This window comes from Corvus hawaiiensis, chromosome 4, assembly GCF_020740725.1.
Source record: "Corvus hawaiiensis isolate bCorHaw1 chromosome 4, bCorHaw1.pri.cur, whole genome shotgun sequence".
NCBI classification, from domain to species: Eukaryota; Metazoa; Chordata; class Aves; order Passeriformes; family Corvidae; genus Corvus; species Corvus hawaiiensis.
In genome coordinates, this window is record NC_063216.1 from 44,734,242 (window position 1) to 44,877,308 (window position 143,067).

The 143,067-nt window shown below is 40.0% G+C and overlaps 3 protein-coding genes and 1 long non-coding RNA gene across 5 annotated transcripts; 1 reads left to right on the top strand and 3 right to left on the bottom strand.

Annotated features, from left to right (window-relative positions):
* Positions 1–8,820: 8,820 nt before the first annotated feature.
* Positions 8,821–15,130, bottom strand: SLC35E3 (solute carrier family 35 member E3). 2 transcript variants are annotated; one of them, XM_048299947.1, is made up of 5 exons: positions 14,701–15,130; positions 14,503–14,613; positions 12,823–12,981; positions 11,808–11,890; positions 8,821–11,348 (listed from the first exon to the last, which is right to left on the bottom strand). In XM_048299947.1, the coding sequence occupies exons 1-5, from the start codon at positions 15,088–15,090 to the stop codon at positions 11,162–11,164; spliced, it is 930 nt and encodes a 309-aa protein (XP_048155904.1). In that variant the 5' UTR covers positions 15,091–15,130; the 3' UTR covers positions 8,821–11,161. The 2 variants fall into 2 exon arrangements, with proteins under 2 accessions (XP_048155904.1, XP_048155905.1); XM_048299948.1 differs by lacking the exon at positions 12,823–12,981.
* An 882-nt stretch (positions 15,131–16,012) lies between these two features.
* On the bottom strand, positions 16,013–40,748 carry NUP107 (nucleoporin 107). Its single transcript, XM_048299939.1, is given in 29 exon segments — positions 16,013–16,362; positions 17,070–17,237; positions 17,517–17,630; positions 18,299–18,424; positions 18,612–18,772; positions 18,953–19,055; positions 19,995–20,101; positions 21,107–21,257; positions 21,693–21,731; positions 23,330–23,448; positions 23,887–23,956; positions 25,673–25,721; positions 25,823–25,968; positions 26,317–26,376; positions 26,899–26,975; positions 28,105–28,195; positions 29,116–29,229; positions 30,161–30,239; positions 31,001–31,089; positions 31,571–31,642; positions 32,859–32,907; positions 33,233–33,360; positions 35,214–35,317; positions 35,847–35,982; positions 37,878–37,993; positions 38,733–38,822; positions 39,832–39,917; positions 40,646–40,664; positions 40,667–40,748. Coding segments are annotated over 29 exon segments (2,853 nt in total). The 3' UTR covers positions 16,013–16,254.
* Positions 40,749–40,764: 16 nt separating this feature from the next.
* LOC125324297 lies at positions 40,765–53,895 on the top strand. The gene is made up of 2 exons (XR_007202914.1): positions 40,765–41,071; positions 52,012–53,895. It is a non-coding gene; the product is annotated as an uncharacterized LOC125324297 (long non-coding RNA).
* RAP1B (RAP1B, member of RAS oncogene family) lies at positions 43,245–78,478 on the bottom strand. Its single transcript, XM_048299949.1, has 8 exons — positions 78,390–78,478; positions 59,317–59,401; positions 57,881–57,949; positions 55,081–55,137; positions 53,665–53,805; positions 51,561–51,704; positions 49,692–49,807; positions 43,245–48,252 (listed from the first exon to the last, which is right to left on the bottom strand). Exons 2-7 carry the CDS (start codon positions 59,371–59,373, stop codon positions 49,721–49,723), a joined length of 555 nt encoding a protein of 184 aa, XP_048155906.1. The 5' UTR covers positions 59,374–59,401; positions 78,390–78,478; the 3' UTR covers positions 43,245–48,252; positions 49,692–49,720.
* Between the last annotated feature and the right edge of the window lie 64,589 nt (positions 78,479–143,067).

The following is a 143,067-nucleotide window of genomic DNA, read 5'->3' on the forward strand; positions in this document are numbered from 1 at the left end:
AATTTAAAAATAATTTGGCCATTCCTTCTGTGTTTGTTTGTGTACTTGGAGAGATATGCAGGCGCTGGGCTTTGACTTCTGACCTACCTTATTTATCTTAACATGTTGTCCATGAGCCAAGGCCAGAGGGTAGGACACCTTGAGAGAAATATACCGTGTAGTGCTACTCTCACAAGGGAAAAATCCCAAATCCACTGTTGTGGGACTGCAAGATATTGCTGCATCGTGCCTTTGCTGTCAGAGGACAGGCTGCAGTTTCCTCACATAAGCAAAACAAACCTCACACAAACAGACCCTGAAATGCACTGCAGTGAGACATTTGAGAACACAGATCTGGTTTTCATGCCAAAATACAGTTTCAAAAAGATTCTCAAAACCACTTGTTTTCCTCCATATCTAGTGAAGAGAGTCTGTTAGAATACAGACCATCCTTTTTGGCAGATAACTGCCAATCCTGATCTTTAACTCATTCAATGCAGGGGATACCACAATATCTAATTTCCTCTTTCTTATTGGATGGGGTATAGGTAGACCTGCAGAGAGTCATTGACTTGGGTCTGTCTTACCCTCTCTCTGATCCTTAATCAGCCACTTTACCTTCTCTGCTCAAGAAATGTAGCAGTTGTGGGGCTTACTCAGCTGCATGGCCACACTAAAATGGTTGTGTTTAATGCCAAGATAATGAAGACTCAGCATGCATCCCTTTGTAAAGGGTTTGGTGGCATGTTACTTCAGAGAGATCAGTTCCCATCCATTTCTTCCATCCTCTTGCTGCCCCCTCTGTTTTTTATGCACTTATGGTATAAAGGGAATAAAGTGACCTGGCACACCTGAGAAATAATGCTTTTTTTTTCTGTAGATCAGCTCCCTGAGATAGTCCCGAACAGCTACAGAGTAGCTGGCCCAGGACATCACTGGAATGGCAGCAGACAGGCAGGGAAAAGGTGGGATCTGCTTCAGCTATCTTAGCAGCATTACTGGGGAGGAAGATTACATTAAGCTTGGCTGATTTCAGAGCACACCACTTCGAGAGGGATGTTCTGTTCTCCTCACTTACGGTTGCAAGCTGATGGTGAGAACTTTTTTGGAAGAAGTGTGGTGTTGGATTGCCTCAGCCTCCTTGTAGTGTTTGATGATGCAGCTGAGCCCATCATTTGAATGGGCTCACCTTAAGAATGTCCTGAGCTCATCTAATGCCCTGGTGAAACAATGGCCTTGCCAGGAGCTGTGCATTCGAAGCCAAGTATTTCTTTGAACTGGCTTTGGTTCATTTGACCACAGATTTAGCTGATTCAACAGCAGGATATTTACTTGTATTTGCTGCTAGTATGTCAACTTGCTTTATCAAGACTACATAAGACATCGTAAAGAAAGCAGCAGGAACACACAGCTGGAAGCAGAGATTGGAGATGGAAATGGGGAAATAACTCCTTCTGAAGGCAGGGAGCCATTCAGTGGTCTTTTCCTTATCATCTAACCACACCTTGAATGTTATCTCCTGTATCAGTCACCTGGGTTGATAAACCAGTTAGAACTGGGACCATATTCCCAGTTACTTAGGGAGAAGCAAAGTGTGCATGTTAGCACTGATAATTACTTCAGCTACTCCAAGCCAGCTTTTCCTGTGTTGCAAAGGAGCCCAAAGGTTGCAGGATGGGTTGTGTTGATACTACGAAAGAAGACACTTCTGATGGTAATTTGCAGGCCGTTGTGTTTTAGAACTCATTTTCTCTGTACTTCAAACTGAACGTGTTCTTTACTGTGAAAGCTGATTTGAAAATATACATCTTGAAATCTGTAGAAAGCATGTCTCAGCTGCGTATTTTGCATTCCATTTGGGCAGATATCAAGCAGCTCTAGCAAGTTGCTCCAGCTCAAGATATCACTCCCTTCTGCTGTTGTTGGGACTTTGTGAGCAAAAGTTACTGCCTTTGCAACACAAGTTGGAGGGATTGTTGGAAATGATACAACTTCTAACATTTTTTATGTAACTTTAGTCAGGGGCTTGTTCGCCTTTGCCCAGGGGGAGGGGAATTGAAGCTTCTCTTCAAAAGATGCTGTTCACCGGGTGAAGTCTGATGAGCTTAACCTCTACAGACTGGGAGTAGCCAGAAGATACACAGGAGACGAGCGAACATTAACGAACATTACCCCCCCTTTCCCTTCCCTCCCCCGGTGCCGTCGGAGACGCCTGGTCAGAGAAAAGATCGCTAAGAGAACCGAAGAATGAGGACCAAATTAGCATCGAAGGCGAAGGGATCAATAACCAATAGGAAATCGAATACTAAGAATTGTGTAATTTAAGACCAATGAACGTGAATTTCTTTGGGATTTGTCTGTATAAATATGTGAAAAGTCTGGTGAAGAACCATTTTGGATGGAATGATTTTCACTGCACAACCCGGGCATGTGTGGACGAAATAATTTCTATTGGACATCCTGGCCGAAATAACATTGTTGCCAGAATAAAGTACTGCCTTGATTCTCTAACAATGAAAAGATGTTGTTGGGGAGTTTGTGTTTTTCCCACAGCCTCGGTGACAGGATCACTACCCACATCTCAGTTCTCAGTCTGGCATGTTAAACTGATACTCAAAGGATTGTATCCAAGGGAGACCACAGCATGGGCACACATTCCTCTTTGCTGACACAGACAGGAAAAGGGCAATAGTCTCTGGAAAAGCAGAAGCCTGAAGTAGCTGGGGAGCAGTACTGTCACACACCACCTCTGCACATAGACTGAGTCCTTTTGGTTCATGCAGCCATACAATTATTTCATGCATGACCAAAATGATGACTGCACTAAAACTAAGACAACTGTATGGTTTTATCTACATTTTATATGCATATCAGCTCTCCATTTTTACTAGATCCTGGTTCCAGTTTCCAATGCAAGCATGCCCTCTTTTGAGCCCAGTGTCTCTGGCTTCCTCTACTACAATCCAATCCCGCCAAACCACTTTTGTACCGGAGTTTTTACATAAGTTTTTCTTCATCTCGATCATTCCTAGCATCCCGAATTTAAATCTCATTAGACAATAAGGACATCACATCATAAAATAATTTCCTCAGACATCTTTGCATATGCTGATTTACATTCATTTTTAAAAGGAAACTCTGAAGACAGGGGGACTTGCTTTTCTTACTTTTACACTCAATGAAAACACTGAGAATACTTAACTTGAAGGCATTTAAATCCTGGCTTGCTTAGGGACAAGTAACTGATTAGAAAATTAACCAGCCTTTAAAAATAATATCCCAGTGATTTGTGATTTGTGTGACACCAGTGAATTACTACAGGCTATCAAAGAAGCAGAAACAGATGATGTAGCACAGACTGGTTCAGCTAAATAAAGCACACTGAAAAATAGGATCAACATACAATTTAATTTCCAAAGATCTTCCCTTTATACAGGGAACAAGGGGAATAGAGAACTGCCAGTCCACAGGAGGCTGCAGAGGCAGGAAGCAAGCCACTGAGGCTCAGGGCCAGTCTCCCAAACACTTCAAGATCACTTACAGGCTCATAAATATGTTGAGTGCTTATAAGAAGCTCTTTGAGGGCTTCTGTCTGAGCGGCTGGTACCTGTATATAAAAACAGTGTTTTCTCACCACTTCGCTTATGTGTGACACTTTCTCCTTCAAAACCTGCCTTCTGAGTCTGGGCGCGTTGACGTTACATCCGGCCCATGGAGCGGGGCGCCTCCCGCCCTGCCCCGCTTCCCTCGATCCTGTTTCCAGCCGTGGGGTGTCACTCTTCCCCCTTGTCCCAGCACGGAAACTTGCCTGCCTGCGCAAGAAGGCATCGACTTGCTCTGTAGCCAGTCGTGGCTATTCTGACAGCAGAGGGCCATATAAACTTCCCAGTTCAGACAAGATCAAGAGCAGAAGCAAATGCCCAGGCTGGGTCCATGGGAGAAACGGGACTTGTGCCTTTAAGCAGGAACATGACATTCCAGTGATGCTGCCGTCTCATATGATGTGTGCTAGGAGCATGTCTTCAACTACATCTGCTAACTTCCCAAAGTTTCTGAATTTAAATTTCTGTCTTGCATCCAAGATAAGGTCTGAATGACACCCAAATACAGCTGGTTCTGTAACCTTGCATCTATTTCTGTAAAACCAGCTAGGTTCAGGTGCTCAGCAATCCCAGCTCAGTGCCAACCTCCCATGTGGTCCATTCACACTGCTGTCAGCTGGAACTCTTTTTGAGACTCTAGGTTTAGGGCTATAGAATTAAGGTTTACGTGTCCATCCCAATAGAGACAAAGCTATTAATGAACTGGAATATGTTTTGTGGAAAAGTTTTGCTCAGGCTTTGTTTGGGAAAAAAATCTACTACATCTATATGATATTTTTCTCTTTTTTTACTTATACGCTAAAGTCATACGCAAACTGTGCCTGAAGAAAAGTTGAAGAAGTGGGTCTCTGGGGAATACTAGCTGAAAACCATTGGTACATTGTTAGTCCTGATCAGAAGAACCACCTTAACACTCAGAAAAGCAAAATTGTGTGTTTTCAGAAATGTATCATAATTTCCTGGAGGGTGTGTGATCACCACTGTCAGTTTCTTGTCTCAACTGCGTTAACAAATAAAAAAACATTTTCTGACTAACCACCACAAGAAATGCGCTTAACAAGTAACCACCTTGGATCCCAGAAGACCTTAACATTACTCTGGACTCCCTGGAGAGAAGCATCTCTTTCACAACAGCTGATGCTGTATAATAGGAGCTGGAGAGGCTTTTTCCATTCAGCTCAAAGACAGAAACCCAATTAAGAAGATCTTAATCCAAGTTTTTAATACACAACTTAGTTATATTGCAAAACAAAACTGATTCAGTCACTCTAGTTAGAAAATCAAGTGCACAAATGGTTTGTTTTCCCCAGAGAGTAAGGAGGATTAAAAACATTATGGGCAGAGTAAGGAAACAGAACAAGGAATCAGTTTCTTGGTCAAGTAGCACACCTAATTAAGTTGGAGACAAAAATGTCAAACTTGTCAATTTTGCAGCTTCCTTTCTGGAAATGCTGAACCAATGCCATTCTCTATTAAGTTCTATTGAAAGAGAAGAAATTCACACTGACAAATCTGTCCCTGTTATTGAGCTGCCTAATGGTGGAGTTAAGCATCTAAATTTAGACCTTATATTTAAAAACCTGCCTAGATGTGTATGTGCTGTTTACTCTTCTCAGTTGTTTCTTAATCCATTGTCTCACTTTTTTTTCTTTAGTCACAACCACTTCTATTCTATGGTCTCAGTAACCATGAATATTCCCTGTGCTTCAGAACACAGTTCTTTTAAACAAGTTTGCTTCTCGATCTCTGCTTAGTAAGAAAGTAAAAAACCACAATTTTTTCTGCCAAGGTCATTAAAAATTACATTCTTATGCTCTTCTTCAACCAAAGATCTCCTCCCTGCACTTCCTGGATGAGACACAGCCATCTATGATTCTAAAAATAATCCTGCTCTGACACACTGCTTAGCCTGCATGTGCATCGTGCATGTGTGTGTTACCCACACAGCCATGCTGGACTTCTTGGAGCTCCTTGAATACAAACATGTGCCTTCAAATGAATGGCTTGTATTCATGTTCCAGTGAAGCCACAAACAGATCAGAAAGTATCTTTGCAATGCCAATCCTCCAAGCAGCCTTTGGGTTATTCCCACTACTTGCTTCTAAATACGTAACTTACTTTAATTACGTTATTTTTAATCTGCCCATGTCTGTTCCTGCCTATCCATTATAAAGGCAGCACATTGTTCCTGTTAGATACTGAGCGAGTACAGCTGGGAAGGCACGTGCAACTCCCAAGCTGACTAATTACCCCTTAATTCAGGTTAACCTGACTCCTCCTGTATTTTAAGCAAATAATTTTTTCTGGATTGGAAGGCAGACAAGGGCCCCTATGTGAAAAAAACCAGCAGCAGTGGGTGAGGTCAATGTATTTATGTGAGCAGTGATACAATTTCTATCTCAATTCCAGAATTCCATAAACTATGTCATAATTATACAGAAAGGACAGACTGGAACAGGAAAGGTAGCTTTCTTATGCACCTACAAAAGGGAAATGACAAAACTAAAATTGCAAAGTATTAGAATCTACGTGGCAGCTAAACCAATGAAAAGGGATCACATTTCCCCTTTCTTTAGTCCTTGTACTGCAGATTTTAACCATGACCTCTTGGGCTGGGCTGGATTCCCTACTGCTGACTGGACACTGCAGATACACAAGGCAATGGAGTATGTTCTACTCCCCAGGGTCACAGCATCACAGAACAGAATCGTTAGCTCCATTAGACCTTTCAGGTTGTTTTACACACACAAGGAAGACAGGAGAACGATGCAAGCCAGTCAGATAAAAGCAGAAACAGCTACGTCAGTGAGAGAAGTCCCATAGGGGAGAGCTGATATGTTTTCATTGGACCAAATGATACAGCTGAAAAAAAGCAGAGCAGCTTTCTGGAACACAAACCCTCCTTCACCAGGCCCAGTATCATTGGAGCAGGGGAGGAACAACAATAGCTCCCTTCTCTCAAGGAAGGTTAATCACTGCTGTGGAACAAGCCTGGCAAAGATTTTATACTCTCTGAATCCAGCTATTTTTTTTTGCATAGCCTTTGTATTTTAAATTTTATATTATTAAAAACTACTTTATACTACATTTGTCAACTACTACAGCACAGTAAGAATGCAAACAATTTAGCTCTTGCATTCTTTGCAATACCTGCCTAGAGATGAACCCACACCTCTCCCTACTGCTTAGCACAGGCCTGTTTGGTAAGATGTCTCTGTGTCTTACAGGAGGATTTCTCATTACCCAAGATTGTATCAGCTCCTGCTGATAGTTTCTTTCTTTGTGTTCTTAACCCTCTGCAGCTGACATCCCAATCATGTTTGCAACAACTGAGCTGTCAAATGGAAGGCTGAGACTTCAATCAGAGGGAAAGCACCTGTAGGAAGAGAGTGAATTTGTATGAAGCAGAAAAGCTGGTGCTTCTTTACATCTGCCAGATTGTAACAGTAGAAAAACAAAGAACTGCATCTTCAAAATTAGAAGAGTGGAATTCCTTTGCTAAACAAAACATATCTTCACTATATATATATATATATATATAGTTGCATTTCATTTATTAAAAATAATACTCCATTTTTTGTTTTCTCATTAAACAGGGAAGTTGAGTTTTGAAAAGCTAAAATAAAATTTTAAGAGGGGAAAAAAACCTGTAACATAAACACCCGCAAGTCTTTAATCCAAACTCTGTTTCTTTTAAAATCTAGGTAAGACATAACTATGTAACTGGGAGCAAAATGGACATCTTGGGAGAAATGCAAAAGGTGATATGAGGGACTAAGGCCTGCTCTCCAAATTCCCCTGCAAGGTTAAAAGCAGGAAGTTAAAAAGCTCTCACCAGTCAGTGAGCCTTTTTCCTTTACCAAGAATGCTGGTGAATTTCAGGCCAGATGTTTCTTAGTCACTGCTAAATACCTTAACAGTGTGCCAGTGTCCAGCATTGCTCAAGAGCAGGCCCCTCCTCAGCAGCCCAACTGTATCGATATATACAGCCAGCTATGAAATCCAGCATCTTTTGATAGATTTTGCAGATTTGACAAACCAGACGTGGGTTAGACATTAGCTGAACTCCAAAATGTTATAAAACCCTTTTCTGAAACTCTTATATAACAAGACATCATAAAAATGAGACTTTTACCTTAAAATTTAACCAGCATCAACTACCACTAAAGTTTTTTAGAAAGTTTATTAAAAAATATGGGTAGCCTAAACAAAGTTTTAATGTTGCTTTAGCCCCAGGCCATCGCTGTCCATTCATTTCATTAAATGAGACAGAGGGGATACAGTCCTGCTGAATTGCAGTTCTGTCCTGAACGTTGTAGACTTCCTGCAAGACAAACCTCCTTTTCATACGTGTAACAGCAGCAAACCACTCTCCAACCTCAAGCCTGAGAGAGCAGCTGTTCACGCATCAACAGGAAAACTCCTCTGGCACTCTGCCCCAGAGCCTGCAAGAACTTAACAAGTTGTACAAAACCTGATGCAAAAGCTGTCAAACAAGCGCAGAGTTACCAAAGTTAAAGGTAACAGAGCTTTACATCTCTTAAATGAAGATATACTTCCTATTGCTTTGGGTAAAATGGGAAAATCTTGTGCATGTTGTTCTAAAGCATTTTTGGGGACAAGGCTAGATAATTTACTGCCAGTCACTCACATTTTAATCAGAATCATCTGCTCTCATTTTTAAATTCATCTTGATATCTACAGTTCCATTCGAACTACATGAACGGTAGCTTTTTAAAGAAAAGAATGCTAATATAGCAGCAAAGCACTACATGGCAGGAAAGGACCAAAGCCTATCCTGCTACCACAGTTTAGTCATATATAGAATATAAAGTAAAATGAAAAGCAGAAAGCAAACACCAGGGCATGTATGGTACAGCTCCAATTGCAACAGCTCACACAGGGTGATGACTACACATTGCTGAAGATGGCAACTCTCTGATTTCTCTTTCAGGAAAGACAAAACTGATTGAAATACACATAGTTAGCAGGAAAACACATTCAAGTGATGTAGTAAAAACTAGAATAAACAAGTAATTATCAGTAATTTTTATGACTCCAGTTTTACTTCAGGATTTAAAGCTTCCCTCATTTGTGCCATGATTCCAAAATGTTCAAATGCCCTGCCACATTCATATGGAAGAAATCCATGTGCTACCATTTTGTCTTATACACACCTAGACCCCCAAAGTTATGCAATTCAAACAGAAGATGAAAAAAGACAAGAACAACTCCTCTCTTCTGCAATAAGCAGGCATCAGACAAATAATTAAAAATTTATTCCCACCCTACATGTGGTATCCAAAAAACCAATACATACAAAGATCTATTTATCCCACAATTACACAAGCCTCCTGGATTTAATATTTTGAACCATATGACAAAGTTCAAGATACTTTATTTATTAGATACAACAAGTAAATCTCAAGAGAGAGTTCTTGAATGCATGAAAAAAAATCACATCACTTAAGTGACTCCCACACACACACCTTCCAGCACCAGATACTTATAAGGTACTTTTTTAATGATGCTGTTAACTTTCTCTTGCAGATCTGCTCCTCTCCTTAAGGAGTTTTTTGTATTTCCAGACTTGGTTGTTTAGTTCATTCTACCACTTTATATATATATATTTACATCTATCTCATCTCAAATATTTTTGTCATACAGGCATGTAATTCAGTTGTTTTCTAGCTGTTTTTCTGCAGTCTATCTACATCTCAAAAGGACTTGTGCACAGCACAAATTAATGCAAATGGCTTTCTCAGTGTACATACTGAAGGATATGCATCCAGAGCTTGACCATCTGAACACATCTTCCAGTAGTCCAGGCTGTATTTTTAAACTAATTATACAGATCTGTAAAAATGTATTTAAAAAATTATCCTTGGACCAGTACAATGTCCAAGAAACTGTTGGTAAAGATGAAAAATTATTCAGGTATTTGTAACTTTGAAATGATATAGAGTGTTACAGTGTAAACTTAGGTTACACAGAGGAATAACTTTTTCTTAAATCAAGAACTCTGTAACAGAATAAATAATTTACAAACTTGAGAAAAGTTGCATTGTTTCCATCATAAAGACTTCTTACTTCTATTGTAAAAAGCTTAGAGGAACTAAATATTATTTCTGTCAGTGGCTGCAAAACTTAAAATACTTGGTTCTGTCCACAGAATTCCCCTCTTTAAATCTGATAGAGGTAGATGAAGACAAAACAAACCCCAACATGTAAGGATTAAGATACTGCAATTAAATTCTAACCCTGCAAATCTAGTGAACATATGTTCTCACCAGATTTACAGAAAGCAGTTATTTTTTCTTTCCTTTTTTTAACTAGAACAGCACTGAACTTTTTTCCATCCACGTTGTCAAAATAAGTGCCTGATACTGTCATAAAATCATTTCAAAGCATTTTTTAAATTAGAGCAGAAGCAGGTCCCACCTTGCACTCTTTAGTCATTCAGATACATTGCCCATGACTGTCTGTTGAGGAAATGCTGCCTCACACTCAGCATTGTCCAGACAGCCCCATGGCCTCTCCCCTAAAACAATGAAAACAGACAAACCTGCAGATCCCACCCAAGGTAACTCTTGGGGAAAGGCATGGGAGCAAGGGAGGTGGTGCTGAAGGCAAGAGAGAGAACTGGGCAACCTTCACTCCCATTAAAGATGGTGACCTTTCTGAAGCCTTCTCTGAAATATGTTTTTAGCATGGGTGTCTGTGTGCAAGAGCTGCAAAACATTAGGTTACTACCACAAAGCCAGAGATTTTATTAGGCTTACAAGTATTTACAAGATCTTGTGTAAAGTCTTGGTTTTGGCACAGAGAAAATTATAAAACAGTAACAAAATTTTTCAAAGCGTTAATTACTTCATTAATGTCCTGAAAAATTAAAAGTAAAAATTAAGATGAGCTGTTTACATCAGATTTCTTACTTTTCCACAGCTTGGCCTGTGGCTTCAAGTTTTCTGCTTTCCTCTTCACCTGTAATTTTATCTACTTTCTCCATCTAAAAATCTATCCCTCTGCTGAAGCCAAACATAGGTAAGGAAGCATATACAAGAAATAGAAATGAGTCTGGCAGCCTTTTTTTAAAATGACGGACAAAGTATGTTTCCCTCTTCATTGTTCATCAGACAAAAATGAGGAAGCATCACTACATACCAGAACATCTGCATAAAAGTGCCTCCAAGTTTCTTCACAACAGCAATACTGGCTTGATCACAGAGACAGGATTCTTTTTCTTTCTCTCTCTCTGCATTGTAACTGTAGCCATCATGATCTCATTTGGTATGCAAAAAAATATAATTACTTCAGTACAATTTCCACAGCAATTTGAAGTGTGCCTTTTTCTCTTTTAAGTTACTGTTTTAATTTAATGAAAACGATAGGACAGACTGAGATGGCAAACCCCCAGTATTTTACATCCTTTAGTTCGTTTGGTTTAGTTACAGGAAAACAATCCTGGCAGTTAAACTAAAACCATAGATCTAAATGGATGAGGCAATTTTGTGCATTCTAAAATCAATGCATATTTAAATACTTATTTTCCTTCACAACAGTCTTCAGAAACTCTTGCTCTATGGACGCTGGACCAATTTACTCTTATTGCTTTCCTGCTCACTAAGCTTGAAGTGGGTGTAGGCTAAAATGCCAAACAGTGTGCACAGAATCCCAAGGCCTTGGTTAACAGACAATGGATCCTTAAATAAGAGGCACCCTCCCAGGAGGGTGATGCAGAACTTGAAATGTCCAAACATGTTATACCTAGACATCTGTTAAGGATAACAGCCAACACCAGTATTATTTTTTGTAAAAAGAAACACTTGGAATTTTCTTTAGTTCCACACAAAGCATGCAATGGTACACAGTGCTGACTCCAACTCATACAGTTTTCCCCAATCTCTGTGGCTGTATTAACCTCCACCTAAAGCCTTTCACTCACTGTATACTCCAGTCTGATGGACATGCAAACACTTCCTCGAGGCAGCCGAAGCATGAGATAATATTCCTTGCAGGTATGAAGGTCAGCAAGTTAACAACCATTACCTATACAAACCCCAAACAAAGGAAAAAATACACTAAACATGAACATGCTTTTCCAGCTTCTTCATTTAAAATAAACCAGGAAGGTTATCAAACAATTTTCCCACATAAATCAGCCCAAATGAATTCCAACATAACTAATCTGGAAACAGGAGAAATGACTAATGTTACAAAGGATACGTGACAGGTGACGTATTTCCAATGATCCAGTAAATGGACAAGTTTACCATAAAGGCTATTATTCCAGACAGCAGTACCATTATCTGTGGATTAATGGACACAGTCAGTAATCTGACTCGCTTTTGGCTATTTGTAGATACATTCCAAGTTATTTATTTAGTTTCATTTACTTTCAAATGCAAAATATCAGGCAGGAAAAACATATGGAGAACAAAAATAGCAATAGCTTCAAATCAGTACAGACCCTGGTGATGTGTATAAGCAGTTCAGGGTATGGTGTCCATAAATATACACTGACAGAGCCACAGGCCTTTTCTCCTTTACTCTTGGTGAACATTTAAAAGTGATTTGGACAATCTGGATACTCATTCACACAGAGGTTGTACTCTTCAACTTTGAGATAAAGTCTTATTTATGGTCACAACAAAAACTATTTTAGCAAAATATCTGATTTTATTACTGTCAATACTTGCTATCCCATTCATAAACTGCAGTGCTACAAGAAATGACCCATCACTGAGGGGCACAATCAGCAGTAGAAAGAATATGCCACTGGCTCTTTTTTGGACAGAAGGATACGGAGAGAAGTTACAGTCTTGGTGAAAATAAACTATTAATTCTAGAGAACAACCAATTCAATGGTTCAGCCAACAACAAACAATGTTGTCATCCTTGCACAGAAGAGAAGCTGTGACTGTCTTTCTCTGAGTGGACAGTCAGAGCTAGAACTAGAGAACTTAATACACCAGGGGAAGCTTCTGGATTTTGATAGATTTTCCTGTTGTTCAGAGGCCCTTTAAATAGAAACAAGAATAAGGAGATAAATCAATTGACAGACTCATTCCTCTCAGAGAAAGTGGGGCAGACTCAACAAGGGGCTATTTGTTCTGCACATGCCCCTGTCATCTCACCATAGCCAACAGCTGTACAAAAATCTGTTTCACAAAGAAACAGGTCTTACTATCAAATTTAACTACCTCGGTGATAATTATTTAAATAAAGTCAAAAGCCTTACCACAGCAGAAAGCGTCCAGGGCCCAAATATTCCCCCTTCTCCAAAGACTGGCTCGAAGAAGGGTATGATGAACAACAACATAGCTGAGGACATTGGTGCCTGATAGTACAACAACTGCATAGAGTTTACCTGCAACTCATGCTGCTTAGCGCCTACCCACTAAAACCAAAAGAGAAAACTGTTAAACATGAGGAAAAAAACCCCCATAAATTGAAAAATCTCAGCAAAAGCAAACTGGCTACTAACACAGAGGGAGTCTCACGTGGACAATACTATTTAAACAGGGTGTTGAGCCTCAACTTTGCCTCACTGGAGGTCCCATGTGTCTGTCTCTTTCAAGTGAAAAAGCCATGAGAGGAGAAAATCGTATGCAGGGGCAGTGAAAAGAGTGCCTAAACTTTCCTTTTCCCATAGCCTGCGGGTAAAGCATCGTACTAGAGGAAGAACAAAAAGGTAGCAGAGCTGGGAAGAAAATACCAGCTCCCCTTCTCAACACAAATTCCAGACCCTGTCTGTGTTGGAGCTGAGTATCCTTGCCTAAGCAGGGGCTGGATTCTGTTCCTTTCTTCTCATTTTCCTGTACATACAAGCTAACAAAACCGGTACACATTTGTCCTTCTTTTATCAGTTTATTCCAGATTTAATAGATTTCATTTCAATATTGATTATAATTGACTCTCACTTCAATTTTCAAGGTTGCATGCTTTCACAAATATTACTTATCTATGGCTATGAAGATGTAACAGCCAAAAAGACACATCTTTATGTTGTGCTGAAGAATGACGTTTAATACTTCTTAAATCACAATAACTGGTGATATGGATTCCAACATATAAACTTGTTCAGGTTTTTTTATCTATATAATTTTGCCCAAGTACCATTATTTCTCCAGTACACACATCATCACTTAATGTTATTATGCAGCACCTTTCCTCCCCCTGCCCCAAAACAGGACAAGAGACCATTATTTATCATCTTACAGCCTATGGGTCAAAGAGCCTCACTTTTTTTGGAGGCACAGTACACCTCGTACAAAGAAATTCACGTTTAAATCTATCACATCAACATGACAGGGGTTTCTAATTTAGGAGGCTCTTACAGTCATGGTCAATAACAAATCGGGTGAGCTATTAGTACAATGTTACAGCAGAAAGGGCTGAGACAGTCCTCGGACATAACAATTTTTTCAACTGTAATCATCCAGAAAGGTTGTATGGTGTTTATGTATTAATCCACCCTCTACAAAACCATCTTAGAACGTGTATAGTCGAAACTGAAGAAGGATACTGATAAAATGTAAATAGCTCAAGGATAAACCATGAGATTGAAGGACTGGAAAACATCCTTTCTAGGGAAAAAGCTCAAACGCAAGGCACTTGCTTCAGCAAGGAGAACATCTGTTCCCTCTAGGAAAAAAGGAGTTTTACCGCTAAAGCAATCTTCACCCCTTGAAAGTAATGCTCACGTTAAAGATGACACCCCAATTTTTAGCAGCAAGGACGATCAATTCCTTAATTTATCAGGGGTTATGGTGGATTATCATAATTTGGTGGGGTTTTAAAAAACAAATACCGGAGCACGGAGCGTTTCCTGGGAGGCTGGGCGCTCCTTAAAGGCGATCAAACCGAGGGGCAGCATCCTGAAGCCCAACCACCCCAACGCTCCCGCGCCGATACCTACCACTTGGTACAGGGAGGTCACCAGGACGCCCAGGGTGGCGAACGCCATCCCCAGGACGCTGAACTTCACGTCGTAGTAGGAGTTGAGGAAAACACCCAGTGTGATGGGGACCTGTGGAGGTGGACAGGGCCGTTTTAGGCAGGGTCGTTGCCCTCAGCGTCGCCCCTCCCCGCTCCCCATAGCCCGCCGCCTCCTCACCAGGGTCAGCTTGATCCGCAGAGGGAAGGTCTTGCCGTAAGCCACGCTCTGGATGACCACGATGACCGGCGTGGTCATGGCCTTGGCCAGCTGGTAGGTACCGATGGTGTTGCTCTGCAGGGAGAGGTTGGTGAAGACGACGAAGCCGCAGAAGCTGAGCGCCAGCGGCAGCACCTGCGCGGGCTGGAGGCTCTTGGGGGAGAAGGCGCCGAGTGCCTGGCACACGTAGAGGCCGAGCCAGGTGATGGCGAAGTGCACCAGGGTGAGGCTGAGGTTGGGGAAGCCCAGCCGCACGTACAGCCACTTGTTCAGGAAGACGATGCAGATGGAGGCGGCCAGATTGACCAGCAGCCCAGCCGCCAGCCGGCCCTGCGCCGGCAGCCAGCCCATGGCTGAGGCAGCCCGGCGGCCGCCCGCGCACCCGCGGGGCCCGCCGCCGCCTCCCCGCCCCGCCGGGACACGTGGGCTCGCGCCTTCCGGTGGCCCCGCCCGCCCCGAACGGCTCCGCCCGGCCCGGGCGGCAGCGAGGGCTGGGGGGACAGCGTGTGTGTGTGTGTGTGTGTGTGTGTGTGTGTGTGTGTGTGTGTGTGTGTGTGTGTGTGTGTGTGTGTGTGTGTGTGTGTGTGTGTGTGTGTGTGTGTGTGTGTGTCTGTGTGTGCCCCCAGCTCCTGCCCGACAGCCCCCGATGGGCAGAAACGCACCTCGGCTCCAAGCCACAAGTACCTCTCCACAACCGGACAGGGCATTTTCGTAAACACAAACACGTAATTGTATGTACAGATGTACAGCACGAAGTACATTCTCTGTCGGGTGTCAAAAGACACCGACTTGGGCAAAGGAGCCAAGGTCCTTGCCTAACTGCACTACGTGTCCTCTGCACTGCGTCTTGTTAAGGGAGAGGCAGCTAAACGTGTGTTTACACATGTAAAGGACAAGCTTTCAATATAAACTACAAAATCTCGAACGGGGGTTTCAAAGTATGATCATCTTTCCTGTGGTTCAGGATTTCATCAGCATTTTAGCAACTTCTTAATGTACAGGAGAAGAGTACAAAGCCATGAAACAAGGCTGCCTTCTCTTCTGAAGGGCTGGAAGTAACCCCTCACTTTTGCTTTTTGGTTTTCCTTTCCTCCAGTGTGTGTTTTCTTCTCCCCTGCTTTCTCCATACACCTTCCAGCAGTCTCACTTTCTCCCCACTGTATTAATGCACATTTTACTGCCAAGTAATGTTTCCAGTCTATGGGTAGCTCTTTTTGGCATGTAGCAAATAGCTTTAGGAGGTTCACACAATCACCAAATTTATACAATGACATTTTCTCTTTTTCAAGCACTTTTATTAGGAAAAAAATATGAAAAAGGTTGTATAACAAATAACATCTCTGCAGTTGGTCATACTTTTTCAAGTTTAAACTGAAATCTGAAGGTTTGGGGTTTTTACCCCACACAAAGAGAATGCTTTGTCCAAGTAATGATTTTGCTGGGGTCTTTTGTTTTGTTTTGTTAATAACCAGAATGTCCATGCTCAGAAGTTTCTGCAAGTATCTACATGAAAACTTATGACTGAATTTCATATCCCAAAGGATCAAGATCCTGGTCCAGAAGTATCAGAGAAGATTCCCTCAGCTTCTGTAGAAGCTTTCGGAGTTCTTCTTTTGAAAATACCTAAGAATAAATAATAAAAACCCAAACATAATAAAGTTACATTTATTTGCAATGAATAACACTGATACAAAAAAGTAAGTGGTGGTTAATTAAGTTACTATTTTTCTGTTTGATTATTTATTTCTATTTAAGATAGTGTGATCATCAGGCATTTCAGAAGGACATTTAGTAAGGCACAGGAAGTTAGCAGCAGCATCCAAAACCTGAAGGTAGGCTCAAGATAGCTTTGTCTCATTTTGCGGTTGTGTTTCTCAGGCTTTTGGAGGCAAAGATGATTATGGGTAAACCAAATGCTCTAAAACAAAACCTGCTTATACAGTGTTTGCAATGTAATGGAAGTAAAGAAATCAATTACAATTCTACAGCTAAACTTAGAATCATAGAATCATTTAGGCTGGTAAAGAGACCTTTAAGATCAAGAAGTTAAAATTCAACAGCCCCCATCCAAAAACTAGTAACTGCAGTAATCAGAAGAACTGCTTGTCCTAACACTGGTCATCATCCTCAATGTTTCAAAGTTAACTCTTTGATTCCTTAAGTCATAACACAAGGAAACCTTTTACTACTGCAGTGAACGGGAAGCAATAAAGAAACGTACGATGTTAAGGAACATATGGTGTCTTCCTCTCTATATAGAAGCTTTTTCCACAGCCAACCCACAGAGCTTTTAATGTAAGCTCGGCTGCCTGCAGCCCGCCCTAACTCACCGTGTACAGCTTGTGGCGCTCTGAGGCGACCATGTCAGCGAGGCGCAGGCACTCCTGGTGCTGCCCCGTGCTGTGGAGCACCGTGTGCAGCAAAAAGCACATCATTGGCAGACACAGCTTTCGCAGCAAGATCATCTGGTGTGTTCGCTCAGGGTCGTCCTCAGCATCCTTACCAGAGAAAAATAACATACTAGTGTTAAGAAAATCTAACAGGCAACTCAGCATAACCACATAATTAGTCCTGTCAGAGGCAGAAAACTGGCCTAAGCAGCCTGGAGTGGACTGTCAGACATGATCTGTATGGTAACTAAGGGGAGCAAGCTCTAAATGCTCACAGCAAGGCCAGAACCTATTAAACAGGACCACATCAAACTAAATGTCACAAAGATACAACTGCATCTGATCTGTGCTTTGTGGTCTGCATTGTGATACAAAAATTCATTTTACCTCTCTAACGTCAACCATCCATCCTCCATCAACAAATAGCAACACATTGTACATTTTCTCCTTAACATCAGCTGTAAGAGCATCCAAGAGGCCTTTCCAAATGCCATAATCCATCTGGCAAAGAAACAAAAAATAAACTACTGCAGAACAGGATAATTTCCAAAGCTATTTTAAAACAGACTGCAACAGACAACGCAGCTCCAATTCAAATTAGAGTCTTCAGCCAGTGGCTGAAACTTAAAAGCCTGCTGCTAACAGCTATTTCCATCTTTGCTTAATGCCCTGTCCAGAGAATCAGACAGGTTGTTCAGAAGCAAAGCCACTAGAGGAAGATAATTCTAAACAACTTATTCTGCCATGCTTAGAAAACAAATGTTTGTATTAACTGAATATGGTATATTTGTACTGGCCAGACATGCAAAAAGAACTTCAGTCAAAACAAAACTGCAGCATCTTTTAGAAAACAAAAGGTGATAATACAAGAATAAAGAGTTAATAGCAAAATGAAGTGCTCAGATTTATTAATAACACTGACAACACATTATAATGAATATTTACTACTACATTACAATATTTCATGTAAAGCTGAGTCATTAAAAACCCAGAATTTATTGTGCAGTGGCCTTATTATTCTACTCTCTCATACTCTCTCAACCTATAAATAATTTACAGGAGTCCTTAAATAACATGAGATACCGTCTTCTACTCTGTTTCATTAAACTAGACTGTGTCTAAAGCAAGAATATAGAAGTTTACAGTCAATAAGATGGACTTCTACCTACCTCATACTTCCTTTCTTTATGTTCATGGGCCACTGTCTCAGTGAAACTTGCCTGGGGTAACAAAGAAGGCTTCTGTGGAGCTGAGTTCATGTGTTTGAACCATTCATTAAAGGTTTCGTGAGCTTCCTGGATTGCATTGGAAACAGTGTTTGGATATTTTTGATTCATCTAATAACCACAATGTCATTATACATACAGTTTTAATGCATCAAAGAATCAGACGTTAAATCAAATGGACAAAGCTTTCACCACCAAGGCAAAGCCACCAGTATTTCTAAACAATAACTTGGAATATTGCATATTTGAAACTCACCAAATATGCACGAATACATAAATGTTCCCGGATAGCATTGTCATCCTCAGCTGGAAGCGGAGTATCCATTCCCTGTTCTTCCCACTGGTTATATATTTCTGCTATAGAGTCTTGGGGAATCTTCACAAACACATCTTTTGCAGCTTCATGTTTCTTGGATGCTATGAGAACGTGAACCGGGTATCAGAGCTTTGCAATTTCCGTACCATATCTTCTTAAGTTGGCAAACCCATGCTTTTTAATAGACTAGATTCAAAGTTATATCAAATGTCGTGCCAAGAGTTAATGAGAACAAAGCCAACATTTAAAAATAAGTCTACAATATTTGTGAAGCTTAGTACCCAAGAACTTCCTCATGATTGCATTGCTTTGCTTAAGTGCTTCTGCCCTCTGTGCAGGATCGAATACGAGCCAGTCAATTACATCTATTTTCAGCTGATCCGCCTGTAAAAACCAACACAAACACTCACCACCATTTCAAGCACACAGCTGATGCAACATACATTAAATCTGGTCAGGGAAATACACAAGTTTGGAAAGCATTACAACATAGTAACAAGGATTGCTTTTTTCAAAAGCTTATAAAATCTCTGCCACCTGGGGAAAAAAAAAAAATTTCTAAGTGTTCCCAAGATATTCAGAGCATCACCTCTCAAAATTGTTTATGGATTATGATGCATTTTCCTCAAATTTTAATATGAATACACTGTACCAACATGTTTTATGGAGCTCTTGATATAATCTTCAGGGGTGCTATCAGCCTGTAACCACAGCTTTCCAACTCTTGTGTTAGATAAACTACCTTTTTATCTTAGGGAGCTTAAACTTTGTACTGAACAGCAAAAACATTGCCACAAATTTGCAAATGACCAGTTGCTTTCTAAACACTATTTTGAATAGAGGCTATTAACATTACCTTGCTGTCCCTAAAGCACTGAGTTGGCTCCAATCAATGCTCAATAGCAGTGACAAGGAAACTGTCAGCAAAGGCAGTGTCTGCTGCAGCTAGAAATGCCACTTCAGCATCTTAAAAGGTACATCTGAGATCTAAAGTACAAATCCTCATAAATCATACTGGCTACAACAACATCCTACTCCCAGCTACAACATAGGGTGCTGCAGTCATTTCATGGGCCTTATCATCACTCAGTGTTTGTATACACGCATGGCTGCTGATAAGCACACACCCAAAGAGCAAGGAGAAGTAGAAACAGAGTTACAGATTAGTGCAATGTCCTCACTTGGTCACATGAAAAGCACATTTCCCTCACAGGCTTTTTCAAAGCAATTTTCACCACCGTTGGAAGAAAAATATGGCTCATACATGGTCAAAGACTCCGTAGTTGACTGCAAACTGGAGTAACTGCTCTGTGAAGCACTCACCTCTGTTGTGCCTGTGTCCAGCACGTGGTCATGGTGACTGAATTCCCCAGCATCCTTCTTGCGGATGTTTTCAACAACAGTTTTTGTTATGGTGGCAACGTCCAGACCTGGGTTAAAAGAGAACTGTGTAAGAACTATCATGAAATCAAACTTGACACAAATTGAATTTCAGACTCCTGTTGTTGATCTTATTGCTTACTGCTGATGATTCTTATCAGTCTGTTCACATACACATTGCCAGAATAAATTATAAGCTTTTGTGCTTATAAGCTTATAAAGCTTATAAGCTTTTGCAGGTATTCTACAAGAATGAAATTTGATATAACAGAGAACATCAAATATGAGAATAAGACAACCAATAAGTTTTTCAGTCTGCGCTGAAGACAGCATACAGATATATCTGCTAAGATCACTGATTCCTACAATTCTGACAGCAAGACTATGATTTGACAGGAATGTACCAGGAAAAGCTCAGAATAGTTCTTTTACAGATGCTTAAGCAGGATGTTTTATTTTTGAAACCTTAGCCCAGTTTAAAAGAAAATGACTTAAAAATGACTGAAGAGAAGTTAAGACACTGAAATCTGCAGGAAATCTATTTCTTTGAGTATTCTGAGTGGCACAGAGGGGTTGTCAAGCAATGGACAATGTGCTGCTTCATTGTAATCCTTTGCTTCATTGTAATCCTTTCTAGTTTCATGTACAGGTCTGGAAGGAAGTTTACAATTAATGCAAGCAACCCACCATGAAATTTAAGATTCTCATAACCTTCCTAAATCCACAAAGAGGTATGTATTTTTACAAGTAGTTATCTGAAATAATATGGTCATGTCAAGCTTCAGAACATGTATTTGAGACAGGCAGCTGGCATTTACTTCCTGGTGTGTTTGGACATAAGCAGCGATATTTAGTTTAATCAATTCCAGGTTAATGAAAACACACCTAATATACCTACTTGAAGAAGTGATCAGCAAATTAATTTTATTTAACTGAAAAGTAGAGAGACACAAGAAGGAAAGAATACCGTATTCATAGCTAGGTTTTGGAGCAAACACTGAAAGACAAAATAACCCAGGATATAAAACGGTAATAGGACTATCAGGGTCTTTCACCTGCTTCTTTTGCTAATTCAAGGCAGTGGTGGCGTTGATCGCTCTCAGTGACATCTTCAAGAAATAAAGCGTACTGAGCAACAGCAAGCTCTGGGGGCAGGTGGCTGACATAAAATGCTATTAAATCTGTGTGCTTCTCAGACACCAACCGCTGCACAGAAGGAAGCAAACATACAGAATGAGAAGCAAATATTTAAGAAGCAAATATATAGAAGATATCCACTAATATATAAATATATATAATAGATATGCATACTGTATTCCTTAGTGTAAACACCTAAGTGCGTTTACACTTAAGTAAAAACATATACTAGGCAAACCCAAAAATGTGTAACAAATTTCTGATTAATTTATTCTGACACAGGAAGATTCCGCTCAGCTTCTAAACAAGGATCAATAAAACTGTCTCTTATTTAAGAACTGCTGACAGATACTTTGCGTATTATGCAAGCTTCCATGTATCTCTTGAGAAGAAAGCTTTAGCTGCATCACAGCTCTTTTCATCCTGAAACCTTAGGTCTCCTTTTCTTCCTCCTTTACATATAAATTACATTAGAGAAAACAATCTATATTTCTGAAAGCTTACCTGAATGTACGTCTTTAGGACTTCAACAGAAACTTCCTCCTTATTGCAAACAAATACAAATTCAATTTTAAATCAGACAATGTGGAAAATAGAATAAAAGATACTTTACTGGCTATCACTATTAAAACAGACACAAGGTTATTTGCTTATTCCTGCTTCAGTAATCTACACAAACAGACTCAACTGGAAGAACTGTTTCTCTTGGAGCATGATTAAAAAAGTATGTCTTCTGTTTCAAAGCTTTAGTGTTCCAAGGATTTTCTTTTTCAGCAACTGGATAACAGTCTTTGGTCTAACCGAAATGTTACTTTTTACATGATTTTTAAAATTTTCCATTTTACCGTATTTTTTAAATTAATAAACAAAATGTCAGGCACATAGATTACTACTGCAGTGTACTACGTGCCCTGTTTTATTATAGAAAATTATAATGTAACAGGGTATAAATATCATCTGACTCATCTGTAATAGCCTATGCTAAACAACCAGTATAGCCTGAGCACCTGAAACTGCTTTAGCCAAGACTCAAGCGTTTGTTGCTGTCAAGAATTATCATTTTAGTTTTATATGTGTAAACTGAAGACCTTCATTTAAGCATATACCTATATGAACTCTATACAATCAACAAATAATAAACATCATAAAAGCTTGCATATCTGCCTCTTCCCCCTGAAGTCTACTTAGGGTTGATCGAGTAATCATACAATAAATTCACCTACTCCAAAACTGTAAAGGCAGAATCAACAGTTAAATTCCCACAAGGGAATTCATGTAGGAAATTGCACCTTTTTTGTCCCCTCTGTCAAACATATGCTAATGGCTAGTTCTACTGCACTTTAGCATAAAGACCTACTCTATCTGGCTAAAAAATCAGTATGCAAACATACACACACACACGTTCCTCTTATTTAGCTAAATGTAAACTAACTTCAAAACAAATTTCCACAAGAGAATCAAGCAGTGATTGGAAGTCTGAATAAACAATAACTCAGAGCTGTATTTAAATCATCTAATGAAAACATGCATTTGTCTTTTGCCAAAAGAGGTTACATTCAAAAACTTACACATAAGGTCTTCTAAATTTTAAAACAGTAGAAAAGGAGAGCCCCAAATTACTTGTGATATTGTCAGAAACGAGTTAATTACAGCTATGTGACACATCTGCATATTTAGCATAAATAGGTCAGGTAGGTAGTAGGCTATACTTAGTTTATACTTGGAGATAGCAAGAAAATTTCAGCTAGTACTGATTACCTCAAGCAAAAGCGTTCATGAGCTTACAGCAACAATAGGCACAGTTCCAATAACTGTCTGGAATAGGTTATATTCAAAACATCTTGGCTACCATGAATCAGCCTAACGCTGAAGTTTGATTCAAGACCTTCTCACCACAGGGCTTCTGAGTAGAATCCACCATCTTCAAACTCCAATTTTTAAGCTCAGCTGGGAGGGAGAAGGATGCTCCTTTCTCCCTTAGGCTCCAAGATCAACAAATACTCTATTTAAGCATGCAGCTTCCTCATCAGCCTGGTAGTAATTTACCATCACTCTATGTTGTCTATGTATTTGCACGCAGGCATTTCTACTTCAAAGACTGGCTACTGCTATGACAACAAATCTAGGACAAGTGAACTGACCTTAGTCTGCATACCCAAAGTGCGGAAAAAGAGAATAAGATGTGTCATGAAACGAAGCAGGTGTCCTGGGAGCACACTTCTGTCTTTGGAAAGCCACCTGCTGACTTCTTCCATCAAACCTATAACCACCAAGGAAATGTCTGCATTAGCCATAGCATGGAGAAAAAAAAAAAAACCCTAAGAAATATTTCAAAATTATGCATTTATTCAATAAATGTAATTTAGCCTCCGAAGTCCAACAAAACAGAACAGCAACAATTTTGGAAAGATGTAGATGTTTGGCTTAAAAATGTACTGTATGTATTCTATCATTTCTCAGAAGTTATAGCTATAGTCTGGCATGTATCCTGACACATTCACATGATTTCATTACTTCTTTGAAAACTATCTTGTAGGCCAAACTGTCCCTCCAGTCCTTGACTAGAGCATAGCTTTAACTCAGTTCTCCTACTGTGTGCTTCTAAAAATCCATTCATACAGAAGTTTCTGGAAAGGTCACTCAAAATAATGTAGTCAGTTGACAATAAAAAAAAAATCACTTAGAGAGAAATGCTTACCATCCACATCTCCAAGTATAATGTATTTCTGAATCACATGATAGTGTTCTTGATTCTCCTCTATAACCCTCTGGAGACAAAAAAAGAAAATTCAAACTCTGAATGAATCTTCAAGCATAATGTATGAAGAAAACAAACTTATAAATAAAGCAAAGGCTCCTCAGGGGAAGAAAGCTATCCTATTTCAAAGGGCATAAAGAGCAAGAGAAAAAGCACTTGCTATCTCCATGTAAAATTACAAGAACATTGACAAACTGAAAGAAAGAACTGAAATATAGACCTGTACAGTTAATACTGTCATGGAAGACATCCAAAACTAAGGGCTTTTTGCTCTGAAGGGGAGAATAAACAATGATGTTACAGATAAGATTTACAAAATCACAGAAGAAGCAACAACGTGCATAAATCCTTAAAGAAAAGGCCTGTGAAAGTTGCTTCAGGAAGAAATTCCACTGTCTCCCCACAGGAATGAATGCATTAATGCATGAAATGCAATCCAAACACACCTGTAAATTTGCTTTATGGTGTGGATTGAGCTATGTTGCAATGGCAAATGCAGCTGGGTGTATCTGTGGCTGACGGCATGTCTTTGTCTTAGCAATATGATAAATGCTATGTGTCCATTCCATCAAACAGAAGTGTAGTTTCAATTTAATCACTGCAAAATTAACCTGTAAGTTATATATCCCCATCTTACATGAACTGAGTATTTTGGGTACTAAAAGTAACAAAGAATTACAGTCTAAGCAAATATGCTTTTAAATTTAGAAAGGCTTGTTGTGAAATATGCACACAAACCTCCTATGAAGAAAATGGAATGTAGTCGATCTTGAACATTTTATCGAACTATTAAATAGTTGATTTACTCTGTCTGCTTTGTATGTCTGACAACATTTCTGTCTTGGGGTGATTTTATGATAACACTGTATTTCCCTATCATCTGTTTATGCCCAGAAATGGATCCTGCAGCTTTAAGCTGGGTCCAGGAGAGGGGGAGAGAAGCCAGGCATATTCTTCAGCGCAGTTTGTGTTTGAGGACTCCCACACACTCCCCCACGTTCTCACCACTGCAGAGCTGAGGGAGCACCTTCCTGCTTTTAGCCAGCCTGTTAGCTGAGGCAAGAAATTTTCCCATACCAACATACCAAAATCCTCCAGAACTACTACTTCTTCTTCTGGAACTGTTCGCCCTAGCTGTGATCCGAGAACCAGGTCACTGGACCCCGTGGACTTGCAGGGAGGCTGTAGGGACATGGCATCCCGGCCTTGGACATCAGAGCTGAGCCAGCTACAGAGGGAACTCTAAATCCACCAGCTTTCTCTTCATCAGGAAGGTTTATTACTTTAACAGTTATACATTTTTCCTGTGCCCTGCCAGCACTTTGTTTGTTAAATAGTTTTTTTCACTTTCCTCCAAGAAACTCCTTTTGTATCGGCGGAGGAGGGAGTGCCGCAACCTAGCTTCTAGAGGGGACGTTCATTCCAGAGCATCTTCCTCCTAAATTTGTCTCAAACTGAGACTTTGTCAGTCATCTGTTTCTTTAGCACACCCAGCTAGTTTTGCAGATACAGGGCAACACAAAACCTGTATCACTTTCACTGTTAAGAGGTAGCAGCATATAGAAAAATCTATTCGAATTGAGAAGTCACACATCATAGAGGTAGAAAATACGTAACAAATTAGTCACTGTGCATATTTGAGCATTTCATTAAATAGTGCAGTAAAAAGCAGAAGCTTAATTAAAAATGGTAAGCAGTGAGGAGAAACACTGCGATTATTACGTACCCTTTTGTCTGTTGCCTGAAGTTCTTCAAAAACTTTTTCTGAAGTCCAGCTTCAAAGCAGGAAAGAAAAGACAAAAAACGTTGAATATTCCAGACAGATCATATAGGATGCTCTGTAGAGTGTAGGAGCATAATTTTACTTGAAACTTACTTTGTTTCTAAATAATCTCTAGGGAGCTCTTCCATCTCCTCTGCAGTTACTACTGAGGTTCGTATTTCCTGCTCAACTAGAGTGTCCACCATGACCCTGAAATATGCCCAAACAGTATCTTCCCAGGTATCACAAACTGGAAGAAGCTACATATCAAAAAAACAGAGCAAAAATTATCAAGAGATGAAGAAACATCAGAACCCAAACAGAGTAACTATAATTTTGGATTAGATTTTCAGGCACCAAAGCAGAGTAGTCGCCGCCTTAAACAGCAGCCTTTCCTTGAACGAAAATTCTATCATATCTTTAATTAAGACATGTCAGTACTACAAAGAGCATGTCTACTAAAGCAGCAATGTTTGGTACTGCTCTGTTTACTAGATCTTTAAAAGTACAGTAACCAGTAACTGCAATATTTCTGATGATATCATTGTCACGTATGAGAAAGGAATGCACAGCTACCGAACACTGCTTACCTAGGGGGTTTGACTTACCTGTTTGAGGTTTCCACTCAGGGCTGCATAAATTGCTCTTTCATATCTATTAAACTGCTCCTAAAATAAACAGTAAAAACAGCCAAACTTTTAATTGCGAAGCATTTAAGTTTTCTAGTCACTTCACATTTTATTAGAGATTAATTCATTGCAAAATATTCCATCTAAGAGATTCCAAGAAAAGCTGGAAAATCACAGGATACACAAGGAGTCAAAATAAGAATAGCAAGTGACTTTCTCTTCATTAGCATCCCCTTGTAATTTATCTGAAAAATTTACACTGACCTGGAAAGAAAGCAATGTTTTCTCTTTCCCATTCAATTAAGTCAAGATGAAAGTCAGTGTCAGTGGTTTTACTTTCAAACAGAAAAAAAAGGCAGATATTTCCTGAAAAAGTGGTGCTGATTACGTAGATTTCTCACAGTACATAAATATGGTATTTCAGAAGTCCTCTTAGAAACATTAATTGCAAATCCTCTAAGCAGCAAACACAGAGTGGGTATGTTAACTTAAAATCCCATTTCAGAGTTCAGAGAAGTTCAAATTTATGTACTAAAATAAAGCAAACCAGCATTATCTTACCTCTTCAGCCATGCGCCAACAACTTATTTTCCAAATGCACCTGTATGGATTGCCTTCAACAGGCTCCAGCTCTTTTCCTACGTGCAAAGAATAATTAAAAAAAAGAAAAAAAAAAAAAAAAAAGGGGGAGGAAAGGAAAAAAAGTATTATAAAGAAAAGAGAATCCAGTAACAGGTAAAGCCTATTTTCTTTCCACTTTCCATAACCCAATTTCAATCCCTTTGGAACTCTTCCTAAAGCATTTTGATGCTTTTGACTGGACTGCAAAGTGGCTTTTCTGCTAGTTTGGTGAATTTGCATCTATAAGTTACAGTAATTTAAAAACTTGGCTGCTATCTAGCTTTTAAAAAAATAATTCTTTGGACTGTAATATATCTACAGTGTCTACATTTGGATAAAAAACGAAGTTAAGGGAAAAAAAATTTGTATCTTAATCAAGGCTTCTTAAAAATGTCACTGCTTCAGTGCTGCCATTTTGCATGCATCTGCATGGGCATTCAAACCTTTGTAACAACAGGTTAGGTATGTAGACTCAAGAAAAGCTATGACAGTGGTGTGGCACGAAGATAAAATCGACAGGCTATCAGCATTTGAAAAGAAGGAAAGCATTAAGCCTTCCACACCCAGCTATAAACACTTAGACTTGTCCTTGCTAAATCCTGCCATGTGCTGAACACAGAGAAAAGTGAGGTACTGTGTTATAAATGGGGAACTGTGTGCAAGGAACCAAGGAGAAAGATAGTTTAACAATTTTCAAATATTTTAAAAGCATCTATTTTTCCTGCATTTACATTTGCTGAATTCAAGTCCTTGTACACCTTTCTGAAGCTGGATATATAGTCCAGTTTGAGTTTGTAAGCAACAAAATGTGTGCTAGGTGGCATAAGTCAGATGTTAAGAAAATAAAGACCCAAGTATTATATGGAGGTGTAGAAGATCTGTACAGAACTTTGAGACATCTATTTCCTAATGATTATGTCTAAAAAAGAAAGTGGCTTTAGTATGTTTAGATAGATTCAATGAACTCATACCTTCAACTAAAATTTCATGTTAGTTTTTACATGTTCAACAGACACGGTAAAATATTTTAGATACCAAAAAAGGCTCATACGGTGAAAAGAAAGAGCTATTTCTCTTTGCCACAAACAGATACTATGAGATTTTAGAATTTTTATGTGAGTCTCAAATGCACTTTGGAGAAGATACCTCCATTTATGTTAGGATCATGATACAATTTCCAGCCTTCCAAAGTTGCAGCCCTCCAGGCCTGACCACATCGTTTGCATAAGCGCTGTGCCTGAAAAATAATGCATTTTCTCAGCAACACACTTCAAGGTAGGAAAACCTCCAGCTTCTTCTTTAATAATGTGATTATTATTAAAATAGTTAATTTATGCAGAGATTCTGCTATGTGAAAAATAAGCACAGAGGATCTTCAAACACCTCGAAGACTTCAAAGTAAATGTCATCAAATTTTTTTCACTGAAATTTTTAGTTTCTCAGTCAGTATTTACAGCAACATGAGAAATGTGCTACAGGCTCATCTTTGTTACCTAAACAGCTGTTATGCATCATTCTGGTAAGTTTAGTGTAAAGTGTAGTCCTTTTGCTTAGATGTTTAATCCATGTCTTTATGCAGTCATCTACTTTCCCAGTTCACTTAGCCTTCCCAACCCCAACTGAAGCTGCAAATTTGTACTCACATTGTCCTGCAGCAATATGCTCATGCTCGTGTTCCCATGCCATCAGAAAATGAACTGATGCGCACCATATTGGAACAGAGTATGAGCGAGTAACCATATTCCTCAGTTAAGGTCTTCAGCACGAGAATCTCAAATCCCCTTTCCTCCCCATTACTCAAATGTCATTATATATACATGTTGGATAATCCACTGATGATTAGAGACACAATTAGGAAGCTTTTTAAAGCATTCTGTGTGTTTTTCTGGCAGTACTTAGTATCAAACCACAATAGTGAAAAAATATTGTCAAACAACCCAAAACCCCAAAACTACATTTTTTCCATAAAATCTATTGTACACCCAAAATTACTTAACTAAAAGCAAGTTTTGTTAAAATGCTAATTTGGCAGTCAGTATTGACACAACAAATTGAAAACTGAATCACTACAAGCCAAATTTAAACAGACATTTTAGTATACAGCTTTTCACTGGCTTTAACAGTAAGATACTTATGCTTAATTAAAAGTTACACTACCTCATCTGTCATTCCCGCTCTGATGAGTGTGAAGAGATACTTCAACAACCTTGCATCATCTTCTTGGTCCAAATCATCAAGTGGCAGTTTCTGTCGAATAGGAGCATCAGGATCCTGCAAGGAAAAAGTCATCACTCATCTACACAATGCCTATACGTCTCTTCCATTAACGTCCTTCCCTGTTTTATAATCTGGAGTCACTTTTTCCTGTTGGCACAACAATCTGTACAACCCATGTAATATTGAGCATGATACTTCTCTGTTTTTCCTCTCATTTCTTTTATTCCTCTTCTGTCACTGCCCCTATCAGAAGGACTCAAGGCAATTCATTTACTCCACTGCCTTGTTATTTCCCCCCAATTTCTCATCTTCCAGCTCTTCTCAGCCATTCCATCTATCTGCCTACCAGACTTTCTCCTCCTCCACCTTCTATCTGAGAAGGTTTTTCACAACAGCTACACTTGCTTCCATTTAATCCAAAGAGATTTTCTAAAGCCAATCAATACCTCAGATCACTCCCCAGTTGAATTAATCTTGTACGGGTGCTTTGCTGTCACTAAGGCAGCTCATCACCTTCTTCTAATGGACTTTCTTTCCTTGACTTCTCTCCTATTACTTCATTATAGAGCTCCCAAAGTATTGCATCAGGACTTGGTTTCATTGTACTAGTTACTGCATAAAGACAGCATTCCTTTATCTGCAAAGACACCCTAATACTTTTATAAGCTTTTCTGGTTAGGAACATGAGTTTGTTTCAGATGTAAAAAGGCATAATAAAGCCATTTACTCCACCAAATAGATCACAAGTACTTGTGAGGGGGGGTGGGAGTATGGAAGCAATCGCTGAAAGAAAACACAAGTCCACAGTGATCCTGAAAATAATTTTTGAGGTGTTCTGTCTCACAATTTCTGTACCAATTTTTAAGTACTACAACTACTTTTAAATAGCATAACTATGTAAGATTTGGTGAGAATCTGTGAGGATAGCATGTATACTCCTTCTAGCCCATTTTGAAGCCAAGCCTTATTTTTATATAATACTTACCAACTCTGTTACCAGAGGACGAGAACTTCCTATGTATGTACTTGACCGTCGCTGCATCAGTGTGTGCAGTGTGTTATCCCTGAAAGCAGTGAAATGTTTTACAGAAAAATGGCTTTTTTAGCAAGCACCTTTTAATAAGACAAATATTGAAAGATATATTTTGTTACATGGAATATGTTTACAGAACAGACAATTGCTTTGGTTGATATAGCAATGGACTCTGCCAGTATTGTGAAAACGCAGCATTTCACAACAAGTACAATAGTAGAATTAATGCACATAAATTTGATTTTTTTCAAAAGCATCCGTTATTTCAATCATTCATGTATTCAACTATGAACTGATTTCTGCATAAGCAAATTTTCCCATTAGCATTCACTATAAAGTCAGTCTAGGATAGAACTTTAACTTAGAATAAACACATAATTCCAAAAGCCATTAAAAGCAGGTTTATTCTAGGCATCTAGCATGAAAGGTAGTCTTTGGTCCTTTCTGCCATAAAACCCATCAGTGATAATAAAGGTGACAATAATGGCTTCTGGCGAAGGGTCAATGACACAAAGTGATAAGAACTTAAACAGGCAAAAATTAAAGCCAGACAAAGATTAAATTAAGTTGGTTTGATGGTTTTTCCTTTCATCCTTGCCTCCCAAAAGGCACTAACTAATTTCTGAGATTTACTTCAGTGGATGGGTAAGAAATCTCAATTTTTACATGTATGAATTTAAAGAAAAGAAGTGAATGAAGTGAACAACTTAAAAAACTTCAAGAGTGATTCTGTGACTGTGAATCTTACACTTGATGGGAAAATGTGTATAATCAAAGAAAGTCTGAACTCACCAGTATACTGTTTTTGCATAAAACTCAATATTATCGGAGAAGTCCCCAATTTCATCCTTAGCAATGCTCTCTAGCCAATCTACCACCAGCTGGAATAAAATTAAATTGTGTTTTTAAAACAACCATGTAACAAATAGTACTTTTACTGCCTTCCTCTCATCTCTGGATCCACTTGTTATCTACGTGGCAACCAAAAAGCTGACAGATCCAGAAGACTATTCCACTTGCATTTTAAGTATCCAATATTAATGTGGTTGGCACTTGATCTCTATTTCTTATTGGATACTGCAGTTTACTACAGTGCTACTTAACAGCTTATCAATCACCATCAACAGTAACGGATGCTGAAAATGGGAACAGCTCTCAGCCTTCCATCCTTTCCGAAACAGCCTGAAAACCCTTTCTGATCTTTAGCAACTAAAGAGCATCATTTTTATGCACACAATTAATACCCACTTGAGTGGATATTAAAAAAAAAGTATTAGAAAAATACCCAAAAGGTGCATAGAGCATTACTGTTATAAACATTTAATCTATTTTCATTCTCCTATTATAAACTTTCCATCATACCTGACTTTGTCGAACAAGTGAATCTTTCTGAAACAAGTCGTCTACAGTCGTTTTTTCACTAGCAGTTAAAACCTATTGAAGAAAAAGCTGATTATTACTTCATGGAAAACTACCACAAACCCAGAAATACCAAACCAGGCACATACTAATTCAGAAACCTGCTACAAGTTTGCTATGCTATCTCTCCCCTCCCTATTTTAAAAAAATAAATGCCTTATACATTGTTTTATTTGATCTTTTACATCCAGTTACACTAAAAACTGTAAAAATGAGACTTGGAATATAACTTACCAATATATGACCACAGAAAGATTCTACACAGTAGATTGATTCCTTGACTGCCTGCATATTAGCCTAAACCCATTTGTTACTTTAAATTAAAAAGGTGACATTTTTCAAGGTCATACATGCATTTAACATTAAAAAGTGTGAAAAACAAACAAACAAAATACCAACCCCAGAGCCCTGATCCTGCTATCTGATCTCCTGCATTAATTTATCTTTCATTATACTTGCAATAAAAAGAGAACAGAAGATGCATTTTCCTAAAAAACACAGGTAGTGGGAAACTGGGTATTTTTGGCACAACAGTGTTTAACACTGACAACTTAGCAGTGGGAATCCTAGAGGAAGCTATTCAGTGACTGAGAAAAAAGATCTGCAATCATAAATTTTACAAAGGCAGAGTTACTTTACTTATTGTTTCGTGTTCCTAAGCATATTCTGGCAGCAAAGGCTGGAAGCACACTATTGACATAGCCAAGATGACTACAGCTTGAACAGGAATGATAAAAAATTTGGATTTCTCTTGAGATAAATTGGAATCAGGATTCCAAAGGCTAGACAGCCTGAGACCACATGTACTTCTTTTATGCAAAGCAAAATTATCTCTGACCTATGGAAACATCACAAATATTGATGCAGCTTTTAAAAATAAATATATAGTTATTTCTAGTGAATTTAGGGTTGTCTTGTGCAGAGCCAGGAGTAGGACTCAACGACCCTTATGCATCCCTTCCAACTCAGGATATTTGAAGAAATACAACAAAGAATAGTTTACAGTAATTTTCACACTAGCATTCTCTCTTTAGAACCGAGTATTTAGATTTACTCTTCACAATAGATGAAATAATTTATAACTGTATTGATAAAAATCAGTCTCATTTTTCACTTTTGAATTTTGAGTGGCTGCCACTTTGAGACAGTAAAATACAAGCATTTAACCTATATTTTGCTTATTTAGCTTCTTGTATCACTTATAAAAAACCTCAGAGGAGTTCATGCTTACTGTGACATCAAATGCAGTTTCATCTTCCAGTGCAGACTGTATTCTGTCTCTAGAAATAAAAGTGCAAAATGTTAAAGATTAAAACAAAGCTGAGAAAATTTAGCAAAATGCCTAAGTAAAAATGCTTAAAAAAACTTTACAAAAATGTTCTTAAAAATACTAGAAGTTGCAAAGGTAATAATAATAGTCCTATTTACAACTTTCATTTTTGTAAATAGATAATGAATAGACATATATATTAGAACCTAGTTCTATAAACATCTTATTAATAGGTACTTATTTTCCTAACTTCCTATTTATAAACTCATAAAAAATATATCCAAGAAAGTCATCTCACTACAAAAATGTAGTAGTGTGCTTTTCAAAGGAATTACCTATAAAGTGAGGACAGCAGTCTCCAAGTTACCATCTCCTGCTTGAGAAGCCACAAGACACTGGCAGTTTTGGAAAACTTCTGTTGTCCAGGAGTTGCCCGATAAACTATCTTCCCTAATATATTCACCTGATGGAAATAAATTTATACAGAGTTAATATAGCCCATAATTAATACAGAATTGATATGCCCAGTGTATTTTTTTCCTAAGCCATTACAGCAATCTTTTCATTATCCTGAATGTTTCCAACAAATGGGCTTGATTACCATCTCTTCAAATAGGTAGACAATACTCCCTATCATAAATTTCCTGAATTAGTAATAAAAATAACATTAACATAAACTAGAAGATATAGACAAACAGACTGGCTTTGTTTTACAACACATTGTACAAACCCAGGATAAAACCAGCTTATATCGCACAATTGAAAAGCACCAAAAGACTGGTAGGGAGAGGGCAACCATTGTGGGGAAGCTCCCTTCCCCCCACCCACCCACCAAAACCACACACAAACCCACTAACAAGCTGCCAAAATCCCCAACTTTTTTTCCTACATACATCAATATCAAACACAAAGTTAGCCCTGCTGGTATTTGTGGTAGCATTTATGCATTTATTCATGCCTGAAAGACACTTCCTTCTTTCTAGCTCTGTTAAATGAGGGAACCCAATCTGCTGATTACCACATAATTTACAGTAGCACCCCAAAGAAATTCTACTATCTTTTCCTTTATTTATTATAAAGAAAACTTAGACAATAAAGTCTTTTCCATTGATAACTAGTTCTACAGCTCTTACTACTTCCAAAAAGAGCCCCAAACTCTTACATTTTAGGTGTACCCAATTTGTCAGGCATCAATATATTCATCCATTTTCAAATGGGAGGTGAACAACAGATTTGGAGAAAAGAAAGAGGTGTACCATCATGATGCAAGAGAGGAGCACTGTCTTCTGTTCCTTTCTGTTACCCCTCAGAAAACATGACGAGTTTACGGCTGCTAGGAATTACCGGGCAGAATCTCAGGGTACACCTGAGGGACTGCATGATAGCTCAGGGCTGCCCCTCCACCCCAAACTCCAGCAGCAGCATCTAAGCCACACCTTAGAGCAGCATCCTCCACTGTACTCTTGTACATCCTTGGTAACATACTGCCCTCGTTGCTTAAAACAAACACTCAGTTCTGCCCTGACCTTGTAGATGGTATCCATATTCTCAAACAGGGGTTCCATCATCTCATAAAACTTAAGTTCACATTTATTTTCCTTCTCTTGTCTGCACATAATGTGGTACAACCTCATTAAAGATCTCAGCATTTTCCAACTCAGCCCCCACAATAAAATTGCACAAAAGAGGGCTAGCAACCTTCTACCAAGAAGACATTTTCTTAACATAGACACAGGTAAGAAATCTCTTAGAAAACTTATCTGTACATCTCCCTTGTGATCAACACTTATTGACAGAAGAATCATAATTTCTTACTTTCAAACTATCAATCCTGCTCATCCTGAACTGTTAGTCAACAACCAGTCATATAAAGAACTCAAAAAGTGTCTAAAAGCAGACATCTTAAAGCTAATGCTGAGCCCTCTACTCCCAGCTTGTTAGCAATGTATCAGAAAGCTTAAAGCATCATAATACAATGATTGCATTTATTTATATCTGAGAGAAATAAGTACATTTTAATCCATCTTATTAACATTAGCAAAAACATTTATACATCTGCTAATGTTTATTGCCACTTTACACTGTCAGTGGCATGGCAGCCAGATGACAATTTTATTATTCAGCAAACTACACCATGGGTATTGCTATGCCAAAGTAGTGTTTGAGGAAAGTGAGATGCTACTCAATGCTAGTGTTCAATGACTCGTAAGATGGAAAATTTAAAGTATGTGTGTTAAGCACTGTGACTTGGCAGCAATGCTGCTTTGGGAAGAGAATGTAAAATAAAGTAAATAAAAAAACAAGTAAACTACTTACCTGATTGTTACAAATATTTTCATACTCATCCACAAGACCAAAAATGGTAGTTGATGTATGCTTCAGGAAGGAATGCAGAAAGTCTGAGTACATGCTCATAGTAGCTAGGACAGATATAAGAAGAAACAGCCATATTAGTCAGGCACAACTCAGTAAAAAAATCCCCACCGGACTACAAAAACATCCTTCTGATGACAAGACACCTCATTTTTGCAAATTTAAATGATGATATGAACTATCTCACGAAGTCAGAAGAATTTATCAGCTAAGATAGTAAGATATACAGAAACTCTGAGCTGTGTCAGTTATACAACTTTTGGGGTTAAAATGCCACCTGCAAGAGTTTCAACAGCAAATTCCTTTGTGTATCTCCACAAAACTAATCCAGTTTGCGACCCACATCACTAGAGCATCCCATTTGTTCCATCAGAAAAAGTTCCATAGAAAGCACCAACTCACAAAACTCCAATAAACTGGAACAGCGTAATTTTCTGAACTTTTTAAACTAGACTGCTTTTGACTGAGAAATATCAGCAAAATAATTCAGGAAATACACAAAAAAAGGAAACATGTATTTATACCCTGCAAATCAGAACTGGGGTCAATTGTTAGTAAAACTTCAGATTGTCTCACCAGCTTCCCCAGGATCATCCTCACGCAACAATACAGCACTCATAGTGACATCTTCTGTCATATTGGACATGTCTGCATTTACAAACATTCCTGTCTGCTGAGGTGAGAGTGCCATTGTCCAGCTACTTTCATCCAGCTAAAACCACAACAAGAACATAAAGGAAGTAAATTGTAATCTCAGACATTACAAGTCTAGCTATGCCTTTTTTCCTTCTATACGAATGGTATATAAACAGAGAATCCTAAAAAATTAATAGTGAAATAACTGCCTTTAGATAAAGTGCAGCTATGCCTTTAACGAACAGCTCTGAGAAGTTAAATTTTAATCTGGAAAAAGAAAATACCCATTTTTTTCTGAAAATAACTAAAACAGAAGCTAAAACAAATAGGAGTAAAACCATTTACTTTAGAACACGCATCACTTTTCATCTTAAAACAAATAAATCTCTCGAAACTTTCATATTCTATTATGCTATATGCTTGTCTTTCAAAGTAAAAGGATAATAAAATTGACTAAGCTGTAAACAGCTGTGAAAAGTTAAGCAAAATACCAAAAATATAAATCAACCATTAGGTGTCATCAACCTTCTTGGTGAATTGCTCAAAACCATTTGACAAATGCAGCAATATGCTTAAAATAATAGGAAGTATGAGAATATTAAAGGAGGAAATAAAGACATAACCTCTATTTTGTGGGGAGCATTTCAGAGGAGGTATTTGATAACATATCCGACAACAGAGCAGCAGAATGACCAAAAGAGGAGACTGACTGTACATATACTGCACTGACAGGACAGCTTCCTAGATGTGTTTCCATGCCAGCAATTGCCTTCTCAGCAGCAGTTAATACTATACAAAGACTTACAGATGTGCCATTGGCTGATTCTTTTTTCTGGATTCTTAAAATAATCCTACCCATACAAGTACAAAAACACAGAACCAGGTAACATTGCACTAGTAGTCTCTTAAGCATATCTAAAAACTGTACACATATACCTGTTGTTCTCCCTTTTATGGCCCAGTTTCTACTCAAAGTATTCCTCTTGCCTCTGCCATTACTGCCCTTTAGCCAACCAGAACCCAATGCCATAGCCCTCCCACTGCAGAGCAAAAATACCACAGTTTCAGCACAATCACATTGAGTTGCTGTGGGAAGTACAAAAAGGGCCAATTTGTGTTCCTATCAACAAGCAAGCAAATTTCCACAAGCAAAAGTCCTTTATTCTGTCACCCACCTCTGAAAGCCTGTGTCTAGTCACAGGTTTCCCCTGCTAATCTAACACTAAACTCTAACCTAAAATGCAGTCCACTCACAAAACATTAGTTACAGGAGGCTCTAAAAGAGAGAAAAAGTTACCAATACTAAGAGCTCTGTATACATGCTGATCAACTAGGCCTCAGAAGCTGATAATTTATAAAGAAACAAATGACCTGTATCAAACTACAGAAACAACTAAAAAGGAGAATGAATTAAAATGCACATACAGAAAAGCTTCTTTTCAGTTAGCTTAAAAACAAATGGAGATAAGATACTTCAGACGTTCCTACTGATAATTTCTCCAATCAGTGTTTTTCCAAAGACATTGCAGTAGAAGATAATCAATGTCTCTAAGAAGTCATCAGAAGAGCTTGTTCTTTGAAGTCTAAAGTTCAACACCCTAGGGAAACCTAATACTGCAGAATGCTAAAATAAGAGAAAACCTGAAGTTTTAACTTGCTGACACAAAACAATTATCTTTGAAGAATTTGTAAACAAGCAAAGTCAGGATTTTTGTAGTCACAAGCCGATGTTATGAACACTAGCTTAACACACATGGTATATTTGGAAAGTCCTTAAAAACCTCTATTATTCCTCACTGCACCATCTCAAAGAACAACACAGTAATAAATAACACCATCAGTAAACAGCAACAGCAGTACTAGCAAGCTTGTAGCACCCACGGCTTGTCTTTGGAGCAAACAACAGAGAAACACTAAACTTTCTTATGTTTCACAGGGATGAAAAAGAAAAAGATTCTCTAAGCATCTTACCATTGACAGATTGCCAAAAAGTCCAGAAGTTGGTAGAATCAGAGGAGATTTCCCTCCTGTTCCCAGGATAGCAGACATATCTGATGGCTTCATGGAGCTCCGATGTAATGCAGTACCTGAAAGAGAAAGAGGCTTTTCTGAAAAGAAAAAGTATTTAATATACTGTGCTCTATCCAGAAACTCCAAAAGAATTTTTTAACAGACTGAAATACTTATGAAGTGCAGAGAGAAGCCTGAAAGCAGGTTGTATATATACACCAAATAGGCAACATATCCTCAGTTACCAGAGGTCATTGTAAACACACACGAGCATAAAGAGCAGTACATCTCCACTCACTCTTTCTTGGAAATTGGTCCCCAAACCCTTAAAGCAAAAGGCAGCCCAAAGATGTGTTAACATCTTTTGAAAAGGTTGCTCAGGACCTTGTCCAGCTTTAGTTATGTCCAAGGATAGAGACTCCATAGACTATGTGGGCAACCAGTTCTAGCATTCAACCACCATTACAATAAAAAAGGGGGTGGTTTTTTGTGTTTAAACAGAGTTCCTTGTATATGTTGCTGTGCCTATTGCCTCTTGACTTTTCACTGGGCACTGAGAAAAACTCGGCTCTCTTTTTACTCCCTCCCATCAAGTATTCATATATATTTACAAGATGCCCCAACCTCTTTCCCAGGATAAACAATCCCAGCTCTTCTCAATCTTTCCTTGTATGTCAGACACTTAACCCACTAATCAACTTTGTGGGCCTTCACTGGATTACAGCACATCCATGTCCTTCTTATGGATTGTTATTAATTATTAAGTCCAAGCACATAAATCCTTTTACTAAATAGTAAGCAAGCACGCAGTCTTACCTGGCTGGTGAAGCAATGAATTAGGAGTTCGGGGGAGAAACTGGCTTTTGGGCGTCATGTTTCCAATAGCGTCATCCAGGGTTGTAAGAACTGGTTAATAAACAAGTTAAGAAACACTCTCCCAAACATACTTTTGGATCTATTCTAAATGACTGTGACTGCGTGGAAAGGAAAAATATTTTGCCATAACTCAGATGTTATGAAAATTACACATCTTGTCTTTCAAGTCCTGTTCATAAGCCTGAGTTAGGTCATAAAATGTTTCATCAGAACCTTAAAAGCTGGAGGGTTAAAAGGGACACCACAAAGTGAAGTTCAGAAATACAGAACACAACAGGCCTGGGACTCCTCACAACGGCTCAGATCGAAGAGAATCCTCCTGCCCCACAAGGAGCTGCTTTATGCTACATTAACCAAAACAAGAAAAGCTGAGTCTGGATGCATTTTCAAAAACGTTCTCGTTCTTGATTCCAGGTGGTCTGTTGCTCTATTGTCCTCCTTCCTGTCAGCAACCATGTTCAGTGCTCTAGGTATGGTTTACTAAGAAGTAGTTGTATAAAAGTTTCAGTAGCTTGTGTTACTAGTGTTCAGAAACATCTTGATTCTTAGGCACAATATCATCAAGGCAAATATCTCACTAGCTTTATTTTAAATGCAAAACCCAGAAGAACAAGCAAATGTACTGCATTCCTTTGCTATCATAACCATGAAAATACCATTATTTTACCTGTCAAACTACATGGGGGGTGGTTTCCTTATTGTAAAAAAGCAGCGGGGAAAATTTCTATGGAAATTTAAATCTGTGCACTACTCTTGCTGTTACAGTGGATGGAAAGTTAAGATACACTAGATCATCATAATACTCTCATACTACAATACCTACAAATAAGCATAAAACCATAAAATTAAGATATAATGAAGAAAACTTATTTTTCTTTTCCAAAAGCTCAGAAATGGAGCCAGCTATAGCTCATGTAGTTCTCTGGGTGGACAACCACCTGGAGTTCATAACCCAGGAAAATCAAAGCAGTATTAAAAATATACACACCTGGTGAACACAGCAGTTAAAAGACAAAAATTCTTTACAGAAAAAGGATACTAGAAACCCTTTTCTGAGAGCCTTGCTTCCGTCCAGGTCTGGCCATCTCTGTGTCGTGGGGGGATGGCATGTCTTCAAAACCATTTCTATGAAACAGCAACACAGACAGAAAAGCAAGTGAATTCAAGCAGGACATCCAAGATCTTATTGTCGTGCCAAAGTAACTCCACAACCAGGAAACTTAAAATTGTTAAGTCATCTCCAATCTTACTACTGATGTCCAGCTTCCTGTGTGGAAATGTGGTATTGCTTATTAGCTCAGGGAAACGAGCTTGCCTGAAACACCAGACTTTGTTCCTCCTACACCATAACTAACCTTCTATTATTTAAAAAAAAAAAAAAAAAGCTAGTAAAAGATGCAACAGTAGGAAATTCTATTCTGAACTGAAAAATTAAATTGAAAGAATGGCATGATTTCACTACATGATTTTTTCCGTCGGACAGACGCAATCACCGCAGATTGGGAAAGTTCGCGTGTCTTGCAAAGGGAAAGTACCCATTCCCAGTTACTCCGAGCAGAGGACCCGCTCCCGGTGGGCTGTGGAGGCAGCACGGCCTCAGCAGGCCTGGCAAAGGCCCGGCCCCGCGACCCCTGAGCAACTCACAGCTCCTGGTTAATCCAAAGACATATTCAAGAAGCAACAGCCAGACTTAAAGCTCCCGGGAGACAAAAAAATCTCCGGTCCGCTCAGAAGCCTCTGCAGGCCCGCTGCGTTCCGCAGCCCGCACCGTGCGCACCCGCTCCCCGCCGCCGGGCACGGCTCACAGCAGGCGCGGCCCCGGCTCGGGGGCTCCGGCCGCCGCCATCCCTCACCTGTCCATGGCGGCGGCCCCGGCCCAGGCTCAGCCTTCCCGCCGCCGCCAGCGCCGGCCCGCGGCCCGGAAGGACACGGGCGCCTTCCGCCCGCGCCGCCCATGCGCCCCGCCCGCCCCGGGCCCCGGGGAGGCCGCGCTGGGGCCCGGCTCAAGGCTGCTCTCCTCTGCTGGTGCCCGGGACCCCGCGTTGAGGGTCACAGCTTAAAAAAACCCCCGTAGTTTAAAAGTGTCAGGTGCTGTTGGGGTTATCCCGCCTCACAGAGAAAGGCTAATCGGACGCGCAAAGTGTTTCACACGTTCAGCTGGAGCGGCCTCCGTACCGGCCTTTGCAATGAGGAGTTTTGTTCTCCCCGAGTTGCAAACGCGCGTCTGTTTCTTCCGCGTTTCTCCCAGTGTAACTCACTACTGGCACCAACGGTAAAGGGTAAGCAACGTGCAGGATCACTCAATCCCTACAAGGCTGGACAAATTTAACAGAATTATGAAATTACCTCTCCGTTTCCTTCCCCAAATGAATTTAGCCTACTCTTTAACTAGAGAAAAAACATTGTTACTACTTTATAAGTACAAACGACTGCGCAACTGACCGTGGTTCGTTTAGTTGCGCTCTAGGACAAGGAAAACTGTCGAAACCGAATCTTTTCATGTAGACCGGCAAGTTCTGAAAAATACTTGTAAGTATTTGGGTATTTTTAGGGCTACAGCTACAATGGGGTACTTCAAATTAGACGTTCACATTCGTCGGAAGGATACACCTGACAACAGCTGCAAAAGGCAGCAGAAGTGCAAGACACGGTCTGAAGTCCTCCAACTTGCTTAAGGTACTGACAAAATGCCACAGTTCCCAAGCATAGGGTCTCACAGAAGCTACCAGGGAGCCTAACGTCAGAAGGCTCCACAAGAAGAAAGCTGAGAAGACTGGGCTTGCAGAAACACAAGCAAGCAGAGGACCTGTAGAGAGTAGATTACTCACTTAGTAATTTTGGATTTAAACAAAAAAAAAAAAAAAAACCACAAACAAACAAACAAAAAAAACAAAAAAAACCAAAAAAAGTCCTATCTTGTAGACTATCAAGAAATCACAAGTAAAGGCAACAACCTTCTTGATAACAGAAAACCAGAAGAGTGTTAAAGGAATTATTACATTCTAGTTTAGTACTACATATTTAATAGAATTTACCTCTCAACAGATCCTCCTGAAACAGTGTAGCATTATCGTCTCTAGTGCAGTGGGAAATTCAAACAGAGTAATGCACAAATTAGTATCTGGTTCAATCGTTTGCTAACAGCTCACACCCTCAGGCTAGCCCTGCCTCAGGGCAGAGAGTAAACAAGTGAGAAATACATGGATGACAGAGAAGATGCTTCCTTTGTGTGCTGTCTCAAATTCATTCAAAGCAATGACAGATGAGAACAAAGCAAAGGAAATAAGTCTGAGGAGAAATTAAGAGGGCAGGATGCATGCTTTTAAAAAAACCCAAACCCAACAAACCTGTAAAAGTATACGAAAGATTGAGGCTTTTGAGAGAACTTGTCTTAGTATGTACAGCCTCTCTTAAGTGCCGATTGGGGAAGCACCTTAGAGGCTCCAGTGAGGGGGCAAGGCAGGGGGAACTGGGTAAAAACCTGGAAGTGTGTTTCAGTACTTTTTGACTGGCATCCCATTTCATATTTATCTACTGAGATGGAAATAGGGAAAAAATGAAAAAATAACTGAAAATCTCATGAAAGCAAGAAGGAGAAGGGAACACAACTTTTTTTCCGAGTCAGTTATATAAAGGACTCCAAATTTACAATTAAAATTTCTAAATCCATCTGAAGTTTCACATATTTGCATCAGATCACTGGTCTTAACTCCAGTTGTTACCAGAATATCAGGGGAGGTAGCAATGCTCCTTACTTAGAGGCAGGACACCCAAAAATGACCCTGCAGCCAGCACAACTAACACAGAAACCTGGCATGTTTATTGCCAATGCCTAAGGTTCCTCTGTTCCCTACTACCTTTCTGCAAAGGTAACAGGACCTCCAGGATGTACTATGTTAATTTTAATCTAGTATATCCTGAACTTTAAACAAGTAAACGAACTGAAAACTCCAATTACCCTTTACAAAATACATTTTAAGACAGCTCATGACTTAAATAAATTTCCTTAATGCCCTGCAAAGCTGCATACATGCCATCTGCATATACAAAATTGTTACTTTTAATTCAGAATTGCCAAAACCAAGAGCTCAACAAACTTCATGTGCAGTGTGTGACAGCAGCTGCATTTAGTACAAAGAAAACTGGAAACTACACTATACCTTGCCTTTTTGTAAGAGAAGCAAAGTTTTTTAGCTCATCTTTTCTTAGCTGAAACACATTCCTGGAAGTGTATAAATTTTTACTTTTTCATTTAAATGCATGGAAACTTTTTAAAAACCAATCTCAAGAATTTAAGTAAAGTGTTCATGTGATTGCTTAGTATTTAAATACATGTTGACTCTCAAAATGTTTGCTCAGGTTCTTACCAGAACAAATTGATTCTCATGCTACTTCTACTGAGGCAGCTCAGCTAAAACCAGTTTTTATTATTAAACAGGAAAAAGAAAGAGACAAATTTGTAACTCATTTTATTTGTGTCTGAAAATCATGACAGTACTGCCAAGGGTCTTTGTTGCTATTGGGTGCATTACAAGCAGTAAACCCACTTGATGAGAGCTGGGATTTCACATGTAGAGATTTTTTGTACTTAGAATGGGAGCGAAGCTACTGAGTCCTCCCTACTAGATTGGGAAGGCTAAAATGCCACAAAGGTAAAGTATACTGACAAAAGAAGGAACTGTAACATCCACTATGATTTCACTCAGTATTCAAGATTGCAGAAATGCCCCATGCCTCCAAGTTTATGCTAAACAAAAGATATTACATGAATTAATTAGAAATGACAATGATTCTCAAATGAAGTTCACCCCAGTCACAACTTCAAAGAAAAAAATCCTGGTGGTAGTAAACTTTCTTAAAACAATGAAGCTGTAGAGCCTGTTGTTTGGCAGAACTAGGATCTCTTGAGACTGAAGTGAGTACGATGGAATTACAAAGACATTCTTTTATCCATTCACAAATCTCTTCCTAAAGAACAGCTCTTTGAAAACAGGAAGCCACTCTCTGCTTGATGATTCAAACTTCTGAAAGTAAATGGCTTTGGAGGTTATTTAAAACAAACAAACAAACAAACAAACAAACCCCCCAAAACCCCAAAACACAGAAAACACAGCAAAATCCACATTTATATGTTGTTTGAAGCCCGGATATTGAAACACTGTGAACAAAATCAAGACTATGAAATGACTTTGCTTATAACAAGTTCGAGACTCAGAATGTAAAGTTTTCCACAAATGTAAGTATCATTCCAAGTTTACTTTATAAAATGGAAAAGGTAGATGAGGTTTTAGAAGTCTTCAAGTTGTTCATAAGCCTTTGAAAGAAAAGCATAATGTGCTTGAGATCCAGAAAAAAATTTAATAACTAATTTAATAACGCTGGTACTCTAATACTACCTTAGAGAACAACTTACAACTGCATTTCGCTATAATTAATCAACTTTTTATTTGTCTTTATTCTCGTCCCCACACACAGGCAAAATAAAAGCAGTAAATTGAAATATAGCCTAATGCTGTTGGGACAGCAGTTGAAAATTGAACAAAAAGCTTTCTGTCTACACTTGGCTGCATCATCAGATTACAGTTTAAAAAGTGCTACATAGCTGTACATAGACTATTTTTGACCATTCACATCTAGTGTAACTTTCTACTGTTGATATGTCTTAAACTGAAGTCTATTTAGAACTAGTACAGTATTGTGGCCAAATTTCTCTCCAACTAAGCTATTTTCAAAACTGGCAAAGATTAGAAAACTCAGGGAAAAAACACTCATGAAGTTTGATTCATCCAGTTTGTTTACAGCATTTTAAAAGAAGAAAAATTCTCATCTTTACTGTTCACCTGTAAGAAAACTGCAATTCTACTTACAACAGTTTAATCCCAATTTCAAACTCCTGCCACCTTTAATTTCTAGCATCACAGAATCAGTACATCTTATGAAAGAAATGTAATATCTAACTCCATGATACTTTTCCAGAATTTAAGTCTCTTATGCAGGAGAGCAGTAGTAGTTTGAGCGTACACTTAGTTCATTTGGACATCTGAAAACATCTTGCAATGTCTCAAAATAGTCTTCCAAGTTAGGCAAGTAACATTCATTTCACAGAATAATTTGAGAAGGAAAAAGAGCACCAGGATAAGGTAAGGTATAAGAGAAATTTATACTGCAAGGAAAGAGTCCTAATATGAAGAGTGCAATTCCATTAAATAATACTTGTGTATTTCAGGATATAAATACTACTTTTTCCATAGAAGGCTCAGACTTTAAATACTGACATATACCAGTTTCAGATTAGAGAGGAAATAAAGCAGTGTGCACTGCAAGCATAAGCTAACTTTACAAGCAGTAATACATGTGCATTAACACCAAATTTGCAAAAATGCCTGTATTAATTCTCAAAATGTGAGTTATGCATGTTTTCATCCAAAGCTTTAGGAGAAGTGTTCTGTTTCTGTACAAGTAGTTCAAGCGTGAACTTCTTAAACATTGGTACATAACGAAATTGTCTTGAAGATACGTAAAAGTTTGTTCAAAAATCTCAGCAGACAGGATTCTTTTCTAGAATTGGTAACTGCTTACATAATTCCAATTCCCATGGGGAACTGGATGTTCAGTTCCTCAGTGGTAACAGCTTTTTACACCACAATTATTTAGACACGAAAAGAATTCTTATGTGTTTTTCTTTGCACTTCATCATTTAATTAGCAACATTTTGTCAAGCATCTTCCCTTTACAACTGGGACACTGCTCCCTTGAAGCTTGCCTAAATTTTCAAGAATACCGGAGTTTGGGTGTTACGTGGGTTACAATGTGCTGGCTTTACAATCCTGACATTAGTTCTAAAGATGGGGGAGGGGGAAACATACTTCCCTTCTTTAGAATCATCTTCATATGCTAAAGCCTAGAGATTCTGAAAATTTTACTTCCTCAGGGTTTGATCCAACTGAGTACCTCTAATGCTGAGGAACAGAACAGCCAAGAATGCTTCAGTACAGAGCTTTTCAGGACAAAGCCTGACCTTCTCTGTCAATAGTACTCTTTGACTGGACACCAAGACCCCAGACCAAGGCCCCTTCTCTGATGTTGTCAAAAAGAATTTTCTCTCACTCCCACCCAATGCCATCTGTACAGCTGCCTGGAAAAGAAACATATTAAAAAAACCAGTAAAAGGACAACCAGGACATAAATGTGTTACAAGACCTGAATAATGAGAGGTTGGAAATGAAGGGAAGAAAAATTCAGATTAGCTCACCAAAGAAGGCAGGTACCTAGTGAGATAAGAACTAGGACACCTAGTGCTCCAGTCTCCTCTACTCGGGGGACCAAGCAGGATGGGGATCATCATATCTTATGGTTTCTAATGATAAATGAAAAGGAATTTCAGTCTTAAATCTAGCTCTGCACAGTAGAAGTATATTACCTCCATTAAACAATGGTGTTGGACTGATGAAACTACCAGCAGGAAGGATCTTACTTCACTGTGGGCAACATAAACTATTTCAAAGCTTATCAGTATTAGCTAACCTAGCCTGATTGAACTTACGAGAATGAATTAGAGAACAAGCTCTCTGATAACTCTGTGCCAGAGAAACAGGAGGTACCAAGTATTTGAGTGTGACATTAATTTTCAGCAGCACAGCCACGATCAGGAAATCATCTACAGTCCATGCATTCCACTTCTCAGTCCAACACTATTAACAGGTATTTCAAGTCTGCAAAACTCTACACTCAATACTGAAAGAATGCTTTTCTGCAGATTTCCTTAAAACCAACCAAATAAGGCTTGGTCATGCAGAAATCATGCAGAAGAATCATGCAGAAAAATCATATTGTCTCCCAAGATAATTTTTTTTTGCTAGACTAAGTAAATTTTAACAATTAATTCTCCCTGGAAAGAAAGAAAATAGCAGGCAACATATTTTCAAGTTTCCAAAACAGCCACTGATAGTCTAACCTTTGAAGACAGGTATTTTTCTGTTAGACTTTTCGTTTTGTTAGATCTTGGAATATTCCAAGTCCAGAAATAAGTGGAATTTCATTCAGTCAGAAATTCATTCACACTAACACATGGTATACTATTAGAAAAAATATCTGTGGCGTGTATTTGTCAGAAAAAGTCGTAAGTGTTCCTCTTCATCCTAAGATGTATGAATCTGCACTGTGCAAGAGATTTAAAAATCAGTATTTACTAGCACTACTAAAACACAAAACATTCAAGTAGTATAACTGTAATGCAAGCCCTTGCATGGCAATCCAAATTTATTGAACTACTGATGCTAAGTCATACAAAATTGCACCACTTTAATTAAGGCTTTTAGTTTACATTTGGCCACCTCAAAGCAGTTGTAACATTAGGTTGGTCAATTTAAATACTGTGGCTCCCTGTTGGATATACACACAATCTTTACACCCAAACGTTAATGCATACAAAGCAACAAGGCATTGTTAAATAAATCAGCGAAAGTTAATTACTGCAACTTAGGCCCTGTGACCAATTACACATGATTAAAATTACTTCCCACATTCACATCCACAGTACTCTTCCACCATTTAACATCTCAACCAAAACGTTACACATGTAAAACAATCACTAACAGGCAAAAGTACTAAACCTGTATATTTGGTATTGCAAATACACTTATGCATGAGCAAGCAAGGGAATTCACAGTGAGAATCTACAGCTGCAGAAGCCCGAAAATGATTTACAAAAAATTGTTAAATCATTAGAAAATTGTTTTAAAATATACACTTCTTGTTGTAGACCCCCACTGTACACACAACTATAAACATTGTTCCCTATGTAAACAAGGAAAAGGAAACATACAATAAAAGGTTGAAAAGTCTGGACATTTCCTTCCCAACAGATATTAAAGGCCATGTCTTTAGTCAGACGTTATACTGAAAGGACTCTTAAAGACTAGTTCACTGTCTCCACAGGTTTTTCCTAAAATTAAAAAACTATATAGCCGTTGTGTTAATCAAAGCGCTTTTGTACAATACGATGATGATGATCCTGTATTTCTTTAAAAAAGTTACAATAAGCTACAAATACCGATGAAGCAAAGTTATCTGGAGTAGTCTATATAGGAGCTCTTTGGACTTTCTTTTATTATGCTAAAATAGTGGTGCTTTTAGGATTTACATTATTGTACTCTCCAATAGAAAGTGGGGATTGTTGAAGTATACAGTACACAGTTTTCATACATGTACAACATTGGTGGATGAACAATGTCTCTTATCAGTAATACTGGATGTAGGCTCTGGTTTTACCAGTTGCATACATAGAATATTTAGAAGTAAAAATCTCTCATGACACTGGAAAGTGATAGAATGTGCAAACTGATGTAGCTTTCATCCATTTCTTAAAGGGTACCACCACAGGAAAGTCCATTTAAGATGTTGGTAGGTTTAATAAAGTTGGAATGCTGGCACTGTTGAATTGGGCAACAGTTCTTCAGACCTGTAGCAACAAAACAAGGGGTTAGTATTAGTAACAACTATTTATCCTTGCTCTTTACTTAAAACAGCTACAGCAGGAACTAGCAAAGTTCTTGACAAACAGAAAACAACCTTAACACTTCTCTAATAATACACTTTCTACTGTGTACATACAAATAACAGACTATCTCAATTATTATCCTAACTGGATTAGGATACATAGAGGAATCCAGGCTGCACTGTGGTAGTAGTATTTGATTGGTGGGACTAGTTTTGCTTACAGCATGACAGTTGCCATGGCTTTAACAACAAACACAGTTGAAGGATCAAAGCTCCTGAATCAAAAGTCCTGTTAAGGAAACGGAACAACCATTTCTGCCGCCCTCAGCTAATGCTTTTGGAACCATCTTAGTTTTACTTTTAACTGATCTAAGTAGTTCAATTTGAGGAAGTTTGAATATACCAAAAAAAGAGTTACATATGGCACTACCTGATTATTAATAAAAGCTTATGATTTCTGACAGTGAGATGTCCTACTAGGACCCTTCAGTATATCAGATAGGTCTACTGATGACAAAATAATGGATCATAGTACTGAAGTAACTGCACCACTGTATGTTCAATAAAACTGAAGGAAAGGGAGGTAACAGGCAACTTTGATGATGTCAGGTCAATCACGACAGACCTCTGCCCATACTAAGGCTTGGAGATGGAAAGAGGGAAACAACCTACTCAGAAAAAAAAAAAAAAAAGCAGAAAAAAATCCATGCCTCCTGACTAACTTCTGGAAAGGCTTGCTTTAAGAGCAGGCTGGAGCTTGCTTGATCTTTCAGCAGCATTCTTTGAGCACAGATTAAGTCATGTAGAAATTTAGCCAACTGCAAACAAGTAAGAAATTGATCCAGTGACCAATAGCTCCAGGTCAAATATTTGGAGTGTTACAATGATCACTTTGCCTTCCTCATCCAAATATACTAATCACAATTCAATTCAAAATATCCACACAGTCTCAAGGACAGAAGCTAAATTCCTATGACATCACAAAAGCATATGCAGGAGTTCAAAGCAGAAAGAGACACCAGCATGCAAACTACAATATTGTACTGTGTGCATTCCAGATAACTGAGCTCTCGCAGTCTATTCTATCAGGCTTTAAAAGACAAAAACGTGTTTCCAAAAGCTTTGAAGTATAGGAGGAAACACTGTTAATTTGAGCTCTATCAACACCTTAAAGCTTGAAAAAAACCCCCAGACTAGTGTTAACAGTGTATCTTGCACATGTTTATAGTTCTGACTTTGAAACAGCAAAATAAAGACCAAAAACATTTATATGATAATGTAAATCAATAATTTTCAATGCTGTTCTGCATCAACAGCTACCACAGCTGTTTAGGGTTTTTTTAGTTGTTGTTTTGTTTGTTTTTCAAAGCCATAATGCACAGAAAAATTTAAAACATTTACCTGGCTCAGAGCTACAGTACAGCTATGCATTAAAGTAGCTGACATGATGACTTTTTGCGTGCTTTTCCAGGCACTGGAGTTTTTCTGTTAATTTGTCGCACAAGGTCATAAAAGATCTGAAAATATAAAAATCAGTTGATTATGGATTTTAGGAGGCTTCTCTTATAATCTTAAGCCTTGAATCTTCACACATAATGCACTCACATACTCAAGAACCCCTGAAAATATTTAGTTACCACAAAGCTATTAAGTTCAATTGTATATTTGGTTAATAACTGGTGGTTTTTTTTCTTGCTTAAGATAATTGTCTGCCAAGAGTTCTACACTTTCAGTGAAGCAAACTGGAAAGGCATCTATAACCCGCAGCTATTTAATCTCTGGGTCAAACTCATCTGAACTCACATGAAAAATGCCACAGTGATCAACTACTCTATGGTATTACTTTGCAGTTTAGCACTGAGGTCAAGAAACAGGTCACAGCTTTCTTCTAACTCAAATCACTCTTAGGATATTCTTTTAAAGAAAGTTCTAGTAAGTTTTTACTACACATTTTTCATGGTAACTCACTACATACTCAGTAATAGTCTCTTGTATTTGAGTGAGATCATGCTTTTCAAGATACTTTCAAAATACTGAAGTATAAAGAATTAATTCTGCCTCTCTAAACCTACAGCATGATAGAAGCATAAAATTTCCCAGAAAAGTAACTCATTTATGAGACTCTCACACTAAGTCTCGTAGAATTCTAAAGAGAACATGATTTTTTTGAAAGGCTAATTTAAAACAAATCAACATACTACAGTTCAACAGCATCTGTTTCATTCATAATTGACATTGCTCCAATTACTTCTGCATCTCCTAAACTAAGGAAGCCCTCATACCAGAGCCATCCTGGCACCTTCCTAAGCACTGGCTGCAAAGCAGCAAATGTTCCAACAAGGGCTTATAGTATTTGCTGGAAGTTCTAGTTTATTGAACATATGACTTTTATACAGTTATGGTGATTAATTTGAATTTTAAAAAAAGTCAATGGCTTCCAGAAATTCCCAACTAATTAAACACATATTACTTATTTTAAAAATCAGCTGTGCTAAAACCCCCATACTGTTTTCATTATTTGCAAGTCTTGCACAGAGGCCCTTTCAACTTGACTGATGTTGCCAACAATGTTTTCCAGATGACCTAATGAACTGTAGGATTTATCATAAAATTCAAGCTGTTCCAGAAATGTAAATACTAACACAGCTTCTTTTTCTAAAATTTTTGTATCCCTTTCTTTATGCTGGCACCCCCCACTGGAAAAAAAGGCATGCATTATGGCAAGTCCCCAAAATGCATGCATTTGATCAATTGTCTAGCTCCTGTTAAATAAACAAGTAGATATATAGTAGAGAGGCTTTTGCATCCCTTTTACTTCACAGTAATTTTAGCAGCTAATTCTAACAAAACTTATAGTTTTTCAACTTATCATCTCAAATAGTGTTAACACCAAATAAACAGTTTTAATGACTTAACTTTCTTAAAGGTCTTTAAAAAAGTAAGTCTAGCAGTACTATCTCAATTGATAGAGATTGTATCAACTAGGGAATGGACCATAAGAGAAATATTTATCCCAAATTCATACGAAGATAATTTGAAAATTACATTAATTACAATAAAATCAGTATAACTTGGAAAAAATCCCACATCAAAGCTAAATACATCCCTTAACATAACCATCTCACAGCAGCAGGAACAGTTTTGCCCATTATAGTGAATATTATTCATGATTAGTTTTTTCCTTGACAAACAGTAAATGTTTGGTTATCAGAACAGTGTCTCTTTCTTCTCCCCCTGACACCTCTCCCCACCAAAGGTAAAATGCCTTACCTCGTTAACATTTATCTTTGATTTTGCAGAAGACTCTAAGAATGCACAGTTATTCCATTGCCTTGCTAGGTTCTGACCTTGTTCCTTTCCCACAACTCTTTCATCTTCCAAGTCACACTTATTGCCAACCAGAATCATAGGCACCTAAAAAACCATTCAATGACAGCAAAGAAACAATTAACATTTTAGAATGGCACAATGTAAATGCACACCTAAAAGCCATCTGAATCCTTAGAGGATCCTGATTTTCAGAATAATCAAGCTCTAGTATAACTGTAATTTAAGTTTACAGCTCTGTGATATTTCAATCTTCAAATGAAAGTGACTGCATTTTGGCCAGCTTTTGGCAGGGCAATAGGGGGAATGGTTTGAGGATTCAGTATGCCGCCAATTGAGCAAATTTCATGTTTTTTTAGATGACTTAATGAGATTTCATTTTTATATGTTTAAGGCATCAAGAAGTCTACTGAAGAGTCTACCAAATGATTCTTACAAATTCCGAAATCCTGGAAACAGTGTCCTGTACTGGGTAGCATGATGAAGGACGCTAAAGCTCCTCTCACCATTCCTCTACTCTCAGCATATCAGTACGCCTTTCAAGAGCACTCAGTGCACACACTTCTTATTAGCAAGCTACAGCACACAGAGAAAAGAAACATGCTACCTTACCAGCATTCCCAACTACAGAAAACGCTGAATTGACCTTTGCAGCAAGAAAATGCCATCATCTATTCTTTTTTCTCCTTCTTTTCTTTTACTAATGTGACATAGCTAAACTCTTCATGTATTCAAGTGTTGAAAAAAGGTTTACAATATTTAGACCATTTAATTTTCCCCCACCAAGAAAGCAAGTCATGCCTAAGCTTTGGCGTAAGAGAAGCTTTTTCTGTGAATTCTGATGGAAACTAAAGTTGCAACTGGAAGCTTATCTTTTTCCTGATACTATGAAATGCCTTTCAAGGCTGAGGGGTGTCTTCTAAAAAAATAACGTTATAAGGAAATACTACCAAAATGATACTAATCAGCATAAATAGACCACATAAAGTAAGATTTTAAATATCACATTTACCTTGATTTTATTGTACAAAACTAATTTCACAGTAAACAAGGCTATAACTTGGTAGGTTGTGGATGGGAAAGGTCCATGTAACTTAAATACTAACCTTTTGAGATACCTTTGTGATAATGGGTAATAAATTGTTCCAAGAAGAAATCTGCTGAACATAGGCAAGACTTGCAAATGCTTATGGTCAAGGTGATTTGTTTTAAAAAGGTCTTAATGCACTTCCCTGAAACTGAAATGGTTTATATATTCTGTGTCTGCTGACAGCAGAAGCACATATATATACATGCAGTAAGGAAGGTATCAAAGTTTGCATAAACAGTTTAAATGAGATGATCATGCTTAAAAACTGTTCATAACTTATTTTTTTCTTCAAGAAGGGAGTTTTTCCTGCCTGAAGGCTACAAGGTGTTGCTGTTAAAAACTCACTGCTATTTTCACAGTTGAAATACCTCTTTCCTTTATTAGGGGACCAAGCATTCACTTCCTCCAACTGTTGTAAGGTTTTTTTCATCATTTATAAAATACAATGTTTTAGCCTTACTTTATAGCTTTAATAATGCTAAGAGATGCATAATAATAGAAATTGTGTGGAAATAGGATGACCGAACTTAACTGCAAGCAGACAAGACAAAATATAAAAGCTACATAACACAAAGTTTAAAGGTTACAACTTAAAATTTTATGCTTTTAAAATACCATAAACAGTAGGTATATTGAGGAGAAAATTAAACTCTAAGTGATTTTAAAACTTCACTGATAGTGATTAAGGCAACAGTAGTTGCTTTAGAAACGTTTGCTGCAGTCTAATGAATAAAGTTATTTCCAGTGTCAATTAAAGTATTTTAAAGAAAGAGAATTCTCTATATAACACATGACACGTTACAATTTCTCCAGTTTACCTTAAGAGTTGCATTTCTGTACTATGCATCTTCTGGTTCATACGTTTCAACTTAAAACTTGGAGGCCACCTGACCACAGTGTGTACACCACAACATGCTAATGAAAACTCTAAGTATTAAGAATTTTTAGAGATCTTACATCATCAGTGTCTTTGACTCGAAGAATCTGTTCTCTTAGATCCTGTAAATCATTAAATGTGGACTGAGCTGTGATGGAATATACTAATGCAAAACCTTGTCCATTTTTCATGTATAGATCTCTCATCGCTGTAAACTGTTCCTGTAATTAAAAAATGAAACAGATGTTGCATTCAATTTGCATTTTCCTTGCACAAACTGCTATAAACTTCAGGTCACAAATGGATCACAAGTACAATGCATTTGTATTGCCTCCCTTTCCTGTTAAACTGACTAGTGTTTTGTTATTTGACTATAAGCACTACAGCAAACAGACCTGCTAATAAAGAAATCTCAAGTTTGGAACACTATCTGGTGGCTGAGCAACATCTAGATATTGCCAACAGCCACAAATCCTGGGGAAAAAAGGTCAGAGAAACTAGAGTAATTTCACTGGAGAGAAGTACAGTGGAAGGTACACTGTAATCTGTAGATCACAGAAGTTAAAACTCCTCCTGAATATCTCCTAACATAGCAGCATTTTCTCCGTATCTTGATAGTTCCTTTAAATGGATCATAAAGTAAATGCATCCCTTTTCAGATTCAATTTTGTAGTCTAGGCAATTTCCTATGTTAAGTTCTACATTAATTTTCAAGGAGATGGACTAGAGGATGAAGACACTCAATAGACTTGTCACATTTCCTTGACTTCAGTGACAACTATGATATTGCATATAAAGACTTGCTGGTGCACTCTTACCAATATGACTGTAGAACAGCATTTGCCTCTTTCACCTTGGTGACTTGGCTATCTGGTGCCTGATCAATCACTCCCTGTCCCTTGCTGTATGTCAGATGAAAAGTGCAATTTATTTCTAGAAAACAGCTGCTCCATCTTACTGTATATTTACAGAGTATTAATCTAATAGGGAATTGAAATAAGTTATTATTGGACCATATTACTACCACAGTTCAGAGAACACATGTTGAACTCCAAGAGTCTTGAGCTTAAACTCACTGGAATCAATAAAGGAAATTACTGATTTCAATAATTTTGGAACTAGTCAGAGAAAAACCTGACCAATATGCAAAGGGTCAGCATAACCTTTGTGCTTTGAGCTCCTATAAGCTGACTGAAGCAATACTATTTTTATCCCAATGTCACAGTACATCTCACACACAAAAGAAAAAGGACATCAGAAGAAAGCACATTCTCTACAGCAACAGAAATCAAATCTCAGTAGCCAGTGGGCCTTAATTTTTTTCTAGGCAACAAACTTAAAACAAGAGCACAGTCTCTTTTCAAATGTTCTATTTCTTTCCCCTGTTACAGAATATGAGCTCATGGGAAAACCTGCAATTAATTTTCTGCTGCAATACTCAAGTTTTTTTAAAATACATTGTACATCAGTATTTAGGAAAGTTGTTTTTTACGTACCGTTCCTGCAGTATCTAAGATTTCAAGCATACACTGTTGTGCATCTACTTCGACTTGCTGTCAAGAGAGAAAGATGTGGTTGTAACTTTTCCCCTTGCAACTCTCTCCTCCAAAGACATCACAAATTGTGTGATTTTTATAAGCAAATTCATAATGCATAAAGCAACATAATGGCTTAAGAAGTTTGTATGGATATACACTTTGAAAACAGCAGGAAGAAGCCTTTCAAAGAGCCCCAGTGACATTTTCAAATGCAGTGTCAGCAGCCAAGTACCACTTTGCAAAATGATTAGGGATTTTTGATTATTTAAAAGGAGGCTGCTAAATTTGTAATGATGGTTATCAGCAACTAGCACAACTAATTTTCCCTTGTTTCAGGGATCATCAGAGATTGAAAGAAAAGTACAAGTAAAGCCAGAAAACTGGATTGGCATACTAAGGCTCATTTAATTGTAATGTACATCAACAAGAGAGTAAGTAATACACAGGAAACAAGTAAACAACCACTAGAAGTGGTGTCCCCTAAATAAGCCTTTAGGAACACTAATTAGAAAATTTATCCAGCTTAGAAAAGTTTGTAAAAAAATGGCAGGTTTAAGAAGACAGAACAATTTCTGTATCCATTCCAGAGTTCCTTTATCTAGTGGAAATACCTCAAAGAAATGGCCCTGAGGGAAGCAAAGGACATGGAAGTGCCCTCAAGCTGTTTCAAGCAGACTACCCACATTAAAAATTTTTTTTCCTTTCAAGCTACTGGTAAACTTCCCTTGTTTCCTTTTGCATGTAAAATTCCTAGTTAACAAATCAGCACTCAAAGAACTTTGTGTCACCTCTTCCCCACTTATGCACTGTCACTTGTTTAATTTGCAGCTTTTCTTCTGTAACTAGATTTGAGCTTGGGACAGGGAAGGGGAGTATTTCCCCTCCTCTTACACCTCCCTCATGTCTCCTATGGATTGCAATTCCTTAAAAATAAACACTGTTTTAACAGGTATTTTTGTCGAAGTTATTCAGCTAATTAAGCAGGATTTATTCACTTTATGAAGAAATATTTGGGGAGTAAACCAAGACCATAAAGTTTCAAGACTTCAAGCTCAATTATTTAGACAAACAAGTCACATCCTTTCAACTTTAAATATTATAAAATTACATTTAAAATAAATAACATAGAATTTCAGCTGCCAAACCAATACATTTTGAAGTCAAGAAGCAAGTTAGAATTGCAACTAACAGTAAGAAGGTGAAAATGACTACATAAAGTAACTTCAGCAAGACTCAACAATCTGGCTGATTTGAAAAGAAGAATGCCCAGAGAGCTATTACTAGTTATTTCAGGAACAAACCTGAAAGGAATATTGTAAGATCTTTATTAGCAGCAACGACAAAAAAATGTAGTTAGCAAAAGGCAAAATCCCTTAAGATGGCTTCACTTTTTTAGGCTCCATGGAAACAGTCTTTGGAAAAATTGACCCAGCAAACATCATGACTCTAGTATGACCTAAAGAATGTAAATATATAACAAAGGAAACATTTCACTTAAGATCAGCCTGTGAATGTTTTTTGGAATCATCTACTGGGCCTGACCCAGCAAAGTCCTGCACCAAACACTGGTATATGGTTAAAAATTCCTGCTTCTCTAATACAGAAAAGGTGTCAACACAGAATTTGGTTCTGCTATTGTCTCTTTAGTAAGAGTTCTAACTTTGGCTGGAAGCCCATGTACTTAAGACAGACTCAAGTTTTTCCAACCTACAGTTTATATGAGGTCAAAGAAAAGAGGTATGAAGTTATTATTTTGCTCTCACTAATTCCTCTTCTAGTCAGAAGAGATTCTGGTGACTGTAGGCTGTAACAGTTCTTAATGCATCACCTTTGTTCCAATATAAATGTACTTCAGTGCTGAAAAAGAAGGTCTTGCAGTTTGCCCACTCCCAGCTAGGGTTTGTGCATCTTGCCTCCCTTGTACAGATACCAACATTTTTGTGGCCATGTGATAAGGGTATCAATGCATATGAAAAGTAATTCAGCTAAAAAAGACAGATAGATAAAGAAACTGACACAGCCAAAAACTTCTCTCTTGCACCAAATGGTTAACGGTAGCAGGCTGAATATAAATTATCGTAGTCTAGAATCTTAATTGTGGTCTTAGGTGAAACTGAAGAGTGAGCAATATGGAGATTCAAGATGATGCAAGCAGAATTAGACCTTTCAGCCTGTCATGCTGAAGATAGGAAGAGAGAAACTAACAGGCCACTTGCTGTAAATGCTTGTTCATTTATGATAGGTTTGTGTTAACTTATTAATAAAACAACAACCCATCTAATGGAAGCATATCTAGCTATCATTTAAATTGTTATGAGTACAGTATGATAGATGCCTCCACAGTGTTCTAAGGGTATGAATTTGTTCTTAACTATTTTTCTAGTAGCAAAGGAGCTTAGTACCTCCAAGTCCTAATCTACCTGCAAATACTAATGCAAAAACAAACTAGTAATAAATATTATAAAATTGAAAAGTGGTAGTGTTTTTACATTTTTTTTTCAATCCATGTTCCCAACTCTGACAATGAAATAACCATTATTACTGACTAGCCAGCAAGGTATTTGCTTAAACATTAAAAAGCTAGTCTTGAATTATTCCTTTTAAACAAACTTTAGGAGAACACTGATATTTCAAACTTGTTATCTGGTTTAATACTGCATTATGAGGCATACCCATTTTCAAGCAGTGACTAAAATATTTGACAATATGTACTACAGCTTTAATTTTCTGTAACACTAGAGAGGTCTTTTGCACATACCTTTCTGTAGGAGTCTTCTATCGTAGGATCGTATTTTTCAACAAATATTCCTTGAACAAACTGTACAGTCTGCAATACAAAAGTTCTTGTAGGATTCTCTTGCTTAGTGACAGTTTGTAAACATTGTACACAAATCACTGTTCTAGGTGTATACTCTTATCCATAACATTTTTAAAGCAAATTAAATTATTGCCATAACTATAATTTTAAGAAACAACAGAAAGTTAGATGTGTATGCCTATTTAACTATTTAACTGTTAGATGAAGCAATGCTACACTTTCCTTTATCCACCGTCACTTGGAGGGTAAGAATTAAAGCACACATTGATTTAAGGTTCGCCTAACTCTTAGAATCAGTATTAGTTTCTAGTTGACCAGGATACCATACGGCTGCACAGCTTTGACGTTTGCATTTAGAACTACTTCATCTTCTGCTACGTATCTGCCAGCACAAGACTTAGTCAAAAAACAACTGCCAGCTTTTACTAGTCTTAACTAGACTCAGTAGGCTGTTCCTGTGTACCGAAGGATGTTTTTAGCACAAGTCAAATGGAACTTAAGACTCAGTGGCCAAGCCAGAGCAGGCACATTCAAATCCAGAAATGCAGCAGTGAGATAAAGAATTCAGAGGTGAACGAAAATGTTCTTTCACAATCTAACACGATTTGTCACTGAAGTTTTTAATGAACTACTGCACAAGAGAATACTTCTTATCCAAGGAAAGTGAGTAAGCTCTGGAACCTACTTTATGGTAAGGTGCACAATTAAATGGAAAGATGCAAAGTTCTTAGGTAGGCTGAGAGCATCATGTTTTGTGAACTTTTTCAATTCTGGTCTAGGTCAGAGTAGACCGTTCGGTAATCATTTAATTGTAAATAAAAGAGCTCATGAATTTTAATCATCTACCTGCCACAGCTATATACCTACTTGCACAGAAAGGATGCAAGAAACACATTAAACTTCCTACCAACATGCAAATCTATATTTCTATCTGCATTAAAAATATTAGTGCTGAAGAGACTGCTATTGAACATTAAGCAAACAGCACCCTGAAGACCTAGAGACAGGACTTACAGGGGCAAGCTAGTTCATATCCCTTGAGAGATTCACAAAGGAGCTTGATTTCCCACAGACTGATGGCTGGTTTATCTGTTGAAGCCAGACATCCTCATAATGCTGTGGCTCGGCACCTCACTGCATGAGACTGATCAAGCACCATCAACCAAACCCATTCAGAAACAGCAGCATGTGAGAATGCACCAATGGATGCAGATGCACCCAGTAAAGGATCTACCTATTCTAGCCATGATGCCTCATTACTAACATTTATATTTATTTGTGCACACTTACATAAAGAAATATACTTTAGTAGAGAGCGTATCAGAGAAGAAATACAATAAGCCTAAAAAACCATACTTGAACTGCCTCGCACTTACCAGAGCAGACTTTCCAACACCTCCAGAACCAAGAACCACTAGCTTGTATTCACGCATGATGCAAGAGATAAATCACCTTCAGTACCTAGAACACACAAAACACCAGTCTGATTAAAACTTAATCTATATGCAGGAAGTACAATCATGACACCACAATCCAGTTCACTAAGCAAGGTTTGATAAAAATTCCTTAGTTAACTTCTTTAATACAGCAGATATTTTCAAACTATCAACACTCAATGCAGCTACAATAAAATGCTGCAAACCATCAGATATAGTATTTCCTCTACCTCATTGCTGGTTCTCCCATGAATATCGAATAAACCCTATGATACTAAAGCTAACAGTTACTATTCGTAAGAAATAATTATCCAAGAGGAGATAGCATGAATTTTATCATTCTGAAACACTTAAGCACTAAACAAAGAATCACAGAGAAAGACTTGTACAAGAAAATTAAAACCTCCCCTTCCCAGCAAACGAACACTTCTTAAAAAGAACAGCAGGATCCCAGAAATCATTTTTCAAATAAAAATCCCTTCCCTAGTCTGAAAACCATTTAATGTTCCACTAGATCTCTAACTGCAATTATAATGACTCATTTCATGAGTAAGTGGAAGCAACTAAAATAGTATTTTGAGACTATACCTCTTCTACAAGCTAGATCTGCTGCCATGTTCCACACTAGCTGGTGTGGCTATCTACAGCAAACTATGAGATCTGCTTGCTCATCTTTGTTGGAAACTAACCTGTCACACCAAAACAAGGCCACAGATTTTGGGACATGTCTTTGGGTCATACTGCTCAAAAACCCAGACCACCTCTTACAGTCCTGCTGGCAACTGAGCTAGCAGGACTGTTACTGCTTCTCCGAGAGGAAGGTCTCAGTTCCTTTCCTGCAGGGACTCTAGCACTTATCAGATTGAGTTACCCATTTTCTCCCCTCTCCACCGCCAAAGAAAGATGAAACCCTCCCCAAGCAATGAATAATCTGTGGGCTGGGGAAAAGGGAAAGTGCAGGGATCCAACACAAGTGTGTGCAAAAGGTAAGCAGGGAGGAAAGTAAGGTAAAAAAGACCGTTCTCATCAGCAGTAATTTGACAGTATCACTGAAATCACAACATCTGTTAGGTGTTTAGCACAAAATGCTAAGACGATTTACACAGAGCTTAAACCACTATGGTAGAGTCCTGCCTCTGCCATCACTGATTAAATCTACTGATTGTCAGAAGACTGAGAAATCAAGAGACCAGGTCCTATTTCTTCTTGCAAATGCAAAATCTTTCAATTTATCTAAGCTGTCATTCGCAAAAGGAACACAAGGAGAAAGCCTTGAGGAAATAATTGACCTGATGTCCAACAAAGGAGGTGTCTCCACAGGCTTCCATTACCAATACATTTTGTGACTCTGGTGATTTTCATACCTAATAGGACATCTTTTCACTCCTGATTTAAAAAACTGTTTCCCTCCCTACATAATTTTTTGCAAACACAGACCATGAGAACCATTCACACCACAAGTTTCATCTATTTGGCACCACGGTAAATGCTGTTAGATCTACAAGTCCATCAATTGTCCAGCCTTTCTATAAACAGGATTGTTTCTAACTGTACTGAAAGGCACCTCTCAAATTCATGACAAGTTAAGCTTATAACTACAATACCTGTCATTTCTTTAAAACAAACATTCAGTTATCCCTTTCTTTTTAGAAGGGTGTCACTAGAATGACAAACACAGTGGGTGTAGTGGAAATCCCAGTACAGTAATCTGGGTGAACTGCAAGCAATTTTACTGTCTTTAAAAGAAAAGTTTAAGCTGAATTTTTCAGTCTTCAGCCTGAAGTTAGCAACTAAATATGGAGATATCAGTAATGAAGGCTGACAGTAGTTTTAGAGTAACAGAACTTAAGCAACAGGTATCACGTATCTGTTTTAAGTTATTTCTGACTTTTTCTTACTCAATGATCTGTAATTCCAAAGAAAATTCCAAATGCTGAAATAAACTAGCTTGGTTTTAGTGAGAGACTGCCAGTTTCATTTTTGGCTCAGAAATTCAGGAATTCAGCAATTCAGGAATTAAATGCAAGCTGAAGCTTCTTTCAGCATCCAGATTTGAAAGTTCAACTCTAAATATCCAATCACTGTATAACATTCTGGAGCTGATTTCTCTACTTTAAGTGGTGGCACATAATTAAAGCATATATACATAGTATTACAGCTTGGTTAGGCAATCTTCTTAATCAATGAACACCTATGCAAGAAGCTTTTTAAGATCTTTGAGGACAAAGCCAGACTGCAGTAGAGGTTAAACATTTCTCTGACCTTCCCTCCAAACTCAGGCAATGGACAATACAAGTACTAACTCCTTTCACCATGACAACTTTTTTGAAATTTGTACAGTTACTCTTTAACTCATTGAGAGAACATAGTAATGCTTTATATATGCACACACCCATATAAGCACAGATGCAGCCTGGTATCCCTGCACTGGTGTTATCATCTGGCCATTATACCCTGGAATGGAACACAAACAAATGTATTCTCTAAAACACTTTAAGAAAGCTACCCTGGACATCCCTAACACAGCATAAAGCAGAAGCACCATCTATAGACTGCTGCCACTTACATCTACCACCCCACTGCCTTTGAGCAACAGTACTGATGTCACTTCACCTTTCTCCTCATGTTTTCTAACAGAAAAGAAAACCTCAACTCCTGGCTAGAAGAGCTTTCCTAAGAAAACTTTCCTGCTTGAAGGTCTTTGCCTCCTCATCCAAGAAACCACTGACTCATGTAGGACGCTGCAGTCTGCCACACTATTTGATGTTGTTAAAGACTAGCACAAACTTTTTCACTGACCACTATGCCTGATGGCTGCAAGCATGCCCAAGACTGAGCCTGGGCTCTGATCCTTCCTGAACTTGACCTTCCAGTGATTCCCAGCTAACCTGACCCGGCTCTGCTCTTGATCAAACCCATTTTTCCAGATGAGATCTTGTAGAAAGTGCTGGCATCCTAAATCTCAATCATGCTCTTACTTTATTTTTCAGTTGACACAATGCTTGACTCTGGAACTAATAAAGTATTCAGATTCATCTAGTGCCAACAGGATTTCCTTTTGACTCATTAGTGACAAATGACTGGGGGAAAAGGAAGAAGACAAAGTCTAAAAGAGGAGGTTTAAGCCACAAAACACCGTATCTGGCTGGCATTTCTAGAACAAGTTAGGGTCAAGTCCAACAACAATATCTGTCGGTAGACCCCAGATCACCTCTGGGATGCAAAATGAATATACTCAAAGAGGCACAACAGAAATAAAGATACTAAGATATGTAAGCAACAGATAAACAAGACCTTCCCAAACACTTCAGAAATACCTACCTAACCACCCAACAATTAGATACAAGTTTAAACTTATTCCTAGCAAATATACCAAGTAAATTGTTTGAATCCCCCTCTTCATTTAATGGAGTTAATTTTAAGGGAGAAATTTTGCTTTAAGGGCTGGCTATCTATAAGGTGACTGACCTGCAAGAAATGAGGGTAATGCCAACTTTCCTTTGGTTTTTCATTTCTCCATTCCCCTAACTTTAGGCAGGAAAATACTATGGGGTCAACTATGGCCCCTATGCAGGAGCTAAAGATCAGGAAGATAGGAAGCATGCAAAAACTTTTTTTTTCATTTAATTGGAGCAGGTACTGCCTTTGAACAGCTGAGTTGAGTATTTATATGCACAGACATATCTGACATAACTGACCTGTGGAGATGCCTAATGTGTAAGATTTTGCTAGAAAAAATGAGGGAAGCTACTCTTCAAGAAACAGCACTATCACAAACTTGATTCTAATGGAGTCTCAAGTATAGAATCTCTCAAAAGTACAGAGCTCAATTCCAGATTGCCTCCATCAACTGCCAGCAACACCCCAGGAACTGCCTTGCACGCTTCCCGAGATGCAACTGTCCATAAAACCACCGTGTCTGTGCAGCCTCTCTCTCTCGTGTGTTCATATTACTTTTTGTACTTAGTGCATTAGTGTAGTGTATTAATCTAACTGCTAATTCTACTTCTTCACAGCACACTTAAAATTTAAGTACTTGATAAACTAGAAGAGCACATGCACACACTTTATATGCACACAGACACTTTTCCCAATAAAGATTCTCTCTGAAGGATGAGCAGCACATCTTTGAATAAACCCACTTGAACAGAAAAAAGAAAGGTTAACCAGGACAAGTCACTGAAAACACAGCATTTCAAAAGCTTCAGATCTGACAAGGACTGTGAACATGGGACTTGCTTTCTGCTTCTGTCCTCAGATGAATCAGGAAAATGTGCTTCCTGGACATTTTCTTCAATAGTTTCTTAAAGCATGTCTCCAGAAAAATGCAAACCAAAGATGATGCTAAGGAAGTTGAGGAATAAGTAACCTTACTTTGAAAGTGAATGAAGAAACCGCACACTTACTGCTTGTAAAGCTTTTCTAAAAAGCAACCATGCAATGCAGAATTCAAGGAAGTTCATATACCATTGGTAATTGGGCTTGATGTCATAGTTGTGAAAGTGGGATGGGGTTTTTTTATTTAGTTTTCTTTCAATTCCTTCAGCTTCAAATTTTGGGTTCTGATTGAACTTTGTTATCTGAGGGATGGGAAAGGTAATAATCCAATTTTTTCAAGTGATATTAAGCCATATGAAGCTGTAACTGGAGCTCAGTCCCAGGCCGAAGACATGAACTAAGTATAGTCACTTACTTGAAGGTATTTGCAAGGCTTGCTTATATGTACTAGTTGTTCAGGTATGGAATTAAATAAATTGGCCCTCCCAGAAGCCTTATCATTTTCAGAAGGGATCATAATTATTTAGTACTTCATAGACATCATGATTCTTATCCAGACCCTAACATTTTGGTTGCATCGTATTCACTAAAATTTTCCTAACACTTTTGCCTCAGAACATTGACCTCTCTGGAAGAGAGACTTTGTTAGAACAACCTTGAGAATAGCACTCCTAAATTAATCTCAACTATTTGCATGAGAAAAAAAAAGATTCAAACACTAGATTGACAGATGAAACAAATGAACTGACCGGTTTAGGTGGTTACATTTAGCAGCAGAGGGGAAAACGGCCAAGGGAAAAAATCCAATTTTTTTCCCAGGAAGGGGATACCAGCCCTGAGACGAAACAAGATGACAGTGGTCAGACATTTGAAAGACTAGCACTAGTTCAGTCACGGGACCAGCCAAGCTCAGAGGATTATGTCTTTCCAGAGATGTTTCCCATTTCTGATACTGGAGCAGCCTCAGATGGCCAAACCATCAGACTCCACTAAGTTTGGAATCTCCTGGTTTAGAACCTCCTCTTTAGATAAACAACTAATTAGGAGATGATGTGTGCTGTTCTTAATATTCCCCAAATCCTTACATGTGAAAAGTCCTAAATTCTTATCTCTCAACTCCAAGGAGAGTCCCCCCTCCAAATAATTTCAGCGCATAAGCAGAACTTTGACAACATAGCCCAAAGTGAAAGCCCATTCATTTTCACCAACTTTTAGAGACTTTAGGAACTAAAGCAATTCCAATAACCCTTACTCAACAGGGTAAGTGTACCTCTTATAAAAGAGAAATCAAAATACTCCAGAGCTGACTTTCACACATCTATAAAAATTTATAAAAAACATTATTCAGAAATAAATTCTGAAAAGCTGATCGGGGTCTAATTAAAGACTTTCATACTCAAGACTCCTGGAAGTACAGCTATTTCATTACTAATGCAGACTCTCTGGAAGCAAATCAACTGTTCAGTAAACAAAGCTAGAAGCAATTTTTATTTCTAGTTTTTACCTGCTTTTGATAGTTTCTGGTCTTGACAAACATGTATTTCGTCAGCTGAACAGCTAGTTCTTCTGGGCACTAATACTGTCATTTTTCTTGGACAAAAATAGCTCTTCAATTATGTTCAAATATTTTAACTGATGTCAGACAATCTTCAGAGGATTTTCAAAAAGCTGTCTGGGTGGTTAAGCTTATTCAGTGACATGAAATCATACTAACCACCTGAGAAACAGCCAGAGACCTGAGAACAAGCTACTGCAGCACAAACATGGCACCAAGGTTTAAGCTGCTCCTTGAACAGCCCACCGGGACACTTACACAGAGAAAGCGTAACCAAGTTTTCTTCCTTCCATTGAAGGGAGCTTCCTTGATTAATACTGCACACAGGGACCATTTCTGCAAAGCAGCTAACAGCATCTGACCTTGTGAGACTAGTTCTACTGTCTATAATTAGTATAGCTGAAGAAAAAAAAATCATATTTTATTAAGTCAAAGTTAACTCCCAGCTAGATCTTATATTTGAACACAAATTTAGTGGATGTTTTAAGGGTAAAAACTGCCTGCTTCAAGTCACTGATATCTCAAGATGAAAGCTTCCTGATGTGAGAGACTAACAATCACGTGCAACTTGCAGTAGATTCACACAAAATATAAAAAGCATTTTCAAAGCAAGTGATGTAATGAACATTCTTATGCTAAGAATATGCTATGCTTCAACACTTACTGAGTTCAAGTTTCAACTTTGTGCAAAAAGTCTAAAGTGTCAATTCAAATGTGGAGTACCTTATAAAGCCTATCCTATAGAATCTATTTAAGCTCCAAATGGCATTTGTAACACTTATCAGATATATTCTCATTTTTGGTGACTGTTTGCCATGATTTGGCATTATTTCTGTTAAATAGTCACCATCCCCCAGGAAAGTTGTTTGTGAATGTCTACCAGTCAGACTTACAGTTAAAATTATGACCTCAGAATTCCTGAAGAAACTGAATTGCAAATAGTTTTTATGCTTGCAAAGAAAATCCAGGCAAGCAATAAACAGAAACACACAGATTTAAAAAAATATTACAAGTATATTAAATTCAGAGAATGCATAATTACCATGTTACAATATCTTGCTATGCATAAGCTAGATATTCAACCATAAAGCCACTTCTGAGAACTGCGCCAGCAATTTGATGCTGTGAATTTGGCTCTATTGTCATTGCAGTGAAGGATCAGTACTTAGCTCTACAACTTCTAAAAGTTAATGGATTGCCACATCATAGTATACACAACATGCTTTACCTGATACACATCCTTCTGATTAAAAGCAGATGTAAGCATTTGTTTGTCCCCATAATTGTTACACTAAATTTTCTCTTTCAAGCTATGAAACAAGGTAAAACCCAGCAAGACTACAAGTAAGGCATGGAAGTTTTCTGAGTTAAGATACTCCTTCTGTAAAATGCACTCAGGCAGTTTGAAAGTTACTTTAAGAACAAGCTTGCCAGTTGGCTTAAGACACTCTTCTTTGGAAAAAGGCATCTTAATTTCTCTTTCAGAAGAAAGACCTAGCCTCAAATTCCATCTGGTATTTGCTTAATATCTGGCAAACCTAGCTCTACTTTGATTGTGACACTGGCTGCTGAACTGGTAAAGCCTTGTATCGGGTTTCCTTCTACAGACAGAAGCCAATGCTGGGTTCAACTGCAATTCCAGGATCACCTTTTGTGTCTCCATTTTTCCCCATAACCTACACATCATATACACCCCTGGCAACACCAGAGCTTGCATGCCAAGGTATCATTACTTGTACTGTCTTCATTGTAAGAAGTTTGGGTTTTATTCAGGTTTGTTTAGATTACTAACACATCACCAAGGCACAGATAGAAAGACTTCTTTCATAATTATATGATTTTTTGTTATTGGCCATTTAAACCCAGCTAGTGTAGGCCCTTTATGTACAAAGTATCCTTCCATAGTACAATTTACAGTAATTCTATTACAAATCAGGTTGGTAGCCAGAGAGAAGTCTCACAAATTCCCATACCTCATTTTAATTAAGATTAGAAGTTTTATCTGTTGAAAAGACACTGATTCTATGCAAATTGAGAATACTCACTACTAGCATTTATTAACAGGAATAAAATTAGCTCTTTCATGATAACTGAACCATTCCAGCAAAGTCCCAAGTAATTGTAACTCATGTCTGTTTTGACCTCTCAATCGATACTTCCCTAATAGAAACATGGTATTTGAACATGAGCAACAAACCTCACTAAAAGTCACCCAAATTTTACCTAACAGTTCTTTTGTTACAGCTTCAGACATCTGTCCTGAGAGCAAGCTGAAAAAGGCATACACTAACACCCAGCAACAACTACTATTTTCTGCCACTTGGTTTTGCTACTTGTGCAATAATGGAGGTGCAACCTTAACTGCTTCTTTTCACAATTAACTTCATTAGCTGAATCCACTGATAAACATGAGTTTCTATAAGGTCTGACATGCTTAACTGAAGTGGGTGAAACTTGGGCAAAACATCCTGTTCTGTTTCTGGCAGCAAGGCAGTAGCACTTTGAACCTAGGGATGGCTGCTCCACAGACAATATCCAACCCACAAGCAAACTTCAACTAGAAGATGACAACTGCAGGAGTTGACCTTCACACCTCTGCCCATATGGAGATGCACAGACAACTTGGTTGTTCCTTAGGAAACTGTTAAGTTGCCACAAGCTTCAGAAGACAGTATTTAAGAAAACCCCAAACACAAAACAAACTCAACCTCACAGAAAAATCCCACCCACTAAAATGGCTCCCCATGCCCATGTCCCCGCCCCCCCCCCCAAAAAAACAACCAACAAAAAATCCCCAATCCAAAACCCAAACCAACAATCCCCATAAAAACAAATTCTAGCTAGTATTTGCATGCAAAGCTGTGAACTGCCATAGCTCTGCATCTGCTCTGTGAGCAGCTGATGCACCTTAGCCCCCACAGAACTCTCATTTAATGGGTCACAAATTTCCAAGAGGTGAAAAACCTACGAGTTAGGAACACAACTCCAAAGGATAAGCAATTCACACTTGCAAGCCTGAGCTCATAGACATGAGGACACCTACGCAAAAAGTGGAATAATTTTAACCAAATGAATTTGAATCACACTCATCCCCACACCACTTTCTATTATATGGACAGAGTTATCAAATTAATGAGGGTTAAACTTGTTTAATCAAGTCTTCACAAGATTCTATTTGAATCTTCTTAAGAAGATCACTCTAGTTCATGTTTAGACCATAATTCTTGTTTCCTCTGCATCTTCAAAGCTTGCCACTTTCTGGAGAAACCTGTCATACCTCAAGACTCACTTTGCTAGAAGTCAAATTTTATTGGGTTTGCATGGCAACATTTTGGTAGCTAGGTCGCTTCTGTGAGAAGCTGGCAGAAGCTTCCCCCATGTCCAACAGAGCCCCTGCCAGATGGGCTCCAGGACAGACCCACTGCAGGCCAAGGCTGAGTCCATCAGCAACAGTAGCACCTCTGGGACAATGGTATTTAAGAAGGGGGTTAGAGGGGTCAACTGCTGGGGGAACAACAGCAGCAGAGAGAGGAGTGAGAATATGCAAGAGCAACAACTCTGCAGACACCGACTTGAGTGAAGAAGGAGGGGGAGGAGGTGCTGCAGGTGCCAGTGCAGAGATTCCCCTGCAGCCCATGGTGAGACAGGCTGTCCCACTGCAGCCCATGGAGGCGCACAGCGAAGCAGAGACCCACTGGTAGCCCTTGCAGGACCCCAGGCCAGAGCAGATAAATGCCCAAAGGAGGCTGTAACATTATGGTAATGACATGCTGGAGCAGTTTGTTCCTGAAGGACTGCACCCCCAGAAGGGACTCACACTGGAGAAGTTTGTGTGGACTATCTCTATGGAAGAGACCCCGCACTGGAGCAGGGGAAGAGTGTGTGGAGTCCTACTACTGAGGAAGAAGGAGCAGCAGAGACAACATGTACATGCTACTGACTGTAGCACCCATTCCCCACCCCACTGTGCCGCTAAGGGAGAGGTGGTAGAGAATGTAGGAGCAAAGTTAAGCCTCGGAAGAAGGTGTTATTAAGATTTGGGTTTATTTCTCATTATCCTACTCAGATATGACTTGCAATAAATTAAACTGATTTCCCCAAACTGAGTCTATTTTATTCCCATGACAACAACTAGCAAGTGCTCTTCCCCATCCTTATCTTGACCCACAAGCCTTGTGCTGTATATTTTCTATCTGTAGTAAGTAACCCTGGCTGGATGCCAGGCACCCACCAAAGACTCTTTATCACTCCCCTCCACAGCAGGATAAGGGAGAGAAAATATAAGGGAAGGTTCATGAGTTGAGGTAAGGACTGGGGGAGATCACTCACCAAATCCAATCAGAGGCAAAACAGGCTGGAATGAGAGATATTAACTGAATTTATTACTAACAAAATCAGAGCAGGATAATGAGAAATAAAGTAAGACCTTAAAAACACCTTCCCCCCACCTATCCCTCCTTCCCAAGTTCTACCTCCTTCCCAGAAGCACAGGGAGTAGGGAATGGGGGTTACGGTCAGTTCATCACATGCTGTTTCTCCCATTGCTCAGGGAGAGGAGTCCTTCCCCAGTCCATTTCACCAACAACAGTTCTCCATGAATGGCTGCAATATGAGTCCATCCCACAAGCAACAGAACCCCTCAATCCTTCGAGGACAGGCTGCTCCAGCATTGGTCCCCCTCAGGGTCAAAGGTCCTACAAGGACACCGCTCCAGCATGGGCTCCTCTCTCCATCAGTCTGCAAGTCCCTGCCAGGAGCCTGCTCCTGTGAAGGCCTCCCACGGGGTCACAGCCTCCTCTCAGGCATCCTGCTCTGGTGTGGGTCTCCTCCACAGGCTGCAGGTGGATCTCTGCATCCTCATGGTCCTCCATGGGCTGCTGGGGCACAACTGCATCACCATGGTCTGCACCACGGGCTGCAGGGGAATCTGCTCCAGCACCTGGAACACCTCCTACCCCTCCTTCTCCACTGACCTTGGTGTCTGCAGGGTTGTTCCTCTCACGTTCTCACCCTGCTCTTCTCTGGCTGCAATTATGACTGCGCAATAACTTCTTTTTTCCTTCTTCTTCTTCTTCCTGAATCTGTTATCACAGAGGCATTACTACCATTTCTAATTGGCCCAGCTCTGATCTGTGTCATGTTCATCTTTGGAACTACCAAGGATTAGCTCTGCCAGACATGGAAGAAGCTTCTAACAGTTTCTCACAGAAGCCACCCCTATAGCCTACACACTACCAAAGCTTGGCCATGCAAACCCAATACCCTACCTCGTACAGTTGAGGAGAGGAGTGATAGAGCAGCTTTGGTGGGCACCTGATGTCCACTCAGGGTCAACCCACAACAGATCAAACACACTGATAAGGAAACAGAAGATGTCCAAAGGTTACTGAAATTTAAAATCAACTCTAAGGGTTTGCTTGGAAAGACCTCTCTAAATAAAATCCACAATCTAAGAGTCATCTATTATTTAGGCTATGACAATCACAATCACTACAGCATTTAAATGAGCATTATCATTACATCCTTAATCTTTCACTGAAGAGTTTTACTTTCAGCAAATTAAATACAAGCATCTCAAAACAATCTGTATTTTAGGCACAGCCCAAGCAGAAGAATGACTTTTCAGTCTACCCTGACTGACCAGTGCAGCAAGTTTATCCTTCAGGAAACCAGTCCTTTATTTCTACATTGCTTGGGGTGCCTGCAGTTTACCAAATGCTTACTTTGTTTAGGTCCTTGTGATCTGTGACTTCAACCTTCTGTAGGCAAGTCTGTGAACGGTTCCTTATTTTCACTTCTACTACCACAGCAGATTCCGCATTCATCTCAGAAAAGAGGCTTCAGCTTTCCTCTGTGAAACTTATAGCACCAAATTCCATTTAAAAAGTAGTCTCACAATAAGATTAAGTAATGAAAGAATTGCATTACCCGTAAATACAAATATTTTCAAATTCATCTATTTGTCTTCAAAAAAAGTTTTTGCAAACTGCATCTTAAGATCTTGCCTCTGTCTAGAAGCAGAACTAGTTAGCAAGACTGCATATGTTCAAAATATTGGTCACTGCAGTTAAACTATGTTCAAACTAACATGCACTTAATGTTGCTTCTTCACTGGTTTCCTGGCTAAACAGCACCCAGATTTCTAGCAGAAAAGGAGGACTTCAGGACTTCTTTGTTCTTCAAGCATAAAACTGTACAACCTACTAGATCTTTCTCTTCCAGGCTTCACGTGAAATATTCTTATTTTCTCACTCTAATTCATACTCACAGTAATACAGCACTCTTCTTCAGAATACTACACAGATCAAAAGGATGCCAAACACAAGCTCACACAGTGGCCTAAAGCACTTAATTGTAAAACTTCATTTTCAACTCCTCAGTCTTTGCAGAGTTTCAGCTACCACATTTAAGTTTTCTATGCAAGATCTCTGGCTGAACCTCAAATTGGCTTTGGGCAATTTCTGAAATAAAAGATTTAGGGAGATCGGAAAAAAACCCAGAGGATCATTAAAAATATAAGCAAATATAAAAATTTAAGTTCAAATATAAAGAAAGGTGAAAAGGTAACAATAAAATAAGAACATACAATAAGTAGAGGTATACATAGCTATAATTCAGAAATGCTTCCTTTCTTCTCTAATATTCAGATACAAAAAGGAAGTAGAAAATTGTACACCAAAAGTAAGAACATTTGAAGACCAAGCATCCAGATAAAAAACTAGTTATGAGTGTCTGCTTATTATAGTATTACAAATTCTCTCTACTGGTCTCCAAACTTACTCAGTGCCCACAGAGATTAAGTGCCAGGGTGTCTCTTCTTTGGTGAAATCCCACCTAACCTGCTACTAAGTAAAAAAAAAAAGTATCAGAAAAATAGAAGATTGATACTCTCCAGCATGACAGTCAGCTATTCTTGCCTCTTCAGTCCTCCTCAATGCCACAGGACTACTACAGTCTCTTTGATTCCACCAAGTGACAATTTGATGACAATTTGGCATCAGTTTCTAGAAGTATGGCACATTCAAGAACTTATCTTGGTAGAGGTTGGATTTTTGAACGTAACATTTCACACCTCACAAAGAACAAAAGTCCAAGGCATCTTGAACTGTATACTTGTTGATATAAAACTACCTTGGAAATTCATCTATGGATTGGTATTATATTTTTAAGAATTCTGAAGGTGAGTTCACACTTGCCACAAACTTATTTTTGATGCTCCTCATCATAAAACCCATGAAAACACATTCCATCTTCTGTATGCTTCTACCAATACAGATAATAAATAACAAAAGGACCATTCTCTGAATGGGAATAAAACCACCACACTCACGGACTATCTACTGCCCATCAAATCTCCATTTTTAAACAAGTCAGAAGCCACAAAAAGACAGTATGATATATCCTTATTCTTACTAATGATATAAATATAACTCCAGAAGTGCAAGAGTCAAGATTTTGCAAGCTGTGTTAATTTATACACTTACCCAACCCAAAGAAAACCTTCCAGTAATATTTTATGCAAAAAGCAATCACATGAAGACAAGTAGGCTACGTTTATGGGTCAACTGGTACATCAAGCTTTCAAAATGTTACCTTGCAGGTACCTTCAGAATGAAAGATCACAGGAGGGTTATTGACAACATCTTACAACCTCTAACAATCCCCCATAACTGCTTCACATTTAAAAGATTAATAAAACAGGTTCCTGCACAGTATGTCGTTGCGCTGCCCCTCCACACACCTGGAGACACAGTCACATACACAGAACAGCTTGGGTAGGAAGGGACCTAGAAGATGATGTAGTTCCACCAGACACGGACAGGGATACCACCCCCCTACATCAGGTTGCTCAGGGCCCCATCCAGCCTGGCTTTGAACATTTCCAGTGATCAGACATCCACAACTCAGTATCAACAGTAAATCTCACCTGATAAATAAATCAATCCAGTCCTAAACACTGTACTGCAGAGAATAAGATTTTTAGGTAACTTCCACTTCAATGGAGATTACTTCCACTCCACATTCCAGTTTACCCTTCTGAAACACTTAGCAACTTTCCACTAGTCTTCTAACAAATCTAGGGGAAGTATTAGACCAGATGTTATACAAGTTTGATTAACTGCAAGCAAGGATTGTACAGTTTCACAACTTAACTATCACCCTTATCTGGGTTTTGATGCAATCCAACTACTGTTCAGCATGATAGCTTAATCTCAAATAAAAAAATACTGACCATACATGAAAACTTAAAAAAAAAAAAAAAAAAAAAAAAATCAAAGTAGCTGGTCTGACTCTGCAACTACCAAAACCACTTTCACTTCTGTAGTGCTGAAGTGCCACTCCCAGTAACAGGTCCTCCTGTACCTTCTCTCTGGAACTCCACATAGATAACACAAATGTCTGCAGCTCATCCTTGACAGAGACGTGGTGGTACTGGGTTTTTTGCTTCTTCCTGATATATGAAGCATGCTTTTAAGAAACTTTTCTTCACTGCAGACATAAAACAAAGTGAGGGCACAATTCGTTAGCTTTCAGAAACAGAGTGTTCAGACTATGAGTGGGAAAAATAGGACAAGACTTCAAAAGCTAACTAATGCAGAGAAAAAGAAAGTTGCAGGGACTATCTGTGTTCACAAATCATTTCAGATTAACTGAAGACGAGGTTAGACAGGCATACGTTATCTGGGCAATAGATAAGTTAATTTAAGAAAAAACTTTCATCATCTAATGTCACAAAAAGTTATAGAGTAAGCCATACTAATGGACATGCTGAAGTACTTATTTTCCTTTAATCCAGATTACCTACTGAAATTAGGTAGTAATAACCACTATAATTAATGCAAGTAAGAGTCACTTCAATGTCAAATCTTGATGCAAAGAACACATTTTCCTGAGTTTCTGTGAAAAAGAGTTTTAACTATAGAGCCTTGCTTCGTCTTCAGTTATGAAAATAAACTGTTTCAGGTCTTCAATAGTGCCCAAAAAATTAATGATGTAAGGTTTCTCACAGCTCTACAATTAGGGTTACACTGCAAATTATTTCATCAATGAGTAACAGTGGCACACAATATCCTTTTTGCAGAAGACCTGGTCAAGTCATTCAGATCTAGGCCAGCTTCCTGTGTTGCAACAGCTGCAGGAATGATACCAAGTGATCTAAGAAAGTACAGATTTCCTGAAGAGAATTTCAAGCTGGGGAGAAACATGAGATGTTGCTTGTCTGCCACAGGATGCAAACACCAATCCATCAGAAGGGCTAGGCTGTTCTGCTCCTGCACTATGGTCTGTCTAGCCTTCCTCCCTTGGTCAGGAATCAACTAACCATGTGGACTTACTTGGCGTGGACTTACTTGGCAGTCTCTTTTCATAGCTGCATAGCAGGGATTTACTTCAAATTATATCAAGTCCTTAGATTAATAACTATAAAGAGCTGACTGGGACAGTGTACAAGATATTGTCAAATGCCTCCTCTTCTTCCTGGTTCACTTCTAAAAAGTTTCGGTAATTCCACAACACACATTCCCCTATGGTCTTAATAGTGCCTTTACTGCTTTAGTAGTAAAAATCACCATTAAAATCACTGTTCTTGAAAAAAAAGCATCCTGAGTAGCTAGAGGGCCCCCAAATCATTTTATATTTCAAAAGTTGCCTAATAGGCAGATTTCCAACCTGCTGTTTACAGCCTTCCACCCTTTTCTTGCTGCTAGAAGAGAGGAACATGCAGTATGTCAGGAGCTCACAATAGCATGCATGAGCAGGCACACACAAAAATAAAAAACTTTTTCACTTTTAGCTGTCCAGTGTTTCTTTACACATTCTAAAGCTTGAGAGATGAGAGTTTCAAGCCAAAACCTACTGCTGCTTTTGAAGGTAACCTCATTCAACTGCTTCATGAAGAAACAGTTTGTACCAGCAGACAAGGTGTTTGACTTTCTCCAAATAGCATTTGCCTACTACAAGCAAACTGCCATAACTTCATCACAATATTACTTCTACTATGTCTGTCTCACCCAGTTGCCTCATGGATGACAGCCCTTAAGGAAAAAGCCATACATTAGGTGCTCTAAGGTACTAAAGATCTACTACACTCAACTGTTAAACAACTTTGAAAATTCAGTCAACTTGAAAACAGGTCTATTAATGGCATTCAAGTACAAAACCACTTCTTTCTTCCCCTGCTTTATGCAAGAAGAATAGAAACAGACCATCTTAACCACGGCTGAGCAGGAAAACAAAGTTTGTCTTGAAATATGAAGGTGTAGTTACTGTAGATACTTCTTTCATCTCTCTGAACAAGGAGGCTGTCTAAAATATCCCTCTACTTGACCTAGATGCAACAGAACACAGCAGAAGCCTGCCCCAACTCAGCTGGGATTCAGCACACTGACACCACACAGTGCACTTTGGTCTGCTTTTGGATTTGTTCTGAGGTAAAGGAGTGGCAGCATTTGCAACCACAAGCTAAACACGAACTTCTGTCGCACAGCGTATGCTGAGTGATCTGTTTTACTAAGAGAGCAATTTTGATTAAAATTCACAACTTGAACCTAACCTGACGAACACTCTCAAATGTCAGTTGGGTATCCGAAAGTCATCTCAGCATTACTTGGAAAGGCCAATTCATAAAGGATCCGCCTACCCTCTCAGCATACACCCAAGGACAAGAGTGCCTGTTTTTATCGGTAAGATATTCTTGTCCTTAAGAGCACCTCTCTGTACCTAACCCTGAGCAGCTAGCAGAGCTCTGTGGATGACAGGATTGGCACTGCAGCAGTAAGCATCAAGTACTCAAGTACTTCTGTGACTCTTGCACTTCCCACATCCCAGATGATAGGTGGACAACTGTTTATTTTAGTTCCCTGTCACATTTACTAACTGTGAGATCACAAGCTACAGTGTAGCCTTCAACACACTTCCTTCCTCAGCTATACGAGCAATTTCTCTCTCCTTTTGTAGGCCCTCACCTAGATTCCCATCTGTTTGCCTCTGTTCCAGAAAGACTCTCAATTAAAAAGACAGTCAGTTTTACTCTGCAAAACTGGCACAGCACAAAAAGAACTGTCATGGCTCACTTCAGATTTATTTCTGATGAACTGTCCTACAGCAGAGCTTTGGAACAAAAAAGCACAATTTTAATTCCACTCAGAAAACTTAACTGGTGCACATATATAGTAATAAAAGCACAGGTACAGACAATAAAAAGACTACTGGGTTTTCCCCCCCATATAAAAGTTCTGATTTTACTTTTTTTTTTTTGGTCTTTCAACTCTGTTTTGCAGATTATTTCACCCCCAGGCAGACGGGTGCTCCAAGTAAGATATCGGCTGCAAAAAAGACACATAGCACTTATATTGCACAGTGTAATTCCAAACTCAGTTACTTGCGTACAGATAACAATACAGTTTTAGACTACAGCTCTAAGATAAACCTGAAGTAGTCCATATCACTACAACAAGCATCCCTGAAAACATACAGGTACCAAAGGAATAAAACACCACATCTACTTAGTTAAAAGTTTATTTTTGCAAAGTCTTTAATGTGAATAGTCCAAGTATCCCCCACTATTCACTCAGTTCATTTTTACCTAGAATGAAGTCTACAGGATAGACTTTGAGCAAGAGTAAAAAAAGATGCAATGAATTAAAAAAATGAAAATACTCAACTGTACCAAGTTTGGTTGGGTTTTTTTCCTCCCAAAAGCTTGTGATTTTAATATAGAGGCAAGTCATCCAAAAGGTAATAACTTGCTTAATGTTCAAAGTTTTTCATAGAGATAAGATATTCTTTCCAAAGGGAAATACACTTGTTTTTGAATGGTTATTCTTTAAGGCAATGTAATTGCTCCATTGCCTTTTAATTATAATTCATGGAAGAGTGTTTCTTGTCTCCTTTTCTTGTAACAGTAATTTCAATATATACTTCACTGTGAAGGAGTACTGAAAAGTCTTTGTCATACACTGTCTACACATCTCATCCTGGGGTAAGATGTAGCCGTTGTATGCGGAAAATTACAACTACACTAATCAAAACATGTAAATGCAAGAACACACAACATGTATTATTTTCAAGCTGGGCATCTCTGACGTACCCTCTCCCCTGGAACTGTACTACCTTACTCTCATACCCCAAAACAGTATAGAAAAAGATTTTCCTTTTTTTTTTGTTTCGTTTACCCTGAGCAACACAACCCATGCTTTTAAGATGGAAACTGGAGTAAAAGCACGTTATTCTTTTTTCGTAGAAAACCTTGGTTTCTCATTCTCTTTTGTAATCTAGGGCCAATGCGAGAACAGTCAGATTTGGGTTTATTTTCTCCTCTGCAAATTTTGTTTTCCTTAAACTGCTTCTTCACCAACACACGCAGAAGGGTACAAGGATCTCAGGCTCATTAGACGGGTTTGTCGCAGGAAGTGTCAGTCAAATTCTTCCATTTGCTTTGACACGGGTGATGGTGGGGTGCTTAGACGAGACGAACATCTCTGTCATTTCCATTTCATTCTGTGGTAAGCAGGACGGGAACTCACAGGCCACGGCGCTGTCTACTTGTCCCACTCCGTGGCCACCCCAGGCACAAGCCCCGACGGGCTGCCCCGGCCGGCCGCGCCCGGCCTGACCCGCCCGCCTCGCCCCCACACACCGGCCGGAAAGAGCGAGCGGCTCCTCTCCCGCGGCCGGACTAGGTGGGGCTCGGCTCGGACTTCCCGCTGACAACGCCGGCGGCCGCCGGGCACCGTCGCCTTCCCCGCCCGCGGCGGGGCCGAGCCGGGCGTCACCCGCCCCTCCCCGCGGCCGTCCGGGCCCCACGTCGCGGCCCCGACCGGCGGGGTTACAACTTTCCGCTTCCGCTCCAACTTCTGCGCCGGGGACCGGCGGGCGGGGGGCGGCGGCGAAGGGCAGGGCCGGGCCCTGGGCCCGGCCGCGACGGCTGCCCCTCAGCGCCCCGCTCCCTCCACCCCCTCGGGGTCCCACCACGCCTGAGGCCGGACGAGGCGGCGGCTCCCCGTTCCTCTTCCGCCATGTTCCAGGCTGGTGCCCCTTCCCTCAGAGCGCGCCGCTCTCCGCCGCCGCCGCCCCCCCTCTCGCCGCCGCCCCCACCCCGCCCCGCCACCTGTACCAGAGACGCCGCGCCGCTCCCCGCCACGGCGGCCCGGCCCGGCCCGCGCTGCCGGCCGCTACCCACCGGACAGCGCCTCCGCTCCCCGCCGACCGCGCGCCGCCGCCGCCGCCTCGCCGGCCGATCCCGCTGCGCTGCGCCCGCTACGCTCCGCTCGGCTCCGCTCGCCGCCTGTGCCGGGGCGCGGCTCGGGGCCGTCGCCGTGACGCCGCACGCCCAGCCTCGCTCTGGCGCGGCGGGGGCGGAGGGAGGGGCGGGCGCAGGGAGGGGTGACCCCTCCGCACCGCCCCCTGCGCACGCGCGCGGCCGCCCCGCCCCTGGGCGTGTGGCGGCGGCGCGGGGACGCCGGGGGCCGAGTGCGCCTTGGCTTAGCGCCGGCCCTGTCCCCGAGTTCTTGTACGCTCCGGGTGGGAGCCGTGGCTTGGTTACGGCTCAAAGGTGCGCCAAAAGCACACTATGGTTGCTTAAAGTTAATGAAGACCATAAAGAGCTGGAAATATAGATGCCAGTGCAGTATTTCCTGCGTTTCTAATGGGGTGTTGAGATCCACTGGTGAAGGGTGTTTCAGAGATGCTGCATACTACTGGTTTTATGTGGATCATTATGCCTCTGGATGTGAACAGTCTGTCATTAGTCGTGCTGATACAAAGCAGGATTCCCAAAGCCTGCAAATAATTGCGATATTTTCCAGCTTTTCTGTTATTTTAGTCCTAAAATACGTTAATCTCTTTTTTTTCCTCCCAAGTGTCACTCATACTTTCCAGTTACAAAGGGTTTAGCTGATGAAAGTTAAAAATAAATGAGCATTTATGTTTCTAGGAAACACTTGGTAAGCAAATGGTTAACGTGGTCCTTTCAGATAGAACTTGTGCTCTGAGGAAGTCCACGGCACTTCCACACTTACACAAGAGTATATAAAACTGACAGGAAGTTGCAGTGAGGCTTCTGGCGAGGCGAGTGGGTGTGGAGGAAGCAGAGGCTATCTGTTTGTAGGGCAGATAGAAAAGAGAGATCATATGACTTCAAGCGAATCTGTAGGAGATGCTGGAGCTCAGAGCAGGGTCAAAGGATGACCAGTGAAATGAACTTCATCGAGATACAGGGCATCTAGAAAGCGACGCACTTAAAAATTTATTTTTCTTCTACATTGTTGCTCCCAAATCCTGAACGTCATAAAATCTCTTCCAAAGTCCAGACAAATCTCTTGGTGTTTTACAGCTTAAACCCTTGTGCAGTCCTTTGATAATGAGTCCCTGTAAATGATGGGTAATGCAAGAGAGCTCTAGTTGTGAGAAGTCAAGTCCATAGAAACCAGTCCTTTCTCAGCAAGGCATCCTATCCAGGACAAAAATCATTAATGAGAGGTGTCAAAATAGGTGAAATACAGCCTTTCAAGTGAAAATCAGAAGAGCATTTCATGCAATTATTGGCTGTGTAGCATGTTTGCTCACCAGACAGAAAAATAACTTGTGTTCTTATTTTTTATGTCATTAGATATTATTATCAGCACCCAGAAATATTCAGAGGAAAAGAACGAACAAAGATATATATCCTCAACCGTCACAACTTTCTTCAGTGAACTAGGCTAATCACAAGTAACTTGCAGTGTTCCAGGAGCAGATATGTGTCATTAATGTAATAGTATTTTACAGTGTGCCTTTAATTGTTCTGTGTTTTATAGGCAATGGGGCAAATCCTCCTCTTTGCTATACAAGAAGAAAAAAGGGAGGTGGCCTTTGGGAATCTTGAGTAAAACTCTGTGAGCAGATCCTGGTGTTTTGAGTTTCATATGGGGGTATCTGGAACTTAGTATTTTAAAAGACGTGTATATAGACATATGTACACATATGGTTTGCTTAATATAGACATGTTTGGAGATTGATCACTGTAACCAGAAGAAATAGGCAATTAGGATTCATCCTAGCAAGAGACCAGGTGTTCTCTTTTCCCAACTTTCTCAGCCACATAGGTTGAATGTAAATTGGGCCCTTAATTTTGGATTTTCCTATGAATCATCTAGCTAATCCTCAGCACAATTCTTAAACCAGCTTTATTCATATCAGTGTGACTGGCAAATAGCAACTGGTGTGCTTGTTAAGCATACTCACCCGGTACTTCACAGGGCTTGTTCTACCTAGCTTGCTCAGAGTTTCATAGGTGCCTAATCGCCGACAGTCACTCAAGCAGCTGAGCAAGTGCTGAGGTTTCCCTATGATAGAGCAACTCCCCAGAGAACCAGGAATATGGGTGAAATGAGGGGGATATGGCCACAGTGCTGTTGTGTTGAATAGGAACAACACAGATACATCAGCTTGCTTTAGTGGGCCTGCCTGTGCCCAGCATTGCTCTGGAATTTTTAAAAGAAGGTGGTCAAATACTCAGCCGCCTGTTTACTGAACAAAAAGCAGAAGAGACCTGCTTATGCACATAAATCTTAATGTCAAGTAGACCTTTCCAAAGCACTGTAGCACATGTCCTTTGAGCTGTAATTTCTGTCTCCCAATTTACCAGTTGCTTTCATGTACTTCAAAACCCTTTTATTTCAATGACCATAGGTTAGCTGGAGGTAGTTCAGTCTGCTCATCACTAACACAGTGAGCCATCTGATAATTTCATGGCTCTTGTGAGGAACAAGAGAACATAGAAGATCCCCTCTGATGGAAGATGAGGAGGAAAATACTGACAAATCTTGTTAAAAAGTTCTGTGGAATTAGTGGGGGAGTAAGGTGGGGGCTGACAGATTATTTGGAGAAAACAAAGTAATATTTTAAAAATGATTCTTTAATAAAAGCTTGGCAGGGCAGCCTTTGGTCACCTCCATGTAATTTTTCTAACTTTGCCTGCATTGTTTTCACTGGGACTGCATGGGTGTTGGGGTGAAGAATGTGGCACTATGTATATTGCAGTTTCATTACTGCTGAAACACAGCCATCTCTGGGACAGAATGCAGAGCTGGCTTGTGCCAGCAAACTCTAAAGTTAAATGGGTATGTGGTGCCAGGGAATACAGTGCTGGCTGCATGCCAACTAGCTTTGGGCTGTTCTAGAAACTTGTCTTGAAGGGAAAAGAAATGCCATTTGGTAAATCCTAAGAGGATGCTTTGCTTTCAGAGGGGAAGCGAAGTTCTCATCTTTTTAGGTGAATGGACTGAAAGGGATCAATTCTTAGCTTGATGACTTGGCTATTCCAGCAAGAGAATGGTTACTAGATGAGAATGTGCTTTGGATCATGAGAGCAGTAAAGAGAAAACTTCTGCAACACTAAGGAAAAATGTTATTTTTGAGACATAGGTATGTGAGGTATTTTTATCATTCTTTATCCTTCAACATGATTTTCATTTGTTATTTCTCCATACTCAGATTTAGAGTGGGAATAGCTGTCTGTCTGGATAGAACCTTGAGATGTTTCATGGATGTGTCTTCCCCTCAAGATTCAGTGCAATTTCTCTGTGTCTTCGTATCTGTTGATACAGCTTCAGCCTGAGGTTTTTCACCTGATAATTATCAATTCTTCTCGTTTGTCATCTTCACTTCAGACATAGCTTCCATTATGCAGTTCTGCTTCTTAACATCTCTTCACTGTGTCTTCTTGATGTATTTCTATTTGCTAATCAAAGTTGTTTAAACATTGGTTTAATCACAAGCTTGACTGAAACTTAACATGAAGATTTTTTTTCTCAACTTTTTTTTCACTTTCCATATGTTTACCTCATTGTTGAGGAAAATTCTGTCACTTTGCTCCTCTTCCTCCTCCAAACTATCTTGAATTAATGCTTTTTCTTATCTCTAAGGGATGCTCCATGACTCTTCAATTTATCTGCCAAAATCTCTTACTGAACTAACCCTTTTCCTTATCTTTGCCCAAAATCCTATTTGTTCATACAATATAGTCCTCCCTTTATCTTGTGATTTGTCTCCTTCCCTACCCTGTGATAACTGCTTTGAGGAGCAAAATTTCCCTTTGTTTTTTTTTAAGCTGGGGTAGAACAGGCAATGGATACTACTGCAATTTAAATTGTAAATGTCAGCATTTATTTACAGGGGTCTAATGTTTTAATCTATTTTCTTCTGTCTTTGAGAGACTACTTTTATATCACTGTGATTACTTCAGATAAAGCAAGGAATAGCTGTTTCACAACATACCTGTTGTGAAAGCAGAGTACTCTGAATTGCAGATGGGTTCAAGAAAATGTCCTGAGCTCTGGAATTTAAACTCTTAAAAATTAGGATTCATTTGGTAAAAGGAAAAGCCTACTTTATTTTATCCTCTGTGGAAAAGATCTTTCAAATTGCTTTGGACAACCAGCTCATCAGATAAGGAACAAGATTGTCACAACAACATAAGTGCTTTAAAAGTGTAAATGAAGAATAATGTATCTGCTTGAAACTAGAGAAGGAGTGTAATTACCTGGAGGAAAATCTGTCCAGGATATGGGTGACTGTTTCTCTCAAAAAAACTGGAAAGCCACACATATTTTTACAGTTTCAAAGCTTCAAAAGTTTTACTTCCCTGCTTTTCCAGGACACTTTCAGCAGTGCGTGATGCAGAAAGGAGGTTACTACTTTCTGAATCACCAGCTGCTGTGATACCTGGATAGTTCTTCAAAGTTTTCCATAAAAGGGCTGGGTGCAATGGCAGTTAACTGATGATGATGACTGTATGTGTCAGTATAAAGTTGTAAACGAACAATTTCCGCATTTATAATTCTGCACTATTCTCGAGAATGTCCTTCTTCACTCCATTACCAGTTATTTTAGAATAATGCATTGAGCAAAATAGAACAGCCTGATCAAAGACAGCACTGGGTCCATAGTGGTAGTGCTATCAAGTACAGAGAAAGTGGGTACTTTTCACTCTGCTTTATGGAAACATGAGAGTACAGAATTTTTACTTGGTAAAAGTGTATTTACAATTATAACTGAATGTCAGTAACAACATTTTAACTATTGTACCCTTTTTTTGTTCTTTGATTTTTTTTTCATTGTTACTAGTTTTTAGCATACTCATTTATGTCCAGGTTGTGACTCTGCTGGAGGCAGAAGAAAGGTTCCTGTTGATTTTAATGAGCTTTATATTAGGACCTAAATTCAGCCTTTGAGGGATGTGCAACATTTAGCTATACTTGTGTTTAAAATATATATTCATTTCTGGTTCATGACAGTATTAAGACTGGAACAACGGGCCTAAAAATACTCAGTATTTTTCTCCTGCTTTGCCTAGCAGCAGAATTATATCCCAGTTAATACTGCAATTTACACTGACATATAGATGTGGAAGTGACTTTTCCTTGCTTCTTTTTTGTTTCTGTCCACTTCAGAATCAAGCCTTAATTAACACAATGGGCCAAAAGCATTCACAGGAAAATAATTATTTACATTAGCAGTTCATTAGTTTTGGTATTCAGTTTGGTTAGAACAACAAAATATACAGCACAGAAAGGAAAATTTCTTTCATAACTTTGCTAGATCATTTTCTTCTTAGCTTTCTCTGTAGATGTGGCCTTGTTCTGCTATATCTTTCCTCTGGCCATGGAAGCTGTTGCTGAAACTACAATCATGAGAAAGGTCTTAATGAGTATAGTTGAAGTCTACACCGAGAAATAAACATATTCAACATATTCCTTGCCTTTTAAAGCTAGCCAAAAAGCAGGTTATTTTTTCCTTATTTTTTTCTTTTTCTTTTTTTGGAAAATGAGTGCATTGCGGGTTTTTTAGCTGACAAAAATTTCTTTCTTTTACTTCTTTCTTAAGAAGTCCATAAATTGCAAACACTTGAAATAGTCATTTCGTTAAAGTGTTTACCACTAATCCAACTGTATATACTATACTTAGAAGAAAATATTTTAGTGAAATTTTGTATCCTCTAAATAACCAGTGTAAAAACAGGAAAATGCTGATTTTGGGTAAGTGCATATGATCAAACCATCTCCAAATAAGATGTTACATCTGGCACAGGCCATGGTTCACAGTCTGATCTGGAAAAGTTTGGATGTTTTTTTGGGTCGTAGGGGTGCAACTATGATCAGTGGCATCAGACCTGTGCAGAGATTCGGTGATGCCCCACTCTGCCTCCTCTGGCTCACTCCCTCTCATCATACTCTGCTGCTTGTTTGCTTCACTTTAGCCTGCTTTTCAGGGGGGTTTATCAGCTAGTAGGCCTACAATCTATTCACCCCTTTCTGCTGTCACCTTTAGAAGGACTCAGGGGTCAATTCCCTTCTTGTTCCTTAACTGTCTTGAAAATATGAATAGATGATTTGTGCAATAGATTTATTTTATGAATACTCTGATTTTACTTCTGCTGTACTATACAGTTCTGTTGAACTTCAAATTGAAGATTTCATAATATCCTATTGACATGAGATATCTTTGTTGTTATATTTACTTTTTATCAATAAAAACATCAATTTGAAATGAAAATGGTGTCCTCTTCCTTTCTTAGAAATTCAGAAGTCCCAAGACTTTTAATTCCCTCTGCACTGCACAGAATCTTCTGTTTCAACCTCAAGCACCATAAAATTTGAACTCTAGACAGGATTTTGGCATTCAAAGAAGGCTGGTGAAGAGGAGGCCTGTGAATCACTACCAAAGATAGGGACACAATGGAAGCCGTTGCCCTGGTGTTGCATTTCCTTCCGTGAAAATGGTACTCCTGTTGCCCTGGTGCTGTGTTTCACATGCTAAGGTGATACTCCACGGGCTATGCTAGTTGTGCAGCCTGTTTGTGTGGTCCGTGTGGCATTTCCAAATTAAATTCAAATGAAAGAAGACACAGGGCTATGTTTTTAATGATGTGACATAAAATAAAAATTCTAATTTGTTTTAACAGTATTGCCACCTGAATTGTTAGTTTTCCTCCCTGCTTTTCCTAATTTTTGATGTTTTCTACATTTTTTCCTTTTCCATTCTTCCTTAAAAAACCATCAAATTATGTGAGTTTCAGACCCCAGTAAGGCCACAATGAGTTCAAGTAATGGGTTTCATGCTGTCTTTCTCTAACTCCTATGATTTTGTCTAACCTTTATTCTACATAATCCCATTATTTTATAAAATAGCAACTTTTCCCTTCCCCCTTTTTCTCTTCATCTTTTATCTTCTCTCCCTTTTTGCTTTAACACGGTAGTTTAAAGACTGCAAGTTAGTTCTAGGGTGGAGTTGTGTGATATAATCAACTTCAAAATGGTATTTAAATTTCCTTTCATCACTACAATACTGAAATTTATGCTCAGAGATCAGCATTTACTCTTACTGCATTTTCTTATGCTGCTTCAGTGTTATAAAGAGAGGACTGTAGCTTTTTTTGCCTGAAAACACTCTTAGATTAGTACCTTGTTATTTAACAATTCTGATACATAATGGTGGATTCAGAGAAAGAGCAGTGTCTTGTAGATAACAGTCATTTTATAACCACTTCTTTCGAATAGCTTTTTATCATTCAAGTGATTTTTTTTTTCTGTCTCTGGCATTCAGTAATGGAGGAAAAGTCCTCAGGGGGTAATCCTTCCTTTTATAGAAGAAATTCTGAGGTGCTTCAGGCTTTCCCAGGTTAGCCCATTTCCTACTCTCCTTGTATCTGCCCTGTTCCAGGCATAACATTGTATTTTAGTTCCCAAAAACATTCTGTGTGCGGTTTAGGCTGTTCATGAAGGCACGTGGACTCCAGAAAGCGAACACAACTGCCCACAGTATTTAATGTACAGAGAACACCGAGTGTCAACAAGTCACTGGGCCAGTAATTCTCAGAATTTTCCATACACAGGATTTTTGCTCATCTAGCCAAAGTGTGATTAGATGGCTCTCTCAGATGACAATGTAGGAAGGGCAGTCAGTCATGACTCCTTGCCACATACGTGACACCCACGATGAAAAGCTGAGTGTGTACTTGTCCAAGGTACACTCTGGAGATATATTTTTTAATGCTCTGTAATAAGTTACCTGTGCACAACAGAGTCATGAGCCATTCTGTCATATAGATTCCTGTCAGCTTGTTACAGCTTGTTCCAGGTTTGCTAGTATACGTCCAAGGCACCTTAGTTCATAAATAGGAATCCTAAACACTAATAAATCTCAGCCCCATTTTCTTTCAGAGTATATCAGTGGCAAAATGCTATATAGCTGAACCTATATAGAAACTATCATTTCCCTAAAAGACAATTAAAAACATATTATATACTCGGTGTCCTGTGGTTTGGTACCACTATCACATAAAACAGATTCCGTGTAGTTACATGGAATTTGTAAGATGGACAGATGAACCTTAGTTCTGCCCTCCCATATAAGTAATAGCATAATATGTAAATGAATCACAAAATTAGTCAAAGAATCTTTTTAAATATATCTCCCAAGTGAAATCGATTTGGTCATTTGCTTACCTACACACTTCATAAACATATGCATGCAGACAAAAAAACAAATGCACAATTTTGATACATCAGTTTCCTAATAATTTTTCTACAGTCTAATGGGTTTTCAGTGACAATATAATCATATTTGGCATAATGCACTCTACCTATATACATGTAAACATTTAGTTAGAATTGCTCTCGGAATCCTATTTTTGAATTTCCACACTTCATTGCAATGAAATGTTTGACCTTCATGATGTATTAACATAGAGGGTTTTTTTAAATTTAATATACCGATGAAATTGGGGCAGAGAACACAGATGACTGCCTCTGAGCCCTCAGGCTCCTGATTATCTCAGGATAACTGTGCCTTCCTGGAGTTGCTCAACTGCTGCATTAACAGTCTTTACTGTGAAGAAAGCAGCGTTAGATAAACATCATTCAGAAGGGTATCTCTGATTGTTCAAGCCTATGGAAATAATGTGCCCCAAGCATCAGCAGTAGATAGGTGTGGTTCTCAGATCATCAAGAAATATCTTTGGCTAGTATTAGCTCAGTGCTGTGTCATCCTCTTGTTTTAATTGACTCTATCACTTGCTCATTCTAAGGAATTTACAAATCTTGATTAAGTCACAATAGTTAAATGTCAATATATTCATAGCAGTTTTATAGGCTAGGGAGTTACCTGCCCTTTTCTGTGTCTGAATACCTCATGCAGAGACAGTAAAACACATTTATGTCTGAGTATTGGCTCGTGCCAGCAACAGCTGCCAGCACCTGAGGGTGGCACTAGGAAGATGCAACACTTAGCAGAGGCATCCCAGTAGGTATCTTCACTTCCCAGTTGAGCAGCTTTTCAAAAACACCATCCCTGTGCTTGCAGTCATTACAGCGAACAGATCCAGAGAGTGAGGAACTTTTAAGCCATTCAGAGCCACCACATGGATTCAAAACTGGACAATAACTCCACTGGAGCTGGGGACCTTGTGGTTGCCCTCTCTGTGTTGTTGACAAGCAGTGTTTTGAAGTTGTCCTTCTTTGCCTCTCATATCTTCAGTGTCTGTTCCTTTTTACACATCCACCATCTTGTCCTCCTCCATATGTTACCCCAATCTTCTTATAAATGTCGTGCAATTCCCCTTGCTCCAGTGCAGAGGCTGTGCACCCTGTATCACTATACCTGCAGTTCGCAGCTCATGTAACTGCCAGCATCGAAAATGGATATATATACCCTATAGGAAGCTTGGTGAAATGAAAGTGTTGGGGTGCTTGGAAACTCCAACTGGAAGGTCTGGCCCACATAAATGAGGCCACTATTCCCGTAAATTGCATCTATTTCTGCTGTGTAAAATTAGGGAAATTTGGTTTCTTGGGACCTTGCTGTCCTTCCAGATTAATTGCATCAAAATTAAATAGAAGGTGCTGATATTATACTGGCAATATCAGATGTTCCTGTTTCATTTACTGATATACAAGTTCTGTTCTATTTCCCCATGAATGCCAAGTGGTCTGATGACAGTTCCTGAATATGTTGGAATCTATCTGAATACAGTAAAAATCAAAGTCATTCTAAGGAGGAAAGAAAAGAAAATATAGCTTGATTGTTGATTACTATTTTCTTTTTTTGGGCAGTTTTATCCTAACCTGTCCTCAAAAATACTTTATCATTAAGAATTTGGATATTGATAGAATATCTTTATCATAGCTCCTTTTTCTTGTTTCTCAAATTTGTATTCCTATGTGCCTCAAACTGATACTCTGTGCCAAAGTACCCATGACTGCCTTGTGCATATATGTATCAAATAATATATATATCCACTAATATTTACTATTTATACAACTCTTTATATACATTAATACATTGTTACATAATGCATTATTGTAACAACATCGTACACATACTAACACATACCTATACCGTTTGCAATTATTATACTGGACTATGTAATAATAATAATTACAATTGTGTATAAATTGTATGTGATGAGAAAGATCATAAGAGGATTGTAACAGCACACTAGCTATTACTAGTGGTACTTATTTAGAAGAAAATTAACTAAAACAACTGCAGTGTGTTGAAACATGTGCCTGAAAAAGTAGGTGTCCTGGAACTGGCATACCTTACTTTAATCCAGAGAAATGTTATGAGGTACAGAAACTTCCTTGTTATTACTAATAGCTTCCCCACAAGTTGAGAGATGCATGTAGTGAACATTTATCTGCAGACAGAAGTTACTGCACTTTTTACAAAGAAACACAAAACCACAGAAAGACGTTAACACTTCAGCTCTAACACTGTAGTTTGTGAACACTGATGGCTTCTGAAGCCTCTCCTCTTTCCATGGCAAACACTCACAAATCTGCTGTAGGAAGAGATAAATAGCTAGACTTCAATCCCAGCCTGCTTCCACTCCTCCGAACGGCTCATTCAGTAGAACTCGGCTTTACAGACATTTTATCCTGAGGCTTTTATCGCTGAAAGGAAGTGGGGACTTGATTTCCCTGTTCCCACTGCCAGCTCCCCGGCTGCACACAGATCTGCTGCTACAATAGGCTGTAGTCATGTTTCAGCAGCAAGCATAAAACAGGCCATAGCTACAACAAACAGAGAAAGGGGAATAATAATAATAATGACCTCATCCGTTCTCAAGCTGACACAGATCCATGAAGTGTCGCTGGTATTTTGGTTGCAAGATGATGATACATGAACTTGTTTAAATTATACAAAGTAATCCCCTATAATTATACTGATTAAAATGGGAAGGATGCAGACCACGCACTCTTGCATCATAGATATTATCTGTGAAGTTTTAAGGTTTGAAAATCATTTGTTCTCTCTTTAAAAAAGGGTTCCTATCAGTGCAAGGTTTAGCAGTTTAATGATACCTTCATTCTATGCAACGCATAGTCCTCTATTTAAACAAGTCAAGGGTCTGATCACATATTTACGACCAAGCTGTAACTTTCAGAGCTCAGAGTGCACAAGGAATACATAATCAGATTTTTGGAGACTCAATTCTACAGCTCACAGCTGCCTTGAGTATCCCTTAACAACATAAGTCTTCCTAAGTCTTCCTCCCAGCTCAGATGGAGAGGAAAAGATATTAATTAAGGGTGCTATGCCAGTTCATACCAGACAGAGATCCAACCTAATAGTTATAGTCTACAATAGAAGGAAGAGTCTTGATGGAGATCTCCAAGATACAGATGCTAATTATCCTGAAGATAATTACTGAGTGCAATGGTAGCAGATGATGGGTACTCTTTACTCACAGGAACCTGTGGGCCAAGTGTAAAGTGGTGCTGGCTCCATTCCTACTGGCTGATAAAGTATGAGTATGAGAATCACAGATACTCAGCAATGCTAAGGAAAAAAGCCCTATATGAAAACTGCATATACATTAACCAGCAACTCTTTGGAGCAGAGCGGGAATATTCTTACTTATAATGACAGTCAAAATGGGTCCAAGAAACTGGCTGTTGGATTTTAAGTACTGAAAACTTTATCCCTTTCTCCTGCCATGTTACAGTAATCTAATAGCTTTTCTGTGTTTCTCCAATCCATGTATTCTATATTGCGCTCACAAGGTTTTCTCTTGAAATCAGAGATGTCGATCTGCTGAAAGGATTCCTCTGGACCAGAAGACAACTTGGCACTATGGCCCATTATGGTCATCCTGCAAATCTTTTGCCTAAGCGTGACAGAAGCTTTCCTGAATTCCCTCAGTATGTTTATAGCATTAGTGCCATCTGTTCATCCCTCACTTGTAAAAAAGTTATGCTGACTGTGGGACCTTGTGCCTGCTGTCCTGGTAGAAATCAGACCAGGACCTCTCCAGGGAGGGTCAGGGAAATGTGTGAAGTGTGTGTCCAGAGACATTGCTGTGAGGTCCATCTGATTGCCTTCCTCCGTGCCCATGGAAGCGAAAAGCACAGCAGAGTTTCCCAGCACGGGACCCCAAAGCCAGGCACAAGGGTGCAAGCTAGATTGGATAGCCCAACCAGACCAGATCTAACAGCTACAGTGTCTGTGCAACAGCAGTCCCTTCTGCCTGGTCTTGTGGCTGTGCTGCTCTGTTGCTGGGATAGAATCACTAGTTTTAAAACTGCTTTAAAGCTGGCTGTTAGTGATCAGGAGGAGGGGGGCCACAGAGTTCCGACTTCCGTCTCTGTCAGGTTTTCCACTAAGTAGAGTCTGGCCATATCTACAGGTTAACAGTCCTTCATAATTAATGTTCATGTAAATTTGAACCGTATTTTATTAATATTAAATAATATTAATATTATTTATTAATATTATTAATATTATTTCATTATTTTATTTTATTTATTATTTTATTAACTGAGCTGCTGAAAACATATCTCCTTCTCTACCATCCACATTTAAAGTGTTCTGGCAACAAATAAAAAATCACATCCAAAATACTTTCTGTTCCCCAGGGATCATACAGCACTTCCGAAGTATGTCTTACTGTCATTCTCTCAATCTGTTTTGCACTTCTGTTGAACAGAGCTCATACCTAGGAGCAGTTCTTCCAGAATGCTACATGACATCTATAGGTTCTCCTGTTGTTCTGTTTGTCTTGAACTTAGTGTTCCAGGGACATAAACAGATTTGCCATTAAGAGGTAAATGCAGTAGAAAGGTGATATCAGTACAACTACAGGAAAAATTAAAAAGAAAATCTGCATTGTAAGAGAAATGAAGCTGTTTATTGTTTAGAATTCATCACATGCATGGGACAGTAGAGCTTTGTGATTTTTTAAAAGGTTGATTTTATTTTGAATTTTGTTTCTAACTTCAACAGTTATATCAGCCTTTCAGCCCCACACTCTGCAAGCAGCTCTGCCCTGCAGGCGCAGTTTCAGGGGAAGCCACAATCCTTTTATAAGCTATATGTTACTGAAAGATAATCCTATACCTTGGGCAATGTTCTTCCTAGTGTTGCTATGTGGGGGAAATATGCCAATGTCTCAACTATTCAGTATCTCCTCCATTGCAGAGGGAAGTTAGACCTGAGTCCTTGTTACCTCCCCAGTGAGGGAGCAGACCTGCTGCTTCATGCAGTAAGAAGAAATACTCCCTGTACAAGACCTTCCTTTAATTTTTTCTAGGGTATCACGGGAAGGTCAGATCAAATCTGGCCCTACAGCATTTAGTGTGACTCATTTTCTTTGTACAGCTTCTTTCATGTAAACAGCACAGTAAAACACTTCGCAAAACAAAGGAGTATTTGAGAGGCCTACTAAAGATGTTGGGTTCATTAGATTCACATAAGGCCAAATTCTGTCCTTCAGGACACACCTTTCATTAGGAGTTAGATCATGCATCTGGGGAATGGAAATTATCTTTTAATGCAGTTGTATCAAAGAGATTCCATTTGACAGTTTTCTCATTTCTTTCCACAATTAGAAATGCTAGCAAAAGCTCTAGAACAAGTTCATTTTTCCTTTGATTTATTCCATGTCTCAAGCTTGTTGCCTAATTTTTAAAAAATTCTGTATGACCGTAAGAGAGCCCTGTTTCTGTTGGCAACTTGCAAATGGCTAATTTTCCTCTCCTGCCTTTGCTCTTCCACAGAAACCAGTTCTTCAGTTTCAAACTATTCCTTGGAAGAAGAAATGTTACAGAACAAGAAGGAAGACATTGTTCCAGTCAGGGACCCACATGCTGTCGTTCATGGCCCAAGGTCAGTCTCTGAGTCAGCTGGGCCTTCCTTGCAAAGATGATGGAGTGGGAAGGCTTTGTTGTGTTACACAAGGGGTATGAGAGCTTGGGAAGGTGGAATATATCAGCCGGACAGAAAGAGATGAGGCAAATTTGCAGATAAAATGTCAGGAAACATGCTAACAGCACTAGGTAGCAAAGCACCATCGGAAGTACAACAACAGCAATTCTGCTTGTTGGGAGATGTAGAAGAATGGAATGCAGAAAGTGTCTAGACTCACATGCTCGCCATGAACATCTTCCACTGAAGGAATCTTTCACTGGAGACAAAATACTGAATGGGATGTATCATTAGTTTGACTTAGTGAGACATTTCTGCTGCTTTTAATTAGGACCAGATATTTGAAACAATTATTGTTTTTCAGTGAAATTTTCATAGCACTTGGATTGTAATAACAATCAAGAATCAAACTAAATAAACAAAAGTCATGTTTGTCTTAGTTTTTATTGCCACAGGATGTGTTTCTGTCTTGTAGGTGTTCTTTACTCTTCATTTACAGCGTGTCATATAATGACTTTAGAAGCCTCAGTCTGTGTTTCGGGGAGGGAGCTGTGCATCTAAAAGCCACTGCTTGATGGAGAAGGAGGGAGAGTGAGCGAGCTGGAAAGAGATAATGTACCAGATGTGGGCTCTTTCTTGTAAAATCCAAAATTTCTATTCCAATTTTTCCAATTTTTAAAAAATCTATGTTTTATTCCAGGTAGAGGGTGAACAAGTCTGACACAGTGAGTTTTTTGAGACTCATATTCTGTTATCAATTTGATTTACCTCACTTAATCCCTTTAGAAACTGTATCTGACCTAATTTTTTCTGCAGTGACTCTTACGGCAAGAACAAATAATAGGGATGACCCTGTGCATTCCTGCCATATCTCTTTCTCTGTAATGTGGATCACTCTAGTTTCAATTCACATTTGTCTACGAAGAGACAAAGTCAAAGATCAGTTCAAAGCAGCTGATGCGTTCTTGCAAATTCACATTTGGCAGCACTCTAAGTGGGTAAATATTGCCAACATGTATTGATTGCTTTTTCTGCTTCAGCCAACAGACTTGAAGTTATCTGCCAAATATATATACATATATATATGTACATACATATATATATATATATATTTTTTTTTTTTTTTTTTTTTTTGTAAATGACACCTCATATTGCCTGATGTTGCATGAATTGTATCAATTTACTGTGAACCTCACCTTCTCTGAGAGTGCTGGCTCTGTAGGGGATTCTTCTTTTTTCGACAACAGATTCTGTGATTTCCTTTTTAATACAAATTTAGCAAAGAAATAGTCTGCTAATAGTGACACTTCCAGTTATGGCCATTTGCCACATTTTAGGGAGCTGTCTGTCTTTGAATTTGCTGTGACACTGCAAGGTGGAAACATTATAAATTACTTTTATCTCTCTTGGGCCACTATTACTTTTCCCATGTGCGTGTGTACTTGTGTGTGAGCGTGTAACTGGTAAGACACCTTCCAGCCTGTTCTGTTAATAGGCCTTCTGTGTTGCTTCTGCTGCAGCCAGCAGCCAAGCTGCCCTCACCGCTTGTGGTGGGTGACAGAGAATGCTCAGAATTCAACAAGTGTCTGCTGGCTCAGCTGCTTTTTTATCCACAACAAAAGCAGGCTGGCAGTGCAGAGGAAAGTGTGCTGTGCTCCAAGGAGCAATATTCTAGACTGCTGGTGGTATTGAGGGAGAGGTTCTCTTGGATTCAATGACAGATGGAAAAAAAAAATGTTCTCCTGAATAAGTTCCTTCTCTTCACCAGAAACAGATCTGTTTTATGAAAGAACTGTGCAGCTGAATGCTGTTGCATCACTAGATATGGAAGCTGAGATTAGGAAATAATTTTTATACAGTTAAATTGTACTTATAAGGATTATAAAAAATTACTATGATGAAGTCTAATAGGTCCAATATCAATGTCCTAGGTATTAGAGAAACATGGCAGAGACATACTCTGCTTTGAGAAAGACAGGCTGTTTCAAGAAGAGATGGAAATCCATTACTGCTGCTTTTGACATGACATTAGTGGTCATTGTGAAGACCTGCATGAGTAAACAGTCAATAATGTGATGTGAATGCCTCCCTTTAACAGCAACCACTGCATGAAGTAGTTTATTTCAGAATCCTTTGCCGGACTGGAAGGTACACAGTGACTTATAAATGCTTTCACTGCTGGTTCTTTTTCTGCCATGATCATTAATCAACTCAAAGTCTCGTTTAGCTTACTGTTATGAGGAAAATCATGCCTCTTGTATTACATAGCTGCAGGGGACCTTCAGACCCTTCTTCCCCTCAGCAAACTCTTCCTCAGTGCCTCTGTGCAGCGCCTTAATAGCTCCTGGCCCAGAGACTATTACCTCCATTAATTGGTGGTACTGAGAATTGTCCATCTGGGAGATCAACTGGAAAAGGCTTGAACACCACCCCTTCACCTCACTCCACACTTTTTCTGTTCCCCTTTCCCAAAATAGGAGCTTGAACTAGGAGAAATTTAATTCTGTTATGGGATTCCTATTGACTGGATCACTCCCTCAAATAGAAGAAATATCATCTTCAAATTTAAAGAATTTGTGGTGCTAAATTCCTGGGTTTGATTTTTATTTTATTTTTAAATGAAGGGAAGCAGAGACAGAAAGGAACAGTAGCATTAGGGACAGAAGTTCAAGGCTTCAGTAGAGTGGTCTTCCCTTCCTTTTTGTGCAGAGGGATATGGAGGTCCTCCTGTGGGGTCCTTGTGCTAGGATGGATAGTGAAAGCTGCTGATTGACTGTTTTGAACAGGCTTACAGGTCTGCAGTTTGAGGACTAATGGTAAGGAATTATTACCTGGTCTTGGATCTCAATTATGCAATCTTTTTCTCTGGTCCTCTGTGAAGCAAAAAAATTGAAGCAGAAATGAAATTTATTATCTGCATTATGAATGTGGTAAATGCTGATGTCTTATTGCAAATGAGGCATTTGCTAAATAGAAATGCTTTTAAAAGAGTATAATCCTTCACTGTCCCTCCAGGACAAACAACTGGAGAGCAGTGATTGCAGAAATCATTTAGGTCATGCAAATCAAACTCCAGCAGCAGTGTTTCATGCAGTGAGAAGGGAAAGCTAAACCATTTTACTAAGAACCCTTGTAATGATAAACATTAATAAAATAACTTAGAAATTACCAAGTGGGGGTCGAGAAGGGCTAAGAAGGGCAAGCTGATCGTGGAAATGTGTTTTTAAGTGGACTGATTCCAAAGGAGTATTTTTTTCATAGGCACACATAAGTGGCTGAACAATAATCACACCAAAAAGATGCAAAAATCATAGCCCTTACAAGGTCTGAGGGTAGTTTAGTGGCTTTTTATATACAAAGCTGATTTACATCAAGTGACATAGGGGCCTAAAATTCTCATGTAATGTTTTCACAAAAGATGACAATCAGCTTTCTTCTGGACTTAAATTTAAATGTCACTTGGACGAATATCAAGTTACCCAATATTGTACAGTGTAAGCAGAATGTAATGAAAGGTGCTGCAGCTAATGCTGCTGCAGTAAGCTGTATTGTACAGGGGCCAGCTCTGTCATTTGGACATCCTGGAGATGAATTTCCTTTATGGTGGTTCTGGCCTGCCAATGCAGCTGAATGAAGACAGTAATTGCTTTCTTTAATGGGGCTAAATAATTTGGGGTATTTTTTATGTGAGGCAGTACCTGGAGGAAACATATCATCAACCACACACAGTTTGGTTACAACAGGCTGTGCATAGACCCTTTGCAACTTGGAGAGCACTGACTCCTCAGTGTTACTGCATAGCAAAGCTGGGAAGTACCTCTTTATAGGCTAATGATTATAAACCAGATTGAACAGCAAGCTGTCTCTTGGCAAACACTGAGGAGCATGTCTGTTTCTCCTACTGCCTCCTTTCCAGCCACCCCTTGTTTCACTTCTCAGAATTATTTCTACTTCCATCTTTCAGAGGATTTGGTCCTGTGGGCCCAAGGTGGTTCTGGTACGTGCAAGTCCCCAAAGTCAGCAACACCAGCATGAAACCACAAGCGCACACAACTGCTGAAGCTTGGCTTCAGACTTGCCAGCTTCAAATTAGGTTTTGAGGAATGCAAATTTTTGATGAGTTACTAAAGCAGGAAGCTGGCTTGCTCTGAGGCTACATCAGCTGCTTTCCAGCCTTCCTCATTGAAGACATGTGGATGTAAGGGAGAAGAAAGGTTTAGGAGGACAATGGTGACTGCTAGCATGAAGGGGAAGAACAGCCAAGGCTTTGTCTTACGTCTGGCCATGGAGTGGTAGCAGGGAAACTGAGAGGCCAGTTAGACCTCTACCCCATGAGCTAATTATGAGGTGTTACTGTGACAACCCACGAGGCAGCAGCACATTGAAAACAAAGTACGGAAATGCAAAGCTGAAACCAGGGGAGGGGAAAAAAGAGAAGATAAAAAACATGAAAGAAAGGACAAAACAAGCACAATAGAAGCAAGAGCAAATGAAACGGTCAAAATACAATTTGAAAGGATAGAGGAAAAAAAAGTAAGTAGTGAGGGGGCACCAAGAGAGATGCATGATCAGAAATGAAGCGTCTGATAACCTGGTTAGCAAACAAGAAACCAGGATGTGGTATCTTCACACCAAAGTCTCAAGAGATGTTTTGGATTGGGTTTTTTAATCTGACTTTAACAATCTCAAAGTTAAATGTTCAGCTTGAGGAGGTTTCCTAAGCTCTGTCAGTAGCTTGCAGAAAGAAACAAGTACCAGGGGAGGTTCAGTCGTTCTGCAGTCAGTGTGGACATGGTGGCTCCACAGATGTTTTCTTTGCTGTCAGCTATGGCTTTAATTAAATTGCAGCTCTTTTGTCTTCCTGCCTTCTCCCTCCTCTGCACTGTTACATGACTGGTGCTGGTGAAGCTGTTGTGGAGGGACACAGTGAATTATGTTGGGAAATCAAGGAGGAAACTCGTTAGTCCATGTTGGTTGTTCAATGTGGTGGTCACAGAGCAGCCACACAGAGTTTCACTGAACTGCCGGGAGAGTCTTGTGGAGCCACAAATGAGTGCCTAAAAGAAATGGCGAGACCTGGTTAAGTTGTCACTGCCAGTGGAAAAGCTGGCCACTTGCTGACCATGGTGACTTATCCACTGGAGTGTCAGTAGGGAGAGCTCTAATGGCTAGCCTGGCCTGGCAGCCTCACTTCTCTGTGGCCTTACTCCTTGCAACTAGCACTTTAGGTCAATTACTCATTGCATTAATGGTATATCTGGACTGCTATGTGTATGGCAGCAAAGTTAGCCTTGTGGCAGAGGGGGCCAGGAGAGTGTGAGGGAGCTGCTCTCAAGGAGTGTCAGTTGGTTGTGGTGGACCGTGGCTTTACTCACCGCGGGGTGTTGCACACTGTGTGATTGCTGCATGGCTCTGATCAAAATCATCAAATGGTGTTTCATATTGCAGGAGTTCACTTCTAGGAGTCTTCCATATTCCTCCCTGCTCATTTTCCTACTGGGCTAATCACATTGGCAGCACCGGTATGACACCAGTGTCAGCTACCTTTCATATTTAAACACTGCTCATATATACAAATTTGCAGTAACTAATTACAGAAAGGAAACTCTGATGCAGCAGCTGTCAGAGAGCAGTGGAAATTAATGGAAACCAGTTCAATAAAACAGCCTTCATTTGAAACAGCTAAAATGTTCGGTTGATTTAAGTATCTGGCCAGGCTGGAGTAAGTAATCTACACTAGGCACAGACCTTCAGCAGTCACTTCACTGCTAATGAGAAACAATTCTCTTATTATAAAATCATTATCGGTCAATAAAATGACCTCAAACCACAAAATAGGAGCAAAGTTCAGGGATCTAAGAATTCATAGTTTAGCCCCATCACTGAAAATGTCAGGAAATTAAAAGAAGCTCTATGTAAGTCGCCACACAGTAGAACCCAACACACAAAACCAATCCCTGAGTACCATGGCAACTCTTATGGGCCCTTTTGAAACAAACTGTGTTTCTAAGGTGAAAGAATGGGGCCTTAATCTTTGCTCCCAGTTCTCCATGTCCACCTTCATCCCATCAGTATGGTTCATGCAGCTGCTAATTAGCTAGTAAAATGCAGGCAGGGTAGACAGAGCTCAATGCTTGGCTTGAGGAAAAAACAGAAGAGCAGTATGGTATCTAAATTATGGTTTAAAGACATACAATAAGAGAAAACTGCGAGCTAGCATTATGTCTACGGGTGGGCACAGTTCCCCCTGAAGGGCCCACACTGCCTCTAGACCTGACCTTGGCTTGTGCAGAGCTGTCTTAGGAATTACCAAGAACAGGATGGATAATGATAATTAGTGATGGCCAACTGACTCTTGCTGAAGTTTACAGTGAAAGTAACTGGTGATTTTTCTCAACAAAGGCTATATTAGAGGAAGAGTTTATTACATTACACTTCTCGTTTGGTTAGGATCTGCTCCTCAGGACTTGGCTTGTCTGATGTTTATTCAGCACCTTCTTTCCCTTCAATTTTTTCAAAGGAAAGAGGTCGCTTTTAGGCAGCTTCAACAGCTCTGTGCTGGGACTGGTTTGGTTTCAGCTTCCCAGATGGCCCTTGGTCTGCCTGGTTCTGTCTCCTGCATATGTGGCTTTCTGGTCACCTGTATGAACAGGCAGGTCATTGTGCTAAACAGAGACTATTTGCAGCCACAGGAAGACGTTACTGCACCTGTTGATGATGCCGTCAGCTTCAAGGTCACCTTTGTGACCATCAGGAGAGAAGCAGATATTAGGGCAATTCAGGCTCCAAACCAAAGTCCCCAAAAGTGAATCCTTGCAAATTCTGGAGCATGACAGCAAAAAATATTGAAAATGCTTTCAAAAAGCACGAAGCCTGTATAAAGTATTAGTAAAAAGAGAGCAAATCTATGAATCATAGAAGATAGATAGATAGATAGATAGATCTGAGATACAGCAGTTGAGTTACTTAGGATAATAGTACTTAACTCTGCTGTACAACTCTTTTATTTGTAGATTTTAAAATTCTTTATAGAAATGAAGGAAATGTACTTTTGTTTTGCATATTACAGATATCAAGGGGATTGAATCACAAGGAAGCTTAATGGCTAACTCGTGGAGAAACACTGGGTCTTTGTCTGTCTGGGCCTAGCCTGGACCTTTTTGTATGCCAAAAATTACCTTAATCTGTAGGTTTTGTTGGAACCTGATGCACATCAGAGACTCCTGTAAGAAACCTTTGGGCCTCTGGTACATTGCCAAGGCTATAGTTTCAGATGTAACATATTTAGGAGACCTCACAAATGGGCTAACCTTGTAATAGATACTTACAAACTCTGTAACTAGGCAACTAAAAAGAAGAAAAAGGTGGTTATCAAATTTGTCTCAGGAAACCCTTGTCCTGCTGTGCAACTTAAACCAAGAGATGGTGTTGCAACATAATTACATTTTGTCTTAAATTATATTGTCTCATAATTCATGCAGCTGTATTATCCGAGTTTTACTCAGAACCATCAATCTGCATCAGAGAGGCAAAATGCTAATTTTTACAGGATTTTACTTCTTGTTATTAAATAACTCTGTTATCTAAATAGTAAAGCAATCTGGTCTAAGTACACACACTTTATTTCATTGCGTCTGACTTCTCTATTGTTAATGAAAGAAAAGGAAAGGAGGAAGCATAGCTCTGGGCTTTTTCTGTTCTTCTTTATGTATTCCAGTTTGTACATCCCAAGAGTCATTTGGATTTACTGTTTTGAATATCCATGGAAATACACAGATCACTTGTAGTGACTGCAGTCCTTGTCAGAAAGCTTCTGCAGAGGAACCTTGCTTCCACCCGCCAAGCTAACCCCTAGTTACTGCTTGCTATGCTGGGTCCCAGTGACCTTCACGAAGTTTACATGAAGCAGATGTTGTGATGTAATGCAGTCGATGAGCTCTCACAGAAAACTCAAGAAATCCAAAGTCAGATTTCTTACAGATCTTTATAAACAAGCCACAACAAGACACATAAAGTAGTAAGGTATCCTAATTAACCCTATGTATCCCAATATTAAGAAATAATAACTATATTGCTGTTGGAATGATGACTTTGAAGACTGTACAGAAAAGTAATATTCAAAATATAATTAAATGCTCTGAACTGAACTGAAGGTGTTAAAGGCCATAAATAACGTAATTATCTGACGTAGTAGATTATAAATTTTGATGATACCTATATAGCTTTAAAAACCAAAAAAGATCATAATATAGTGTAAGAAACCCCTTAAAAAATATTGTAAATAAATGAAGAAGTGTTTACATAGACTCATCTGTTTCTGCAGAGGGTTGGAATACCTCCTCAGGGAACAGCAATTCCTAGGCAGAAGTGCCAGTGTGAAATACTCAGTGCGACTGGGGCCAGCAAGAAAAATCAGGCCTTTCTTTCTGGATATATCTGAAGTAATCTGTGAACAGTTCAAGAATCTATATGTCTTTACAGAAAGAGATTAATGATTGCCTGTTTTCCAATCATTTGTTTGTAAAAGCCAGGCTGTATGGAACAACTCTTATGTGTTACATCCTGAAAAGTTTGCTATTTGCAAAACATTGTACCATTTTCCACTTCAGAAGTGTCTAAATTTAGTAATGGTACATAGCTCTGTCTCCCTGGGGGCCTGCAGTTCAAAAGTCCAGCTCTGTTTTGAATGTAAGTTTAGAGCAAACAGCACAGCATGACGTAGTGACTGAAGAACAACCTGTGTCCGTTCAGTGCAAAATCTTTAACCACTCAATCTGAGGGTTCAGGAACCCAGGCAGGATACTTGGGGGTGTGGCAATTGAAGGCATTTTCTCTTCTTCACAGACACATGGGATTTTCTGGTTCTCCCTCTGGACAGCTGTGGCCCCATGCCTGCTTGCAGCTCCCACCTCTCGTCTTGCCAAGAAGCAGTCAGTCATCGGAACAACAGCCCCATGGTCTAGTCGCCCATTCTTCCCCTCTGCAAAATCCTGCTTGCTGGGCTAGTAATGTATGGAGCCATTCTGTCCCCTCTCCTGCTTATACCTGTGCTGTTCACCATCCCATTGCTTCTGAAGCCTTCATTCCTTGGAAGGAAACAGCAGATCTCGCCCTTCTTGAACTGCAAAAGCAGAATCTATTAACCACTGCAGCAAACAGCAATACACTGGAGAGATGGACTTTTGTATAGGGGAAGATACTTGTACATATTAGTCGAAAGTCAAAAGTATGAGTCCTTGACCCTTTCATTTATTATTTTATTTATTGACCCAGATCTTCAGAGAAATAATTTTGGAACTTATAAAGGATTTTGGATTGCTTCCAGCCACTTTCTGTTCCTAGTCCCATCCTGGGTCATATCATATTGAATGTCTGCCATCGTACTAATTTCTCTTTCTGCTCCTTCCAGCTCCTCTTCTAGCATTCTTGTTGAAGGTCTTCCTTTCCCTCTTCCAGGTTACTGTACAGATTCCATGGGAAAATTCTCCCTGGTCTTCCCTTCTTCCTGTCTGCCTTTGACCCAACATAATCTCATCCACCTACATAAAATCAGGTGACATCCCTGTGGGTATCTTGGACTTCCACCTCTTTGCTGGAGCTTTCTGTCCAAATCTCAGCACCTCATTCTGTAGCAATTCCTGGATGATGTCAGGTAAAACTGGATATGCCAGCAGAGTGCAGCGGCTTTGCCAGTTAGGCTGTCCAAAGCCAGCTCAGTGCTTTAGTGTTTCCCCTGTTTCAGTCTGTATTAATGTAGTACAGAATCCTAAATGCTTTAGAAAACTTTTTTTCTTTTGGTCTTCTCAGCAGCATTAGTAACACCAATAGAACAATTTCCCTAGGAAAAAATCTTAAGTTATGAACTCTGGATTTAAACAAGGAGCGTTTATATTAAGTAGAAAAGAGAAGGCCTTTGTTTGAACACAACAATCAGGCATGAAGAAAATACAGAAGTATGCTTGGCCAAATTTTTCAGCTTCATTTTCCGTCAATAAGCTAGTGGCAACAGAATTGTTCTTGCTGAGCTTAAAGCTTGTGCTATATTATTTTAGATATGCTCCATTACCTTATGGCACAAAGGATTTGTTTTTCTCAGTATACAATAGAATTTATGCTTCTGTTGTGAATTCCTTTGAACATTATGAGGAATGGCACAGGGAACTATATCCTTTGGAAAGAAGGAATGGTGGAAAACAGAAGATGCTGACTATGAAACTCCATGGGAGTGAGTCTGTCTAGCCACACTGCAGCATAAATTCAGTTCAATACTTATCAAAAAGCAATACATCTGCACAGTCCCACTATGCAGCCAAGTTTAGATTACTTCTTGATAACTCTTCTAATGGATTCAACTGTTCATGATGAAAAGTTTGCACCTGAAACCAGATTCAAGTACTTTCACTGTTTAAAGACTTGCTACTGTTGTGTTTAGTTATGATGGGGTTCCTTTGTCTGTGTAAAGGCAGAGGTACATTTGTCTGATCTTCTGAAGGGGAGTCATATCTGTCTCCACCTCAAGATCAAAGATCAACCCTCATTTGTCAATTCTTGACATATTTCCTGAAATATCTTCTTCATATATTAAAGCCAAGAACCTTAAGTAACAATATGGAAGAGAGAATGCTGAAGATGTGACCCCTCCCCCCAGAATGCTGTAGATGAGTAAAATTAGCATGGGTTCCAGAGTGACTAGACAACTTAGTGAAAGATTAATCCATTGGGGGCTATTAAATGCAAAATCACCATGTCTGGTTCAGGAATCCTCTGAACCACAAATTGCCGTGTTCTCACTAGATATTCTGGGAACAACCTGATGCACTTGCTCTGTTCCTAATTCTTTTCTAGGCATTTACTGCTGTCCACTCTTAGAGCCTGGGCTGCACTGATGTTCCTTGAATTGGTGTCCCTGTTTCTATGTTTCAAAATATTTCTGTGGATTATTTCACATTTCTTCACAGGAAAGGTGGGAAGAAGAGAGGAATCAAGTGACAACTCAGAAAGCAAGGTGAATAGAGGTCACAAAATTGAAAGAGAAGAAACTTGTAAATATTGTCATACTTTCCCACTCTCCTTCTATAACGTATTTATGATGTGGGGAGAGGCTATGCCACTTTTGGATACATTGTGTGTAACCTGATGAATTTTAGAAAAGTGAAGAACTTGTTGCAAGTTCTGATCCTCTTCCAGTCCAAACAGTCTGCCTTAGAGTCAAAAGAAAACAATGTGGTCAATCTCTCTTGCTCTCTCCCATTCCCTAGTGCTGCTAAATGGGCAATTTAAAAAGGCACATGTAATTCTAGTCAGTCATGCCTTAGTTAATCCGTTTAGGAATAGAGTACCTGTCCCCTGCTTTCCAACTTTCAAATAACTTTCTTTTCTTGATTATTTTTGTGGTATACCTGTGTGGTCATGAAAGCTGAATATTTCGGTCCCTGTTACCTCAGACCTGCTGTTTCTGCTCTTTGTCTGCTAAACCATCATTTTTTTCAGCTCTATTTCATGAGTTATGAGTTCCTCACCCCACTGTTCCCTCAATTGGCAAAAGTAAGGATGGAAACTCTAGCCTTGTTTTCAAGAGTAGCACGGACTAAGACGTAAAGTTTGGGAAACAGTTGAGTTAGCTGGCAGCTATTGACTGCTTACTGACATGCAGGAGAAATCATGTTATGATTACAGAGGCAGTTTGGATCTGACCAGACTCAGTAGTTTGGTTAGTGCCAGTAGTAGTTTGGTTAGATAGCTATACCATATCTAAAGTAAGTGTGTCACTGAAGAAGCTCAGCCAGTTTTGTACATTCTATACACTGAACTACTTAATCCCACCAGAATGAAGCTTGCTCTGAACAGAGGCAACTTGTATGTCCAAGCACCCCATGACCTAGCATAGCTTTGCACAAAGCCAGCTTCAGTTTAGCAAGTCTGGCACTAAGCTTGAGGTACTAAGTCCAGCTGGAGCTGAGCTAATTCCTGCAGAGCCCTGAGTACAACTGCACTGTGCTTCTCATCCAGCTCTGAGCATCCCTGCAATGTGGAACATAGACAAAAGGCCCCAACTGTGTGGTCCTGAAGGAATCAACATGCTCCAGAAGGGCATATTAGTGCTAATGTGGCACCAGCCATCCTGGCTGACTTCACAGCAAACCATTCAAATGCCTTGGCACCAAGTTTCTCTGTACCATATTTCCTGCAATTTTCATTAGCTAGGTTATTTCAGGCCTTTATTCCTGTTCTTCTCTGCCATAGCTCTGGACACTGGCAAGTTGGCCACAGCATGAAAGCAATGATTTTGCCATAACTGTATGTATTATCAGACCCTGTAACTTCTATGGCTATTTAATGCAGTCTTTCAATTTTTGTCCACCCTTTTTTGGCTAGGCAGACTGCATTTTGGGATCCTAGCCATGGAGCACAATGAAATTACTGGTTAACTCATCCCTGTAATAAGCTATGCTTACAAGTCCTGTCTGTGGAATATGCGGAAGGGATGGGCTAGAGATCTGGAAATAGGACTTCATTGCATACAGAGAACCACAACAACGAGCACAATGTTGCTGCTTAGACAGTTAAACTCTGTAGTATGCACACAAAATGAAAAACAGAAGTCACCAGTTTTGATAAAGATGGTTCCCACCAGAACATGCAGTGAATTATCTGTGGTGATTTTTCCCAAAAGGAATACTGAGGCTAAACATGTGTTTGCAGATAAAATATGTACTTTTAAAGTGTTAAATTAAAAATAAAATTAGTGAAATGAGTAAAGAGGATTTAAAAAATTTATCTTCCTTTATCTACCCTCAATCGGATTTGAAAAGTTTCCAGCACTGTGTTCTTCCTTTTAGATGGTGCAGTACCTTGGCAGCATTTCCTGAAGGCTTTTCATGACCTCCTACCATAATTGCTTTGAAACCTACAGCAATCTCTGTAGAGTCTTCTTAAAAGAATATTGCAAAAGTTAGTAATGCAACAATTTTTTCATAGATTTAAAGATGGAAGGATCACATTTTTTGATGTTTATGAGAGAGGTATCTGCTTTTTAGATCTACCATAATTTTCCTCTTCTTTTTTTTTTTAATTCTTTCTTAAAAACATTATAGGTACACCAAATCGCACAACTATATCAATATTTCAAAAGCTACCAAATCTTGCACATGCAAAAAAGGAAGCTTAACAATCTTTGCTAATCTCTAATGCAAGATGCATCCATTATTTATGAAGGCAGCAGACAAAGGGGAACTGCTCTTGAACAGAATCCTAAATGCTACACAAGAGAAGCCCACAGCACACAATTCCCTGTTATAAAGCTACTGACCAGTCTCTCTGGAGATTAACTCTGAAAGTTAGTCTCCAGAAAATTTTATACTAATTCTGTGTGAACTGGATTGATATTTGTAAAAGATGGAAAGAATGAAGACAGAATCCTGCTATCCAAGCATCATTTTGTACCAACACTGACTGAGTTATAGTAGGTCAGCACTTTCTCTCTCTCATCTCAGATTTTCTGCATCTCTTTTTTTGTGTGTGTGTGTGTGAGGAAGGCAAATGACCCTTACTAGTGGGACGCTACACTGGAGGCCCCAACATGGCAGTTAGGAGAACATGTCTGGATTCAACAGCACCTATAATTTTTTTTCCCTCTGAGTGGGTATTCACTTATACTAGTGTATCTGGTGCTAGCCTTAATGCCTGTTAATGCTTACAAATGGCACAATGAGGCCAGATTGCGATTTCCTGAAAGCTGAGCTTAATAGATCTTTAAATACTATTTGTTTCTGCCGTGGTTGATGAAGATTTTCTGTATTGATATTCCATATTGAGTTGGAGAGGAAGGGTTTGACAAGGGTGGGATCTTTTCCTCATCCATACAGAATCCATTTTGGGGTCTCCCACTTCAGAAAAGGCAGAATTAATGGCAGATTTTAATGAGATAAGCAACAAGAGGGATCAATGCTCAAGAAGTAATGAGGGCACAGACTCTGAGGAAAGGCAGGTTATTTTCTATGGAGAAATGAAGAGGGAGGAGTGACATGATGTCAGCCTTCAAATGTGTTTTTTTTCAGACACACTGAGGCCTGCCAGGGAGAGGACAGGAAATTGTCTGACCTCTGTGTACATGTTGGATAAGACCAGAAAAAATGTGCTAAGGGGGATAGTTCATGTGCATCACACAGTTTGGACAGTAGTGACAATTTTTAATGGGAAGGATAATGAAGTATTAGAATATATGTCCTAGGAAGCAGATCTCTAAGAGGAAGCTGGAGAAGCATCTGTGAGAAGTGGCGTAGGTATGGCCTATCCTGCTGTAGGTAACAGGATGGATTAGAGGACCTTCCAAGCTCCCTTCCTGCCACTATTTGCGAGTCTATTGCTATATATAAACATTTCCAGGATATTTCAGATGGAAACATATTAAAAAAAATCTAAGACATAACTGAAACTACTCTTCTTAGCTCTTTTTTGTGCTGAATTTTCTTCCATAATCCACACAGCAGGTACAATACACCTACAAAGCCCTGAAACACCTGAATGGGGGCCCAATGTGAGGACAGCAATAAGTACCATGCCACACCACTGAAAATGGTGGGAAACCTTTCAAAACATTTTGAGAGGAGACTGGTGTCAGCCAACTCAAGAGCTCAGTTATGGATCTGAATTAGCTCTTCGTTTCCTTCTTGCTGTATTACATTCAGTAAGAAGAATAAAAAATAAAAAATACCAGGAAGAAAAGCACAAATGTAACAGAAAATGCTTTCATCTCCCTAAGGTTTGGAAATGTTCAAACTTTTTAAGAACTGGGGAACAGTTCTCCTCAGGGAAACTGTTTTCACCATTTCCCTGTTGTCTCATTTACTAAAAAACCTCGGTGCTTTGAACTTAAAAGGACTCACACAGAAATGATGGGTTTATGAACATGACAAGGAGAATGGTGTCTGACATGTTTTTTCCCTTAGAAGTATGTTCCGGTTTTCTCTTTGTGAATTTAGACATGCTAAATTCTCCATTCTTTGTTTTAACCACACGCTAAAAACACTGCCTTTATAGTTTACATCAACATTAAGTATAAGCCTGATCCTTGTGCTCTGAGCAGAATACTTCTGTGTGTCAGAGCCTTACAAGGAGTTTAACTTCAGGGAAACAAGGTCTTAAAGGAAACCTACAAAAAAAGTGTACAGAGTGCTTTTGTGCCATGTAGTGAGCTAAAGGGGAAATACACTATATTCTGGGGGGCACATAAGAATTCACGGGATAATTCTGTAAGTTTTTGTTTCTCCCTTCCTCACCTTCTACTCTTTTCTTCTCCTTCCCCCTATGCTTTCTCCCTATTTTGCGACGTCCCATGAAGAGTGTAACAGTTGCCCTGTGCAAGTGCTGCACGGCTGGACGGGGGTTCACCTTCAAACAATTATTTAAAATTGTTTCAAATGGCATTTTGGCTTGAAATTGAAAATATCTTTTGAAAAATGTGAATATATTAGCTTTATACCTAAACCAAATTATGTTTTCAAATACGCTGGACTTTCCTTCAGTGTTATTTTTGTTGTTGCTTCTGATTTGCATATCTTTGTCCTTACCTTTAGATTAGAAGACCAAAAATGGCACAAAGACTTAGAATCATAAAACAACTGAAGATGGTGGTTTGTGTCTTCCCTTTTTTCCCCCCCTTTTTTTCTTTCACCTTAGGTTGATAGCACTACATCGACTTAGTGTCTTACTTATTATTGCGTGAAAAATTCAAATTAAGGAAATCAGACAGTTGTAAATTGCTGGCATATGTAGTAGTAAATTAAAGAGCAGTCATCAACAGAAATAAAAGCCTGAAATGAATTGGAGTTCTGAGGATGCACTGAGAAACTGAAGAAAGACATCAAAGCGAGCAGGGAAAAAAAATTAACAAGTTAGCAAGGAAAACTGGCTTTTAAGAAAAGACATTGGATTCAGCAAAGTGGTGCATGGTCCAGAGAGGATAAAAATAATGAAGAAGAACAGCAGGGACCGCAATAAAAATGGCTGGAAATGAATACACCCTGGAAAGTAGTTTGTACAGTCTTTGCCAACAAAACTCATAGCAATTAAGCAATTATAAATGCTCAGGAATTGTATGAAGATGAGATGATTTGCTATTTAATATTGTTATAATGTTGCTTACATGTCAGGGAACAACTGGCCTTTTAAGCCAGTCAGATCACAAGATTCATGAACCTTCTTCAGAGAGAAATCACAAGGAATCCCCCAGTAGTTTTTAATAGTTGTATGACAGCTTAGAGGGTCAGAATAAAGAGTCTAAGGCATTAGTAAAATTTTGTCAGGGATCATCTTGTAACCCTTACTTGTGCTTTTAGTCTCATTGCCATTATGGGTTGCAAGTATCAAGTGTGTGTTTGAGACACTCTCATATATCCTATCTTAAAGCAAAACCCGTTTCCCAGGCTGGAGATAATTTTGTTGTATACTCTTCCATATGGATTTGGACTCCAATTCTGAGAACTGTTGCTGTTGTCCTGATGGTGATGAATTAGATGGGGGTTAACTCCAAAATACATGTATCACCAGCAGCACCTATAACACCCTTGCACAAGTTTGTGAGCCTAATTCTGATCCCACTTAGCCTAGTTTTATGCCAGGGAACTTAAACAGAGTGACTCCTAGTTTGCTGCCATATAAGGGAGATCGTACCCAGTATGACTCAGCCCATCACTTGCCAGTCTATTCTAAGCAAGACTATAATAAGAATTTCCGCAAAGGAAGCTTATTTTGCTAATATGCAAAAGAGAAAAAAGTGTAGCAAAAGTGTGCCGTTATAGACATTTGTTCCACTTTTTTTGGCTTTTGAACTGTATATGTCTACACAGACTATAAATATTTGCTCAAGGCAGATATGGCATACTTACGAGCTACCTGTGTTAATTTTAATATAGTTCATGCAGTGGTAAAGATATGACAGCACAGGCTGGCAACTGGAGTACAAGTATCCTGGGCACACATAGTAGTAGCTTGTCCATGCCACCACTTTTTGCTTCACTTGCTAACTATGTTAACACTAGTCAGGATGTTGTAAAATCACTTTGCCTGAAGAGGAACGGGACACATAGAAACAATCATGAAGATGATGTTTTCGTAGGAGGGACACACTTGTCTCGTTCTCGGAGTCACTGAAATCCAGTTGCTTCCTAATGAACCCCTAATCAGGAGAAAGAATGAGTTTGTGCTTGAGGAAAGCACTCTGAGTGCATGGTTAACCTCACATTATGCTTCTGAGGAGCATTATTTTGTTATCTCAGACTTTATAGCAAAGGCAAAAGTGTTTGTAGTATCTTATTAATGGAAAAGCTTATTAATTCCATTGGAAAGACAGGTTATAAACCAACTTCCATGATGGCTGCAGCTATGGGGCTATACCCAGCAAATGCCTTAGGCATGCAGCTTTACCCACACGGGGCTGGTTTGCTCAGGTGACTGTTGATACCACATGCGTTTCACAGCATTAGCCCTGTCACCTCTGCAAGGTCATGCTATTTGCCTTGAATGCTGCTTTTAACACAAAACCACTTTCAATGTTACAGGATGCTCAGTTACTCACATAAGAGGTCATTCTGAAAGTAATATATTATCCCGTGGAATATAAATCGAGTCATATGAGTGTATATTTTTCTCATCTGAGAAGATTATTGCAGCTATTGCCTTAAGGAGTCACTAAGGTTCACTCACTGTTCCCTTTGCTCAAATTCCTTGTTGAAATGTACATCTTTCAGGAGGCCAGTAAGAAGCCAGACTGTGCATAACAGGCAAGTAAAAGAGATTTGGAGAATGTGTAGAGGACCAGCCATCTACAGAAATCATAAGCTTTCTCTACTTCTCTTCCTCTATTGCTTCCCTTTTTTGAGCTGCTGGACCATGAGTAAAGCACTGGCTTCGGTGAATAAAAAATTAAAAAAAAAAAAATTTAAAGATAATGGGCAGTTTTTACTGGATCTTTTTTATCAGCCATAGGAAAAATGGCAAATGCACCATGATGATTAGTTAAAACTTAGAGAAGAACACAATACACTTCTAGCCTCAGGCTTTCTATCTGAACCATGGGTCAGGAAAAGGGTAGTTTTATAGTGTTGCCTTTAGAGCCCTTATTTTGTCTGTGCTTCTGTGGCTTTTTGATATGCTTTGTGGACAAGCAAAAAATTTCAGAATTATTACCTTCTCATTTAGCATTTGCAGTCTCTCCTCTGTTTTTTGCTTAAGTTCTTCTTTTGGGCCTCCTAACATAGCATCCCAGAGTCAGACTGCTGGGATGAAGGTGTAAAGGCTTACTCCACTTGTAGTTTCTCCTCCAGGGCTTTAAGGTTTTTTCCCAGAAAAAATGTAGGACTGAGAGCTTTCCCCAGCTCCCTATACCCAGTGCTGTAGGATCCTCTGTGTGCTGGTAGGTGCTCCTCAGAGCAGCACTGGCAATAACTGTCCCTCTCTTATTGTGATGCCTCCAACAGTGATGTGATGGATGGGAGATGTGTAGAAAGCTACTAAAGTGTGAGGAATTTGTGAGGAAGCAGTGACTCTGGAGGCTGGCAGTGAGTCTTTACTTGAAGTCACCTCCCCAGGCTGATAGTGAAGCTCTTGGTGACCTTGAATTTGATATATGGCATGGTTAGCCAGGTCCATTGTTTACCATGTGTAGAAAGGTGTAATTGATAGTTCACCAACAGGCTGCACAGAGGGATGCAGCAGGGTTCGACAGGGATCTGTCTGGGTCTGGCACTATTCAACGTTTGTTATCCACTCAGATGATGAAATAGCTTAGACTTAAAAATAATTTTGAGGTATTTGAGATACAGGAGGAAAAAACCCCCCAAACCTTTTAATAGTGTAAGTGTAAAGTATGTATTTTGGACAGGAAGAGAGGGGCTTTGATTGCAGCAAGAAGGAAACTATTTGAAAACATTCCTACTGTAGGCACACATCCCTTCATATACAGCATAAAGGGGTTCTGCGGGCCAAAGGCCTCATGAAACAGAGAAGAAGACTTGAGGAGGAGCATTCAAGATACTGGCTTAGCGCTTTCATTTCTCAGACCCTTCCTCTTTCCTCTGCACTCGTTTTGAGGATGCAGCCAGTGTCACAGCTGGTGTTAGCACCCTGGAGAGCCTCAGCCTTCCTACATCCTAGAGAAAAGCACAAAGAGCAAGAGAAACTCTCCTCTGTACTTCCTGGTTTGAATTTGCCAAACACAGAGGTTTTGACATCTAAGCAAATTGTAGGAACTATGATTTAGGATTCTTCTTCCTGTCCTTGAGTGCAGCAGGTTGGGGGGTGACTGAGTTGTAGTGATTGTGCTCTACACAAACACCCTGTAAGCAAGGTCTTTGCAGACTTTGGGCTGTCTCCAAGGCCAGCTACCCAACAGACCTACTCCTAGACGGCTAGAGACCAGCTAGACTTACAGGCCGTGGGGAGTGGTTCAGATGATATTTTCATTTCCCTCAAGCTTTTCCATTAAAAGATGGATTGCCATCTATTATACTAACCAAGTGTGCTTGGTTAGTATAATACACAGGTAAGCAAGTGGCTCAACACCTTCATTTGGGGGCTTACCTTAAAAGCTGTAGGGATTATATCTTCCACAATGAGGCTGAGTAGTCTTAGGGTCTAATGCTCTTGTCACAGTGGCTAAAAAAAGTTTAATAATTATTTAGATGTCTAGGTCTGAGTGAAGAGAGAAAAATAGAAACAATGGTTTTGGAATCTTCATGGCTATCATGAGTCATCTGCTAATGTGGTCCCATGGTAAAAGTCTTGCTGTTTCTCTTCCAGGACACTACCACACATGTATACATACATACACATACATGCACACACACTCACACAAAAAGGTGCACACAGAGTGCACAGTGCAAGAAAGGGGTCTCATCCTTTCTGGCTTTTGCCATGTCCTTGGATGCCCTGACCCTCTTGTTCCTGCTTTATCCCTGAGCACATACAGGATGGGAAGATGGCGGGGAGTGCAAAGGCCTTGCCAAAGTGCTCTGGCTCCTGGCAGACCTTAGGGAGGAAAGGCATTGCATTTATCTCTGGCTATTCCTGAGCTAAATAAAAATAGATCTGTGTCATATAACATCCTGGTATTTATATTTCAGGAGGCAGAATTTAATTTCTTAATTAACCTGAGTAAATAATTAAAATTGTCCCCACCACTTCAAGAGAAAAAGCATAAAAAAATTATCTTTGTGTATGGGAATAAGATTACATTAAAAATAAAGCAGATACTTGTACATTGCCATTTGTTGCTGTTGCTGCCTTGTCTCCCTTGTTAAGTAAAAGGAACATTTTCTCTTCTTCTTTCCTGTTTTATGTTTATTACATCTTGTCACCTTGTGGCACATCCAGCTAGATTTGCTAGAATTGGATGTTGATATTGATAATTACTTGTCTGAGCTAAATGAAAGTGCTAATGAAGTCAAGGCCCCTCTGGGGGTAAGGTCTGGGCTTCCATTGCTAAGAAGGTGAAGCTGGATTTTTATGAAGAAAGCTTACATTATCTCCCCAAAAACACTTCTCAAGTGATAATATACCATATATAATCTCCCTTAGCAAATAGTAACAAGTGCTACAGAGCAGCGAGAGATTTGTGAACATTGAGGGGGAAAAATAAAATTGCCGCAAACTACCCAAAGGCTATGGAGCTTAACTCAGCATGTCGCTGAACTGAAGGCAGAGCTATTTTAAATAATTGATAGTGTTGTAAATGTACATGATGTGGTACAGGAAGAGGTCAGTGCCTAACATGTAATAAGCCCTTGCCCTGAAGGGTTTATGGCCTGATAGTGCAAGTGGAGGAAAACCCTGGTACCTCAGTACAAGAAGGGGCTAAGGACGATCACATGGCCTTTGGAACACAGATGTCTGAAGGAGCATGGAGGTGCAAATTCAGAGGTGAGGCCAGTATCTAGAAATGAGCGAAGAGGACCAGCCAGTAGCTAGAAACAAGCGAGGTGTGCTAGCACAAAGTCAGATGCAGCTTGGAGGAGGCAATCAGACAATTCAGAGCTGTGCCATTTTAAGCAGACTGACTAAGACACATTGGTGATTCAGCAGCAATGCTGGCTTGCCAGCAGAGCTTTGGGAGCTTGTTTGAAACGAGATCAGATACTCTGAACCCTAGGTCTGGTGTGATCGGTGCAGATGGAGAATCCTGTAGCTGAGACCTCCTCAGCTCGGATGTAGGGTGGCTAAGGCAGTGGGTGGAGGGCTCTGAAGATTATCTCACTCATTATCTGAAGTATTAGGATGTAGGGAGTGTTATGCCACAGGAGTGAGAAAATTTGTTGATATTTCCTACCACATTACCCCTGGACGTGGTACGGTTTGACCTGTGTGACTTAGTCCAGAGGGAAATGGCAGCACCCAGAAAGCTTTTATAAGATAGTCTCAACCTTCTGGAGCTGCGTAAATGTGCCCTCCCCAGATCTCTCTTCTGCTGGCTCTCACAGTGTGGGACACCTACTGACTGTATCGAAGCCTCAGGGAGCAGGAAGAGTGCTGCCAGTGAGACAGCTGGTTGCCATTGCATTATTTACTCCTTACCCTGGAACATAAAAATAATAATGAAATGAATGTTACTTGAAAGAGGGAGAAAACAGCAAGCAAACAAGATCTGTTTTAGATCTGGCAGGTTCAGCTCTAACACATTTGCATCTTAAACATCTGTCTATGTGTAAAGAATTTTCAAGCATTTGGATGCACAGAATCAAATCCACTTCAGTGCCATACTCAACAGCTGCTATAAACATTTTCTGATACAAATAACTCATAGTAGTTAAGTAATTTACCAATATTTTAAGAAGAGGTGCTTCTGACAAAAAACCCTTCTTTTCCCCATTTAGCTGAGATTTTTTGAGGACAGCTTTTAAACAGAATTCTCCACTGCTTTCCATAGAATCCCAGTTCTGAAGAGTGGCGTGGTACCACCATATGTCAGTTTCTCAAAAATGTTGTATTTAACCAAGCAACAAGAAGTCAATTTTGTGATACAGAACAAATGTAAAGACATATGGTGAGTAGACCTGCTGGGGGAACACCAAACTTTCTGGTATATGGAACAAAAATGCCTCAGTATTTTTACTGTCTACTGCCTAGTCTGCTTCCAAGAGAGCCTGTAAAATCAAAAAGACATATGGGGCAGAATATATCTCACCCAACTTGAGTCATCTACAATACAAAGATATATGTCTGAACCAGGCACCTTGGGCTATCTTTACTATCAACAAACAGAAAGGCACTTTAAAAGGCCTTGATGTATCTCTGTTTTAGATGTCTGGGTTGGGATAAAATTAAATTTTTTTTTGGAAATGTTTTCTTCTCCCATTGGGATTGGCTATGCAGAAATCTTATGTCATTAATTCAGATGAAAACATCCCCAAAGCAGACATGAATTTTCAGAAGAATCCCACCTATGAGTGAGATTTTTGGACTAGAGGATGCTGAAAATGTCTGAAAGTGCAGATGCATGGTATGATTTCCACAGAATCTGGAAGATTCATTCTTGTGGGGAAAAAAATGTCCTGATAATTGAAAATATTTTCTGAAAATTTTCATTGAAATATGTTATTAAATTTTTGTTTTATCACAATTCTCTCTCTTAAAAAAAAAAAAAAAGCCAACAACCAAGAAATGAGTGAAGTCAATGCAGCTTTACAGTGTTTGGTAGAATTTGGTGCTCTGATGGAATATAGGCCCCTGTGTGTTTCTCTAATACTGTACTTTGCAATGTGAGACCTCACTGTTTCAGAAACACTCATATTACTTCTTGAATTTTGCAAGATATCCTAATGACAAGATGAAATCTATGTAGCATGAGCTGACTTTGGGAAAGCCTGGAAAATGTACGTCTTTGCCAGTACAACATTTTATAACATAAACCCAGTTGCTAAATTGGAAACCCTCTTTATTCTCTTAAAATATCATAACAATTTCTATCTTTGAGCTTCATTCTTCGGAGCACTCCCAGACACGCGCATTGTTTTGCTGCCGTTGTTCTTCTTGTGATAGTGATGGAAGTCTGGCATTCTTGGAAAAGAGGAATGAAGGACTTGTCTGGAGCCAAAAATAACTAATGAGGAAGCAAGGAGGAGGTTGATAATACCTTCCCCCTGCATGAAACTAGTAGAGGCACTAGTGTGGCTTAAGCTGATGTTGTTTGTTTTATAAAACCGCTTAACTCTACCAGCTCCCCTCGGCCTCTCTTCTTTAAGGCCCACCAACTTAGATTTTACTTTTTCTAAACAGTGAGGTAACATTAGGAACTCGGTGCCTCCCTCCCCATGAACAGCCATGTGTTCTGCATTTCTGAAATTGTATTTCAGCAGATCAGAGAGGAAGAGGCCACGATATTGATTTGGAAAACTGCATTACATTAATGGCAGCTCCTCTCTTTTTGGTGTAATTATCAAAAGCAGTCATGAATACAAATCTGTTCTTGTGTCAGTGGAAAACTGAAACTTCACTGAAAGCAAAATTAAAGCCCTGATTGCTTAGGCAGTCAATGGAATATCCATTTACAACTGCATTTCTTGTAGCAAGAGTAAGGAATTGTATAAATAAATGAAAATACAAAATGTTACACTTTCAAATAGAGAATGTATCAACAAATATTGATAGCTCAGCACAAAAGCTTCAGGGAGGCAAAAGCAACTGCAGCTGGGAAAACACAGGTGATGTGTACAAGGCACAAAGATAAGGCCCACACCTGCTAGAATTCTTTGCACAGGAGTTTCCTGCTGCCCCAGCAGGATTTTGGCATGGGGTGAGGTGTCTAGATTGTGTGTGTTCCCTGAACTGCACGTTCTTGTAGGTAACTTTATATAAATGGATTATGCACTTCAGTTTTCTGCCTTCATGGGACCCCTGTGAACATCGATAAACTCACAACATCAAGAGTGTCTGGTCTAATAATTTTACTTGGAATAAGAAACATGAAAGCCTGTTCAAAATCAGTAGACTAGCCCATTTGCAGTAACTTTAATATTCCCTTTAAAAATTCTAGGTGAAAATTTTGGGTTTTGAAGTCAGAAAAACAATCCATAATCTATCTACACGTCGCATATACTACCCATATAAACTAAACAAACATAAGGAAATGACAAAGCAGCAGCTCTTCAACATATGGGTAGAATGATTAGCTATGAGGTTATTTTTAAATATAAAACCCCTATATCTGTCCTTAAAGTTCCCAGTTGTTTAGAGGAACATTTTCTGATGCTGCTGACCTTTGTCTGAAGCTGTCTGTGAACACTTCTGGACCATCCATGTGACATTCAGAAATGTGTACTCCAGCCTAATTAAGTTGCCTGCTGACTATTTCTGACACACACAATTCTTCAACATAGCAAATTCAGCAATAAAACTGTAGCAAAGCAAGTAAAAATCACAGAATGGACTCTTAACCCCAAATATGAATAATTCAGATTTAATTGGGAAAATAACACATTTAATTTTTTCCCATAGGATCAACCACAAATAAAACACAAATATAAATATTTGTTTGAAAAATGGTGCCTCTGCTAGCAGCTAAGTCAAGGCCCTGCCAAATGCAGGGCAGATTTTGATTTCAGTTTGCAGCAAAATTATTGCTGGAGAAGGAATACTACAGGTGGTAAAAAGGGCCTTTCACTCTATTAAACAAATGTTGTGTGTAAGGCTGCACCCCACTGAAGCTGGAGGGTGTGAAAGAGATCTTTAAAAAAAAGAGCTTGTATAAATGAAAACACAAAGTCAGGAGATCATCATCTACAAGAAGGACCCAGATAAAGTCTCTGACAGCCTTCTGGATAACACTTTTGGAAGTTAAATATGTTTTAGAGATGGAAGTAATGATGACCCTCTCCTGGCCTGCCAACAGAGGGATGGAGATGATGAGAAAACAACTGAAAGGGCAATGCTTGAACAAGCCCTGAGAAGAGCCTAGCACAAAGATCTGTTCTTTGACCCACAGGCAGCAGAATGGTGACTTGTTTGGTAAATCCCTAAGCATAAACATCTTTTAAAGATGTTTGGAAGTAAAGAAAGACCTAGGACTCTCTCCAAGGCTTCTTGTCAAATCAGCAAAGATATCTAACTTTGGCTAATGGCTCAGTTCAAGAAGTCATAAGATAAATCAATCAGATTATTGCTTAATATTTCAGTGAAGATCTCCTCAGACCACATGGGCCAGCAGTAATGCAATGCATGCTCAGAGCTCCTGTCATCCAGGTACCTAAATTACTTTCTTAGAAATTATATAAGCTTCATCAGCAGATGAGCACTATAATTTAAAAGATGGACATGGCAATGTGCATGTATATTAAGAGAATTATACAATTAAACAGCTTTTTAAAGATAGAACCAGGACATAGCCCAGCCTTCCTGACTCTCAGTCTCCTTTCAATACCATCTGGATAATTTTCTTCTTTATTGTTTGAAATAAATAATTCAGCTGATTGTCAATATTGTATGGCAGTTGTTTCCAAAATTTGTGGACAAAATACTGTGCTGGATCTCCAGGAAATATGATATAAATGTCATAGGCCTGGGGCACTCACCTTCTTGTACACCTTCAGTGGCATGTACTGGATTTTTCAAAGATACTGCAGCTTAAACACAACTGAGAGCCAACACAACACTTTCCATCTCCTCCCCAGTTCCCTTCCTAGCATTTCTCTAGGATAGTATTGGCACAAGTGTCCAGGTTTTACTACTGTCTTCAGCAGTTCTTTAACCAAGGAGTATTTGCTGCTGCCAGTTTTGTGGATTTTTTTTTTTTTGCTGTGTTGTCAACACTTCATAAAGGGACTGAAACATGGTGAAGGATCTTGCCACCACCTACTTTTGACTCATGTGTTTTCTCCTTTTGCATATTTGTAGATTATACATTAAAGTATAGTCAATAGGTCAAAAAACCATGACGTGGCTAAGCCATTTTTAAATACTACCTCTTGAAATGTCTCCTGTAGTTGAAGCAATGTTAGTTAAATACAAGTACTTAGACACAGAACGATGAGAGTGGGCTTCCTTTTTCAGCCTTTGTACGTACACTTCCCATAGAGTTCATACAACGCACTAATGGTGAACTAATGGGACAGAGCTTGTGGCAGGCATCCTCCTGACCTGCCACCCTTCCCCTGCCTCCTGATGGCTGTGCCACAACAATTACAGACCAGGAAATTTTTTTAAAAAGGAACTGTGGTACTTTAATCTACATAATATGATTTTTAGCAGAGGACAAACACACCGTTGATATAGGTGGCTTACTACAAATACATTGAATGTGGTTGACTCAAATGGCACAAATGCAGATTCTGACTGAAATGTACGAAACTGCATGTTTCTGGCCCATCACTATAGTTTACAATTGCTAAAAATATCCATGCACTGCACAGATGGTAAAGACCATCTAGTCCAAAAGAGTCACAAAGAAACAAGTTTTAATGACAATTTGGGATTTTTTTTTTGCTTGTATGTTCTAATAGTCTTGTAAGGTGACTATAACCAAGAGAATTAAGAGAAAAAAAGCGCTGACAATCTTTGTGTGGATGGTAATGCTGTAGTCAGGACAGCTGTCAATTGTTTTTTGATCCATCTGTGTTGCAGCGGGGATTACTGCAACACGCATATATCAAACCAGGAGTCCCATGGAAAGGAAGTATATATGGACAGATTCGTGGTAGATGTTTCAGAGATGTTTATTTCTCCAGCCACATGGCTGGGGCTCTGCTCAGGAACTCCGCAGTCACGGGACCCAAGGGTCCTTGGCCACCCCGGGGAACACAAACCAACCAATGGGAACGAGGCTGAGCAGGGGCAGGGAAACCCCGTGCCTCCCCCCCAGGGCCCCTCTCCCAGGGCTACATGGCAGGGGGGGAGAGACCCCAACATCTCACCCGTTTTATTTTAATAAAAGGAGAATGAAAACGACTGGATAACAAGAACAGTTTCAAGACAAAACAAGCCACCCTCCTGAGTCTTTAAATGTCCAACCAGATTATGTGGAACATCTTAGGGCTGACAGAAGAGAGACAGGACTCTCTGGGCATGCTTTGTGGGGAAACTGAGGCAGGAGAGGGTTTAATTTCTTCTCTCCCTCTTTTCATCCCCCCCTCGGCATCGGAGAGGAATTGTAGGGAAATGGAATTGTATAGGGAAGCCATGGGGTGAAAAACGGATTAGGAATAAACTGGGGATAGGGTAAACTTAGGAAGGGGTTCATATTGGGTATAGGGTAAAAAGGGGAAGTAGGCTGTGGGTAGGGAAATTGCTGGGATGGATATTGTTTATAATTTTGTGCAAACGGCTGCCTTTGATGGGAATACCTCCAGGCCCAGTAACATTTGCTGCTTGTAAAACCTTCTTTCCTTGCACTATACAACTTCCCCATCTCCTACACTTTGCAGGTAATTTTTAGGGTTATTCCTTTTAATGGCAGTTCTATGGATGAATAAATCTTCCCCTGTATCATCTCGTGTTATAAATCCATAGTTGTTTTTTACATTGTACCATTTCACAGTTCCTGTGACTTTCGTGGCTACACATCTGTGCCTGAACTTTAAGAGAAGTTTTTTCAGGACAGCATCCTGCCAACACATCAACCCTGCACAGCAGCTCCTCAGAGCAAACACAGACCTTTTTGGTGTCAGGAAGAAGATTACCACTGTTTCTGCAAGAGGGGTGAAAATACATACTGAATGTGGTGTCCCTAGTGTGACAGGTAAGGTCGTCTCTTCCTTGCAACTCTAGTTCCCTCCTACTTGGACTTTCAGTGATCTGGGCTATGCTTTAACCTCGATATCTGGCAAACACATGGATAAGCTGTTGCAGTGGGGATCCTGCAACACGCATATATCAAACCAGGAGTCCCGTGGAAAGGAAATATATATGGACAGACAGATTCTTGATAGCTGTTTCAGAGAGATGTTTATTTCTCCAGCCGCATGGCCGGGGCTCTGCCCAGGAACTGTTCCAGTCACAGGACCAAGGGTCCTTCTGCCCGCGCAGGGAACACAAACCAACCAATGGGAACGAGGCTGAGCAGGGACAGGGAAGCCCCGTGTCTGTGCCCTCAGGGCCCCTCTCCCAGGGCTACACGGCAGGGGAGGGACCCCAACACCTCACCCGTTTTATTTTAATAAAAGGAGAATGAAAACAACTGGATAAACATAACAAGAACAGTTTCAAAACAAAACAAGCCACCCTCCTGAGTCTTTAAATGTCCAAACAGATTCTGTGGAACATCTTAGGGCTGACAGAAGGGAGACAGAACTCTCTGAGCGTGCTTTGTGGGGAAACTGAGGCAGGAGAGGGTTTAACTTCTTCCCTCCCCCTTTTCATCCCCCACTCGGCATTGGAAAGGGATTTTTGGGGAAACAATTGGCAAAAGCATGGTTTTGTGAGGGAAACCATGGATGAAAAAACGGATTGGGAGTACACTGGGGGTAATAGGATATAGGGTAAAAGGGAAAGGTGGGATTAGGAAAGGGAAACTGTAGGGGGGGCTTACAATGGAGATACTGTCTAACATGACTACGATTTTTTGCATATATACTGCCTTTTACAGGAACACCATCAGGCCCAGTGACCTGCGATGCTTGTAACCCTTTTCTCCCTAGTACAATATTAAATTCCACCACCTCTCCATCTCCCAAGCTTGGGATGCATTTTTCAGGGTTATTCTTTTTAATAGCAGTTCTATGCACGAATATGTCTTGCTGGTTGTCACACCTTGTTATAAAACCATAATTTTGCTTAACATTATACCATTTTACTATCCCTAAGGTCTTAGTTGCTATGATCTTTTCCTTTTTCCGAGTGGCTGCTGTTTTCTGTCTCGCTGCGTCTTTGCTCTCTCCTTCGGTCGCTCCCGTGTTGGAATTGTCGGAGCTGCTGGTGCCTGCGCGCTCTTCCCGGGGTCGCGTTCGGGGCTGCGCGGGCCGGGCCGGGCCACGCCGCTCAGTTCTCCGTGCGTCGCCTCCTCTGGTCGCAGCTTCGCTGCCGCTGCCGGGCGCTGCACCCACGTCTCGGCCGGGTCCCCGGGCGATGACTCCCCCGCGCCCTGCTCCAGCGCGCGTCTCGGCCGGGCGCGGCTCCGCTCCACCGCCACCGCCGCCAGCCGCCGCCCACACGCTGCCCCTCTCGGTCGGGCGTTCCCGGGGCTCGCTCCACCACGCGCTGCACGGGACCATTCGGGCACCGCCGGGTCCCGCCGCGCCTCGCTCCGCCACCGACACTGCGGCTCGCGTGGCTCCGCCCGCGCGCAGGAACTGCCTCGCTGCTGCTCGCAGAGCGCTCGGTGCACGTGGCCTGGGCCGCACGGTCCCTGCGCCACGCTTCCCTTCGCCAGGACACAGCTGACATTGCTCAACAGTCTCAGTAACTAAATAATATTCACGAAAATATTCTTCCATCGGCATATATTTTGACTCCAATATTAACTGTGTCCAAACGGTTTTCCAAAAGCCCTTGGTAAGAATTAAATCCCAAGAAACATAGAAAAAGTTCTTAAACAACCATGCCAGGAAGTGTTTCAGTTCTTTTTGAGCTTGAATCAAGCTAAATTTTACAAATCGTTGTTCAAGAATCATTTTAAGTTTAAGATAAATGTCCATATGCGGCTCTGAGAGCCAAGAGTCTTCCCACGGTTCCTCCATAGTTTAGATACGGAATAGCAAAGCAAAACCAAGAAGAGGAATCCAAAGTTTCCAGGGTTTACTCACACAAATCAGTCGCTTAGGGATCGGGGGTCGTTCTGCTCTCAAATCTCCACCATTTGTTGCAGTGGGGATCCTGCAACACGCATATATCAAACCAGGAGTCCCGTGGAAAGGAAATATATATGGACAGACAGATTCTTGATAGCTGTTTCAGAGAGATGTTTATTTCTCCAGCCGCATGGCCGGGGCTCTGCCCAGGAACTGTTCCAGTCACGGGACCAAGGGTCCTTCTGCCCGCGCAGGGAACACAAACCAACCAATGGGAACGAGGCTGAGCAGGGACAGGGAAGCCCCGTGTCTGTGCCCTCAGGGCCCCTCTCCCAGGGCTACACGGCAGGGGAGGGACCCCAACAATAAGCAGACTAGCAGGGTCAAATCCAGGCATCTAGCTGGCCTGACTTCAGGGTTGTTTCTGGAGCTGGAAGAATGTGGAATAGTGATGACTCTGACACAAGTTTTCCCTTATAAAGGACAATAGAGATAATAATCAGAACAATTATGCAAAACTCACTAAAACTTTCATGAATTTACAAGTAGGTACTGATAAATACTCAAGTAGCAATTGGTAGGATTGCAAGTCCAAGTCCTTCTTTTTTAATCCAAACAAAGCAGAGAACAAACACTAAGGGACCACGCAAAAAGTGGTTACACTGATATAAAAAAGTGCAGCTGAAGCAAGAAGTGGTTGTTGAATGTTAGAAAGTCCAGTGTGGTAAGGAAGATCTATGAAAATAAGTACCAACAAACAACAAAAGGATAAATGGGGGAATAAAATTCTCAATTTGTAGTTAAATCTTGACAAACATCAGAAGGTACATCCAGTACCTTCTTATTGAATTGTAGGCAGAGAAAAAACTGTTTTAGAAACATTGGAAGACTCTGTGTTTATACTGCTTTTATGGAGTCCTTTTCCTCACCAGTTATTTGTCCATCTGTTTCCATTTCAGTTTTATAGCTATTTTTGACTCACAGCAGGTCGAAACTAAGGGGGGCTTTTTTGCCGTTAACAGACAGTTTTTGTAATGCTCTAAGGGAGTGTCTCTTTTGGTACCTTCCCTCTGTGCCTGACTGGGGGTGAGGGAGAAGCATGGCTTATCCTCATCCTACCTACCACCTCCTTCAGGACTGAGAAGCCAGTTTGTATCTTTGAATGTACCAATACCCATGGCCTCCTGCTAGCTTTTCTAACACATGCCTCTCATGCTGTCCCAAACACTCAAGAGAAGCTCTCCCTGAAACATCTGCATAGCGGATAATGTCTCTTCAGTTCTCCTTTGAAACTCTCCTTTTTCCATATTATCTCCATGAGTTTGCATGAGACCTACTAGACTGACAAATATTTGTTTCATCACTTCCTTAAACTTACTCTCTTGTCTTCTCTTCTGCCTATCTGCTGCATTTTTTCCTAGCTTTAAACTGTAGGATTTTGAGAAACAGAACTGTTTTTTTCATGTGCTGCTTAAACAAGGTCTGGTACAAAGACTATCATTCCTGGCATGTACACCTCTCATCTCTCTGGCACACTACAGATCAGCTGTGGTAGTGGTCAATATATTAAATTAATTTTTTTCTGGATTTCGATCTCCCTATAGAAACATCCTTATGATCAGTACAAGAGTTTTAACAAGGACTACTGAGGTCCTGAGAGATGAACCATGGTTTTATGTACTTGTAACAACCTGGGTGATGCAGGAGGCTTGTCTGTCCTACACAGAATCCTCCCCATCACTTTCATACCCAGTTTCAGGATTAATGAGTTTAGTGTCAAACTCATGTCATACATCCCTGTGGGCAGGCCATTATCTGACAAGAAGCATCTAAGGACTACACCCTAAAGGGCATTTAGGTTCCCAACTCCTATTTAAGTGAGCAATATACCCCAATTCCAATAGGAAGAGAGGTTTCCAAATATGAGTTATTTTTTAAAAACTGGTACTCTCTTGTCACTCAGACATTGTACAGTCAGACAGTAAATTGAGGACTTGTAAAACTTCCATGTTCCTAAAAGATCAAGAAATTTTCTAGTTACATTACAGCCCCTGTGCTAAAAGGGCACACTTCCCCTTCTTCTCAGGGGTGCATTAGAAGGTATCTGTGGAAGAATCCAAAACAGTGACTGTCATTGCCTCAGCAGTTCTTTTGCAGTCCAGTTTTGCATTCAGAAATGCATTTGAGACACAAAATTGAGAAACTGTGGTGCGTTGTGGGAAGGACACAACAGTGAAACAGTATTGTGGGTGAGGATGGGTGGGAGGTAGAAGCAGAGTATGATCAGCAGGGAATGAACTCTCTGGGTCCTCACTAAGCACTCTGCAGGTTTTTGTGGATGGACCCTGTTACTGTCAACACCATGGGCTCTAATCTTACTGTGCACCCTTGTTTATCAGATCCTGTGTGCTAATGCAAGATAACTGTCCTTAGATCAAACAGACACAGATGAGCAGCTTTGCTAAAAAGAAAAAGGTTCAGCTAGAGCAGTTTTATTCTGAATTATGGCAAAGTGGTGGCGAACAGCTTCAAACATTTTTAATAAGAAAAGTTGTGAATGTCTTCCCTAGCGATCCATCAATGAACACAGACATAATGGGCCTGTGAACCTAGTCAGTTAAAATATATTGGCCATATTTATTGACCTGCCTGATTAGATCACAGATTCGCTTGAGAGGCACAGTGCACACTGCTGCAGCTGTCAGCAGCACCTGCAGCCCAGCCCTGCTGAGGACGAGCCTGGGGGTCATATTTCCCAGGTAGAAACAAAGACATTCCGGATTACCAGACCCCTTGCAGAGCTGATACACTTTCCTTTTATGTGCACAGATTCACCACTGAAACTCGACCCTTGAAATGTTACTATTTATTAGAACCTGAAGGCCTTGGTGTTAGGTAAATACAGCTAAAACATATGTACCTGAGACTGCTTGGTCCCTGTTTTTCTGGATTGGGTTAAACTTTGTAAGCATCATCAGCTGCTTTTCCTTCAAAATAAACCTAAAAAAAGCCACCAGCTCATCTAGAAAGGAAGGGATCTCCACCCCTACTGAAGTCACAGTGGAGCTGGAGCGGGAATACCCAAGGGTATGCTGATGCAAGAGGACCGTGCAGGAGATAACCTCTGTTGTGCATCTGTGTGCCTACAAGGACTTCAGCAAGAAAGATTACAGAAATCCTGGAAAGACAGGAAAGGCATGAAGACCACAGGAAAAGCCCCAGATCCTTAAGGGCAGCAGAACAAGCAAGGTTTCCTGACTGATAAGCCTTGTGGGTGCACTAACAGCCTTACTGTCCCTGCGCTGCCTCTCCAGGGACCAGACCTCTACCCATGGGCCCCATTTTGGCTCAAGCCTTTAGGCTTCTATCTGAGCTGTGATGCTGCTCTAGAGCTACGCCCAGTCATGGACGCCCTTGACCCTCATGGACCCTGGCCTTTAGACTGGCTTGCCCTTGGACCTGCCTCTCCACCACAGAGGTGCCCAGTGATCTGGATTCTTGGTGGAACCCAGATGCCCTGGTCCCTGCCTGGGGTGAAGTTCTGCCCCGCCCATCCCCCTGGTGAGACCCTGCAGGCCCTGACTCCCAGGGAGGTGCTGGCCCAGCAGCATCCCGGGGAAGCTCTGGCAGGAACATGGGACTGCAACTGCCCAGCTTGATTGCAGCTGTGCTCAGGGAAGCATTGCTGGGTAGGAGCTCTGTAAACAGGGACCTCTTGCATCTGCAAGTGTCTGCTTTTGTCAGTAATTTCTCAGACAATGCACAGAATCCTGAATTTTATGTAATTCAGAGTAGAAAAAGCAATGTAGAGTGAGTGGCTGTGGTGTCACTGAGGTGCTGTACGTGCATGCTGACAAGAATGTGAGGTACATGTTTCAATGGAAGTCCTTATTCTTTGTCTCACAATGTTCTCGCTTTGGTCTGTTCCTCACGGAAGAAATGCAGACCCCCAGTTCTTCAGCCTAACATAGCTAATAGTTGGTTAACAACTCCTGTTAAAGAAGTGGCACCTGTTGCTCAGTAAGGTCTTAAATAGTATGAAACACAGGCAGAGACTGATCTTTAGGCTGGTCCCTCACTGCCTCCTTTCACAGTTTGGTTAAATTAGCAAACCAGCAGAAGCCTTACCTCCTTTTGTTCACATTTTTTCCTTTGGAAGTTCATGGTGCTTTGTAAAACATTGGTAATTTTTTGCATTACATTGTAGAAAAAGGTGGGGTTTTTTTCCTTTTTTTGAACAAATTGGCTCCTCTTTTTTTTTTTCTAGTTGGAAGTGATCTTTAGATTTTCATGTTCATTACAAACTCCCACAGCACTGAGGGTCTTCGCAGAGGGATTTGTTGGTGCTGATACGAATTGGTGCAAATTGCACTGGTTTCTTGATGTCTTCCTCATACTACTTTATATCTGGTATATGAACTTTTTAAAAATCATGTCAGGAGTGCTTTTAAAAGCTGCTTGGCGCTGGGAAAAAAGGGTGGGTCAGCAGTAAGGAGAAGTGGTGGCAATGACAATACTTGTGCCTTGCATTGCCAGGCAATTCGCAGATACAAACAAGATGTTAACAGCAGTCCCCCAAATACTTGGAGCCAAAGAAGTTGAAAGAAGGGGGGACAGACAGGCAGAAGGTGAAAGAGATGGTCAGAGCTCTTCAGTCAATTCATAATAGAAAAGCAAAATGAAGATGTTGCCACTTCACTGCTGGTGTCTAGAGCATTTCGTGTCCCCTGACACGGTGGGTACAAGATGCTGGAGTCTGAGCTGCTGCTGGGCAATTCTCGAAAATTCTTTAGTGTGTGATGTGTTGCCTTTAGCTGGATTAAGGCATTTAGACAGAGATCAGTATGGCGCATTGTGTCAGAGGGCCTCTAAATAAAACAGTTGAAATATGTGGTTACTAACTCTAGAGGAACTGGTTTCTGCAATTTTTGTCAGGGCAAATGGCCATAATTCTAGGGAGAATTTTGCTTACTGCCTTAGGCCAAGTTTTGAAAGGTATTTAGGTGCTGAAAGATAGTTTTAAACTTCTGTTAAGACTTTCAGAAATATTGCCTGCTTCATAAAATATTACTTGGCATTCATCTGACTTGTTTGCTACTTAAATATCTTGGAAATCTGGCAATGTGCAGGTAATAAATACAGAAAAATAATGGGAGTTCAGATTAAAAAAATAGCAATTTTTTTACAGTATTAGGATTGGCATACTGTTAAGCTGTTAATACAAGTAAGTCAAGATCTCTTACAAGGTGAATGGAACTAAAAGATAAAAATAAAAAATGGGCACCTAAAAAAAAGATAACAGAGAAAATGCAAGAAGTCTACTTTATAAAGACCCTATCATGCAGATTTAGATGACTTACTTTTGCCTTTTTTTTTTTTTTTTTTTTAACTTTTTCTCTTGGGAATTATTAGATGAACGCAGAATTGTAAATCGAGTATATAGATCTTTCTACATTTGCAGAATGAGAGATCTGAAATCACATAACCAACATTCTTCAAACTGGTAAGGACAGTTACTTGTTCAAGAAGGTTAAATATATCCTGTAACAGTGAGCAAATCAAACTGAGGTGTTCTAATGATGAGTATAAGCCTCCAGCCTCCAGTTTGGGTGGCTTTTTTTTTTTTTCCCTTTCCAAGGTTAAGAAATAGAATGGTTCTTGAATATGTAGATCAGTATAATTTAATTAGCTTTTATGACCAGGAATCCTCAGAGATAACCATAAAAGTCAATTAGACTGTATTAAAATGCAGCTATTTTCCTGACGCTTCTGTGAAACAGCCCTTACTTATTGAAGAAAATGATAAGAGTCTAGATATCTAAATATAATATAAAGAAGAGCTGCATAGAAAGGCATGGCTGTTGTTGTTTTTAATAGAACTGATTTCTTTCTTCACTTTCCAGTGAAATGCATTGCAAGGTATGTGTCATACCTTGAGTTATATGCTGTCCTAGCCAGCCAGTGTTACAGTATGATCTTGCAGTCTGTTTAAAATTGGATTTGAAGATGGTTAGCAAAGTGTAGTGCCTCGGGGCAAAAGCCGATTATCTGCAGGAATCAGGAAAGGACCTTGTCCCAGCTGTACTCCCCCTCCCAACTCCAGATGTTACACACAGCTGGCTGAGCACACAGGAAGATGTAGAAATACCTAACCACACAGTCAGATGATCATGTTTTAATTGATGCCTTCTTTCCTCACCCCTGCCCCTCTGTATTGTAATAAGATCTTCACCTATGCTGTGTTTAAAAGCAGCTCTGAGGTGGCCCTTGGTGACCATCCAGGCTGGTCTGTGTCCAGCCACCCTACCACATGGCCATAGTCTGTGCATGATGGCTCTCTGCCTTGAGATGAGGTTGCCTCCTATGAGTTTCCAGTGCACCCTGAACTTCAGGTTTCTGCTGAAGCAGAAGCTTTTGAGGACAGGAATGACAATTACATTCTGGTGTCTCTAATGAACATTACAGACATATATGACTACATTACAGAACATGCAACATTTAGTTTTTAAGTTTGCTCTTTTCCCTTGGAACAACATATTCTGGCCATTCCAAAGAGCATGATTCTACTTTTAATTGTCCTGGTGAGGTACACACTCCCTTAAATATTAGTAAACCTAATTATGCCAGGAATGGCTTATATTGTTCCTGCAGGTATGGGTTACCCAAAGCAGAGGTGGGGAGGGGTCAGCAGCCTGAAGCCATAGTATCTTGCCAGCCAGAAGTTTGGTCTTTAGAGAAGGAGTAGCAAAGCATTTGGGCAGCTTCCCCATCACTGCCACGCACATCCAGCCCTGAATTCCAGCTCAGCCTTATTTATTTCGATTAGCTCATTAGACCTTTCAAGCCTCCATGCTTATCTCAAAAACAAATATTTGCTGTACAGTACGTCACACTACCCAGTATTATGTTCTCTGCATAAAGAAAGTCCTTGCAAAACACACCACAAAGAGCTTGTTGTAAATCTATTTTGAGAATCTTCAGTCTGGCTTTGCCTGATTTTATAGGATTAAAGTCTCAGAATTGATGCTGCATTAGTGTGGCGTTTCTGTGGAAATGATTGCATTTCATAATAATGTACTCAAGTTCTAAAGTAGAGAGACAAGTGTGAAGTAAACAGAACTCGTATCAAATTTGCAGCAGATAAGAACAAGCATTGTCTCAAAATCTCAAGTTTTTCTCTTCTTTTTTAAGGCATAAGGAGAAATATTTGAGTTAGCAACCATGGCACCGAGTTGATATTCCCTTGCATCGACGTAGTTAATCTGTCAGCGATTCCATCAGTGAACCTATTTTTCAGACCTGCTAGCTGTGGTCTGAAAATCAATTCCAGACTTAATCATGGACAAAGGGGTGCATTCCATGTTCTGCATGCCAGTGATACACATATATCACTTGGAGAATAGATTCCAAGGTCTCAGACCATAAGAAATTTAATGCTTACAATATTTATGACAGAATATCACCATTGTGCTAAAGAGTGTGGAAAACTAGACGGAATAGGTGATTCAAATGCAAAATAGTTTGAGTGTCTGTTGAAAATTCCTTGGCCTTTGGCCTCATCATACAATCCAAGGCATGTAAAAATTGTGCTGGAATTTGCCTCTTGTCATATCTCATTGCTTAATTATTAAACATGTTTGGTATGGTACAGTTGCTCTATAATAAAGTCTGTCATTACCTTGGCAAACAAAATTCCTTTTGCTATTGTCCTTGTAGATAGTCAATACCTGATAAGGGCCAGGGCTGCAGCTCCAGGCTGAAGCAGGGCCATGCAGCTCTCCTGTGTGAAATGGTATCATCCTGGGGCAATACTGGCACTCACAGAGCAACAAGGCACTTCATTTTAAATTCCTTATTGTTTTCTTCCAGGAGGAACAAATCCTGTACCCTTCTGTCCAGCTGGACGGACCAGGGGAAGAGGACAGGACAGTGATCCTTTGGCAGTAGCAAATGCCGAAGCCTTTGGAGCAAGGGGCTGGAGATAAAACTGGCAGTGATACCAGGCCAGGACACCAAAATTACTGAGGTTTCTGCACTCCTCAGTACACTCAGGGAAGCAGACAGAAGAGCAGAGCTTATAGAACATACTGCATGAGCAGGGAAAGGACACACTTCCTTCCTCTACCCCTGCTTGCCCAAACCTAGTTTCTCAGGATGGGTCTGAAAAAAGATCTGTCTGAGGCACATACATGAAGCACTTCTGCACCTGCTGATTTTCAGGCTTTTCCCTTGATTTTAACCAAGGACCCCCCAAACTCGGATTAGTGAAACAGATGATGACAAAAATTTTCATCTCTGTAAGCCCTAGGCTTAGCACCAGTGCAGCCCTTAGCAGATACAGTCTCCTTCTATTTTACTGTCACCACTGGCTTTGTGCCCCCCTACTTTTTGTTCCTAAATTTGGGTTGCTTGCCTGTTTTCCCAGATAGTGTTTGTGAGGCATCACGTTTCCACGGATGCTTGCTGGAATGGTGCCAGCTTCTGGCCATGAGTATCAGTCACAGTCCAGAGCCTCTGTGTAAGTACCCAAAACATGAGACAAGATGCAGCCAAATTAATGGCTTTTCACTTCATCAGTTCTGTAGTTTTCTGTGCAAGTGCAAAACAGTCCCTTCAGTTAGAAAGGGAGTGAAAGAGGTATGAGGCTCAAATACTGATGAGAAACACATTCTCTATCCACCCCTAGGTCCCACTCACAAGGTCTGAACCCCCTCAATGTGAATGTGCAGCCCAGCACTGGGCCAGGCAGTAACTCTGAATCTGTACAAGAAGTGCCATGAATACATAGAGACCTCAGGTCCCTGCAGCATTTTTGCCAAGGTGCCTTTAGCTGCAGGGATAATGAACTGCGTATGCTCTGCTGTGGTGCAGCTAAGGGCTTGACTCAGGGACATGCTGAGCCCTGGCAGCATGACTGAGTTCATTATGAAATGCAGGGTTTTCCTAAACAGAAAATTGTAGCTGGGGGCTGCCTGGGAATGTCTGTAGGGTGCTTAGTTTTGCTCCTGGGTGAGCTTGGGGAGCCAGGCAGGATGGCATCCTGGGAAGAAGAGCAAGGTGGGCCGGTGCTGTGGGTACTTCTGTGGATGTGATGCTGCTAATTAATCTTCATCTGCGGTTCGTGTTACACAGCAGCCAGCAAACTGGGGCAGCTGAGGTGCAGGCAGACCCTCGCAGCTGTGAGAGCATTTCCCTCCAGTGCAGAACTGATGCTGGTAGCTGGGGGTGGTGACTGTGCTGGCTGAGCAGCTGGCCCTGCCTTGCAATGGAGTCCTGTTCTTGGCTCAGTTTCCTTGAGGCTTCTCCCACTCCCCACAGCCACTGTGGGCCCCTCAAGGCTGCTGTCAGCTGCAATCAGCAAAGGGCGATCTCCCTCCCTGCTGCCTCAGCTCCGAGCTCTACAGTGCAGGCATGGGTTCTTAACCACCTCTGCTGCAGAGGTGGCAAATTTTGGCAGAGGGCAAGGCAGAAAGCTGGAGGGAGCTCTTATTGATGGGGATACAATTTTTCCAAGGCAGTCAAAAACCTTACGCAGGAATTCTACAGCTCTATCTCATCTCTAGCGCAAGCTGTGCACAGCAGTGCTATAGCTTTACAGCCGTATAATCTAGCGGTATTTTCTAAAATGCCAGACTGGGGCTATTTAAAAATAAAAATTAATTTAAACAAAAAAGTTAATTTATTTTGAAGAATTAGCTTTGAAAAGTTAATTTATTTTGAAACCAACTAACTGAGCACTAGCAAATCCAACTTTATAAAAAGAGCTGTATGCTGAACCATGGGCCATCCCACCCCACAAAGCTTTTAAATGAACTGGAAATGATTTCTCTTCAATGTCTTGACCTCAGAGCTCAAAGGGGGATCTGGCAGCAGCTACATACAAAAGCCCACGTGGGAAACATTTAATTTCCTGAGAAGTTACTCCCATGGTATTCATGAAGAGGAATTGCTTCAGATATTGCAAGTTGAATTTTTTGAATCGTGAAACTTTGCCAAAGTAGGGTGAAATACAAATAAATAAGTAAGTAAATAAATATGTCTTTCTCTCCTTTATCATGCACAGGTTGGAGGGAATTATGGACAAAAATAGAAAAAAGCTAATGTGAAAGCCTTGTTGAGAAGGTCTTTCAGTTTTATCACAGAATCTCTTGTCCAAGCACTAAAGGTCTGTGTAAGGCCTGGCTGTGTTTGCTGTGTACAGGAGCCCTCTGTAGGGCGGGAGGGAGTCTAACCTGTATCACCTGGAGTGGGAGCACACACACTGCTGCAGTCCACAGCCTGAGACGCTCCCCTGCCTCCTGTGCAAATACATTAGCTCTCGGATTCATCTGGGACCTCTTGAGATATTCTGTCTTTAGCACTTATGCTTTTGCTCATCCCTATCCTAGGAGGAAACCATGAGTTTTTCCCATTGTGAATTAAACTAATGGAAAAATAATCTAGGGAAATTTGGCTGTTCTTTGGCTGATTACCTTTAGTTATCCTACTAGCCATGTTAGAGGTTCAGCATTACTGAAAGTATGAACAGTAATCTAATTAATATGCTTAGTGTACTAGACTAGAATCTAAAGACATATTCAGCTTGCCACAGCATGCACTTTTAAATTTTTTACTCAGCAGTAACATTAAAACAGCCAGACTTTCAGCCCTGCAAACTGTAGATAATGAATTTCTTTCATCCCAAACAATTTACTCCCCGGTGTATCAAAACACTTAACCAGATCAGTTGTATTTGTACCAATGAGTGCTCTTACATGCAGAGCAATGGAAAAAATGAGCAATCAGTGTGCAGTAATGATTATTTTCTTGGTAAATGTTTGGGGTTTTTTTTTCTTAAAATTATAGGAAAAAGTCACATATTTTACAGTCACAAGTGAGCACTGTTTACACAACCAACATGAATAATGATAACAAGTATATTCCCTGCTGCCCTCACTCTCTTTGGATGCTATCCAGCATTGACTGAAGTCAGGGAGAGCTCTCTGTTGACTTCTCTGGAGCAAGATGGGATTTGCTGCCTGCAGTCGGCATTCCCCTCAAACAAGCATAGTTCTCGAAATGCAGTGCAGATGGAAAAGTCCCATGGAGACAGCAGAGCTCATCGTACTCAGGGTTAGTAGGTTCACCCTCTAGGCCCCAAAACAAGGTCAAGGTCAGGAGGGAGGAAAAAAAAAAGAGTTTTAAAATAAAACTTTGCATGCTTTTTTCCCCTGCCATTCTAGTTTCTGAGGCATTTAGCTATATTTGGTTGTATTTTTAGGCTCTGTTCCAAGGGCAGATTGAAGTACCAAAAACTTTGTGAAATGAAAGTTAGGATTTCCGCATGATCACTTCACTTCAAAAGCTTATGTTCAGAAAGAAATCTCCCACCCTGCCACACTTGTTAAAGTACAAATGTTTTGTACAAACACAATTTTAAGCTAGCCACGTGAATCTGGTTTCAAGAATATAGTTCTCTACTTTTAAAATTTGATTCAACAGCACAGAAATGATGTTGTAAGGAGCCCATCCTCTCATCATGTGTGTTTTGGGGTTGAATTCCACGTTCTTTTGCAAACATGCATGAGATTAGGCTTCAGTTACAATGCACATACACAATTTTTCAAAGCAACTTCCAGAAATGCAGTTAATCATTCCAGCTAAATGGAATTTAGGGAAAAGCTTTCTGCCCTTAAAAGAAACAAAAAGGAGCAGGGTTTGGCGTGTGGGGGTGAGAGGTGATGTGGACTTGAAACAGGCAGGGAAGAAATTTGGCTTCGGCTGCCAGCCTCTTCGGTCCTTCAGGCTCTCTGGGGTGGTTCCTCTTGATTTCAAAGTGTATCAGCCAGGGCTTTTCATGCAGTTGTAAAAACAATGTGGGTTGATGAGAGTCACTCCCCACTAGGTGACCCCTGGGAAACCTGCTCAATCAACGGCAAGAATTTTTATCCTATTTTGGCTGGAGAGAGATTAAATTGTTAGACTCTTTCCCATCATCAGCATCCTTGTTGTGGAAACACAGCGGTCAATTTTTACTGTGGTTTGGCAGGGCTGTCCTCAGCGCTGCGTATTTCCTGCTTGGCATCCACCTTCCTTGCTTTTAAAGTTCATTATGGGTAATCTGCTGTGAAAGAGAATATTGAGCCTGTATGTGTTGACCACCCAGGTCTATACATTCCTATTGTCAGATCTATATACTTCTGCTGTAATAAAAGCACTGGAGAGCAGAGCATATGATAAAGTGCTCCTAAGGATATCACTGAATCTTAATCTTTGCCTTACACCCCATTTAGCACCATTTCTTCTGAAGCTGTGCAGATATCTGTGCAGCTGTGTATTTTCAGCACATGCCACTGCAAAATAAATTATTCAGGATTGTTAGATTACTTATAAACGACACCAATCAATTAACACCACAGCCGGCAATCTTTGGGGCTTTTGTCATAGGCCAGGATGGTGCAGCTCTCGACTCCATGTTTCCCAGTCTGAAGGATTATGGTAATGACAGCTTATTTTTATTGAATTTTTAATTGATGAGTAGTATCTCTGGACTCACTGTACTAACATTAGGTCTAGGGAGAATTAATCTCTTGAAGGAGAACATGATACAAGCAGAGCTGCCCTTCTGCAAACAAAAAACCTCATTTACACATGGCACCAAGCAAGCGAGTTTGCTGCTGTCAGTTGTCAGAGTCCTTCACAACCCTTTGCAATGAAGATTTGTGCCTTTTCCTTACACAGGACTGCACAAGCCTTTGAGGAGACCACACACTGACATGCGCTTCAGTGCTGTCCTGTAACAAGGTGAAAAAAGTAGGGTGGTGCCAGGTCATGCGAATCAAAGCAAGCAGCAGCCTCTATTGATCCCTGGGCTGAAGATGCCACGTTTCTTTTTGTGGGCTGGAAAAGCCCTAGGTCCCCTTCTTCTGCTTCACTGACATTTCCAGCATTTCCGCTAGTGCTACCAGCAAGGCCGCTGGATAGCAAGGTCTGCAACCCTCTCACACAGAAACAAACCCTAATTCTGGCTACAAAGTCACAAAGCCATGCAATAAAAGATTTGCTTCCCTTTCTGGAAGAAATAAACCTGGGATCCCTTCCTCCTTCCAAAATAGCCAGCTCCTGTGCAGATTGTGCCGGTGCGTGCTCATGGTGCGGGTACAGGGTGACCCACACAGAGAGCTGCAACTAAACACTGGCAAAGAATAACACAGATGATTGGTGTTTTCCATGTTGCTTTCAGAAGCAGTAAAACTTCATGATGATGGATAAATACTATTATCATGCATTAAAGATGTGTGGTTTAAGGACAGAGAATAGTCTAATACCAAGTTTTTCAATATAGGTTGAACATATCATTGAACTGTTTCAGTGTTTTATATTTAAATTTTCCTTGTAGCCTAGCCCCACAAACTAAGATCAGGCTGTTCAGAGTCCAGATGATTTAACTTCATAAAGTCACTGAGAATACTTAAAAAATATACATTGTATGATGACATAGATTGATTCATTAAGGGTGATGGTAGGGCCTGAATTGGAAGGTGCAGCGAAGACAATGATGAATTTTAATGTGGCCAGTGGATACTGTTCAGCAGATATGAAATTGGAAATCAATGCTAGCTATTAAATACAAATGGATGCTTTGTATCTGAAGCAGTCTTCCATTCCCAATCTTTCAGTGTGCCAGGGGAATGCTGGAATGGAGGAAGGAAGCCCAGCCTTGCAAGGGTCTGCCAGTGCTGCTGCCTGTATTTTCTGTTCATAGCTGGGGTACATCTCACCCTCCGTGAAATGGATCCATAGCAAATGCTTCCAGCTCCCCCATGCTAGACGTGGTGACTCTACTGGGTCTAAATCTCAGTCTCTCTTCCTGGGAGCTGCATGACCGCATCTGAACATAAGTTCATACATATCTCTAGATCTCATGGTCAGAAGGAAAATCTGTGAAGGGCGATGAGTGCATAATGGATGCAATGATGCCTGAGCCCACTGGCACCTGGAAGATTAGACCAAGACAAATTAGACTGCAAACTCTAAAAGCCAAGACTAACTGCACTGCCACTGGAAGGTGCTGCTGGAGGAGTATGACATCTCAGGCCACCCTGCCAGGCCCAGGAAAATGCTGTTGGATGTCCCCCTGGGTGCTAGCATGGTGCCAGAAGTGGCTGGTAGGTAAGTCTCTGCCTGCCAGAGAAGAAAACTGTCCTGTCAGTGTAGCTCTGTGTAGCAGTGGAGACACTGCGTGTCCTTGGAGGAGCAGAGAAAGCCTCAGGCAACTCTGTGTTGTATTTTGCCTAGGACATCAATTTGCTATAATCCAGCTGTGTTCCCATATAATGCAGAGACAAGGTGTTTTAGTCTCCGGTGTCCCTGCTTTCTACCATCCCTCTTTTCAACACACACACGGACAATTGAAATAACTTGACTCTTTTGCTTCGTTATAAAAAGTGCCTAGAAAGACAGGCACTAAAGTGTTTCCTCCCCCTATAGCAAAGCAATGAAGAAATAAGCATGCCAATCTCATTTAAATATGTCATGGTTTGACACTGGCTAAGCGCCAAGCACCCACGAAAAAAAAACTATTCACATATTTTCCTCTGCTATAGCTGAGCAGAGGAGGGGGAATTAAAACAAAAACTTAATGAGTTGAGATAAGGATTAGGGGAAAAACACTTTAGGGCAAAACAGGTTCAAAACTTAAACAGTATAAGGAAAATTTATTAACAGAATTAAAAGTAAAAAGGGTAATGACAACTAAAATAAACCTTTAGAACACTTTTCCTTCCCAGTCCCTCCCTCTTTCCCACCAACTGTGCAAGGAGACAAAACCATGGGGTTTTGGTCGGTCTTTCACTTCTTAAGGATCTTTCTTCAGGTCATTCAGGGAAAGGAGTTTTTTCTTCTGTTGTGCCATGGGGTCCTTCCCACGGGAGACAGTTCTCTGTGAATTTCTCTAGTGTGGTTCTAATTTTCACAAACAGCAGTCCCACCCAACCTGCTGTAATGTGAGTCCCTCCCACAGGCCAAGCAGTCTTCCCACAACTGCCTAGTGTGGGCCATTTTAGTTCATGGGGTTTAGTCTTTTAAGGATAAGCTGTTGTAGTGGAAGCAAGCGTTCTCACTCTCTCTCTGTTCGAGTTCCTCACTAGCTAACAGCTTTTCAACAACCACCTGCTCCATTGTGAGCACTCTTTCTCACGGACTGCGAGTGGATCTCTGCATCCCCCCATGCACCTAAGGAATTACAGGGAAATAATTTGTTGTATTATAGTCCTCCTCATGGCTTGCAGAAGAATTTCAGCTCTGGCACCTGAAGCACTTTCTCCTCCTCCTTCCTTTGCACCAACCTTAGTGTCCCCATGTTGGTTCTCCTCCCGTGTCCTCACTTTTCCTTTTCTCTGACTTGGAAGAAAATTGTTGTCCATAGGGATTATTGTTCTCAAGTTCTATCAATTGAAAAGTTCTTACAGAGCTTCGCTGCGCTGAAAAGGTTGATTTCATCTAGGCTCCGTATCGGGAAATTGTTCACCATGTTTTCGTCACTGGCCCTCGGCAGGGCCCTGGACACGCGGTTCTGGCCTCGGGAAGGCCCCGGCCATGCGGCCCCTGCCGGGATGGGCCCCAGCAGCCACCTCACCACCCCTTGGGAGAAGAAAGAGAGCTTCCCATGGTTTTTCCTTTCTTAAATATGTCATCACAGAGGCGTTACCAACTTGTCTAATCGGGCTGGTAACCTGCCCGTCATCAGAGCCTTCAGTGCTTGGCTCTGTATTGGACATAGTAGAAACTCTGACAGCTTGCTCCTGCCCACCAAAAACTAGACTGTTTTTAAACTAGCACAAAATATTTGCTGGCTCTGTTGACACTGGAACGTTGAGCTAAGTCCCTAATTAAATGAGAAAACAACAAACACAGCTAGTAAACTACTGGCTTTCAAACAGTGTCTAACAAAATGAGCACCATATTTTAAATGTTCACTCTTCAGATCTCTCAAGCCTAATCAGTGATGTTTAACACGTCCTTTATGAAAATACTGCTTCTTTCTCCTGTGCAGGAGCAGAAGAAGGGAGAGAAGCTGATCCTAGGATGTGGACGATGGATTGTACCTGTGCACTGGAAACAAACAGATTCTCCTGTGAGAGCATGATAGTGGTATTGGTGTAATGAGTTTTTCTTGGGTAAGTTAACACAACAAATGGATCTAATGCCTAGTGAAGGGTCTGGGTGACATGCTCACCCAGCACAGGAAAGTCAGGGAGGTAAGAACAGGATTATGGGACCCTCCAGCCCAGAGCCTGGCTTTTAGCATTAGCCAGCATGGCCTTTTGCATTAAGTCCACAGACAAGACCCAGTCAACACAGCTGGTTCACAGAGCTCAGACACCAGCTCTAGTAAGGAGGAACAGAAATGCACCAGCTGCACTGCCTTGTTTTTTCTCTGTGTCAAAACTTGTTTGACTTCTGAGAAGCATCTCCCATTATGTACTATAATTTTACCTAGCATGTTGTCCTTGACCTGTGCTGGCACGGCATATCTATCACTCCTTGGCTAAATTTAGCTGGTAAGGTTGAAGTTTTAGTGATTTTCAGCCATTTTGGATGACATTTTTATACTACGAGAGAAAGATTTCAGTCTGATGTTCACTGAAGCTGGGGATCAAAAAGCAGGGAAGAGCAGAAGTGTTGCTAAAGCACCTCCAGGAAGCATCCATTCTGTGAATGTAATGTCTGAGATTTTTTTTTTGTTTTAATTGATATTTGACATTTCAACCAAGTCTGAAACCTCTAGGATTTAATTGCAGTAAAATCAGTGGTACACCAGGAGTAATGAGGTGTGCCTGAATTATCCTGAAATAGATATAATTGCTGTGTAACTCACCCAGCAGGTCCCAGTTTCCCCAGCCACAGTCAACATCTCATTGTTTTCCAAGTGAAAAGACGTCAGGAGCCAGTGGGATAGAGCATAATCAGTCAGGGTGCTCTTGCCTGTTTTGCTTTCGAATGTCACGTAGTGAACAGCATTTGAGAAGAGCAAAGGGTGCTGGAAGAAGATGATGGTTTGCTGGCACCCTGAGGGTGCTTCACACTCGAGTGGTGGGGAAGATGAGTGTGGAAGCGTGATGCCAGAGTGCAAGCACTGGTGCAGAGGACTTTATTCAGCTGGGAGGTCTGTGTAGATATTAATGGTGTTCTCATTAGAACTGATTTTTGATTTTCACTGCAGTATGGAAAAATCCCTGCTACAGGCAAAGACGAAAGGCTTTGTAAATTATCAGCTGTCACCCACTGAAGCCACAGCTCTGAGCCATGGCTGTTCATGGAGCTGAGGAACAGTAAGGTACCTGGCCAGGGGAGCTGTAAAAGCTACTGCAACTGGGGAGTCTGTCCTCCTAAGGGACGCTGTGGTACATACATCTCTGCTCAGGATTTCTTGCTGCCAGAGCCTTTCTTTCTCCTGAAAAGAAACATTCCTAAGATGTGGTGAATCCAGGCTGGATTCACCTCAGTCTTCTGCTGCCTGAGGATGATTGACGCCACCCATCCTCTGCTGGAGACCAGCAACACACCAGATTTCAACTTATTTTACTGCACTGCCTCTTCTGCTGCAGAGGTTTCCTTACACACAGAGTAACTCTGCCTTGATTAAAGGCATTCAGCTGGGAAGGCAGGATATGCAGCCTGAAGGTGCGATTTGGTGTGGGTCTTCCTACTGCTGCAACCACTAAGCTACAGAGGCAGCCTCCACCTGGCCCCTCAGAGTTGTTAGATTGTCAACAAAACTTACTTTGTTTTTGAAAGACAAATAATTGGATAATTTAAGCCTTTTAATTTTTTTTTAAACAAATAGATCATTACAAGCTCAGGGAGATGTTATGGGGATACACAGTCATCTACACTTTCACTAAAAATAATACAAGACAAATTTACCTAATGAGTTCAGTGTGTATATGTCTTAATAGCCTTCCCCTGGTAGTTTTAGACTGGCTCCTATCATACATCAATGCTTCTTTCAGCACATGTAAATAATACACAGGGCACAATTCAAGTTCCCATAGAAAGCAACTTGCACAAACAGAAATAAGTGCAGCAGCAATTGCATAGATCCATTCAGGCAATATATCAAATTCTGCACCTTTTGCTCACAAAAATAATCCTTACTGATTTCCTAATGTCTCTGTGATAAACTGGGCTAGATTTTATGAAAGAACTTTATGTTGCATTATATTTCATACTGGGTTGCAATGCCAAAGGCACTTTTAAAACCTTCCATACGTCTAGCTAAAGCATAGTGGATGGGTTTCCTACACTAAAGAGAACATAACCAATCAATTAGTGTAAAGACTCTCTTTCCATAATCACCTGACTTAGACATACATCATCTAACTGAAGTGCTACAATTGCAAGACTTTTTAAATAGCCTATTATTTGTCAACGAGGTGAAGATTTTAATGCAAGTACCCCGTATCCATCAATGGAGCTTAGATGAGCAGTTTGGATAAAAATTTGAGATGTAAATTTAAATATGCTATATGCCTCTGCATGGTGGGCTGGGCCCACTCTTTGGACTTTATATAGTGTGGCCATTCCTGTGTTGGTCAAAGAAGCAGAGCACACGTGTGTCATGTGGGGCCACATGCAATGTTCACTCCTTGCAGTAGCCATCTTAATTCACAAACATCACTGGGCACCATCACAGCCTCCACACCACAGCTTTCTGCTAATTTAAACCCGAGCTTTTACTGTGGTCATGTTTGCAAGCTGCACTTGCAAAAATGTGTGAAGAAAATAATATTCTTGAATATTGGTGTCCAAGGTCACAAGGGTACCAATAATAGCATAAATCTTTGTTTCTGCCTTGAGATCTAAGTGATTAGGCTGTGATATATTTTCTTTCTTTTCACAGGACCATTCTTTTTTTTTCACTCTGTTTTCTGTTTCTATGATGATGCCCCACTTCCTCATCAGGGAATCATTTAGGAATGAGTTTGTAGGGGTAATGTGAAAGGACCAGATATTTTCTGTCTGATCCTTTGCAACAGCATGGCTTCTTCCAAAGTGTTTTTATCTGGACAAAGCACTATATACAGTTTACTAGCAGAAAGGGGCTTTCAGTATGAAAGTGTGAAGCAGAAGTAGTGTACGCCTATCTCCTTCACCTTGGTCTTAATCTACATCTTCAAGGTTTGATCTTGTCCACATGAAGATCATGCTGTTGACTTCTGTGGGATCAAGTACTAGAAACACGCAGTGGGAATGATATAAGAAAGTGCTTTATAGCCAGCCTGCATGGACAGAATTGGAAATACCAGGTGCGAGTTCAGGGAGAAGAAAGATGCAGATGTTGCGTTTTCTCCATTTAGAAACAAGCATCCAAAAATCAATATTCTTTATACATAGTCCTGAAATATGCTGCCTAAGGTGACTTGGATACTACAATGATGTGTGTCCTCGAAATCAGATCAATACAAACATCTGCTCCAAAGGTCTACCTTAGTCATAACAAGTGTAACTACTGACTCCTCAGGACACGGGCAGCTCCTGCAGAAAGTAAGCACAGACATAGTCTCCAATCAAGTGTGCTTTTTTGGGATAACATTTCAGGTACAGTTTGCCTGCTAATTTACTCATTGTAGGAATTCCAGCAGAGATTTGCTGCTCAATGCAGCAAATTTTGGTGATAAATATATGCTGTATTGTTTCATTCAAATGTATACACTTGTTCTTTTTCTCCTCAAAATCTAAATTAATTGTGCAGGCATAGGCAATGAATATACCAAATTAGCAAGATATCTTTCCTAGTACCTCTTGGTTTTTAATATGACCTTATAAAATTTTCAAATTGAAAAATGATGGGAAGCAGTGCGGCAGAGTTTTCACATTAACTGTTATAAGGGCAATGGAAAATTTCTCAGGCATTCCCCAAAATATTTCCATATTCAAAGGAATTCCTTCTATATTTAAGTGAATATTGTTCCAGAACATTTGCCATTTTATGACACTCTTATTCATGTTCTTCCAATCACCAGCTTCCCTAGAAAACCCATGCTTAACATTTAGGGCTAGATTTGTATACTTGTAGAAATCATGGAGGCTGAACCTGTAGGAGGACACTTCCATGTAAAACCCTTCTGGCCTCTTGTGTTTCGGGTGAGGTGAACTAATACAGATGTTCTCATTTTCCTATGCCAACGAAAGAAAAATAAACCAGAAATTCACATACTTGACACAAGTCAGAGAGAAATAGAAGAGGAATTTCATAATTCGCCCCCAATCCCAACTGGGAGCACACAATCCCCAATGATTTCTATAGCACTGCATACTTTTAAGAAATTATTTACATCTGAACTCAATTAAAACCAAATCTGATCAGAGCAATCAGTTCAAAGGCAGGATTCCTTTACCATCAGTTGTATTAATGGACACTGATTAGAAATGTACTGTGTATACTTGGGATCTCCTTTCAGATAAATATTTGCTTTCTTTAATTCAGACCTTTAATTCAAGGTATTTGCACTACCAGCCTACTCTGCAGTGACAATCCCACACCAGCAAACTGCAGGCCTCAGTACTGGAGGGAATGTCTGTTTAAAAGGAGAACATTTTTGTTATAAAATATGGTTTTAGATTTTTTTTTGAGGCAGTAGTTAAATGGCATGTCCAAACGCACCATTCAAATGAGGTGTGATGCCACCTAATACTTTTATATAATACACCAGCAAGTTGGTATAGTTTGAAAGGAGTATCTGTTACTTTAAAGTAATTTTGCTCTCAGGAACTAAGGCAAATGCATTTGTTTTTCTAAAACCATTACCCTTAATGAGCCTGTGAGGAATCTATTTCTGAGAGGGGCATATTTGAGTGCAGCACTATTATTCCTAACGAATTAGTCATGTTGATGTTGCATCATCAACACAAAACAATGAAACTAAAGAGCCAGGGCCATAATTTGCTCTCACGCATACTGGTAAATCCACTGGGTCTGAT

Excerpts from the sequence above, each read along its gene's own strand:
- SLC35E3 (XM_048299947.1), bottom strand. The coding sequence starts at position 15,090 with ATGGGCTGGCTGCCGGCGCAGGGCCGGCTGGCGGCTGGGCTGCTGGTC. Across the intron at positions 12,982-14,502 it reads TGACCTCCCTGTACCAAGTG|TGGGTAGGCGCTAAGCAGCA; the intron begins GTAGGTATCGGC and ends TTTTGGTTTTAG. Across the intron at positions 11,891-12,822 it reads CCTGGACGCTTTCTGCTGTG|ATAATGGTACTGCTGTCTGG; the intron begins GTAAGGCTTTTG and ends ATTAATCCACAG.
- RAP1B (XM_048299949.1), bottom strand. The coding sequence starts at position 59,373 with ATGCGTGAATACAAGCTAGTGGTTCTTGGTTCTGGAGGTGTTGGAAAG. Across the intron at positions 51,705-53,664 it reads GAGTCAAAGACACTGATGAT|GTGCCTATGATTCTGGTTGG; the intron begins GTAAGATCTCTA and ends ATGGTTTTTTAG. Across the intron at positions 49,808-51,560 it reads CAAAGATAAATGTTAACGAG|ATCTTTTATGACCTTGTGCG; the intron begins GTAAGGCATTTT and ends TTATATTTTCAG.